Below are 142,714 nucleotides of genomic sequence, written 5' to 3'. Positions count from 1 at the left end.
AGGCCAGAAAACGCATTTTAAAGTTGTGATCCCAAATTAAACTCAGAATCCCCAAAAAGTGCTTCTAAAGGCCAGAAAACGCATTTTAAAGTTGTGATCCCAAATTAAGCTCAGAATCCCGAAAAACGGCTTCTAAAGGCCAGAAAACGCATTTTAAAGTTGTGATCCCAAATTAAACTCAGAATCCCCAAAAAGTGCTTCTAAAGGCCAGAAAACGCATTTTAAAGTTGTGATCCCAAATTAAGCTCAGAATCCCGAAAAACGGCTTCTAAAGGCCAGAAAACGCATTTTAAAGTTGTGATCCCAAATTAAGCTCAGAATCCCCAAAAAGTGCTTCTAAAGGCCAGAAAACGCATTTTAAAGTTGTGATCCCAAATTAAGCTCAGAATCCCGAAAAACGGCTTCTAAAGGCCAGAAAACGCATTTTAAAGTTGTGATCCCAAATTAAGCTCAGAATCCCGAAAAACGGCTTCTAAAGGCCAGAAAACGCATTTTAAAGTTGTGATCCCAAATTAAACTCAGAATCCCCAAAAAGTGCTTCTAAAGGCCAGAAAACGCATTTTAAAGTTGTGATCCCAAATTAAGCTCAGAATCCCAAAAAGTGCTTCTAAAGGCCAGAAAACGCATTTTAAAGTTGTGATCCCAAATTAAGCTCAGAATCCCCAAAAAGTGCTTCTAAAGGCCAGAAAACGCATTTTAAAGTTGTGATCCCAAATTAAGCTCAGAATCCCGAAAAACGGCTTCTAAAGGCCAAAAAACGCATTTTAAAGTTGTGATCCCAAATTAAGCTCAGAATCCCCAAAAAGTGCTTCTAAAGGCCAGAAAACGCATTTTAAAGTTGTGATCCCAGATTAAGCTCAGAATCCCCAAAAAGTGCTTCTAAAGGCCAGAAAACGCATTTTAAAGTTGTGATCCCAAATTAAGCTCAGAATCCCCAAAAAGTGCTTCTAAAGGCCAGAAAACGCATTTTAAAGTTGTGATCCCAAATTAAGCTCAGAATCCCCAAAAAGTGCTTCTAAAGGCCAGAAAACGCATTTTAAAGTTGTGATCCCAAATTAAGCTCAGAATCCCGAAAAACGGCTTCTAAAGGCCAGAAAACGCATTTTAAAGTTGTGATCCCAGATTAAGCTCAGAATCCCCAAAAAGTGCTTCTAAAGGCCAGAAAACGCATTTTAAAGTTGTGATCCCAAATTAAGCTCAGAATCCCCAAAAAGTGCTTCTAAAGGCCAGAAAACGCATTTTAAAGTTGTGATCCCAAATTAAGCTCAGAATCCCCAAAAAGTGCTTCTAAAGGCCAGAAAACGCATTTTAAAGTTGTGATCCCAAATTAAGCTCAGAATCCCGAAAAACGGCTTCTAAAGGCCAGAAAACGCATTTTAAAGTTGTGATCCCAAATTAAGCTCAGAATCCCAAAAAGTGCTTCTAAAGGCCAGAAAACGCATTTTAAAGTTGTGATCCCAAATTAAGCTCAGAATCCCCAAAAAGTGCTTCTAAAGGCCAGGAAACGCATTTTAAAGTTGTGATCCCAAATTAAGCTCAGAATCCCGAAAAACGGCTTCTAAAGGCCAGAAAACGCATTTTAAAGTTGTGATCCCAAATTAAGCTCAGAATCCCGAAAAACGGCTTCTAAAGGCCAGAAAACGCATTTTAAAGTTGTGATCCCAAATTAAACTCAGAATCCCCAAAAAGTGCTTCTAAAGGCCAGAAAACGCATTTTAAAGTTGTGATCCCAAATTAAGCTCAGAATCCCGAAAAACGGCTTCTAAAGGCCAGAAAACGCATTTTAAAGTTGTGATCCCAAATTAAGCTCAGAATCCCCAAAAAGTGCTTCTAAAGGCCAGAAAACGCATTTTAAAGTTGTGATCCCAAATTAAGCTCAGAATCCCGAAAAACGGCTTCTAAAGGCCAGAAAACGCATTTTAAAGTTGTGATCCCAAAGTAAGCTCAGAATCCCGAAAAACGGCTTCTAAAGGCCAAAAACGCATTTTAAAGTTGTGATCCCAAATTAAGCTCAGAATCCCGAAAAACGGCTTCTAAAGGCCAGAAAACGCATTTTAAAGTTTTGATCCCAGATTAAGCTCAGAATCCCCAAAAAGTGCTTCTAAAGGCCAGAAAACGCATTTTAAAGTTGTGATCCCAAATTAAGCTCAGAATCCCCAAAAAGTGCTTCTAAAGGCCAGAAAACGCATTTTAAAGTTGTGATCCCAAATTAAGCTCAGAATCCCCAAAAAGTGCTTCTAAAGGCCAGAAAACGCATTTTAAAGTTGTGATCCCAAATTAAGCTCAGAATCCCCAAAAAGTGCTTCTAAAGGCCAGAAAACGCATTTTAAAGTTGTGATCCCAAACTAAGCTCAGAATCCCCAAAATACGCTTCTGAAGGCCAGAAAACGCATTTTAAAGTTGTGATCCCAAATTAAGCTCAGAATCCCGAAAAACGGCTTCTAAAGGCCAGAAAACGCATTTTAAAGTTTTGATCCCAAATTTAGCTCAGAATCCCGAAAAAGTGCTTCTAAAGGCCAGAAAACGCATTTTAAAGTTGTGATCCCAAATTTAGCTCAGAATCCCGAAAAAGTGCTTCTAAAGGCCAGAAAACGCATTTTAAAGTTGTGATGTCAAATTAAGCTCAGAATCCCCAAAAAGTGCTTCTAAAGGCCAGAAAACGCATTTTAAAGTTGTGATCCCGAACTAAGCTCAGAATCCCCAAAATACGCTTCTGAAGGCCAGAAAACGCATTTTAAAGTTGTGATCCCAAATTAAGCTCAGAATCCCGAAAAACGGCTTCTAAAGGCCAGAAAACGCATTTTAAAGTTGTGATCCCAAATTAAGCTCAGAATCCCCAAAAAGTGCTTCTAAAGGCCAGAAATCGCATTTTAAAGTTGTGATCCCAGATTAAGCTCAGAATCCCCAAAAAGTGCTTCTAAAGGCCAGAAAACGCATTTTAAAGTTGTGATCCCAAATTAAGCTCAGAATCCCCAAAATATGCTTCTAAAGGCCAGAAAACGAATTTTAAAGTTGTGATCCCAAATTAAGCTCAGAATCCCGAAAAACGGCTTCTAAAGGCCAGAAAACGCATTTTAAAGTTTTGATCCCAAATTTAGCTCAGAATCCCGAAAAAGTGCTTCGAAAGGCAAGAAAACGCATTTTAAAGTTGTGATCCCAAATTAAGCTCAGAATCCCGAAAAACGGCTTCTAAAGGCCAGAAAACGCATTTTAAAGTTGTGATCCCAAATTAAGCTCAGAATCCCCAAAAAGTGCTTCTAAAGGCCAGAAAACGCATTTTAAAGTTGTGATCCCAAATTAAGCTCAGAATCCCCAAAAAGTGCTTCTAGAGGCCAGAAAACGCATTTTAAAGTTGTGATCCCAAATTAAGCTCAGAATCCCCAAAATACGCTTCTAAAGGCCAGAAAACGCATTTTAAAGTTGTGATCCCAAATTAAGCTCAGAATCCCGAAAAACGGCTTCTAAAGGCCAGAAAACGCATTTTAAAGTTGTGATCCCAAATTAAGCTCAGAATCCCCAAAAAGTGCTTCTAAAGGCCAGAAATCGCATTTTAAAGTTGTGATCCCAGATTAAGCTCAGAATCCCCAAAAAGTGCTTCTAAAGGCCAGAAATCGCATTTTAAAGTTGTGATCCCAAATTAAGCTCAGAATCCCCAAAAAGTGCTTCTGAAGGCCAGAAAACGCATTTTAAAGTTGTGATCCCAAATTAAGCTCAGAATCCCCAAAAAGTGCTTCTAAAGGCCAGAAAACGCATTTTAAAGTTGTGATCCCAAATTAAGCTCAGAATCCCGAAAAACGGCTTCTAAAGGCCAGAAAACGCATTTTAAAGTTGTGATCCCAAATTAAGCTCAGAATCCCGAAAAACGGCTTCTAAAGGCCAGAAAACGCATTTTAAAGTTGTGATCCCAAATTAAGCTCAGAATCCCCAAAAAGTGCTTCTAAAGGCCAGAAAACGCATTTTAAAGTTGTGATCCCAAATTAAGCTCAGAATCCCCAAAAAGTGCTTCTAAAGGCCAGAAAACGATTTTAAAGGTGTGATCCCAAATTAAGCTCAGAATCCCCAAAAACGGCTTCTAAAGGCCGAAAAACGCATTTTAAAGTTGTGATCCCAAATTAAGCTCAGAATCCCGAAAAACGGCTTCTAAAGGCCAGAAAACGCATTTTAAAGTTGTGATCCCAGATTAAGCTCAGAATCCCCAAAAAGTGCTTCTAAAGGCCAGAAAACGCATTTTAAAGTTGTGATCCCAAATTAAGCTCAGAATCCCGAAAAACGGCTTCTAAAGGCCAGAAAACGCATTTTAAAGTTTTGATCCCAAATTTAGCTCAGAATCCCGAAAAAGTGCTTCTAAAGGCCAGAAAACGCATTTTAAAGTTGTGATCCCAAATTAAGCTCAGAATCCCGAAAAACGGCTTCTAAAGGCCAGAAAACGCATTTTAATGTTGTGATCCCAAATTAAGCTCAGAATCCCGAAAACGGCTTCTAAAGGCCAGAAAACGCATTTTAAAGTTTTGATCCCAAATTTAGCTCAGAATCCCGAAAAAGTGCTTCGAAAGGCCAGAAAACGCATTTTAAAGTTGTGATCCCAAACTAAGCTCAGAATCCCCAAAATACGCTTCTAAAGGCCAGAAAACGCATTTTAAAGTTGTGATCCCAAATTAAGCTCAGAATCCCGAAAAACGGCTTCTAAAGGCCAGAAAACGCATTTTAAAGTTGTGATCCCAAATTAAGCTCAGAATCCCGAAAAACGGCTTCTAAAGGCCAGAAAACGCATTTTAAAGTTGTGATCCCAAATTAAGCTCAGAATCCCGAAAAACGGCTTCTAAAGGCCAGAAAACGCATTTTAAAGTTGTGATCCCAAATTAAACTCAGAATCCCCAAAAAGTGCTTCTAGAGGCCAGAAAACGCATTTTAAAGTTGTGATCCCAAATTAAGCTCAGAATCCCGAAAAACGGCTTCTAAAGGCCAGAAAACGCATTTTAAAGTTGTGATCCCAAATTAAGCTCAGAATCCCGAAAAACGGCTTCTAAAGGCCAGAAAACGCATTTTAAAGTTGTGATCCCAAATTAAACTCAGAATCCCGAAAAAGTGCTTCGAAAGGCCAGAAAACGCATTTTAAAGTTGTGATCCCAAACTAAGCTCAGAATCCCCAAAATACGCTTCTAAAGGCCAGAAAACGCATTTTAAAGTTGTGATCCCAAATTAAGCTCAGAATCCCCAAAAAGTGCTTCTAAAGGCCAGAAAACGCATTTTAAAGTTGTGATCCCAAATTAAGCTCAGAATCCCGAAAAACGGCTTCTAAAGGCCAGAAAACGCATTTTAAAGTTGTGATCCCAAATTAAGCTCAGAATCCTCAAAAAGTGCTTCTAGAGGCCAGAAAACGCATTTTAAAGTTGGATCCCAAATTAAGCTCAGAATCCCCAAAATACGCTTCTAAAGACCAGAAAACGCATTTTAAAGTTGTGATCCCAAATTAAGCTCAGAATCCCGAAAACGGCTTCTAAAGGCAAGAAAACGCATTTTAAAGTTGTGATCCCAAATTAAACTCAGAATCCCCAAAAAGTGCTTCTAAAGGCCAGAAATCGCATTTTAAAGTTGTGATCCCAGATTTAGCTCAGAATCCCCAAAAAGTGCTTCTAAAGGCCAGAAAACGCATTTTAAAGTTGTGATCCCAAATTAAGCTCAGAATCCCCAAAATATGCTTCTAAAGGCCAGAAAACGAATTTTAAAGTTGTGATCCCAAATTAAGCTCAGAATCCCCAAAAAGTGCTTCTAAAGGCCAGAAAACGCATTTTAAAGTTGTGATCCCAAATTAAGCTCAGAATCCCGAAAAACGGCTTCTAAAGGCCAGAAAACGCATTTTAAAGTTGTGATCCCAAATTAAGCTCAGAATCCCGAAAAACGGCTTCTAAAGGCCAGAAAACGCATTTTAAAGTTGTGATCCCAAATTAAGCTCAGAATCCCCAAAAAGTGCTTCTAAAGGCCAGAAAACGCATTTTAAAGTTGTGATCCCAAATTAAGCTCAGAATCCCCAAAAAGTGCTTCTAAAGGCCAGAAAACGATTTTAAAGGTGTGATCCCAAATTAAGCTCAGAATCCCCAAAAACGGCTTCTAAAGGCCAAAAAACGCATTTTAAAGTTGTGATCCCAAATTAAGCTCAGAATCCCGAAAAACGGCTTCTAAAGGCCAGAAAACGCATTTTAAAGTTGTGATCCCAGATTAAGCTCAGAATCCCCAAAAAGTGCTTCTAAAGGCCAGAAAACGCATTTTAAAGTTGTGATCCCAAATTAAGCTCAGAATCCCGAAAAACGGCTTCTAAAGGCCAGAAAACGCATTTTAAAGTTTTGATCCCAAATTTAGCTCAGAATCCCGAAAAAGTGCTTCTAAAGGCCAGAAAACGCATTTTAAAGTTGTGATCCCAAATTAAGCTCAGAATCCCGAAAAACGGCTTCTAAAGGCCAGAAAACGCATTTTAAAGTTGTGATCCCAAATTAAGCTCAGAATCCCGAAAACGGCTTCTAAAGGCCAGAAAACGCATTTTAAAGTTTTGATCCCAAATTTAGCTCAGAATCTCGAAAAAGTGCTTCGAAAGGCCAGAAAACGCATTTTAAAGTTGTGATCCCAAACTAAGCTCAGAATCCCCAAAATACGCTTCTAAAGGCCAGAAAACGCATTTTAAAGTTGTGATCCCAAATTAAGCTCAGAATCCCGAAAAACGGCTTCTAAAGGCCAGAAAACGCATTTTAAAGTTGTGATCCCAAATTAAGCTCAGAATCCCGAAAAACGGCTTCTAAAGGCCAGAAAACGCATTTTAAAGTTGTGATCCCAAATTAAGCTCAGAATCCCGAAAAACGGCTTCTAAAGGCCAGAAAACGCATTTTAAAGTTGTGATCCCAAATTAAACTCAGAATCCCCAAAAAGTGCTTCTAGAGGCCAGAAAACGCATTTTAAAGTTGTGATCCCAAATTAAGCTCAGAATCCCGAAAAACGGCTTCTAAAGGCCAGAAAACGCATTTTAAAGTTGTGATCCCAAATTAAGCTCAGAATCCCGAAAAACGGCTTCTAAAGGCCAGAAAACGCATTTTAAAGTTGTGATCCCAAATTAAACTCAGAATCCCGAAAAAGTGCTTCGAAAGGCCAGAAAACGCATTTTAAAGTTGTGATCCCAAACTAAGCTCAGAATCCCCAAAATACGCTTCTAAAGGCCAGAAAACGCATTTTAAAGTTTTGATCCCAAATTTAGCTCAGAATCTCGAAAAAGTGCTTCGAAAGGCCAGAAAACGCATTTTAAAGTTGTGATCCCAAACTAAGCTCAGAATCCCCAAAATACGCTTCTAAAGGCCAGAAAACGCATTTTAAAGTTGTGATCCCAAATTAAGCTCAGAATCCCGAAAAACGGCTTCTAAAGGCCAGAAAACGCATTTTAAAGTTGTGATCCCAAATTAAGCTCAGAATCCCGAAAAACGGCTTCTAAAGGCCAGAAAACGCATTTTAAAGTTGTGATCCCAAATTAAGCTCAGAATCCCGAAAAACGGCTTCTAAAGGCCAGAAAACGCATTTTAAAGTTGTGATCCCAAATTAAACTCAGAATCCCCAAAAAGTGCTTCTAAAGGCCAGAAAACGCATTTTAAAGTTGTGATCCCAAATTAAGCTCAGAATCCCGAAAAACGGCTTCTAAAGGCCAGAAAACGCATTTTAAAGTTGTGATCCCAAATTAAGCTCAGAATCCCGAAAACGGCTTCTAAAGGCCAGAAAACGCATTTTAAAGTTTTGATCCCAAATTTAGCTCAGAATCCCGAAAAAGTGCTTCGAAAGGCCAGAAAACGCATTTTAAAGTTGTGATCCCAAACTAAGCTCAGAATCCCCAAAATACGCTTCTAAAGGCCAGAAAACGCATTTTAAAGTTGTGATCCCAAATTAAGCTCAGAATCCCCAAAAAGTGCTTCTAAAGGCCAGAAAACGCATTTTAAAGTTGTGATCCCAAATTAAGCTCAGAATCCCGAAAAACGGCTTCTAAAGGCCAGAAAACGCATTTTAAAGTTGTGATCCCAAATTAAGCTCAGAATCCTCAAAAAGTGCTTCTAGAGGCCAGAAAACGCATTTTAAAGTTGGATCCCAAATTAAGCTCAGAATCCCCAAAATACGCTTCTAAAGACCAGAAAACGCATTTTAAAGTTGTGATCCCAAATTAAGCTCAGAATCCCGAAAACGGCTTCTAAAGGCAAGAAAACGCATTTTAAAGTTGTGATCCCAAATTAAACTCAGAATCCCCAAAAAGTGCTTCTAAAGGCCAGAAATCGCATTTTAAAGTTGTGATCCCAGATTTAGCTCAGAATCCCCAAAAAGTGCTTCTAAAGGCCAGAAAACGCATTTTAAAGTTGTGATCCCAAATTAAGCTCAGAATTCCCAAAAAGTGCTTCTAAAGGCAAGAAAACGCATTTTAAAGTTTTGATCCCAAATTAAGCTCAGAATCCCGGAAAAGTGCTTCTAAAGGCCAGAAAACGCATTTTAAAGTTGTGATCCCAAATTAAGCTCAGAATCCCCAAAATACGCTTCTAAAGGCCAGAAAACGCATTTTAAAGTTTTGATCCCAAATTAAGCTCAGAATCCCCAAAAAGTGCTTCTAAAGGCCAGAAAACGCATTTTAAAGTTGTGATCCCAAATTAAGCTCAGAATCCCGAAAAACGGCTTCTAAAGGCCAGAAAACGCATTTTAAAGTTGTGATCCCAAATTAAGCTCAGAATCCCGAAAAACGGCTTCTAAAGGCCAGAAAACGCATTTTAAAGTTGTGATCCCAAATTAAGCTCAGAATCCCCAAAAAGTGCTTCTAAAGGCCAGAAATCGCATTTTAAAGTTGTGATCCCAGATTTAGCTCAGAATCCCCAAAAAGTGCTTCTAAAGGCCAGAAAACGCATTTTAAAGTTGTGATCCCAAATTAAGCTCAGAATTCCCAAAAAGTGCTTCTAAAGGCAAGAAAACGCATTTTAAAGTTTTGATCCCAAATTAAGCTCAGAATCCCGGAAAAGTGCTTCTAAAGGCCAGAAAACGCATTTTAAAGTTGTGATCCCAAATTAAGCTCAGAATCCCCAAAATACGCTTCTAAAGGCCAGAAAACGCATTTTAAAGTTTTGATCCCAAATTAAGCTCAGAATCCCCAAAAAGTGCTTCTAAAGGCCAGAAAACGCATTTTAAAGTTGTGATCCCAAATTAAGCTCAGAATCCCGAAAAACGGCTTCTAAAGGCCAGAAAACGCATTTTAAAGTTGTGATCCCAAATTAAGCTCAGAATCCCGAAAAACGGCTTCTAAAGGCCAGAAAACGCATTTTAAAGTTGTGATCCCAAATTAAACTCAGAATCCCCAAAAAGTGCTTCTAAAGGCCAGAAAACGCATTTTAAAGTTGTGATCCCAAATTAAGCTCAGAATCCCGAAAAACGGCTTCTAAAGGCCAGAAAACGCATTTTAAAGTTGTGATCCCAAATTAAACTCAGAATCCCCAAAAAGTGCTTCTAGAGGCCAGAAAACGCATTTTAAAGTTGTGATCCCAAATTAAGCTCAGAATCCCGAAAAACGGCTTCTAAAGGCCAGAAAACGCATTTTAAAGTTGTGATCCCAAATTAAACTCAGAATCCCCAAAAAGTGCTTCTAAAGGCCAGAAAACGCATTTTAAAGTTGTGATCCCAAATTAAGCTCAGAATCCCGAAAAACGGCTTCTAAAGGCCAGAAAACGCATTTTAAAGTTGTGATCCCAAATTAAGCTCAGAATCCCGGAAAACGGCTTCTAAAGGCCAGAAAACGCATTTTAAAGTTGTGATCCCAAATTAAACTCAGAATCCCCAAAAAGTGCTTCTAAAGGCCAGAAAACGCATTTTAAAGTTGTGATCCCAAATTAAGCTCAGAATCCCCAAAATACGCTTCTAAAGGCCAGAAAACGCATTTTAAAGTTGTGATCCCAAATTAAACTCAGAATCCCCAAAAAGTGCTTCTAGAGGCCAGAAAACGCATTTTAAAGTTGTGATCCCAAATTAAGCTCAGAATCCCGAAAAACGGCTTCTAAAGGCCAGAAAACGCATTTTAAAGTTGTGATCCCAAATTAAGCTCAGAATCCCGAAAAACGGCTTCTAAAGGCCAGAAAACGCATTTTAAAGTTGTGATCCCAAATTAAACTCAGAATCCCCAAAAAGTGCTTCTAAAGGCCAGAAAACGCATTTTAAAGTTGTGATCCCAAATTAAGCTCAGAATCCCGAAAAACGGCTTCTAAAGGCCAGAAAACGCATTTTAAAGTTGTGATCCCAAATTAAGCTCAGAATCCCGAAAAACGGCTTCTAAAGGCCAGAAAACGCATTTTAAAGTTGTGATCCCAAATTAAACTCAGAATCCCCAAAAAGTGCTTCTAAAGGCCAGAAAACGCATTTTAAAGTTGTGATCCCAAATTAAGCTCAGAATCCCGAAAAACGGCTTCTAAAGGCCAGAAAACGCATTTTAAAGTTGTGATCCCAAATTAAGCTCAGAATCCCGAAAACGGCTTCTAAAGGCCAGAAAACGCATTTTAAAGTTTTGATCCCAAATTTAGCTCAGAATCCCGAAAAAGTGCTTCGAAAGGCCAGAAAACGCATTTTAAAGTTGTGATCCCAAACTAAGCTCAGAATCCCCAAAATACGCTTCTAAAGGCCAGAAAACGCATTTTAAAGTTGTGATCCCAAATTAAGCTCAGAATCCCGAAAAACGGCTTCTAAAGGCCAGAAAACGCATTTTAAAGTTGTGATCCCAAATTAAGCTCAGAATCCCGAAAAAGTGCTTCGAAAGGCCAGAAAACGCATTTTAAAGTTGTGATCCCAAACTAAGCTCAGAATCCCCAAAATACGCTTCTAAAGGCCAGAAAACGCATTTTAAAGTTGTGATCCCAAATTAAGCTCAGAATCCCGAAAACGGCTTCTAAAGGCCAGAAAACGCATTTTAAAGTTTTGATCCCAAATTTAGCTCAGAATCCCGAAAAAGTGCTTCGAAAGGCCAGAAAACGCATTTTAAAGTTGTGATCCCAAACTAAGCTCAGAATCCCCAAAATACGCTTCTAAAGGCCAGAAAACGCATTTTAAAGTTGTGATCCCAAATTAAGCTCAGAATCCCCAAAAAGTGCTTCTAAAGGCCAGAAAACGCATTTTAAAGTTGTGATCCCAAATTAAGCTCAGAATCCCGAAAAACGGCTTCTAAAGGCCAGAAAACGCATTTTAAAGTTGTGATCCCAAATTAAGCTCAGAATCCTCAAAAAGTGCGTCTAGAGGCCAGAAAACGCATTTTAAAGTTGGATCCCAAATTAAGCTCAGAATCCCCAAAATACGCTTCTAAAGACCAGAAAACGCATTTTAAAGTTGTGATCCCAAATTAAGCTCAGAATCCCGAAAACGGCTTCTAAAGGCCAGAAAACGCATTTTAAAGTTTTGATCCCAAATTTAGCTCAGAATCCCGAAAAAGTGCTTCGAAAGGCCAGAAAACGCATTTTAAAGTTGTGATCCCAAACTAAGCTCAGAATCCCCAAAATACGCTTCTAAAGGCCAGAAAACGCATTTTAAAGTTGTGATCCCAAATTAAGCTCAGAATCCCGAAAAACGGCTTCTAAAGGCCAGAAAACGCATTTTAAAGTTGTGATCCCAAATTAAGCTCAGAATCCCGAAAAACGGCTTCTAAAGGCCAGAAAACGCATTTTAAAGTTGTGATCCCAAATTAAGCTCAGAATCCCGAAAAACGGCTTCTAAAGGCCAGAAAACGCATTTTAAAGTTGTGATCCCAAATTAAGCTCAGAATCCCCAAAAAGTGCTTCTAAAGGCCAGAAATCGCATTTTAAAGTTGTGATCCCAAATTAAGCTCAGAATCCCCAAAAAGTGCTTCTAAAGGCCAGAAAACGCATTTTAAAGTTGTGATCCCAAATTAAGCTCAGAATTCCCAAAAAGTGCTTCTAAAGGCCAGAAAACGCATTTTAAAGTTTTGATCCCAAATTAAGCTCAGAATCCCGGAAAAGTGCTTCTAAAGGCCAGAAAACGCATTTTAAAGTTGTGATCCCAAATTAAGCTCAGAATCCCCAAAATACGCTTCTAAAGGCCAGAAAACGCATTTTAAAGTTTTGATCCCAAATTAAGCTCAGAATCCCCAAAAAGTGCTTCTAAAGGCCAGAAAACGCATTTTAAAGTTGTGATCCCAAATTAAGCTCAGAATCCCGAAAAACGGCTTCTAAAGGCCAGAAAACGCATTTTAAAGTTTTGATCCCAAATTTAGCTCAGAATCCCGAAAAAGTGCTTCGAAAGGCCAGAAAACGCATTTTAAAGTTGTGATCCCAAACTAAGCTCAGAATCCCCAAAATACGCTTCTAAAGGCCAGAAAACGCATTTTAAAGTTGTGATCCCAAATTAAGCTCAGAATCCCGAAAAACGGCTTCTAAAGGCCAGAAAACGCATTTTAAAGTTGTGATCCCAAATTAAGCTCAGAATCCCGAAAAACGGCTTCTAAAGGCCAGAAAACGCATTTTAAAGTTGTGATCCCAAATTAAGCTCAGAATCCCGAAAAACGGCTTCTAAAGGCCAGAAAACGCATTTTAAAGTTGTGATCCCAAATTAAACTAAGAATCCCCAAAAAGTGCTTCTAAAGGCCAGAAAACGCATTTTAAAGTTGTGATCCCAAATTAAGCTCAGAATCCCGAAAAACGGCTTCTAAAGGCCAGAAAACGCATTTTAAAGTTGTGATCCCAAATTAAGCTCAGAATCCCGAAAAACGGCTTCTAAAGGCCAGAAAACGCATTTTAAAGTTGTGATCCCAAATTAAACTCAGAATCCCCAAAAAGTGCTTCTAAAGGCCAGAAAACGCATTTTAAAGTTGTGATCCCAAATTAAGCTCAGAATCCCGAAAAACGGCTTCTAAAGGCCAGAAAACGCATTTTAAAGTTGTGATCCCAAATTAAGCTCAGAATCCCGAAAACGGCTTCTAAAGGCCAGAAAACGCATTTTAAAGTTTTGATCCCAAATTTAGCTCAGAATCCCGAAAAAGTGCTTCGAAAGGCCAGAAAACGCATTTTAAAGTTGTGATCCCAAATTAAGCTCAGAATCCCGAAAAACGGCTTCTAAAGGCCAGAAAACGCATTTTAAAGTTGTGATCCCAAATTAATCCCGAAAAACGGCTTCTAAAGGCCAGAAAACGCATTTTAAAGTTGTGATCCCAAATTAAGCTCAGAATCCCGAAAAACGGCTTCTAAAGGCCAGAAAACGCATTTTAAAGTTGTGATCCCAAATTAAGCTCAGAATCCCGAAAAACGGCTTCTAAAGGCCAGAAAACGCATTTTAAAGTTGTGATCCCAAATTAAGCTCAGAATCCCCAAAAAGTGCTTCTAAAGGCCAGAAATCGCATTTTAAAGTTGTGATCCCAGATTTAGCTCAGAATCCCCAAAAAGTGCTTCTAAAGGCCAGAAAACGCATTTTAAAGTTGTGATCCCAAATTAAGCTCAGAATCCCGAAAAACGGCTTCTAAAGGCCAGAAAACGCATTTTAAAGTTGTGATCCCAAATTAAGCTCAGAATCCCGAAAAACGGCTTCTAAAGGCCAGAAAACGCATTTTAAAGTTGTGATCCCAAATTAAACTCAGAATCCCCAAAAAGTGCTTCTAAAGGCCAGAAAACGCATTTTAAAGTTGTGATCCCAAATTAAGCTCAGAATCCCGAAAAACGGCTTCTAAAGGCCAGAAAACGCATTTTAAAGTTGTGATCCCAAATTAAGCTCAGAATCCCGAAAACGGCTTCTAAAGGCCAGAAAACGCATTTTAAAGTTTTGATCCCAAATTTAGCTCAGAATCCCGAAAAAGTGCTTCGAAAGGCCAGAAAACGCATTTTAAAGTTGTGATCCCAAATTAAGCTCAGAATCCCGAAAAACGGCTTCTAAAGGCCAGAAAACGCATTTTAAAGTTGTGATCCCAAATTAATCCCGAAAAACGGCTTCTAAAGGCCAGAAAACGCATTTTAAAGTTGTGATCCCAAATTAAGCTCAGAATCCCGAAAAACGGCTTCTAAAGGCCAGAAAACGCATTTTAAAGTTGTGATCCCAAATTAAGCTCAGAATCCCGAAAAACGGCTTCTAAAGGCCAGAAAACGCATTTTAAAGTTGTGATCCCAAATTAAGCTCAGAATCCCCAAAAAGTGCTTCTAAAGGCCAGAAATCGCATTTTAAAGTTGTGATCCCAGATTTAGCTCAGAATCCCCAAAAAGTGCTTCTAAAGGCCAGAAAACGCATTTTAAAGTTGTGATCCCAAATTAAGCTCAGAATTCCCAAAAAGTGCTTCTAAAGGCAAGAAAACGCATTTTAAAGTTTTGATCCCAAATTAAGCTCAGAATCCCGGAAAAGTGCTTCTAAAGGCCAGAAAACGCATTCTAAAGTTGTGATCCCAAATTAAGCTCAGAATCCCCAAAATACGCTTCTAAAGGCCAGAAAACGCATTTTAAAGTTTTGATCCCAAATTAAGCTCAGAATCCCCAAAAAGTGCTTCTAAAGGCCAGAAAACGCATTTTAAAGTTGTGATCCCAAATTAAGCTCAGAATCCCGAAAAACGGCTTCTAAAGGCCAGAAAACGCATTTTAAAGTTGTGATCCCAAATTAAGCTCAGAATCCCGAAAAACGGCTTCTAAAGGCCAGAAAACGCATTTTAAAGTTGTGATCCCAAATTAAACTCAGAATCCCCAAAAAGTGCTTCTAAAGGCCAGAAAACGCATTTTAAAGTTGTGATCCCAAATTAAGCTCAGAATCCCGAAAAACGGCTTCTAAAGGCCAGAAAACGCATTTTAAAGTTGTGATCCCAAATTAAACTCAGAATCCCCAAAAAGTGCTTCTAGAGGCCAGAAAACGCATTTTAAAGTTGTGATCCCAAATTAAGCTCAGAATCCCGAAAAACGGCTTCTAAAGGCCAGAAAACGCATTTTAAAGTTGTGATCCCAAATTAAGCTCAGAATCCCGAAAAACGGCTTCTAAAGGCCAGAAAACGCATTTTAAAGTTGTGATCCCAAATTAAACTCAGAATCCCCAAAAAGTGCTTCTAAAGGCCAGAAAACGCATTTTAAAGTTGTGATCCCAAATTAAGCTCAGAATCCCCAAAATACGCTTCTAAAGGCCAGAAAACGCATTTTAAAGTTGTGATCCCAAATTAAACTCAGAATCCCCAAAAAGTGCTTCTAGAGGCCAGAAAACGCATTTTAAAGTTGTGATCCCAAATTAAGCTCAGAATCCCGAAAAACGGCTTCTAAAGGCCAGAAAACGCATTTTAAAGTTGTGATCCCAAATTAAGCTCAGAATCCCGAAAAACGGCTTCTAAAGGCCAGAAAACGCATTTTAAAGTTGTGATCCCAAATTAAACTCAGAATCCCCAAAAAGTGCTTCTAAAGGCCAGAAAACGCATTTTAAAGTTGTGATCCCAAATTAAGCTCAGAATCCCGAAAAACGGCTTCTAAAGGCCAGAAAACGCATTTTAAAGTTGTGATCCCAAATTAAGCTCAGAATCCCGAAAAACGGCTTCTAAAGGCCAGAAAACGCATTTTAAAGTTGTGATCCCAAATTAAACTCAGAATCCCCAAAAAGTGCTTCTAAAGGCCAGAAAACGCATTTTAAAGTTGTGATCTCAAATTAAGCTCAGAATCCCGAAAAACGGCTTCTAAAGGCCAGAAAACGCATTTTAAAGTTGTGATCCCAAATTAAGCTCAGAATCCCGAAAACGGCTTCTAAAGGCCAGAAAACGCATTTTAAAGTTTTGATCCCAAATTTAGCTCAGAATCCCGAAAAAGTGCTTCGAAAGGCCAGAAAACGCATTTTAAAGTTGTGATCCCAAACTAAGCTCAGAATCCCCAAAATACGCTTCTAAAGGCCAGAAAACGCATTTTAAAGTTGTGATCCCAAATTAAGCTCAGAATCCCCAAAAAGTGCTTCTAAAGGCCAGAAAACGCATTTTAAAGTTGTGATCCCAAATTAAGCTCAGAATCCCGAAAAACGGCTTCTAAAGGCCAGAAAACGCATTTTAAAGTTGTGATCCCAAATTAAGCTCAGAATCCTCAAAAAGTGCTTCTAGAGGCCAGAAAACGCATTTTAAAGTTGGATCCCAAATTAAGCTCAGAATCCCCAAAATACGCTTCTAAAGACCAGAAAACGCATTTTAAAGTTGTGATCCCAAATTAAGCTCAGAATCCCGAAAAAGTGCTTCGAAAGGCCAGAAAACGCATTTTAAAGTTGTGATCCCAAACTAAGCTCAGAATCCCCAAAATACGCTTCTAAAGGCCAGAAAACGCATTTTAAAGTTGTGATCCCAAATTAAGCTCAGAATCCCGAAAAACGGCTTCTAAAGGCCAGAAAACGCATTTTAAAGTTGTGATCCCAAACTAAGCTCAGAATCCTCAAAAAGTGCTTCTAGAGGCCAGAAAACGCATTTTAAAGTTGGATCCCAAATTAAGCTCAGAATCCCCAAAATACGCTTCTAAAGGCCAGAAAACGCATTTTAAAGTTTTGATCCCAAATTAAGCTCAGAATCCCGAAAAAGTGCTTCGAAAGGCCAGAAAACGCATTTTAAAGTTGTGATCCCAAACTAAGCTCAGAATCCCCAAAATACGCTTCTAAAGGCCAGAAAACGCATTTTAAAGTTGTGATCCCAAATTAAGCTCAGAATCCCGAAAAACGGCTTCTAAAGGCCAGAAAACGCATTTAAAAGTTGTGATCCCAAATTAAGCTCAGAATCCCGAAAAACGGCTTCTAAAGGCCAGAAAACGCATTTTAAAGTTGTGATCCCAAATTAAGCTCAGAATCCCCAAAAAGTGCTTCTAAAGGCCAGAAATCGCATTTTAAAGTTGTGATCTCAGATTTAGCTCAGAATCCCCAAAAAGTGCTTCTAAAGGCCAGAAAACGCATTTTAAAGTTGTGATCCCAAATTAAGCTCAGAATTCCCAAAAAGTGCTTCTAAAGGCAAGAAAACGCATTTTAAAGTTTTGATCCCAAATTAAGCTCAGAATCCCGGAAAAGTGCTTCTAAAGGCCAGAAAACGCATTCTAAAGTTGTGATCCCAAATTAAGCTCAGAATCCCCAAAATACGCTTCTAAAGGCCAGAAAACGCATTTTAAAGTTTTGATCCCAAATTAAGCTCAGAATCCCCAAAAAGTGCTTCTAAAGGCCAGAAAACGCATTTTAAAGTTGTGATCCCAAATTAAGCTCAGAATCCCGAAAAACGGCTTCTAAAGGCCAGAAAACGCATTTTAAAGTTGTGATCCCAAATTAAGCTCAGAATCCCGAAAAACGGCTTCTAAAGGCCAGAAAACGCATTTTAAAGTTGTGATCCCAAATTAAACTCAGAATCCCCAAAAAGTGCTTCTAAAGGCCAGAAAACGCATTTTAAAGTTGTGATCCCAAATTAAGCTCAGAATCCCGAAAAACGGCTTCTAAAGGCCAGAAAACGCATTTTAAAGTTGTGATTCCAAATTAAACTCAGAATCCCCAAAAAGTGCTTCTAGAGGCCAGAAAACGCATTTTAAAGTTGTGATCCCAAATTAAGCTCAGAATCCCGAAAAACGGCTTCTAAAGGCCAGAAAACGCATTTTAAAGTTGTGATCCCAAATTAAACTCAGAATCCCCAAAAAGTGCTTCTAAAGGCCAGAAAACGCATTTTAAAGTTGTGATCCCAAATTAAGCTCAGAATCCCGAAAAACGGCTTCTAAAGGCCAGAAAACGCATTTTAAAGTTGTGATCCCAAATTAAGCTCAGAATCCCGAAAAACGGCTTCTAAAGGCCAGAAAACGCATTTTAAAGTTGTGATCCCAAATTAAACTCAGAATCCCCAAAAAGTGCTTCTAAAGGCCAGAAAACGCATTTTAAAGTTGTGATCCCAAATTAAGCTCAGAATCCCCAAAATACGCTTCTAAAGGCCAGAAAACGCATTTTAAAGTTGTGATCCCAAATTAAACTCAGAATCCCCAAAAAGTGCTTCTAGAGGCCAGAAAACGCATTTTAAAGTTGTGATCCCAAATTAAGCTCAGAATCCCGAAAAACGGCTTCTAAAGGCCAGAAAACGCATTTTAAAGTTGTGATCCCAAATTAAGCTCAGAATCCCGAAAAACGGCTTCTAAAGGCCAGAAAACGCATTTTAAAGTTGTGATCCCAAATTAAACTCAGAATCCCCAAAAAGTGCTTCTAAAGGCCAGAAAACGCATTTTAAAGTTGTGATCCCAAATTAAGCTCAGAATCCCGAAAAACGGCTTCTAAAGGCCAGAAAACGCATTTTAAAGTTGTGATCCCAAATTAAGCTCAGAATCCCGAAAAACGGCTTCTAAAGGCCAGAAAACGCATTTTAAAGTTGTGATCCCAAATTAAACTCAGAATCCCCAAAAAGTGCTTCTAAAGGCCAGAAAACGCATTTTAAAGTTGTGATCTCAAATTAAGCTCAGAATCCCGAAAAACGGCTTCTAAAGGCCAGAAAACGCATTTTAAAGTTGTGATCCCAAATTAAGCTCAGAATCCCGAAAACGGCTTCTAAAGGCCAGAAAACGCATTTTAAAGTTTTGATCCCAAATTTAGCTCAGAATCCCAAAAAAGTGCTTCGAAAGGCCAGAAAACGCATTTTAAAGTTGTGATCCCAAACTAAGCTCAGAATCCCCAAAATACGCTTCTAAAGGCCAGAAAACGCATTTTAAAGTTGTGATCCCAAATTAAGCTCAGAATCCCCAAAAAGTGCTTCTAAAGGCCAGAAAACGCATTTTAAAGTTGTGATCCCAAATTAAGCTCAGAATCCCGAAAAACGGCTTCTAAAGGCCAGAAAACGCATTTTAAAGTTGTGATCCCAAATTAAGCTCAGAATCCTCAAAAAGTGCTTCTAGAGGCCAGAAAACGCATTTTAAAGTTGGATCCCAAATTAAGCTCAGAATCCCCAAAATACGCTTCTAAAGACCAGAAAACGCATTTTAAAGTTGTGATCCCAAATTAAGCTCAGAATCCCGAAAACGGCTTCTAAAGGCCAGAAAACGCATTTTAAAGTTTTGATCCCAAATTTAGCTCAGAATCCCGAAAAAGTGCTTCGAAAGGCCAGAAAACGCATTTTAAAGTTGTGATCCCAAACTAAGCTCAGAATCCCCAAAATACGCTTCTAAAGGCCAGAAAACGCATTTTAAAGTTGTGATCCCAAATTAAGCTCAGAATCCCGAAAAACGGCTTCTAAAGGCCAGAAAACGCATTTTAAAGTTGTGATCCCAAATTAAGCTCAGAATCCCGAAAAACGGCTTCTAAAGGCCAGAAAACGCATTTTAAAGTTGTGATCCCAAATTAAGCTCAGAATCCCGAAAAACGGCTTCTAAAGGCCAGAAAACGCATTTTAAAGTTGTGATCCCAAATTAAGCTCAGAATCCCCAAAAAGTGCTTCTAAAGGCCAGAAATCGCATTTTAAAGTTGTGATCCCAGATTTAGCTCAGAATCCCCAAAAAGTGCTTCTAAAGGCCAGAAAACGCATTTTAAAGTTGTGATCCCAAATTAAGCTCAGAATTCCCAAAAAGTGCTTCTAAAGGCAAGAAAACGCATTTTAAAGTTTTGATCCCAAATTAAGCTCAGAATCCCGGAAAAGTGCTTCTAAAGGCCAGAAAACGCATTTTAAAGTTGTGATCCCAAATTAAGCTCAGAATCCCCAAAATACGCTTCTAAAGGCCAGAAAACGCATTTTAAAGTTGTGATCCCAAATTAAGCTCAGAATCCCGAAAAACGGCTTCTAAAGGCCAGAAAACGCATTTTAAAGTTGTGATCCCAAATTAAGCTCAGAATCCCGAAAAACGGCTTCTAAAGGCCAGAAAACGCATTTTAAAGTTGTGATCCCAAATTAAGCTCAGAATCCCGAAAAACGGCTTCTAAAGGCCAGAAAACGCATTTTAAAGTTGTGATCCCAAATTAAGCTCAGAATCCCGAAAAACGGCTTCTAAAGGCCAGAAAACGCATTTTAAAGTTGTGATCCCAGATTTAGCTCAGAATCCCCAAAAAGTGCTTCTAAAGGCCAGAAAACGCATTTTAAAGTTGTGATCCCAAATTAAGCTCAGAATTCCCAAAAAGTGCTTCTAAAGGCAAGAAAACGCATTTTAAAGTTTTGATCCCAAATTAAGCTCAGAATCCCGGAAAAGTGCTTCTAAAGGCCAGAAAACGCATTTTAAAGTTGTGATCCCAAACTAAGCTCAGAATCCCCAAAATACGCTTCTAAAGGCCAGAAAACGCATTTTAAAGTTGTGATCCCAAATTAAGCTCAGAATCCCGAAAAACGGCTTCTAAAGGCCAGAAAACGCATTTTAAAGTTGTGATCCCAAATTAAGCTCAGAATCCCGAAAAACGGCTTCTAAAGGCCAGAAAACGCATTTTAAAGTTGTGATCCCAAATTAAGCTCAGAATCCCGAAAAACGGCTTCTAAAGGCCAGAAAACGCATTTTAAAGTTGTGATCCCAAATTAAGCTCAGAATCCCGAAAAACGGCTTCTAAAGGCCAGAAAACGCATTTTAAAGTTGTGATCCCAAATTAAGCTCAGAATCCCCAAAAAGTGCTTCTAAAGGCCAGAAATCGCATTTTAAAGTTGTGATCCCAGATTTAGCTCAGAATCCCCAAAAAGTGCTTCTAAAGGCCAGAAAACGCATTTTAAAGTTGTGATCCCAAATTAAGCTCAGAATTCCCAAAAAGTGCTTCTAAAGGCAAGAAAACGCATTTTAAAGTTTTGATCCCAAATTAAGCTCAGAATCCCGGAAAAGTGCTTCTAAAGGCCAGAAAACGCATTTTAAAGTTGTGATCCCAAATTAAGCTCAGAATCCCCAAAATACGCTTCTAAAGGCCAGAAAACGCATTTTAAAGTTTTGATCCCAAATTAAGCTCAGAATCCCCAAAAAGTGCTTCTAAAGGCCAGAAAACGCATTTTAAAGTTGTGATCCCAAATTAAGCTCAGAATCCCGAAAAACGGCTTCTAAAGGCCAGAAAACGCATTTTAAAGTTGTGATCCCAAATTAAGCTCAGAATCCCGAAAAACGGCTTCTAAAGGCCAGAAAACGCATTTTAAAGTTGTGATCCCAAATTAAACTCAGAATCCCCAAAAAGTGCTTCTAAAGGCCAGAAAACGCATTTTAAAGTTGTGATCCCAAATTAAGCTCAGAATCCCGAAAAACGGCTTCTAAAGGCCAGAAAACGCATTTTAAAGTTGTGATCCCAAATTAAGCTCAGAATCCCGAAAAACGGCTTCTAAAGGCCAGAAAACGCATTTTAAAGTTGTGATCCCAAATTAAACTCAGAATCCCCAAAAAGTGCTTCTAAAGGCCAGAAAACGCATTTTAAAGTTTTGATCCCAAATTAAGCTCAGAATCCCGAAAAACGGCTTCTAAAGGCCAGAAAACGCATTTTAAAGTTGTGATCCCAAATTAAGCTCCGAATCCTCAAAAAGTGCTTCTAGAGGCCAGAAAACGCATTTTAAAGTTGGATCCCAAATTAAGCTCAGAATCCCCAAAAAGTGCTTCTAAAGGTCAGAAAACGCATTTTAAAGTTTTGATCCCAAATTAAGCTCAGAATCCCGGAAATACGCTTCTAAAGGCCAGAAAACACATTTTAAAGTTGTGATCCCAAATTAAGCTCAGAATCCCCAAAAAGTGCTTCTAAAGGCCAGAAATCGCATTTTAAAGTTGTGATCCCAAATTAAGCTCAGCATCCCTAAAAGACGCTTCTAAAGGCCAGAAAACGCATTTTAAAGTTGTGATCCCAAATTAAGCTCAGAATCCCCAAAAAGTGCTTCTAGAGGCCAGAAAACGCATTTTAAAGTTGTGATCCCAAATTAAGCTCAGAATCGCCAAAAAGTGCTTCTAAAGGCCAGAAATCGCATTTTAAAGTTGTGATCCCAAATTAAGCTCAGAATCCCCAAAAAGTGCTTCTGAAGGCCAGAAAACGCATTTTAAAGTTGTGATCCCAAATTAAGCTCAGAACCCCCAAAAAGTGCTTCTAAAGGCCAGAAATCGCATTTTAAAGTTGTGATCCCAAATTAAGCTCAGAATCCCTACCTTCATGAGCGCAGCAAGAAGCATTGTTTGAGATAACTTTCGGCCTTAGATATAATTCCACATTCATTTTGAATAAGCTGTTGGTAAAATTCTTTTTAACTCTTAGAAATTGGAGACTGGAGGCAAACTTCTTCCGAAAGCAATAGTAGCTTATTTTTAGTGCCAATATTCGGAATAAATACCTCCAAAGGTTAAAAAGTCTTTATAAATATTATTTTTATTCCAGAAATTGACAAATTCAAAGAAGTTAAGCTCAATATAAGATCAGTTGTCCATGAATTGGTCATTCAGGTATCAGAACTTGTAACGAAATCAAAAGTTCAATCCCAGATTAAATTTCGGTCGCTTGCAAATGGCAAAATAACGTCACGCAAATAATCAAAATAATGTACTCACAATCGTTCGATCCGACTTGCTTATCAATTAGGTAGCAAAGTTCTGAAACTGCTTGGGATAACCCAGAGAGTCCATTTGGTTTGTTTCTTTTTCAGGGTTTATCTACCCCGTATTGGGAGGATTGCTCATTGCATTTTAGCTATAAAGGGTTGGAGAGATTTAAAATTTGATTTGCAACCCAAAAGGATGATATCACACGTGCATTTTAAAAACATCACATTCACGAGACGAGGTCATGATTGGGTTATGTTATTTATGAACCATCAATCGATAAGATTATTGTTAGATTATCGATAGCCCCCCGTGAATCTATTTAATGGATTCGGGTCTGAAAACGGCTGATTCAGTTGTAAGGTGCTGAAAATGAAGGTGCTTTTGGTAACTCTGCTGGCAGTCGCTTTGGGTAAGTAGATCTCTTCCGGCTGAAGTTTAGGGGGATGTTCTAACGACATGTGTTATTTGTTCTAGCGGCTGCCCTTCCGGTTGAGGAAGTTGGCATGGAGCACATGCCAAATGAGGAAATTGGTTCGGAACACATTCCTAATGAGGAGGAAGGTTTGGAGCACATCCCAGTTGATGAAGAGCTTGGTGAGGAGCACATGCCCCGTGAAGCATCGGAGCAATGGTCTCTGGTTCCGGACAGCAATGGACATCTGCACTTGGTCAATACCGATCCCTATGGTTTGAATGGACAAGACGAGCCGGCTCCGATGTTCGATGCCGCTACTCAGACCATCTTCCGTCTGTTCACCCGTCAGAACCGCGCTACCGGCCACGTCATCCAGCTGGGTAATGCAGCTTCCCTGGGCCAGTTCTGGAGTCCTGCTCGTCAGACCCGTTTCATCATCCACGGCTGGAACAACAACGGAAACTCCGATGTCAATGTCGTGATTCGTAATGCCTATCTGGATCGTGCCGATATCAACGTTATCACCGTCGATTGGGGAGTTGGTGCTCAGAACCCCAACTACGTCACGTCTCGGAACCACATCGACGCTGTTGGTCTGACCGTTGCTCGATTCATTGACTTCTTGAACGTTCAAGGACTGGCCTTCACCAACGTTTACGTCGTTGGACACAGTCTTGGTGGTCACACCGCTGGAATTGCTGGAAAGCGTGTTACCCGTGGTCTTATCCAAGCTGTCATTGCTCTGGACCCTGCTCTGCCTCTGTTCTCGATGGATCGCCCGGCGGAGCGCGTTGCTCCCGGAGATGCCCGTTACGTTGAAATCATCCACACCAATGCCGGACTTCTCGGTTTCGATCAGCCCATCGGACAGGCCTCGTTCTATCCCAACTGGGGTCGTTCACAGCCGGGTTGCGGTGTTGATCTGTCCGGTGCTTGCGCTCATGGACGTGCCTGGGAATTCTTTGCCGAATCCGTTCGTACCGCCCCAAGCCGTTTCGTCTCGGTCCAGTGTGCCAACTACGGCCAGATTGTGAACCAGAACTGCGTCTCGAGTGGACCGAACCGGAACATGGGAGGAGAACCGGCCAACATTGGCACCGCCAGCGGAGTTTACTTCCTGCAGACCAACGCCGCCAGTCCGTTCGCTCGGGGTTAAAATGGAATTGATACATAGAAAATAAAAATTTTCGTATTTTGAAAACTACTTTCAATTGTTTTCCTGAAGTATTGATCCAAGCAAATGCAAAGTTGGTCAACAAGTTATTAGTCACATAGGACTCGCAGAACACTCATGACCTGGAGGAACATGAACAATTATTAGAATTTCAGGCAGGCAAAACACTAATTATTTGCCAATCATATCTTGAGCCTTTTTAAAGTCAAGTGAGTTTGTTGTTATCCAACCCTAATCCGCTCTTGAGTGTCCATTTGACACTATTGGAAGTTTGACAGCTTGTAATATTATTCGGATGCATCCAAATAAAAAAAATCTTTGGGGACCCCAATTTCAGGACGCACCCTGAAATCTCAGGAAAAAACTCCCTAATCAGAACTTAAGTGTCGATTTGATGCTCCTCGCTTGAAATCGCTATACCTCTCTTGTTTCTCAACCAATTTTGCAAAATTTATAGTTTCGGAAACCTAAATTTTCTGGATTTACTTTTAGTATTATATTTATCATATTGTTGTAGAGTATTGCAGCGCCAATGTAAATATACCACTAGAGTCGGTATGAAATTGCCATTCTAGTGAATACAAGTTTGTTACGGAAATCTTGCGTTAAAATCTAGTGCAATGATGAATTTAAGTCTTCGAAAATCTGAGAAATTGCAAATTGACAAAAGGTTCGAAAAACAGTGTGCAGACCGGTCCGGCAATCGGTAACAGTACCGGCGCGGCGGGCACAAGACCAACCTAACCGGGGGAACTACGCGCTGTTTCACTCGACTTGCTCGCTCGGGTCGTACTCGCTGACTGGCTGACTGGCCGACGTGCACGCTCGTGATGAACTATCAAGGGGCGGTTTAATCCATCCACTCATCCCCCTCCTATTCCAAATAAAATACATGAAAAATATTTCAAGTTCGTTTCTTTTAAGTTAATTTTCAAAAACAAAGTTTTTGAACGCAGAAAAACGCTATTGCATATAAAGTGTGCGTTTCCCATAAAAGAAACAATGATTTTCACGCACGATGTGAGTTCACTACTTCAAACAAGCTCGCTTTTATTTAGAAAACGTTTACTTGGCTGAACCATGAAACTTACCAATGAGCTGATGTAAACTAAACATCTAAACAGAACTGGATACATGCGCGGCCGATGCTTTCATATTTCAATTACACCTTTCCCCGACCTTTGTAGAACGAAATGATTTTAAAAACTTTCCCCTGTTAATCACCGACTAGTTAGCGATGAGAATATTCGGAATTTTAGCGACAATTATTTCGTGAACTGTGCAGTAGTTTAGGGAAATCGGAGACAGAGAGAAAATTTAATAAAACTGCCCATTAATTCATCTATTAACCTTCTTGAATAACCTCTCCATAAAATAGTGTAAAACCACGTTGCATAAAACTGTGTAAATCCACAGTATAATCTGAACGTCATCCATAATATTACACGATCAGAAAAAAGTATTTCCAAGCACAAGAAAAATTACCATGTTCTGAACGAGGTAAAAAAAAGTCACACTATACAGGCAAGTTGGATCGTAATGGTTTTAAGCCTAGTCATCTAGCGTTTGTTTTTGTTTTGCCTAAATGTTTTTGTTGACGATACACGGTTAACATAATCTATTGATCGATATTTTAATCCAACGCTTACACAGCTCAAAGTTCAATTGAGTAAATCAATATCTCATATTTTTCACTGCTTTTTGTCCGAATTTCAAAATGAAGAATGTTGAACTTAATTTAAAAGCGAGGTATTGCTTTAACTAAATCGCAAAACTCTCGCAAATGCATTAGAGGGACTTTACAAATATTTGAAAAATTCGCGTTCAATAATCTCTGCGAAAGAAACAAAATATTATCATCTCACAGTTCAGGGTTTTCGCTGCTAACAACACCCATTTTAATTTTAACTAACTAAACTAATTTTAACTAATCATTTAATCAAAACTTATTGGGATCAATTTTACTTACCTCTCAAATAAGTCAAGCGCGTTCGCATAGAGGATTGTTTCTTACTGTCATACATGAATTATTTGGCCCAGAAAATCATCTGTTTGGATTTTCTTTCTAGTTTATTCCAGTTCAGTGTTCATCTTACTTGCTGTATAATTGCTAGTTGACTTTAGCTTGGAATCTATTCTTATCTTAATCTGTTCTAATAAAACGCTTGTTTAAATTCAGTGAGATCCTTATTCTATGGCTATGCTATCGAAACACTTTTTCATTTTGAAGCTGCACTCTCCATCCGGAGTTGAATATAATAAATCCAAGCTGTCTTTCGAAACGTTCACAGTTCCCTCTCATCTTAAGCTGTCCTCACAATCCGGAGGATCATAAATTTCCCTTATAAACAAATCGTGTTCTCTCAACATCCTGTCCAGGTATTCTTTTAACACTTTTCTATCATAAAACTTTCCGCACCATATGTTTTTTCAAGCTGTCCTCCCAACGCACTTGGAGTTTAAAACAATTTACTCTAGCTGACCTCTTGACTCGCTTCATTATTCCCTCGTATCTCAAGCTGTCCCCAAATTCTACTTGATCATTAATTGTTTAAAATACCAAAGCTGTCTTCTCGACTTGCTTTCTAATTTCATCTTGTCATCTCAACTTCTATATTTAACAATTTTATCCAGCTTGTTCCCTCGAACATCGTAGTTCGTTCTCATCACAAACTGTTCTTCCAACCTATTTGGTTTACAATTTGATAAGGATTAAGGCTGTACTCGTCTCGCAATTCCAAGCCGTTCTCTTAACTCGCTAAGGTTGTTAATCTATAATTCAGATAATTTCTTCAATTTGCTTGAAATTCGCATGGTCCTCTTTTCTCGCTTGGATTCACAATAGTGCGCAGACTGTCATCTCAACTCGTTTGAAAGTCGCGTCAATATGCACTGGCGGTCCTCCCAATTCACCATCCAATTACAATCTGTCCTCTAAATTGTATTCAAAACACTCAGGTTGTCCTCTCAACTCGCCTTTCCAATTTCAAGCTGTCCTCTCAACTCGCTTGTTTGTCGCGTCAATATGAACTGGCGGTCCTCTCAATTCGGCATGGAATTTCAAGCTGTCCTCTCAACTCGCTTGTTTTTAGCGTCAATATGCACTGGCAGTCCTCTCAACTCGCCATCCAATTTAAAGCTGTCCTCTCAACTCGCTTGAAATTGTGATCAAAACGCTTAGGCTGTCCTCTCAACTCGCCTTTTCAATTTCAAGCTGTCCTCTCAACTCACTTGAAACTGTAATCAAAACGTTTAGGCTGTCCTCTTAACTCGCCTATCAATTTCAAGCTGTCCTCTCAACTCGCATGAAATTCGCGTTTACATGTTCAGGCTGTCCTCTCAACACGCCTTTCAATTTCAAGCTGTCCTCTCAACTGGCTTGAAATTGCGATCAACATGCTCAAGCTGTCCTCACGACTCGCTCAACTTGTCAATTTAAGTATTTTTCATACAATTACAGTTAACGTATTCGTAAAATTGCTTATTCATCACAAACATCACTTTTTTCATATTCACTTTTTCCGAAATAGCAATCATAAACCATCGAAAGCTACTACTTTTCGCAACATCAGCTTTTACACATAATGTAATGTTCAATTACTCACTTAGTGTTTTTGCAATGGGTAATTGTTCACCCGTTTTATTTTAACCTCGTTTGATGTAAATAATTTTCACGTGAACCTTCAACCCGGTTTTATTTTCGTTTTCGGTTCGATTCCATTTCTTAAAAACCGAATCATACAGATCCGAGAGAAAACACCTGCCACGGTCGCCAAATGTGCAGACCGGTCCAGCGATCGGTAACAGTACCGGCGCGGCGGGCACAGGACCAACCTAACCTGGGGAACTACGCGCTGTTTCACTTGACTTGCTCGTTGAAAATTATGTGTTCCATATTTTGAAGATCTCAAAAGTGAAAGCGTGCTAAATTACGTCACCTTTCCAATCCTCTTTTCAAAATGTAACTGGTGTAACTTAAACAATTTTGACGATTCATTGATTGAAAAGTACGATTTTACACCACTTTTTTACATTTTTTGTGGTCATGATTTTAATAATAATCATTTTTGTCATTTTTGTCATTTCTGGCATTTTTGTCATTTTTGTAATTTTTTTCATTTTTGTCATTTTTGTCATTTTTGTCATTTTTGTCATTTTTTGTCATTTTTGTCATTTTTGTCATATTTGTCATTTTTTCGAAAGTTTTTGAACCACTGGTGCCCACCAAATAAAAACTCTTATAAAGTTTTCAAATAATTTATTACATTTCATTTGAGGATAATTTCTATAAATAATTTCTACCGGTCGTCTAACTACCGATAAATTAAAGCAAAAAATCACCGCTTCAAATTTGCTGGTTTTGAATGAATACCAATTTAGATAACCTAACAACTTGTGGTATGTAAGGAGGCTTTGTCAATGGAATTGCTTTAAAGCTTGGTATCACTGTTGCAACTGGTGATTTCATCGGCCGTACTCATGACTGGATTTTCGTGGCCTCGTTTTTCTTTCTCGGTTGCCGTCTGAGGAGAAGGCGTTTCAACACTAGCCCCAGGCTCCTGCTGTTTCTCGAACAACTTGTGTATGCTTTCCAGATCCCGGCCCTTCGTTTCCGGCACACATGTTATCACAAACAGGACACCCAAGGCACACAGGACGCTGTACATCCAGAAGGTTCCGGATGTCGTGATGGCCTGTAGATTGATCGAATAATCGAATATCAGTAATATCAATAAACAGTTAGGGTCATGATGACGCTTACATCTTCAAGAGGATGATAGGTTTTTATAACAATGAACATCACAGCTAGGTTAAAAGATCCAGCCAAGGAACTGAGGAGACTCCTTTGAGCCGTTGGGAAGAGTTCTCCCATAAGTAGGAAGGGAATGCATCCGAAGCCTACGGAAAAGCCGATCATGAATACTATCAAGCTTACCACCGGGAGGTATCTGAGAGAAAAAAAAATCAATTTAATTTACAATACTCTTAACATAAAAAATTTCGTACCCAAAGGAAGTGTTTCCGATCGAGTTGAGATGAAACGCAGCTCCCATGGAAGCCATCGAGGCGCACATTATCACACCGGAACTGATCAGTAACGGTTTTCGACCGGCTCGATCTACCACGAATAGGGCGGAAAAGTTACTCAGCACCTGAACCGCTCCAACGATGATGGTGGCGATGTGCCCATCCAGGGAACTTCCAGCGGATCGGAATATCTCCACCGTGAAAAAGATTACCGCGTCGATGCCACTCAGCTGCTGGATCGACAGTAAAGCTAGGCCGATACCTAAAGGTAGTAGGACTACTCGTCGGCACAGGGCCTCTTTGGAGAATGGTTTCTCTTTCCTGGAATATTAAAAAATAAAAATCATATAAATAAAACTTAAAAAAAATTAAACGTATAATGATGGCTCTTTATTCTGAAGTTTTAACCGGCAAAGCAATTTTTATATTCAATACGATTCGCATATTAATCAAATAATCAGATTTCACCATGTTTTATTGACATTCAATACACTGTAAGTGAACAAAAGGTCCGTACTCCACTAACTTTAACATCAAAACGCCCATAAAAGGTACTGCTTAAAAAAAATTATACAGACGCACTCTCGCTGAAGACTGTAAAGTAGCTGACGACGGTTCACGTAATGACAGCTCAGCCGTCGTGTGTGTATTTGTGTAATAAGAAAGATGGAGGTTTATTGTCGACTAGAAAAAGCTTATCGGTCAAGAGAGCGTCACACTCGTTATTATGGGCTACACATCTCCCCTCTACACTGAAAAATGAAAACAGAAGTCTTTTTTATTTTGAAAGATTCATGTCATTTTTATCCACTTTTAAATATTTGAGCCAACAGTATTAGAAGGGTATGTCGACAGAACTCAAAAACTCGCATTACAATCATGACCGAAATTTTTTAAACTCATTAAACTTAATTACTTGCTAACCCCGGACTCATTGCTCACTGTTGTCAACACAGCAGCTACACACTTCCTACTGCTGTAGCGTTATTTTTAAGAAATTTGTGATAATAATATTTCGAGCGTGTACTGATTGGATTAGTTAGAACAAAACTTGAGTGTTTAGAATTAAGCGTGTTAAACGTCAGACACACACGTGCACGCTAGAAACTATTAAACCATTTAAGATTCAAAAATAACCATTTTTGACCTTATTTTTCAAACCTAACCAGAAAGAGTGGAGAAGTAAAAAATGGTTATTTTTGAACCGTAATTAACAGCAAAAGCAATTTTATGAAGAGATTAACCACCGTAATTTTTGTTTGTTACTTTGATTGATCGGCCTAGCGGTGAAAAGTGATGTCCTTTTTAGTAGGGACATCTAAAGATTATGAAATTTTTATATAGATGGATAGAAGGTTAGAAGAAATGAAAAATGGTGAAAATGAGCGGGTAGAATTTGTCTAGAAGCATTACCATCACATACCAAATTTTTGTTCCTCACGAGCCTACTACCATGAAGTGGTAGATACAGATAGAGTTGCATCTACCACCACACATTAGTAGGCTTAGCGTGGTCCGCCCCACAAGCGAGAACTTGTAGTGCGGACGAACAAAAAGATGATATGTGATCGCTCAGATAAGCTCCCTTTAACTCAGAAACGCATCTATCGATGTTTAAGTCTTCTCAGTTTGTTATCTTCGCATTCGTTACATGCGGGGTTTGCATGCGAAACGGTACGGTCGATAGTCTGATAGTGACCAACCACCGATGCTATGATGTCGTGTTTTTATTTCTTTTTGGCCAAAGTTATTTTAATTTTATGAAGAGATTAACCACCGTAATTTTTGTTTGTTACTTTGATTGATCGGCCTAGCGGTGAAAAGTGATGTCCTTTTTAGTAGGGACATCTAAAGATTATGAAATTTTTATATAGATGGATAGAAGGTTAGAAGAAATGAAAAATGGTGAAAATGAGCGGGTAGAATTTGTCTAGAAGCATTACCATCACATACCAAATTTTTGTTCCTCACGAGCCTACTACCATGAAGTGGTAGATACAGATAGAGTTGCATCTACCACCACACATTAGTAGGCTTAGCGTGGTCCGCCCCACAAGCGAGAACTTGTAGTGCGGACGAACAAAAAGATGATATGTGATCGCTCAGATAAGCTCCCTTTAACTCAGAAACGCATCTATCGATGTTTAAGTCTTCTCAGTTTGTTATCTTCGCATTCGTTTCATTTCTTCTAACCTTCTATCCATCTATATAAAAATTTCATAATCTTTAGATGTCCCTACTAAAAAGGACATCACTTTTCACCGCTAGGCCGATCAATCAAAGTAACAAGCAAAAGCAATATTAAACTATATTAAAAAAATATCGACAAAATTAAGCAAAAACACGTTTTTCAAATATGTTATTTAAATTATTCCTTGTATTCCGTTCTTATTTACAATTTACCATAGTAATTTAGTGCCTACGCTAGGTGAACACCAACAGCGGTCGAAACACCCGATAACATTTATAGCGGTTCCAGCTCCTACCGGATGGTGAAAAAACGGTCGTCATAGTATCTCGCATTTCGCACCGAAATGATACAAAAAACCTAAAACAAGAATGCTTAATTCAGTAACACAACTTTCTGCCTTGGAAGGCTATATCAAAAGAAAATAAAAACTTACCGGATTATTGCGTGGGAACCGCTTCCAGAAAGTAAGAGGAATATGGTTTTTCAGCTTTCGTTTTTATGTGACTGATTAGGATGAACCGCGGAACATTTAACTTGATGATGATTTTGGTGTTTCTATAAAAATTTCAAGCAGGGTTTTCTCATCCGTGTCCTGAAATATGTTTTGTTAGGTTAGAATTTCTATTTAAAGATAATCAATCAACACTATTTACCTTTTATGTTTACCAACAGATTTGATGTTTTCCAGACTTACATGGACCGATTGAAATGATAACTCGATTCAGTTACGCGGTATAATGGAACTTTTTCTTAAGCGTTCGCCTGCACATCGATTTTTTCAAAATGGCTACGATAAAAACACCAAATTATTCAAACATTTTTTGGTTAACTCCCGAGAACTACAAAAATGGTTAAAATTCGTGAAGGAAAAATTCTTAAAAAATAACCATATTACCAGTTTTCGGGCCAAAGCCATAAAATGGTTATTTTTGAACCAAAAATGATTAAATAAAATTGAGCGTTTGGAGAAAAATAAACAAAAACGACAAACATATAAAAATATCACGGATGCCCGGATTCTCGTGAAAAAGGTTATGCAAGAAGAAACCACATCGAAACGCCCTTCCATAAGGTGAGGCAAAACAAAAAGCACTTAAAAGGAACGTTTTAACAGGACGTTGCACAATTCACATCCAGATCAAGAAATCTCTCGGTCCGGGAGAGACAGTGCGCCGGTGCCGGTATACACACAGTGATAACGAGTTCGAAAACAACTTCAGTTCGAAAACTGCCAATTATGAAAACAAATTTGGACAAACACAACGGCCCCTGGCGGGTGAGTACTAAGTTTGTTGTGCAGTAGGAACGAATCATAAAAGCCATGATTCCTCGCCGACAGGTCGTTTTTGGAGAGCCGAGTGTCGTTTGGGATCTGGAATCGCCCTTTTGCGAGCCGATCAGCCGTAGCATGGCCAACCCAGACAACCATTTGGTGGGTATTTCGAATTTGCAACGCAAATATACGTGTAAACATATCGTATATAATGTAGCAAAACCAGTATATACATATCATTTTGGAGGCCATATAGGTACATTAGAAAACATATTCTTGATTTGGATTGTATTAAATTACGATTTGCACGACTTGTCATGCGCATCATTTACGACTACCCTGATTCTATTTAGAATATACTATGACAATTCATACATCATATAGATGATTGAGGTTGTAATATACGACATTTTTCGTAACAATATGGAAAGTTTGACGACTTATTTGGTCGTCTTTTGCGACTTGAGTGCAGGGCTCCCATTTTCCGTCAGTTGAAAAAAAATATTTTTTTTTGGGATTTTACGCTATCTGGAATATATAAATTCAAGGGGATTTGCTTCAAAGGCATTAAACCAAAAGCAAATCGTATATTTCTACAACTTAAATCTTTTAAATCGTAGAACACGTCATCGATGATCTAAAAATAGACCAACATTTTGAAGCCTCCTTTAATACGATTCCAATCATCGATGTCCCATTATCATAAACGATTTTATTGAACTTTTTTGTATTCTTTTACGATTGCCAGCAAATAAGTTTTACGAAAATCAGACATGCGAATTAATTTGCAAAGGTATACGATTGCATGCACATTATTACAAATCAATGCAGTTATATACGTTCTTTATTTCGAATTATTTTATGCATAGCACGACAAAATCTCTCAATCACGGCTGATCACCGTATATCGGTAGTTTCACGGATTTTTTGCGAATTGTCGCACACAAAGGTCGAGTTCATATGTACATAAATACTTCTTGTCGTAATAAAATCATGCAATGCTTTTAAATACGATAAAGAATATGCATGGACCGCACATTGTAGGTGCAGATATACGAAAATGAGTATAAATAACATTCTATACGATGTAATCTGTAAAAGAAAATACGACTTCTGGTTGTCTGGGAAGCCGGAACAGATCCAACCGGAAGCAGACGTCGGAGGTGCTCCGGGTCTTTGTGATGCACCCGTAGAGCAGTGCGGCCAGACAGGGTTGCCAGAATACCAGATGTTCCTGTGATACATGAGGAAACCGATCTGTGATACGAATGTTTGTGCGTTTTAGACGTTGTCTTTGATGTTATGGTAGGAAACGGATTAAGCTTAAAATTTTAAAATGTCGTGTAAGTAAATAATTGTAATTGCTAAAGGTTTGGGTTTTGCGTGTTTGTGTTTTGGGTAAAAGGCCGTGCAGCACACACTGAAAGTCAGTGGTGCTCAAAATGTTTCACTGCTAGACAAAATGTTTCTTAATCAATTTTCATTCGATCGTTCCTCCTAATCGATCATTCCTCCATACCAACGCGGTTGTGCTCAATTATTGGTCGTCTTTCGGGTTCCATCTTGGATAGATTTCCAACGAATGTACAAATCCCGACGAAATTTTCACCAATAGGCAAACAAACCCGTAAATAGTTTCTAGGTACGACAACTAAAAATTTTAAATAACGATCTTTTGCAATCCACCTGAAGATACATTTTTTTCTATTTACTAAGATTTAACACTGTTTAGAAGATGTTCACCATATGTTCCCCATAATGAGCGGGTTACGGAACATCACTTTAAAATCGGTTATATTTTAAAGAACGTTGAACACTTTTCCCGTCTGTAAGTATTTATCCAGTAACACCTCATCAACTTACTTTTCAACGGCGGCCCCATTCCCGACGACCTTTTGAACCTGCTGAGCTTTGGGATCGAATGTGAAACCCTGCAGGTGAAGCCACTTGGCCGAGTTGTGCGCTTTCTCGTAGCGTTTTTTCGTTTTCAGCCAAACCGGCGATTGCGGGAATGATATAACCGCGAAAAAGAGAAAACCTGCAAATTGAAATGAACAATCAGAAAAAAAAGTTACTGGATTTAACGAATTATATCTCACAGGAGATTCCGCAACAGACCCAAGCCAGCGGTCGCCATTCGATGTATTTCCCTAGCACGTAGGTAACTAGAATTCCGGCGGACATCGACAACGATGGCAGGGATCCGATGACGCCGCGGATCTTCGGATCGCTACACTCGCTGACGTAAATCTGGGCCGAGGGCAAAGTCAGCCCGGCTCCAAATCCGGACAACATCCGGGCCACCAGCATCACCTGCCAAGTTTCAGCCGTCGCTATCAGGACCCAGGCCGTCGCCCAAACCGGTGAAGTCAGCAACACTGTATATTTCCGGCCAATTTTGTGCATCAACGGGAAGGCCACCAGGCTGCCGAAAAAGGCCCCAAAGGGGGGCACTGAACTGACCCATGAGGCAATATTTTTATCTGGCAGCAGTCCCGGATTGACCTCATGAATCGAGGGAACAGCCGGAGCGGAATAGCCACGAACCAGCCCGATGCAGAAGTACGACAACGATATGGACACCGACAGCAGGGTCTGCAAGGAAAAGGTTGAAGTTTAATGGAGTTGGAACGAAATTTGATTTGCTTTTCATTCGAGCTGATTTATGAGGTGTGTGATGCAATCTTGAATCAGTTAATGTGATGTGAAACTTTCGATTTCATTTGAAGTTCGTGGGTCATTAACTCCCTTCTATGCTCGTTTGTAGCTTGATAAAGTTCAAAAGACAGTGAGCGAGCTTGGAATTTATTGCGAATAAATTTCGCATGCTTGTAAAGTTAAGTTTGGACTTAATTGATTTGGAATTTTATATTGAACTAGCTATTTTCGTACGAACTCCTTTCGCTTCTAATTTTTAATATATAAAGCTATGATCATTTAGTATCCGGAACAGGTTAAAATCCAACCAAATAAAAAAAAATTAGTATCCGGACACTTCATTTCGGTGATAGGTACATTACTAGAGATCGGATATGCAAAATTTTAGCAGCGTTGTGTTGGTTATGAAAAGGACTATCTTGTCTATTTTATTTTTGCAAGATTTTTAAGTTAACGTGTGTTTGAGATATTTACGATGTAAAAAAACATGGTAAAAATAATATTGCTTAAATTTGGGCCTTTTGAGCATTTTGCGTCTCGAAAATTCTTCATTGTCGACTTGAAAACTCATGAACTGTTGATTTTTTCTGATTTTTTTTTCTGGACCAAATGGTTAAGAAGCATAAGGATCCACTTTAGGATCCACACGACGTTCAAACCAAGCATCGGAGTGGAACCGTTGATCTTAAATATGGTAAAAAGTCTATGGTTATTGGGAATAACTGAATACAGACCCCTTAAATAATCCAATAAATCCATTTCCGGTACGCAAAAAGTGATGCCTGACTAGTAGACACCATGTAAAAAACTAATAGTGAGCAGTTCAATAGGTCGCAATCTGTGCAACCGATTTTTACGCAATGTGACAGATGCATTCTGATGTACAAAGCAAATTATGTTAAAACCGGTTTAAGAGATAAAATTCTTCGAGATGCCTACTCAAGAAAAGGTTCCAGCCAGATTCCAATTGCTTTTACCAGGTGAGTTTGTGTAAAATATCATGATTTTGCAAAGATTTTGCTTCTGTGGTAAAAATAATAGATCAATACATGACTTAAAAAAGTGTGCATAAAAAAGAGATTTTAAGAAAAAGTAAGAGTATTTCTTGAAATCATTGATATTTTTTTTAATATATTTTTACATTAAATTTCATATTAACACCTTCATCTCCTCCATAGAAAGTGTGGAGAAAGTCGATCAAATGAATAGTTTTTATAATACACACGTTTGTAACTGTCCGGATTCTAAATTATCATAGCCTTATGTGATGAGTGGTCCGTGTTTAAACGGTAATTGGGATGCATTTTCACTAAAATATTGAATAAAACATTAAACAGTTTTTATGAACGACCCTTTCGCTTATCCATAAAATTAAAGTTCGAAGAAAAATTGGTTGATCTGGTTGATTGATTTCGATCGGATGTATAATAACGAAAACAGGAATCGATGGTCCTTCCTGTAAAACTCAAATGTATGAATTTTCGTAGATGCTTACTATCACAATGAAAATTTCCTTAAGGAATTTTATAAATAGGCACAAAAACTGTCAGCTGGCTCGGTTCCACAGAAGAAACAAAAATTATGTTGATTTTTCTGTTCAAAATATTCAATTTTCCCATACAAATCTTAAAGATCAAATTTACTCATGTAAACGTTACTTAAAAATTCAACAAAAAATCATGGATGAGTTTTGGACCAAGACGAAGCATTTTAGACCCCAGGGTTTGGGAAATTGAAAAATGACCCCAAATCGACTCAGTCTAGTTTATTATCCTTAATTAAATCAAGAATTCATATAATCTTGCCTACATATTCTCATTTCAGGGAAAAAACGCTTTCAAACCTATAATTTCTACAATTTTTAGAAATATGAATAAATAACATTCTGACATCACTGAAGAAAGTCTTTGAGTATTTGATATTAAAGATATCAATCAATTTAAGAACTTTATTGGGGACAGCAGAATGGTTTCACTTATGCTTCAAAAAATATCTAAGAATATAACCGTTCCAAGAAATTTCGTCAAAATCACCGTATTTACAGAACTGGGAAAATTAAATATTCAGAAAACTGCTATAACTTTTTCCTCTGAAGTCAAAATTATTCGCTGTCCTCGGGAAAGTTAATCTTTAAGTTAAAATCTTCAATTTCCAAATCTCTCTAATGTTGTAAAGTTTTGCTAAAAAGTGCACAAATTGATTAAGCTCTTTTAGACACAGGAGCTGTAAGAAATAAAAAAACTAATTGAATATTTGGACTCAGCGCTCCAAAATTATTAAAAATTAGCTCTTAAGTTCTTTGCGCCTCGAAACGAAAATGTGAATTTCGTTGCCTTGTGAAATTGAAGCATTTCTCTTGCACGTTTTGGAGAAATTATGTTGTTGCATGTTCGCTACCATTGCTTAAAAATTGGAACTTTTTGGTGTAGGAGCGATTCGAATACAGTCGTCGGCGTTTAATCAATTTCTGTTCTTCGTTTTTATGTTCATTAGAGTGCAAAAGCTTTGTTCGCGCAAATATGTATGTTGTAATCTTGTTAAAGCTGATTTGAAACTACGCTTACTCATCTTAAAATCGAAATTTTCACCGTAGTAATGGAAAATTACATGATCTTAAAAGGTGTTTAAGACTAAGTGTTAACAAGCAAGTCAAAACTTTGGCTTGTTCCGGCGGAATTTAATTGAAAATTTCTGAACAATCGAACTGAAAATCTCAAGGATTGAGACATTTCATTTCACGACACTATGTGACGTTCACGAATTGAAACTAATTTTTGATTGTCAATTTCGATTTGCAATTCAATTGAAACTCTAAACCTGACATAAATATAAAAACTTAAACTCGTATTTAGAATGGGTTTTTATTAACCTTTCGTTTCATAAAGTAACAAATTTGCAACAATTAATTAAAGCTGTTGTAACTTTTGCAGAAAACCAAATAGTCAACTTTTTTCTTCAGGGCAATAATATTTCTAACTTCAGGATTACGTTGAATTAAAAAAAATGACTTTCTGAGTATACATATAGAAACTAGACCAACTTGAATCTGAAAAATATGAAGTATTTAAAAAGGCTTATTTTTCAGAGTTTTGACCTAGTCCAATTCACACTGCGAAAAAAAATTTTGTCTGAAAAAAATATTTTTGCATTTTCAGTAATGCAATTAACACAATTGAATAAAATTTGAAGATTTTTTTGATTTTTTGTCTGATATAACGGCCTTTAATTAATTGTTGCAAATTTGCAACATCATGCAACGGTAGCACCTTTAGTTAGGTCTATGGGCTACAAAGTGTGCTTTCTAATGTTTCATCGTTAAAACAGTGTATAGGTTTCCTGATGAAAGTATTATTATTTTTAATGTAATATTATCATGTTGTCGAGATATTTTTGAAATAATGCTGATGAATAAGCCTCTAACTGAACAAAATGGCTGACAACTGTACAAATATTGGGGAAAACCAAGAACAAATTCTTTTGGCTAGATCATCAACCATGCGTCACATTTAGTACAAATTTGTGACTTTTAAGTAGTTAAAGTGTTTATATTAATAATTTGAATCTTTAATTTTACAAATGCAACCAACGATGATGTTAAATATAATTTTATGATCCCCGGAAAAGATTGTATTTGTTCGTTGAAAATATTTTAAAATTTTTAGAAAATAATAATTTTTTTTCTGCTCACTACTTAATAATGTTATACCCTAGTTTGAAACATTAGTCCCATTATGTTCTTCAAATACTTTTTATCGTTTGTATAGTATTTATGATAACAGTTTTAATGTTTTCAGTACGAATTTAATCATCATGGTGAGACGAAAATGGCAGTTCCATTTAAGTCCTACTTATAATTCTGTTTACTCTTCCAAACGCGTACCATATTCAACAAATGTTATACGGGTAAAACCGTTTTAATGTATTTTATCCATCGTTTTTTTTATAATTAAGGAATAATAAAAATATTTTTTTGTTTTTCATTGTAGGTGTTTGAGAAAAAAATCGCAATTTGTTTCTTCAACAATTTGTATTTCCTGATTTTTAAGTCACTTGATTCATTGAATCTAAATATACCATGCATAAAAATCATTTTTTCATCACAATTTTTAAGGTTTTATAATTCAAACATTGTTGTCAACTGAGAATGAACTTGTTTCTAGATTGCTGTATATTGCGCTAAAAAACTATGAGCACGAAGAATACCATTAAACTTTTCACAAAAAATGAAGTTACTGAAAAAGAACTGAATACAAGTCCAAAGCTTAAATGTTTTTGTCAAAATATTGGTTTTGACAAGGTTATTTTTTCAAAAAAAATTGTATTAGAAAGACGTTTCAGCTTTCCATATAGCACCTTCAAGCAAACGTAATGAATATTATCGCAGAACTACCCCCCTAGCTCCCAAAATAATACTGTGCCTGGGAGGTCTAGCTGCTAGCGAATACGCTATACGAATCACATAAATGGCCAACAGGTAAGATGTGCTTCCTTGAAATTCTCATATATAAGAATGTTCAATCAGTTTTCCAGGTCAGCTAAATATACACGGATACCGGAATTCATATAGTTAACTAGCTCACCTGATTGACTTGTTCTTCCAAAATATACTTTCATCAACATAAGTAATACATTTACTCGATAACAGATCAAACAAAGTCATGGGGTTCGGGTATAGTGTAAGCTGCATTGGAAATTTGTCGAACTAAGTGATCTAAATAATGCATGTAAGCATATACTTAGGCAGAAACTTAGGTGAATCCGTGCACCCATGTTGGATAATCAACATACTTAGGTACTAACCCCAGCTAAATTGTGTCCAGACACTAGGTTTACGAAGTTCTTGAGCTTTAACTACGATTAGTGCTGGATAAATTAGGAATAAGCATTTATTTCTAGCTGTCTTGTATGATGAACGAAAAGGTATAACCATTTCATGTTGTTGCATATTTGCAACAATTAATATTTTGGCTAAATCCTCGAAATATGAGAAAATAATATTTTTTCACTATTTTTCCCTTCATGTACTCATCATTGCGCACTATTGAGAATTTTTTCAAGAAAAAATAAAAAATCATGAAATGAAGGGTTAAACAGTGTAACTGAACAAGTTGAGTTTGAAACCCACAATTTGTACAAAATTAATGCACCGAATACTGATTTTATACATCTACAAGTTGGAGGCCATGTAACACTTGTAATGTAACAGGTATTTACTACTAACGATGGTCATCAGAATTAGCAAAACAAAAATCTAAAACCCAGTATCTTCTTTTTTATTACGAAAAATTTTGATTAACAAAAAATCGTTTATGTCATTACAAATATTATGCTCATATGAAATATTCTTCAAAAAATCAATTTTAGTATCAATTTTATTTTGTGTTTCTTGTTTTTGTTAATGCTCAACATCACATTCAAAAAGGTTTTGATAAATTACACGAGGCCACAAAATTGACATTCTTCGAAGTGCAAAAAATTGAAAGCAAATTTTGACTAATTTGGGTGCTCTGAATCTAAATATGCACTTTTCCTATCAGCTTTCGTTATTGAAATAACTTTTGAAAATAGGTTAAAATTATTTTAAAAATTCCTGCAATTTAAAAAAAAAATAAAAAAAAAACATAACATTTTAAAATAAAAATTTGAAATCAATTATCAAATTTCCTCAAGACATTTTAATTTTGTAATTTTAAGTTTTGTGAAAAAAGTTATAAAAGTTTTCTATTTGTTTACTTTTTCTCATTTAACGAATTTTTAAAGTAATTATAAACCAAATTGAATCTTAGAAAATTTTAAAAGCATAAATCTAATCAATCAGTTGCAACAATTTTAATAAGTATAAACACGTTTTTTTCTAAGTTTCTGCAATAATGTCAGAAATACTTGTGATGATATCTTTCCAAATTATTAAAGACTGTAGATCTTTACCATTTTTGATCAAGCATCATCATCCGCAAAATATTATTCCTTAATTGAATGAATTATCACAAACAAATTCAGAATCAGAATTTTCTTAAATGAAGATTTGTAAATTTATTAGTTATCAATGATTGATTTCACTTAAATTTATAAACTTCATTTAACCAAAACTAAAGGTGATAGAACAAATTTGACAAAAGATACCAAATCAATCATTAAACCATTGACGTTAGACGTGTTTTATGGAAAAAATCTTTCTTAAATGTTTAAAAACTTATCCTTCCCATCTTCATGTTTTGTTTTAATTTCAAATAAATTCACCGAATTTGATAGTGCAAAGCTCTTTTTTCATTTGACCACGCCTAGATGTTGTTCTAACTGAAACTAAAACTCGAAGTGGTGATTTGATTTTGAAAGCACATCAATGCAGTTTTTGTGACTTTCCAAATCCCGTACTGAGCACTTTTGTGCCCTTTATGTGACTTACCAAATCCTGTTTTGAGCACTTTTGTGCTCTTTGTGTGATTTACACCCCGTATAACGTACGTATAAACCACTTTTGCAACTTTCAAGTTCATTAATGGGTACATAAAATTCACTAAAGGGAATTGGGCAGTTGATTCTCTTTGTCAGCCAATATGTAATTTTGAATGCCTTCGTTGAAGTAAATATGTGACTTTTGATTGCTTGGGTTGTGCGGAACACAGTCAAGCGCCTTTGCAAAGTCGATGTCAACTACCCAAGCAACCAAAAGTCACATATTTACTTGAACGAAGGCATTGAAAGTTACATATTGGCTGACAAAGAGAATCAACTGCCCAATTCCCTATAGTGAACTATATGTACCCATTAATGAACTTGAAAGTTGCAAAAGTGATCAATATGTACGTTGTATGTGACTTGTTTTGCCCAATTCCCGTGAGTGAAGTATATGTACTCATTAACGAACTTGAAAGTTGCAAAAGTTATTATACGTACATTATACGGGGCTTAAGTCACATAAAGAACACAAAAGATGCTCAAAACGGGATTTGGAAAGTCACAAAAAGTGCATTGATGTGCTTTCAAAATCAAATCACCATTTCGAGTTTTAGTTTCAGTTAGAACAACATCTAGGCGTGGTCTTGTGGTAGCGTGTTCGATTCTCACCACGATGGTCGGGGTTCGATCCCCAAGCCGGACAAGTTTTTTTTTTCAATAAGTAATATGGTAATTGAGTGACCATTCTGATGCGATATATGTACGAAATGTAGGATAGAAGCAATTGAGCAATTTGTCGAGTTTGGAATCCAGCGTGTGGCATCATGGCGGAACCATGTACAGAACATAGTAAATAATCAAGAGAAGGTGATATGAACAGAAGCCAAGGGTGCAGTTGAGATAGAGAGAGATTTTTTGTTCATTTTGCGATTCTTTTTGGAATCTGAATTAAAAGGCCGCTTGAGGCTGAATAGAAGATCAATAATCTTGGTTTGAAACTTGAAAGTATCAATAAGAACTTAAATTTTGAGCTGCAATTTATTGAAACTTTGTCTTGAACGTGGAATAAACGGAAAAGTTAAATAGATGTATCTCGTTTGTTTACAAATGGACACAAAAGATTTCTCCTGCAACTTATAGACAAATCTCTTATGATCGATTTGCGTAAAGCACTATTCTCATGCATTTAATCAACTCAGAACTATTACTATAATGCAGGGCCGTAGGAAGAACTGACACATGGGGGGGGGGGAGGTTTTGGTGACCTACTTTTTCTATGACAATTTTGTTCGAAAAATGAATAAAAAAATAAAAATGTTATTTTTCATTTTTAATACTCTATGACTCAATTTGATTATTCAATTTTAAGTTCTTTTGCATAAACAGTTTTTCGTGTAAATTAGAAACTTTTGAAAATACATCCTACAATCATTCAAATGATGATCAGGATTGGTATAAAGAATCCTTTACTAACAAAAAAGGAAGCTTACTTTAACTGATTGTTAAAATTTGCAACAAAATCTTGAGAACTTAGCTTATAGTTTCTAGATGTTCACCCGCACGTATCCGGGCTATTTTACTTAAAACTTGGATAAATTATGACATTTTATTTCCAAATTTTCATACCAAAATCTGGGCAATATCCGGGAAAATCGGACAAAAATCCAGGAACTATCACTATTTTTGATCGAAACACATAACGAGATTTTGAATCGTACTCCAGGCTTCCAAAAAATCGTTTATGTTTATTTTAATTTTTAGGCGTTAAAATTTATAAAATAATGGTGCAGTTTGAATTTTCCGTTTGATTTTCCAAAAAAAAAATTAATGAATCCGGACAAAATCAGGATATTTTTCAACAAAATTTTGGCGACCAGGCCGCCCAAATCTTTCCCATTTTTTTTTACTAAATATCCGGGCGAATCCGGGTAAAATCGGGTAATCTGACCAGCTTAATATTTCTTATTTGGTTTCAACTTGCTATAAGCTTTTTGTCAAAAATGCGTGTGGGTTTTAAAAATCATGAATCAAATTTTGAAGGAAACGCAAAACCAAATTTTAACGATTTTATACACAGCTTTTCATTTCAGTTTTTAATTATGATTGAAACTGAAAATCAAGAATTCCAAACTGAATACATAATCCTAAATATGAAAACACAAGTACAATCTCGATTATAAGGAACCAGAATCTCTGAAATGAGTTAAATCTTATTTTTTAGTATTCACAGATGAATTACCTCCCAAGCAACCAAAAGTAAAACAGGTACAAAAACCCTTACTCAGCCCCATCATTGATATGAAGTACGTTCTATGCAGCTCAAAATTTAAGTTCTTATTGATACTTTCAAGTTCCAAAACAAGTTTAATGATCTTCTATTCAGCTTCCAGCGGCCTCTTAATTCAGATTCCAAAAAATCGCAAAATGAGCAAAAAAATTTCTCTCTATCTCAACTGAACCGTTGGCTTCTGTTCATATCACCTTCTCTTGATTATTTACTGTGTTCTGTACCGGTGCCGCCATGATGCCACGCGCCGGATTTCAAACTTGACAAATTGCTCAATTGCTTCTTTCCTACATTTCCTACATATATCTCAGAATGGTCACTCAATTACTAAATTACTTGTTGAAAAAAAAAACTTGTCCGGCTTGGGGATCGAACCCCGACCTTCGTGGTGAGAATCAATCACGCTACCACAAGACCAAGCCTAGATGTTGTTCTAACTGAAACTAAAACTCGAAGAGGTGATTTGATTTTGAAATCACACCAATGCACTTTTTGTGACTTATCAAATCCCGTTTAAGCACTTTTGTGCCCTTTATGTGACTAACCAAATCCCGTATTGAGCACTTTTGTGCCCTTTATGTGACTCAAGTCCCGTATAAAGTACGTATAGATCACTTTTGCAGCTTTCAAGTTCGTTAATGAGTACATATAGTTCACTAATGCGAAATGGGCAAAACAAGTCACATACAACGTACATATTAATCACTTTTGCAACTTTCAAGTTCATTAATGAGTACATAAAGTTCACTAAATTGAATTGGGCAGTTGACTCTTTGTCAGCCAATATGTAACTTTCAATGCCTTCATTCAAGTAAATATGTGACTTTTGGTTGCTTGGGCTACTATCAATATATGAGAAAAAATTGAAAAACTGTTGCTGAATTCTGAACCAATGGATTGGTTTTCGAGGTTTTGGCAGCAGTTTTGAGTCAAGATTGTTACTATCGAATAACCTCAATCCATAATCAAAATTGATTGATAATTGATTGATAATAACACATTTTGAGTCTAGAGTAGAATACCTCGCTTGCTTTTGATGGACTTTCATGGGTGGGGGGGGGTTTAACCCCCCCTCCCCCTTTACTTTTAATGTTATACAACCAGTTTATTGTATTTATCAAAACAGCTGTCAATAAATTTTAATAAAAAATGAAAATTTCCAGAATAATTAAAAACTGATTTTTGAAGATATTTTCTTACTTTCTTATTTATGATTTAGAAACTTAACTTTTAAACAAAATTATGTTAAATTTAATTTTAAACAGTTCAAGTTAACAAAGTTTAAGATACCAATAAAAAAAATTAAAACATAGATGCAACAATTTACCCCATACCATAGTATCAAATCTAAATTTTGGTAGGAATCTCTCACTCATAACTCCGTAGTTTCGTTTTTTTACTATAATCAGGATCACCTTGCGAATCAACTGTAACGACATTTTTCGCACTTTTATAATGAGTAACACGTGTCTGCCATCTAATTTGTTGCGAGTAGCGCAGTGTTGCATGTTCTGATAAATTCCTCAACGTTCCGAAGATTCCATCCACACAAACAACAACAATCAAGCTCCAGTTAATGACAACCACATGATGATAGCCACACATAACATTAGAACTCATTTTATTTCACATTATTTTTTTTTTTGCAAATCATTCGCTCCAAATAGTTAACAGCTGTCTAATTTACGGACGATTCCAGCAAGTAATGAGGGTATTTAGGGTACAAACCTGTTTCAACGCTGCCATCGTTATTTTCAACTCCGACTCCATGGCGTTGTTGGGTGCGTGTTGTATTTTGGTTCACTGGTTTTGGCGCTCTTTTTCTTCAGTTCTGCTTTCGACTTTGGTATCACTAGTTTATATCACTCATTGTGGATTGTTGTGATTACTTTGTCGTCTCCTTGCTATACTGGCACGTTCGAAACTATAAACACTCGCTGCTTATTCTTCATTATTAGTAAGTTGTGTCATTCATAAATTTTATGAAATTAAAAAAAAATATTTCAAATATTTTAAAAATGAGAACTAAAAATTTGAAGTTAAATGCCTGGAATTGAGAACGAATAATAAGAACCCAATTCCAAACTGAGAAACCCGAACTTAAATTTTGTGATTACATATAAAAAATATTCACGTTCATTTGTAAAAATATTTAATGAATAGTCATCATTTTTAGGGAGGAGCATTTTCTTATTTGATTCGAACTTTTCACATATGATTCCGATCATGATAATCTGCGCTTAAATAGATGCGTTATGCCAATTCGGGCACCTGCTGCTCCCAGTAACCGATTTTTACGTCACTTTTATGATCTCACGCTATTCTGAATTCACCACATGGCGTTCCCATCGAATTAAATTCACTGATTATTGAGAAAAAAAACAACCGAAAAGTTTGTATGCAAATGCTTCGGTGGGGAGAGTAAGCTTTTCGATCACGAATAGAGGTGAATGAGCATCATTACAAATCCATGCAGCAGGTGCCTTTCCAGGTTTCGTTGCTTCCGATTCGCGGTTGCTTTCGGTGCTGTATACTCCCTATTGATTTTTATTTTTTCGGCGGAAAGCCGACACCGCGGCAAATTGTAATAAAAACCGGAATTGGCGGTTTTGTATTGTTGTGGATCGCGGCTATCTTTTAGGCCACACCGCGAATATCGCTACTTTTTTGTCGTTGCTTGCACGTGTCTCAAAAACTGATTTCTGTTTCACTTTGAATTCAATCTCGGCAAATGCACTTTGGAGTTCACTTTCTCTAGTATCGTAGAAGTTTATCCAAAAAATATCCCCCAACTTTTTCGTTTGTAGACTGCCGGAGATCCTACCACCTTTGAGGGTCCAGCAAAGTTTTGAAGTACATCCAGACTCACGCTCGTTACTAATCCCGTACACGCGTCGTAACTCGTCGAATGATCCTAAACGACTGACTGGCTGACGGATGGCCACTCTAGGCGTTGAATGAGCTGCCTTGCTGCCCCGTGCCATTCGGCCGAACCGTAATGTACCTATGTAGTTTTGGCCATGGCTATAGCTATTGAAGAGACATTGTAGTTTCGGGTTGATCTAATTCCACCCAACACACAGCCACCAGCAGTAGCAGCTTGGAATGGGGAATTCATTCATAACTTCGCAACGGAAAAGAACTTTAGTAAGAAAAATAGTTGAGATATTTTAGATCAATCATAAATTACTTATTGAGTTATATACTCAAAATCTACCAGTTCCTAACATTTTATAAAATTATAATACAATAGTTTCATAAGCACAAGTTAGGGTGGTCGGATTTACCGGTTTTTTTTCAAATCCGGTATTTCGGTATTCTTAATTTATAAAACCGATAAAACCGGTAAAACCGGTATTTTTCTAAGCATATCGAATTCATGAAAAAAAATCGTCTAATTGCAGTAGTAATGGCATAAAATGCACAGAATTTATAACGTAATAGATTAATCAACATTTTCGATTGAAAAATATGGTATTGTGTCTTTAAATTATCCCTTTGTCATAATTCTATCATCATCCTCATGATAATTATAATATTTATCATGTTCATTTCATTATTATAATTTTGCTGTGAGGTTGCAGAAATTATAGAAGTTTCATATAATTTTCAACAAATTTTTGTCCTGTACTCTGTAATACAGTATTCAGATTTAAGAACAGATTTTACAAATTTAGTAATAGTTTGAAAACATCTTTCATGAAAATGATATTCAAAATGTACATATACATTTTGATGTATGTACAAAAAGATTTTACGGTAAAAAAAAATTAGGCAAAATTCAAAAGTTTGTGGCAAAGTTTCTGGTTGACTCACAGAATTTAAGATTTTTGTTGTCCACAATACGAATGTTTTCCCCGCAACTTAGGTCGTGATCGCATTCAGTTTGCTTTTCTAACATTAAAAAGAATAAATAGTATTAAAAAACAATTCAAAATCCAGTCAAAATTCAACAATAAATACAGTTGTTTGGATCTGATCCATACGTGTTTTATTATAATACTGTTGCAAATTTATAAAAACTTTGTTACTGTTTTGTCTAGGAAAAAAAATGCTTCAACAGCGTTAAAAACAAAAACAACAGAATTCCATCAATTACATTGAAAATATTTATAGATAAATTTCTTACAAACATTTGAACATGTGTTTAACTGCTGACTCTGTTGAGAAATTTAATGTTTATAACAAAGTGGAAGTTTCTAACCAGTCTTCAACATTTTTGGTTTTAAATTTTAAATTTGTAAAAGCCTGGCACCGCTTAGTTCGATTTTGATAAACTTGGCCTGTTTGTAGATAAATCATTTTTGCATCTTTTGACCAAATTACAGTTTTTCAATGAAAAATACAGTGATTATTGTGAAGCAATTTTAAATTTCTTGTAGCTGCATGTTTTCTTCAGTCGTTGTACACTTGAACAGTATTTACATGTTGTGGAGCGTTAGTTCGATAGCTGAGCTGAAATGTGTAAAGTTTCATGAAAAAATATCTTCTAAGAGAAAGATGGCAGCTTGTCAATGCTCTTTTGAACGCCACTATAGCTTTAATCTAAAAAGTTACATCGACAAGTTTTAGCAACAATCAAATTTCACATAAACCTTGCAGTAAGGTTTATTGAGCTTAGATTTTGAAGCTGATTAAACAAAATTTGAATATTTGCACTCATACATATTCGGTAAAAATTAAAAAAAAACATTTGGCTGTGTCAATTTTATTTCAATGCCAATGAATAATGAAAAATTTACCGGAAATACCTGTTTTACCGTCTCAATAGGCGGTATTTCCGGTATTGGAAAATGGACGGTTTTACCGGTTTCGGTAAAACTGGTTAGACCACCCTAGTACCAGTAGATGGACCTAAGTTAGACTAATCTAATTCAATGAAAAATATTTTGAAGATATTGGCTTGTATTGAAATAAGTCAAGAGTTTCAAAAAATATTTTTTAGCTTTGATGTGTTTTAATTTTTATAAAACTCAAAATAACGACTTGAAACCTGTTCAGTTAAGTTACTCGAATCATTTTTTTTTTATTATTTCACTAAATAAATTATTGATATGGACAGTAACGTTCATAATTGTAGAACTGTCAGGCGCGGTCCTATGGAAGGGGGGTGTGTGATCGGAGGGATCAACCCCGCCCCCCCCCCCCCCCCCCTTTCAAAGCGGGAAAAACCCGTTAAAAATATACGAAAATGCTCGAACTTCATAAAAATATAGAACTTTTCCTAGTTGGTATATCTTTGATTATTCAAAATTTTCCTCTCCGTTGGAGCGTTTCTCAAACAAATTGCAGTAAATTTTTCATTGGGGTGATCAATTTTCCAATAGGAACTTCAGAAGCGTAGGACTTCTACTGGCAGTCTAACTTTCAAAACTTTCTTTAAACATTGTGACTATTTTTTTATGATAAAACTCTTAACATCAATTTTTCGCAGAAAAAATAAACAAAGAAGTTTAGTTATGATTACGTACCACTTTAGATCTACGAATAACTTTATCGTTTAGGGAACAATTTTTACATTTTTCTCCAAAAATTGCATAGCTACATGGGCTTAATGACTTAATTTCAATATTTACTTTTTCGATTGCAATCAGTTTAATGTCGTTTTTTATTCGAACCCCGCCTTAAGACGTGTTTTATATTTCTCTTTTCCAATGTCCATTTCCAGTTTTGATATTAAAAGTTTATTTCGCGATAAAATAGTTAATGAAGTCGTTACGCGAAAATTGTGAAAATTTGATTGAAAGTTATGTTTGAAAAAGATACTTTTAGAAGAGTGTTTTTATTTTAGAAAATTCTGAAAAATAAGAACTGCCGAAATGCTGAGTGGTTGTGCAACAACAATTTGCCCTCTGGAAATCACCCACCGATGGGGCAGCGTCACTTAACCTGATGTGCAGCTTACGTCCTGAGCTGTCGTGACCTGACTGCATGCTGAACTAGTTTGCCCGCCTCACTAGAGGATTGGGAAGCCGTGCCGACTCATCTGTGTATTTGTGCCCACACATCTCCCTTCCTCTCAGAGAAAAAACGAAAAAAAATCCCTCTGTTCCTACGGAGTTAAGCATTTGAACGGACATAGTGAACAATTGCATTACTTACATCTAGTCAGTTCACGAATTTTCACAGGTTCGTTATGCTACTATTTATTCACACACATTTATATAGATATAAGGCTTCGTCTGCTTCGACTATATTTGCACGTATATTTGTGTTGCAAATTTGATATACCCACCAAATGGCACCAAATGTTCTTCTCTCGTTTGTTTCAACCAATGCTATGCAAGAAAGATCCCGCCAGTCCCACCACATGGGCAGCTGGCATAATACATTCAAATACAATGACGGTAGATGAGTTGTGTGGCTCGGTTTACGGGTGGCGACAATTTGCTGAGAGATATCCCTTCACCACAGCATGTGCTTCCTCGAAAACGATGCTTCTTGAGCGAAAGAGGCGTTTTGAATGAATGTATGTGTATCAACGTTGCTACATTTACAAATCTGTACTTTCAGTCGAAATTCTTTTTGTTTTATCTTCATCATCTTGTTCATCATTTGGATAAAAAACAATCCTTACAACATTGAAGTTGTATATGGGAAACTCAAACAACATATGTGTATTCTGAACATTGTATCAGTAGATGTGTTTATAAGCCACGTATGAAAAACATCTAAATTTGCTTTTAAAAGTAATTCGTTTCAGGTAATTTCAGACCATACACAGAAATTCCTGTGGCTTTTCACATCTTTTATCAGATTCTGTGGTTGAATTAAAAGGAATCTTTCGATTGCTTTGATTCAGCAGAATCTGTACTTTTCTTGATAAATCTTTACATGTGGCAACCATGATGTGTATACATATCGTCTCTCATCTCACCCGAGCAAAGGACAGTAAAATTATTGCACTCATACTATATAACAATCGAGATCTGGTAACGCTAGGCGTAGATGGTTGCGCCAGGCTTGCCAATTTTTTTTTAAATAAATTACTTTTCTATGTGATTTTCATGAGTATTTCTTCTTTTACAAAAGATTTTTTTTTATTTCAATAAGTAAAAATAAAATTGTCCGTTTAATGATTTACCGTCACATACGTATTAAAGACTTGTGTAAATAATACACTGTTTCCAAAAAAGTTCATGTAAAGAAAATATTTTTAAATTTACAATATGCAGCATTAAATTTAAATTTCTATCATATTTCTAGCATGATTGTTAGTTTATAACAGATCTGAATAAGACCTCAATTCATCAAGACTAGTAAAGTTTTGCAGATATGTTTGGCTCCACTAAAATTTTCGAATTACATCCATTACATCACACCCATCATATGCTTTTCTAGCTAATTTTTGTTTTTTTTTTTCTGTAAATTGACTAATAGTATCTTATTCCCCTGTGTTCAAGACTTCTTCGTCAATTTACATCGATCGCTTCTCAAGGTATACACTAGGATCTTTTATACCATTTTTACATTCTCTTTCGTTTTTTTTTTATATACGAAGTAGTTACTAATACACGTCCTTAAGAATAGTACTCTTTACTCGCTGCTTCCATGTTTAATGCCTTTTTTATTAGTTTCGTTGGAGGCTTCGAATTAAAAGATCATTTTGTTATTGATATATATATATTTATAATATATTTATATATTGCTTTGCTCTTTTGATTTTAATTTGTTTGTATTTTCCTATACGAGTTGAACCCTGTTCTTATGCTTTTTTTCTATTCCCCTTTTTGTAGGAATTCAATTCATTTGGGTCATTATTCCTCGGTGCCAAAATATTTATGTTGTTATTCCTCATAGCCTTTTACATAATTTACATTTTTACTGAAGGTTGCTATTCATCTGTGGTGCTTGTATATCGTGGAACAGAGGCGGCTAGAAACTCTTGAGTATTCTAAAGGATTCGATGGGATAAATTACTTAATCCTTTCTGATTACTATATTGATCCCGTTTCGTCATAAGCCATATGATTTATAACCATTTCTCCTACTTAGGATATGTTTTTCTCAAGCCCAAAGTATGCCTTGTACTTTAACTCAGATCATGTGATCAAACGATAATTTTCTAGAATTCCTTTCGTGTAACGTCAGAAATTTATGGCTTGAATTGCGCTAAATATGACTTAACCAGATGGTTGCATTAATGCTGCTTTTCTTAGAATTTTCAATACTTATTTTCTCACATTGTAATTTCTTATGAGACCATGTCATTTTTTACTATCCTTTTAAAATGATATTTTTTTGTTTTTACGTTCCATTCAATGTGAGTTTTTTCAAATTTTGTTGTCTTGATATTCTCAATAAATCTTAAATCAGTCCGTTTTTCATGCAGGCTTGCTTTTATTTTGCGGTCCTCCCAACACGCGAATTTTTGTTTATTTTGCGTTTCTCCCAACATGCAAATCTTTCTATTATGTTGCGGTCCTCCCAACAAGACAATTTTTGTTTATATTGCGGTCCTCCCAACACGCAAATCTTTTATTTACCCTGCTGTCCTCCCGACGCGCAGCCATTCCTTTTATTTTTGCGGTCCTCCCAACTCGCATTTTTTTAATACTGCGGTCCTCCCAACACGCAGCCTTCTTCGTTCCATTGCGGTCCTCCCAACACGCAACCGTTCTTTTATGTTGCGGTCCTCCCAACTCGCAATCCTTTCTCTAATTGTGGTCCTCCCAACACACAATTTTGTTGTTGTTACGGACTTCTCAACTTACAGCTTCCCAAAAGTTATTGTGGTACTCTGACTCGCAGTATCCCCTTTTTTCCTCTAACAAACTGATTTTGTTTTCAATCACTTATCAACTATTTTCATATCACAAAACATCACGAAACTGCAGATTTTGCAACACTGGATACACTACAACACTATCACGTCAAAATCACTGGAGAACATCTTTTTTAAGCTTTAGCACTCTGGTGGGTGATTTCCGTCCCGGGTTTTGTTAGTTTCGAAGGCAATGCAGGAAGAAAAAAAAGAAATTTGGTCCAGTTTCGGTCGCCAAATGTGCAACAACAATTGCCCTCTGGAAATCACCCACCGATGGGGCAGCGTCACTTAACCTGATGTGCAACTTACGTCCTGAGCTGTCGTGACCTGACTGCATGCTGAACTAGTTTGCCCGCCTCACTAGAGGATTGGGAAGCCGTGCCGACTCATCTGTGTATTTGTGCCCACACAGTAGTCATCTGGAATGGGTCCTAACTAGAATTTTTCGATCTTTAGGAAAAGATCGATCTCCAAGATTGATTCAGATGGGCGGTTGTAGGATCGAATCACCTTAAAATCGAAGCTTGAGGATCGATCTCCAATAGATCGATCTTATCCATTTTTAACAAGGAAGAGAACATTTTGGTATAATAAGAATAAAGAAGAACACGAAGTTTCAAAGATGCGTTAAACTTCTATCTTTGGTTGAAATAAATTCATATAATCGTTTTAATTTAGGTACTCAATATATTGCAAAATTCCTAACAATAACTGCGGTGTACCTTACATATATTTTGAGCCAATCAAATTAAACAATAAAAAAAATTATCATTGTTGTTTATTTTTATCAAAAGTTGCCTATAAGATTTTATTTAGCTCTAAATATTTTCAAGATCGAAGAAAAATTATTAATTCAAAATCAAAATGAAAATATTGCAACAAAATTTTGATTTCAGAAGCGAGTATTTTTTTTTTTTTTTTTGTTTATTTGTGACACTTTACCAAAACAGAAGCGAGTATATGAATTTAAAAAATAGAATAGAATTCTGATTTAAGTGTCATACCTCAGTCATCATTTAAAAATAGGTTATGAAACTCAAAAATGAGAAATGTCATAAATTCATGTGTGCATTCATTTAAAATTTAAATCTCATAATGCCATCTGATATATCTAATTTAAAAAATCATATTTTGAATTTTGTTTCCGAACTCGGTTGAATTTAAAGATTCATACAAATCATCAATCCAAATCATTCACACAATGATAATTTTAATTGAAAGTTTGAATCCAGTTTCAGATTTAACAAAAAAAGTTTTATTATTAAAAAGAGAACAGCTATTTTAGTGCATATGTTTCAACAACTGTTTCTAAAGATTTTGGCATCATGAAATATTCCGTCAGATTTTGTCAATCACCTCTAGTTTTGGTTCTATGGCTCGTATAATTCTCAAAATCAGCAACTTTAACTGAATTGCAGCTCAATGAAATAAAAAACCTAAAAAAAACTAGAAACCGATTAAAAGTATATTTATTATCCTGAATTTTATGAAGAATCAAGATTTTGCCTAAATTTTCGAATTCCAGAGATACAATGCTTTAGTTAGAGGAAAAAAAAGTAATTTGACAATTGTAAGAAAGTTTAATTGAAAATGATATACTTCATTTCTGACATCACAAAAGGGCATAAATTTTTTTAATATTAACGTTTTAACATCTATGTAGAAGACTGAAAAATGTTTTGATTTTTTTTTTTTTTTCAATAAAACCTGAGATTTATTTTAGTTTAAAATTTCATTGAAATTCATCAAATTCCTGAATTTTCGTGGAAATGTAAAAAGAAAACAAAGAGAAAACTTATGTAACTTTTTTCTGAGAAGTCAAAGTTATTCACTCATTTTATTTGCAGTCATCGAGAAAGTTGATCATTTAACAATTTCTTTTTTCAAAAAAAAAATGCGCGAATTTTTAAACACTCCCAAATTAGTTAAAATTAAAACATTTTTTTTAATTATTTCTAAAACATCGAAGAAAAAGGAAAATTTCGAAAAAAAATTTGAACATATAGTACCGTTCACAATTGTATAGAAATTGGAAGGCCGTGCAGTATACTTCGACTTTGAACTTCCATAACTTTTTACGCTGATGATATTTTTTATCACATTTTCTGCGTTACATAGATCAACTGTCACACTATTACATCCGAAAATAAGAGCTTTCTAAAGTGTGTGTGGCCTGAGATACAGTTATTTACGAAAATCGCACTTTTTGGACTTTTACCATTCAAATTGAAATATGTATCTCAAAAACTACGCAACGTTTTTTTTTATTGAAATTTGGCAGGGTGATTGTTGAAATATATAAAAATATATCGTTACAGAGGTACAATATTTCAGGCATGAACCTAAAAATGCGATGTCTATAGAATTTTGGACGATTCATGAGAAAAATATCGTTTTCAAATCAGTCAAAAAATGTCTGGCAAAAGCAAAAATGAAAAGAAAAAATGTAATAAATGATTTATTTGAGTTCTTAATCAGAATCTCGCGATATTGTTTTGAGTTTTTCATTGAAATAGATTTGCTGGTTGTTGAACATAAAATATGATTTTTCTTTGGAATCATTCGTCCAAAATTCTATAAATATCGCATTTTTAGGTTTATGCCTGAAATATTGTGCCTCGCGTAACTTTTGATCCCATCAATAGAACTTTTCGAAAACTTCAGACATGCGAACGTTATATTTAAACAATCACTCTGTAAAATTTCAATAAAAAGCGTAGCGTAGTTTCTGACTGAGATATTGCAGTTTGAATGGTAAAAGTGCAAAAAGTCCGATTTTCGTAGAATTTTGCAATATAATTGTGTGATATTTGGTCAACCTTACGCAGAAAATGTTATCAAAAAATATTATCTGAATAAAAAGTTATGGAAGTTCAAAGTCAAAGTGACAGTGCTCGTGCTTCCAATTTCTATTCAATTATGAACGCTACTGTATGTATGTAGGTTAGAGTGCCTCAAATGACCCGACCTTTGAAAAAGTTATGCGCTGCAGGCTTAAACTGATCCTAGGCTTAGTACAAGGTCTCATGCCAAATTTGGGCCAGATCGGATCACGGGAAGGGGTCGCTCAACGAGCTTAAAATTTGTATGGGATTTTGGGTCATATCGTTCGTGAGGAACACGATAATCCAGTTTTTCATGAATAACTTTGGTCTCCTTCGCCCGATTTCTTTTGAAAACGGGTTTTCTTAAAGCCTAAACTATGACAAATATTTCATCTTAAGACTGCATTTCGATTCAAGTTAAGACACAAAAGTTATTAAGCTTAAAAAAATAGTTATCTTTTTCAAGGGTGATATTCATCACTATTACTGAGAGACATTACTTAGAACATTTTGACGCAGCTTTAACAGTGATGAATATCACCCTGAAAAAAGATACCCCATTTTTGAAGCTTAACAACTTTTCTAATAAAAAAAATCAATCAGCTGCTTAAGCAGTTCAAAATAGACCTACAACATATGTGCCCTCTCCGTGAAAAAGCGTGAAAATATGCAAACCTCTAACCCAATCCAAGTTTTCCACGTGATTTTTCGTATTCCAGAATCGGCCAGATTGGCCGTAGCCAGTTGGCCTCGAACCACTTCTCCTATCAATTCCCATCATGTACAGATCAAGAGCGGAACCGGTTAGATTGGCCGTGGCTAAAACCAAATGGCCCCGAACCACTTCTCCTATCGATTTTCATATACAGGTCAAGAACTTTCTATTCATGTGTCGCGAGTTGAAATCTGATCATTTTGAATTTTCGGATTCCGGAACCGGTCAGATTGTCCAGTTCACACGGGCAAAGTCTCACTCCCAAAATTCTCTAGAATGAAACTACATAGCAATTGCCATTTTTAGCGATAAACAGTTTTTAAAAGCTTAGCGGAAGCCGCCATCTTGTATTCGGTTTATCTTGGTTTAGGCTTTCATCCAATACCCACATTGTGACAGCATTTTAAAGTTCAGCGGAAGCTGCAATCTTCGAATTCCAGACTGCGTCAGATAGCGAATTTCGACTTCTTCTAGTTTAGTCCTTTTACTCAACACCCATAATGTGGGGATTTCATGCGGTTTTCAGTGATTAAAATAATTTGAAAGTTCAGTAGAAGCCGCCATCTTGGATTTCAAGACGGCTTTTGATTGATATTGTGAATGTGTCATGAGATTTTCAGTGATTAACAGCATTTCAAAGTCAGATAACGAAATTTGACTTCAACGAATTGGTTTATTCCACGGGTCATTCACAACCAATCCTTTTTCACTCAAAAAGTCTGTCCTCATTTAATGTACTAATGATTAACAACTCAGATATGAGGAACTCACCCTAAACATGTTATTGGTTGGCTTGCGAGAGAAACGTCAAATTTTAGCTTTTTATGTGGTCATCATCAAACCATTATAAAAATTATTAGCCATTTATTTGACGATAAAAAAGCTACTAGGCATTGTATTGACTAAAGCCATGTTGGTTACAAAATCGAAAGGCACAAAATGACGCCATTTTGATGGATTCACTATGCAAGTATTTGAAAAGATTTTCTCAGGCCAATTTTTCATCAATTCCATCATGATTAACCATCAGTATTGACGAGGCGCATTTATTTTAAAATACTATTTCATACAAATTTTGCCTAAAATCTTGACTGGCAGTAGAAAAGATGCTCATAATATGAGACTTATATTCAAAGGTTTGAAGAACCTCTTAGCTGAATGAAACTATGATTTTAAAGTAGTCGATGATTCCTTTGAATTCAGCCACAGCACTGTGGAATCATCGACTACTCTGAAGTTAAAAAAAACGAATAATATGGTTATAACATACGTTTATTTTCCAATTATTTTTACCAGATCATATCTCAATAATGCACTTATCATTCATCTGATAAGCTCCGAGAACTCATAGAAACGAAAAAAAAACATAAATGGCTAACATGTTTAATAATAGCTTTTTAAAAGCTTTGGTGTCCGAATTTTTTTTAGTGATAGGTCATGATGACGTTCCTAGGATAGGGCTTTATTAGAGTTCTTGTGATGTTATAGAATGCGCTTTAGCTTTTTTCTGAAGATTAATGCTATAGTCCTAATGAAATTTTGCTGACCATAATAAAGCTAAAATTGTTACTTGGGTTTGAACTGTCGCGACATTCATTTTTATAACATTTCATTGAGATTCCTGTGACATTCAAAATGTTAAATGTCGTCATAAGAGCAAGTTCACTCGTGTTGGGAAAAAGTGGTAGAGATTTTGACACTTTTAGCACATTTTGAAAATTTCCCCATGCAAAAATGTTTTCAAGATTTTTTGGCGTTGTATTTTTTTACAGCACTGTTTCTATTTCAACCGTATGTGATAAAAATATTGCTATTCTTGCATCACAGCATGCGAAAATATAACACGTGTTGTAGAAAAACTTGAAGGCCACAGATCTTGAAAATGTTTTTGCATGGCAAAATTTTCAAAATGTGCTAAAAGTGTCAAAATTTCTACCACTTTTCCCAACACTTGTGAACTTGCTCTAACATTTGCCAATATGAATGTCATCGAAGCAACGACCGACTTTCATCTGCTTAGCTTAACATTTTTTTTCAAGGAATACAAGGAATATTTAAATAAGGTAGTGCCGAGAGCCATATTGGATTTTTTTGTGACGTCACAAAAACGATTGTATAGAAAATTTATACGAGAATGGCAAAAATATTAAAGAAAGACATGTTTTAGAACCCAAATGAATTCCGATTTCTTTTTGATTGTGTTCTACGGCATCTAATTGATTTTGTTATGAAGTTTCGTTTAAAGATTGCATTATGTACATCTTCTTATTTTTTTATACAGCGTCATTTTGAAGCTAAAACGTCCAAAAATGAAAAAAACAGCTTTTAAAAGATCTAGCTGATCTTTATCGAGTGTTCAACTGATCGGCATGATTTTTATCCTACCAGTTTATCATATACAATTTTTATGTAGAACAATTAACATCAATAAATGATTGTTAACTCAGTTTATTAAAATACCAATAAAAAATTGTGGTTTCGTGAGTAATACTTGTTTTTCGATTACTTTTTGTGATAAGAAGCTTAAACTGAACAGACTTGAACATGTTCATGGAATATTCCAAACTAATTATAAATTTTTGCAAATTAGAGTTGGAAAAATTCAGCATTTTCTCGAACTTCAAAGGTCTATTTTATAGAAAAAAAATACTCGAAAATCCAACATTTTTTAGTACCAATCTTGAAGAACAAGAATCATTCTATAATAGCATGCTTACAAAGTGAAAAATTTTCAGCAGATACTACGATTTATCAACGATAAATGTAAATTTCCTTGTTAATCAAAAGGTTTTTCGTGATTGTGACGTCGCTGTATGTACCAATACTAGAGCAGGGCTACCTTGGCACTACCTTCTTTAAATATTCCTTGATGACTATCACAATCTCGATGCAAGTTGTGACATTCATCCCAAATGTTGGACTTGTGAATTGTGATATAGCTCAGTTGGCAAGTCTGTTGTCTCCTGAGCCGATGTCCGTGAGTTCGAGCCCAATAGCAAACATCGAACATAGTTGTACCGGATAAGTTTTTCAATAACGATCCGCCAACTGCACCGTTGATAAAGTCGCAAATGCCATAAAGATGGTAAAACGACTATAATCGAAACAAAAAAAATGCCAAATGTTATTTGACATTTTCTCGAGGGAATTTCTTAGCGATTTTTTTTTTTATAATTCGTTTATTTGAAACGGCTCATACCGAGGGTTTCCAAAGTCAGTTTTTTTTATTTACAATTCATTGTTAAGAACTAGAATAGATATAGGGAAAATAGTAAAGGATTGGTTAGAGACGGAGGTTGATAGCTTTTAAGGAGGGGGGGGGGGGGTGTTAGGGTCTAACACTTTCAAAAAATCGATTTTTTTTTATTTCCTTATTGTTAAACATTTCAAGAAGTCTGTCAAATTTTCAAGTCAATTGAAGCAAAACTGTAGAAATTATAGGACTTCAAACGCGTTTTTCTCGAAAGTACAATTTAAAGTCACTGGACATCGTCATTTGGAAACTACTTATCCGATTCTTTTCAAATTTGGAACATATTTTCTACATATAAAATACCAGACCCCAACGTTTTTTTTTACTTTGGGGAGATTTTACAGATAAAAAATGGCGGATTTTTTCGTGAAAAATCGTAGTTTTTTACTTCAAACAGCCACAAAAATTACTTAAAATATTTTTTAAGATGAATAAAAAAGTTGGGGTCCAGAAAAACATCTATTAAAAATATTTTGCTCTGATTTTTTGACATCAGATGATTCTGTGCTGAGATATAGTGTCCATAGCAAATCCTGTTTTCTAAAAGGCATCCTCGAAAGTGCTCCGTCACCGGCCCATTTTTAATATTTTTCTTCGAAAAAATTACTCAATGTTCTTTTAACAATGCTTTGTATAATGCAAAAAATTTGAATACATTTGTTTGAACGATAGCTCTAGAAAAAATTCGTGAAAATGGTGCTTTTTTACCCGTTAGAACCTGAGACTGCTTAGACTCGAATTGTTGGGCTAAATCAAGATTGACATTCATTACCTACACTTTGATACCGCTGCTGCCTTCAGACTTAAAAGATACCGCCGAGACCACGTGAATTATGCCACACGAATCGAGATTGTAGGTCATTTATTTGTGTTTGTAAAATGTTGGGTGTAATTTGGTTGAAATTTTTAGCTTTGAATGCTTGATTAAAAAATTTGAACTACAATTAAATGTTCCACGTTTCCTTAAGAATTTATATTCTGATATCTCACTGTAACTACATAAATTAAATCACTCTTTTCGGCTATTTCTACCGGTGCAGAGCAAAATTTCATAGTCCCGCAAATGTTCTTAACTCGTGTCATTCAATTAAACGCTGGACTCTGGTCCCTCCATTGATGATTCCCGAATAGCGTGACACAGATTAGCGAAACTGTTAGGAACGCATTGTGCTTATTTGTTGTGCGGGATAGAAAATAAAAATCTAAAATTGTTCGTTAATCTTTCGACGCGGAGTGGAGAACGTTCGTTTATTTTTTTTTTCCCTACATTTCTAGCGCACATAAAAGCCCACTTTAATTCAATCCAGCCTTCTCTAATTCATACGGCAGTTTAGAATGAATGCTAGTAGCTAAATCACACACTCGAAAGTGCGAATACTTAGATTGCAGGAAATTTGAGGAAAAAAGATAGAGATAGGCTTGTTGGCAAAATTATGCAAATATAGCATCTTAAATTGCCGATGCAAATGACTCTGGCTGGAGCTAGTAGGTACGATTGTTTCGAGCGCACTTGTCCTGTCATCAGCTGGTCCGCCTAATTTGAGCGATAGCGTTCATGCAATCGTGTCTGGTGTGGTCGCAAATTGGAGAATAGTTTTTTATAAGCTCCCGGTGTGGGTGGGCGGTCGAGCACTGATAAGGTGATGCCGGTGTCAAGTCTATTGACTTACTTTTTGTAGCCTAAATATTCTGTGGTCCTTCCAGAATTTGTTTCTTTTCATCGTCATCTGACCCATTTTCTTGAGAAATCTGGCCGATATATGAATAGAATGAAAAGTGTTATACTCCAATTGCATCGATTTGCATGGAACTACACTGAACTTATATTACTTCAGACGAAGATTACAACAACAAAGTAAAAACAAAATCCATTTTCTCTTTGAAAACCCATATCATGATGTTGACCTTTTAACGTATACCGTTCATATTAAAATGTGTACGTATATGTATACATAACTTAAGGTAATGTTAATGTGTCTGTGGTTAAATTATCTTCTTTCCTAGAATTGATAAAAATAATGAAGAAAATACATAGGGGAGAGTGGGGTATCGTGGGCCATGGGGAAACGTGGGCCACTTTTAATATCTCAGATGTGTGTTGAGATAAAAATCTCGAACCAACTGTCATCGTCGTCGCTTTGCGTGAGCATATATTTCTATATGTTGTTGACTTAAATACGCATCATATGCTTCTTTTATTTATCAAGCTAAAAAAAGTTAGAAAAATTTACTTTCATAATTAAAGATACACCGGCTAATTGCATCGATGAGGAACCTAAAGTTCATATAAAAAATATGTTCATACGCTTATGATCTTAGTTTTGTCATGATCTTTCACATGGAAAAGTAATTTTTGATGAAACATCAATAAGTCACCCAAACGCAACCAATTTGCAAATCATAGCTTGTGGGGAATCGTGGACCACACATCTTGAACCACCTATATTTTTAAGTTTTCATACACATTCAGAACTTAAAATACGTTTTTCCTATCTGTGAAGTTTTCTTATGCCGAATGAAGATTTATGAAAAATATTTTGTCCATCCTATATAAGGAATTATGCCAAAACGTTAGCAAGCCAGGTTTTGGAATCTATTCGATCATACACAGCTCTCTTTTTTATTTCATCATCAGAAATTGCTTTGAAATAACGAAATGAATTATGAAATCACAGTTTTGAGTCAACTCATAAACTTTGCAAGTTATTTGGTCAGTTTGAATTTAGTGGCCCACGATTCCCCACCATTTTTCAAAATCCAAAAAATATTGCTTTTTTTTAAAACAGTCAGAATTTGGGGAACATAACTTATTAAAAATTTAAAAAAACAAACCTTATAATTCCTTGAAAATGTAGAAAACCATACAAATTTTTATTTTCATTTTATCTTTTATAATAAAGAAATTATGGAACAACGAAAAAAAGTGACCCATGATTCCCCACTCTCCCATACAAAATATGAAAAACATAGGACGAATACTTTAGGTCCAGCCTACTTTAGTCCGAGTATGCCGAAAATTTCAAATAATTCATTTTGCTAGCATAAGATAAAGATACTCCTATGCACGGTATAAATAGACAAGGTAGGCTACTAACAAGAGTAAACAACTCGTTTGAATGTAAACAAGTGACGTCATTACTATCTTCGAAAAGCGTGTTAGGCAAAAAGTTTTGCGCGCATAAGATAATGCTGCATACACCGAGGATCACTAGATGGATAGTAATGACGGCATTATCGGGAAGATATCACCTTATTATATTGTACACCGTGCTCCTATGCACACAATGAACTCTTATTCTTCCTGAATCATACCATACCGCTTTTTATCAAAAAGTCTTTCTAATAAAATTTTCAACGTTTTTGAGAATGTACCTCCTTATCAGTGAAAAATCAGACAGCTCAATTAATGGGGCGCGTTTTGAGAAAAAAGAGTGAATAAAAACATTTTATGGAATTTTCATCCTATTGGATAATTTATCCTCAAATAAAAAAAAATAGTGAGAACCGAACTCACTGCAACACCCAACTCTGCTTGCCAGTCCGATATCTCACCCAGTGCGCTATCTGAATCGGTTATAAAACGAAAGTCTATTGTCATACTCCTTCTGCCACCACCGGTAACCAAAAAACGCTCTGCATTAGTCGTCTGCCGTTTGGCCGGTGTTTTTTTTCTTCCTCCTTTGTCTTTGATGGGAAAAAGATGTGAATGGGAAGGGAATGGGATGGAAAGTATGTGTTTTCTATTGCCAGCCATTGTTTACATACACACGCACAGCTCATATTGGCTGGTGGTTTTTGTCGTTGGTTGGAAACAAGATTTTTTTTTTCTAATGCCGGTACAAGGCACTTTGTATATTATTCGGCAATATCCTTGCTGGCTGATTGTTTCCATGCTTCTTTGTCTTGTGATAGGATATGGGATAGATTTTATTTGATTACTTCCAGACATATGCAATGCGGTGACGCTGGGAGGTTAATGCCGGCGGTTGCAAATTAAATCATCAGATGTTTACAGAACATGCAAAAAAAAAGCTATTGTTATCTTATTCTTTTCACCTTACTTACTTAACTTAATGATCCCGCGCCGAACCTCCGGTGCATAGGGCCGTGGTAAAAGACCTGCACTGTTGACGATCCGGAGCCAGCGTCTTCACCTGGTCCCAGTCAAGATTCTCGTCGACAGTTCGGATTTCAGCGGCTATGCTTCGCCGTCACGAGTTTCTGGGTCTGCCTCTTTTTCGATGTCCTTCTGGATTCCAATCCAGAGCCTCTCTGCAAATCTCGTTTTCATCTTTTCGCAGCGTGTGCTCAATCCATCTCCACTTACGTTCCCGAATCTCGATTTCTAGCACCCTTTGATGACACCGGCGATGTAGTTCCTCATTCGAGATCCAGTTGCCAGGCCACCAAGCGCGGATGATATTCCGCAGGAAGCGGTTTACAAATAATTGCAGTTCTCGCGTCGTCACCGCATATGTGCACCAAGTTTCGCACCCGTACAGCAATACGGATTTGACGTTTGAGTTGAAGATTCGGATTTTCGTTCGTAAAAGATCTGGCGTGACCGCCAGATGTTTCGGACTCGCGAATGCAAATCGGGCCTTTCTGATCCAGGTTTCGATGTCTTTGCTGGTACCACCATCAGGTGTTATCTGGCTACCAACACACAAAATTTTCGAGGCCGAAAATTAGCAAAATTTTGCTCAAATTTGACCAGCTAAAATCTTAGCAATCAATTTAGCAATTTTTTCGAACTAAAATTTTAGCAAACGAGAGAAAAGTTTAGCCGCCGCAATTTTTGCTCACTTTTCTAGCAAAAAACCGGAGGAAAAGATCGCCCGGACCTGAAATTTCAATATTCATTGTTTTTCTTTGCAATTTCGGAGGGAATGTTCGATTATTTAATAGAATACAAAAATAAGTTCACTTTCAATTGATGTTTCTCTTTATTTCGACACTTCATAACACGATCCTGGGAACGCGAAATGCCAAGCGATCGGCATCGGGGTCGTGCCGGATTCACCGCATTGAAATTCCAGCTGTGGTCCCTTTTGATTTTCGGACGGTTGCACCAAAAATCCGGAACCCCGTCGGCAGCAGCAACCTGATAGAAAAAAAACATCGATTAAAAAATCGGGAAAATTATACACTTCTCTATGGACTCTTACCTGTACGCATCCACTATGGATTTGACTACCATTTTGTCGTGAACTTAGCCACCGAAAGAACCGCCAGCATCGAATTTCCGGAACGGCACTGAATCACGTCGATTTGTTTTTTTTTGGCTCTATCGGCAGCGGCTGCTATCTAGAAATAAGGCGGCTAAAAAACCTTCGTTTTACTAAATTCGAACAGTTAAACTTTCTGAAAACTAAAATCAAGTAAATTTAGCTTATTGCTAAATCAAAAGTAAAAAAATATTTTTGCTAACGGAAAGTAACAGCGAATTTTTGCTAAGTGGAGCCCCGAAAATTTTGTGTGTAGCTTTGACCTTTCCACATATCAATACTTTCATTTCTATCTTAATTACTGTCTATTTCAACCTCTTCTATTTCAGCCAGCGAGGGCGCTTCCGAGTTGACGCCATTAATGCGACCTACAGTTGGCGCTTCAAGCTGCGGGTTCTGTTGGCCATCGCTATTCGTGACTCGGAGGAGTTCTTCGAAGTGCTCAGTCCATCGTTTAAGCTGATCTGTTCGATTGGTTAATAGCTGACCTACTCGGTCTTTTAGCGGCATTCTAGCATTAGTCCTTGCACCATTAAGGCGGCGAGAAATGTCATAAAGTAATCGGATATCTCCTCTTCATTGACGGCGGCTCTTTCTCCCTCTTCGGCTAGGGAGTTTGTCCAAACTCTCTGCTTTGGTTGACTCGGTAAGAGCCTACTCAATTCCAACTTTTGCCATTCTCCGATCATCGACCATCCTCCAAGTTTCATCTGACATCCATTCACTCACTTAACTTGTTCTTCGACTGTTCCGTCTGTCGGCAGTTTCGAGGCTCGGAATTCAAGATGTTCAAATTATGCCCTTTTTACCTCAGGATTCTTCAACCAGCGGACGCCGTATCGACACCCGACTTTCTCCTCGCGCAATTCTCAGTCGTATCTCGCCAAGGACGAGGTGATGGTCAGATGCAATGTCTGCGCTTCGTTTGTTGCGGACATCAAGAAGGCTCCTTCTCCATTTTCGGCTGATGCAGATGTGATCAATTTGATTTTCTGTTCGGCCATCTCGGGATACCCAAGTGACCTTATGTGCTAGTCGATGGGGGAAGAGCGATCCACCGATCACCATGTTGTTGTTGCCACAAAATTCTACAAACAGCTCTCCGTTTTCGCTCATCTGTTCTAGGCCATGGCGCCCCATGATGCGCTCAAAGTCCTGATTATCGGAGCCAATTTTTGCGTTGAAGTCACCTAAGTGGATTTGAATGTCACCCTCCGGAATTTTCTCAACCGTCGTCAAAGTTCCAGGTCGGTCATTTTTTTCGGATCCCGTAACAATTTGAATGGGAGTTTTTTCACCTTTGTATCACTGATCATACTGACAAGACACTTAGAACAAAAATTTGATCATTTTCTGGCTAATTTTTTCGTCAAATTTAGCAGGTTCGCAATACCGACGGTAGGTGGCAAACCTACAATTTTTCCGATACAAATACTCTGTAGGAAAAATTAACCTGTTCAGCCCGATTTTATCGTCTGAATTGCCTATTTTTTCGAAAATTGGGTGGCATTTTCAAACTGGGATAGCATCTCTTCAAATCGATCGATGCGCACTCTGGAATCAATATTGCGTACTGTTGAAAAAATTATCCAATTATCCAAAAATACTTGGTTTATGGATTTCGTGCAATGATACAATGTGTTTTAATTTATTAGTTTTTTGCATTATCTTTTATTATCCCTCTTCGTTGCGATGATCCACCTCCGAGTGAAAGATAAAGGATTCGAAATTTGTTCCGGCCTAATGATTTAGATAAATAAAATGTAAAAAATGAGACCTAAAATGCGTTTTCATACACATCACCTATTATGGACACCTCTTAAACATGTTTTGAATTAATAAAAAGTTTTTAGCTGAACATTTGGTCTTTGGTCGTTTGATTTGAGTACCTGACAGTAGGAACACGGAAAGTTTTCTCAAAAATCTATAAAATCCGCGATTTTTCACAAAATTCTGTGTTTTGTGACACAGATTTTGTGATGAAAATTTGTTCTAAATTCTGTGAAATTGAAGATTATTCTGTGATTTCGGCAACCTTGCTACGTTGGCATCTTCCGCATCTTTTCTTTGTCGGAAGTCTTTCGGAAGTCGGAAGTCCGGACTTCCGAAGTAAAATTTAGTGCTGGCGCTATTATATCTACTCTTTGTTTTTCTTATGTTTACTTCAAGATATAAACAATAATTTGCTTTTGTGATTTTTTTCCGATTATTTTGTTTACTTTTTGTATTTTTTATTCATAAATGGATAAACCTTAAGTTTTCACCCTCTTTCTACACATTTAGCATTACATAATACACTTATCCTGGTAATGGAATTCTACAATCGAAATTTATAGAGCGTGAAAATCATACGCAAGGTTAAGTAAAACTCACAAATTTTGTTGGAGTGAAAACATATTTTTGCCACACATGAACCTCATAAATGTACTGAAACACTTAACAGCTACATCAAGATTTGAAATAAGTAGGAAAAGTCTCTACAATATTTAAGTGCAGTAATTCGTCCCCATCACGATCTAAGTATCACCGGTCAAGCTGCTGGCATCCCCCGGTGCGATAAGCTAGATAGTATGTATATTTACCGGACGACGGACGCCCATTCCCATCAATTTGGAACGCAAATATTCTATGCCCGCGGTTGCGGGTGGTTAGTTTGCAATTTATACTCATTGTCTTTGGTTGATTGGAATGCCTCGGTGTTTAGATTTTTCGCTTGATTTATTGCCCTTTCCCCGGGCGTGAAGGTGTCATTTCTTTCTTAACAAGAATTTTCATGATAAAATATTGCCTTATCGCATCGTCTGCTGCATTGGTAGGACAAACCCAAGGATCGATAGAAAAGCTCAAAAATTAAGCCGGTTCAGTTATGTAACAGTCGAAACAAAAAAATCATCTGAGCGAGCCCCTCGAGCTTTAACCGAAAAACGCATGTTGATTTTCGTCAAACAAGCTAGTTTTACAAGATCAGGCGCCCAAATCCGGCTAAGCTCATGGGTAGAGGACTACAAAACAGGTGTCCAAGTGCTACAACTTTTTTTTGGGGCTCCAGTCTTTTTCCCGTCTTCGTTTTGCTGTTGTCATTTGGCTTTGAAGTTGACGATTTTTTTTTGTTTTTGCTCGGTGGTCTCAATTCCAACCGTCAGTTTTGGTTCATATTTGACCGGAAGCTGTGCGCAGATTGGAGAAATGTGACACTGCGAAAGGGGTTGAGTGTTTGGTTTTCGATTATTTTTGAACAGTTTGGATCTTGAAAAAATACCATTTACTCGATATTTGCCAGTCGAGAAAGTAAGTTCACCATGTGAAGTTCCCCAACTGTTTTCGAGTGATGGTTTTTTTCGTTTCTGTCCCGCTTTGATAGGAAACTACTTAAAGGTGAATTCGGCAAAATGCATAAACGAACTCAGCGGGATACATCTAGTTTGATAATGGTTCGGTACAGGTGTTCCACTGAATGAAAGAAGCACGTTGAACTTATAAAAGTGATTCAGGTGAACAATTCAAGACGTTTTAATTCAGTGGGTTCTGAAGGTTGTTCAAGATGATCTTACATGTTGCTGTGGTAATTTTAATCGGACTAAGTTCAACGTATGCTCAAGAATTTGATGGTAATTAGAAAAAAAAGTGCGAGTCACTCGACTCCAGAAGTGCAGGTTTTGTTTTTTCAAAAATGGTTTCCCAGTTTTTAGCACCAACCGGATCGGATTCGGGCCGCAGTTTAGTGCTAAACGAGATGTACGGTTCTATCTCTTCACACCGCTGACGGAAACGGAGCCACATGTATTCGCGATCGATTCAGTTGGCTCGCTTGCCCGAAGTTTTTACAACAGGAGCCTTCCGGTGAGGTAAGAGAGTTCGAAATTGGATAGGGTTTACAATCTACGTCAATAAACGTACAAACCTTAGAAAATGTCTAAATATTAAACATGGATATCATCCGACCAAAATTTTTTTTCTTTTCATAGATTGTTCAAATTTTTCAAAAAAAAGTTTCACAACGGAAGTTTGAAAAAAAAACCATAGTCGATGAAAAGAGAATTCGTGCCTTCGAATAAAATTTACATGTTTTTCAAACGAAGTAATTTAAAAGTAATGTTAAGATTCCTAAGAATTCAAGCACACTTTACGATAATTCGCTTTTTTGGTAATTGCTATGGTTTATACCATCGATTTGGCCAATCAAATGTTGGCAAAATAACAGCACATGAAAGTATTACACCCGAATGAAAAATTCTGCTCTCTATGGCTGGCAAGAATTTGAGACCTGATTTTGACTAATATGTATCGTTGGAAATTTAATCGTTTTTCATCCACATATTGAAAAGCTTTTCTCAAAAGAAAATTTTGCACTTTTCAACCCCAAACTGTAGATTAATTTATGATTTATTTTGGAAAATGGCGTTGAAAACATCCCACAAAACGGAGCAAATTTGCGTGTTTCGAACCGATGACCTGCGGTTTTCAAAATTCAATGTTTTTGTATCGTAGTTATGACCAAGGTTGCCGAAATCACAGAAAAATCTGTAATTTCGCAGAATTTTGAGCAAATTTTCATCACAGAATCTGTGTTACGGAACACAGAATTTTGAAAAATTCACAGATTTCACAGAATTTTTAAATTTTAAATGGATTTCCAAAATTATATTTTTTTTAGCAAATATAAAATTTAGATGTTTTACTTTCAATTTAAAATGTATGATAAGACTGGTAATTTTAATTGATTTTCCCAACTGAAATGTAAAAATACCCAATTGAACATGAATTTTTAATGAAATTAAAAGGAATAGCATCATAGAAAACCATCACAGATTTCTTAGGTACAGTCACAGAAAGTCACATTTTTTTTTTCTCAAATTCACAGAATTTTTTTTTTCGGCAACCTTGGTTATGATCCATGGTCATTAACATCGACCTTAGTTTTAGCTTTAAAAAAAAGAAAAAAAGGTAAATTGCAAATTGTCTGAGAATTTGGGGCTCAAATTTCAAATGATAGATTATTGCGTAGAGAACTAACTTTCGAATGGGGCCAATTAAAAAATTATCATATTTAGAGCTTTCATTATGGCGATTGTAGGAAAAAGTCTACTTTGTACAGATTTGGAGTAAACCCAAACCAAATAAAATTATTGGAATTCAACAATTAAAAAAAACGTTTAAAAATTTAAAAAAAAAACAAAACAAATAATTTAAAAGGGTTGAAACATTAAGAAAAAAAATGCAAATCAATATGAAGATTACTTAACTTAGAAACACATAATTGAAAGGCATTTAAAAAATAAACGTAAACCAAAAAAGTCAAATCTAAAAACAACGCAACGATGGGGAAACAGTAAGAATTTTTTAAGCGGATTTTTTTGTGCGGATTTTTTACACGGCTTCTTTAACGCGGTTATTTTTACACGGTATTCGGATTTTACGCGGTATTTGAGTGAAAATGTTCTAAGTCTTTTCCAAACGAAAACACTTAGAATCTTTTTGAAACCTGAGACTTGAGACATGAGACAAGAAACCTGAGAAATGAGACCTGAGATCTGGGACCTGAGACCTGAGACAAGAGAAATGAGACTTGAGACTTGAGACTTGAGACTTGAGACTTGAGACTTGAGACTTGAGACTTGAGACTTGAGATTTGAGACTTAAGACTCGAGACTTGAGACTTGAGACTTGAGACTTGAGACTTGAGACTTGAGACTTGAGACTTGAGACTTGAGACTTGAAACTTGAGACTTGAGACTTGAGACTTGAGACTTGAGACTTGAGACTTGAGACTTGAGACTTGAGACTTGAGACGAGGCTTGAGACGAGACTTGAGACTTGAGACTTGAGACTTGAGACTTGAGACTTGAGACTTGAGACTTGAGACTTGAGACTTGAGACTTGAGACTTGAGACTTGAGACTTGAGACTTGAGACTTGAGACTTGAAACTTGAGACTTGAGACTTGAGACTTGAGACTTGAGACTTGATACTTAAGACTTGAGACTTGAAACTTGAGACTTGAGACTTGAGACTTGAGACTTGAGACTTGAGACTTGAGACTTGACTTGAGACTTGAGACTTGAGACTTGAGACTTGAGACTTGAGACTTGAGACTTGAGACTTGAGACTTGAGACTTGAGACTTGAGACTTGAGATCTGAGACTTGAGACTTGAGACTTGAGACTTGAGACTTGAGACGAGACTTGAGACTTGAGACTTGAGACTTGAGACTTGAGACTTGAGACTTGAGACTTGAGACTTGAGACTTGAGACTTGAGACTTGAGACTTGAGACTTGAGACTTGAGACTTGAGACTTAAGACTTGAGACTTGAGACTTGAGACTTGAGACTTGTGACTTGAGAATTTAGACATGAGACCCGAGACATGGTCTCTCTTGTCTCATGTCTCAGGTCTCAAGTCTCATGTCTCTTGTTTCAGGTCTCAGATCCCAGGTCTCAGGTCTCATGTCTCAGGACTCAGGTCTCAGGTCTCAGGTATCAGGTCTCAGGTCTCAGGTCTCAAGTATCAAGTCTCATGTTTTATGTATCATGTCTTATGGCTCATGTCTCTTGTCTCAGGTCTAAAATCTCAAGTCTCAAGTCTCAAGCCTCAACTCTCAAGTCTCAAGTCTCAAGTCTCAAGTCTCAAGTCTCAAGTCTCAAGTCTCAAGTCTCAAGTCTCAAGTCTCAAGTCTCAAGTCTCAAGTCTCAAGTCTCATGTATCTTGTCTCAGGTCTCAGCTGTCAGGTCTCATGTCTCAGTAGACTGAGTCGATTTGGGGTCATTTTTGAATTTCTCAAACCCTGAGGTCTTAAAAGCTTCGTTTTGGTGCAAAACTCATCCATGATTTTTTGCAGAATTTTTAAGTAACGTTTACATGAGTAAATTTGAACTTTCAGGTTTGTATGGGAAAATTGAATATTTTGTACTGAAAAATCAACATCATTTTTGTTTCTTCTGTGGAACCGAACCTGCTAATGGTTTTTGTGCCAATTTATAAATTCCTTCAAGGAAAATTTCCGCTGAACAACTTTGTCGAATATTATAATTTCGTATCTTTTTAGACAAAAAAGTTATTAGCTCTTTAACAGGTGTATGTCTTTTTGGATTGATAAACCATGAATTCAATTGACTCCACTGCTGGGTGCCTAGCGAAGTATTGCAAGACCACTTTTCATGCCATACTTCGTGGGGCAAATTTACTCATGTAAACGTTACTTAAAAATTCTGCAAAAAATCATGGATGAGTTTTGGACCAAAACGAAGCTTTTAAGACCCCAGGGTTTGAGAAATTCGAAAATGATCCCAAATCGACTCTGTCTAATGTCTCAGGTCTTAGGTTTAAGGTCTCAGGTCTCATGTCCTAGTTCTCAATGTCATTATCATGTCATTGTCATGTCGTTGTCAATGTCATATCATGTCACTCATGTCAGGTCCTCCCTGTCCAAGCTTCAAGTTTTTTACACCATTTTCCGCAATGCACGGTTTTTTACGCGGTTTTTGGGAATTAACGCGGTTTTTACGCGGATTTCGGGAATTAATGCGGTTTTTCTTACGCGGTACGTATTAACGCGTAAAAAACACCTTACTGTACCTCCCTTTTTTATTTACATAGTTTTCCATCTCAAAACATAACTTCATGAACATAACTCCTAAAATTCAATCGATCCATGGCAACCGTTCTCCTATTTCTCGAACATCCCACATTTGCCAGATCATGCTCCACTTAGTCTAACCACTCGTTCTCGTTCCTACCGGATTCGTAGGGAACATTCCCAGCATGCCCAGTCTATCCGACCGGTCTTCCCCACCTCCTGGATACTGGGTTCGCCGTAGAGTCGTGCGAGATCGTAGTTCATCCTCCGCATCCACACTCCATTCTCCTTCACGCTGCCAAAGATGGTTCTTAACACTCGTCGCTCGATTACCCCGAGTGTGAGCAGGTCCTCTTCGAGCAATATTCAAGTCTCGATTACTCGTCCTAAATCCGCACACAGCACTGCGTTGCGTTCCATCCATCGTCGCCTTTAACAGTCTGGTCAGCTTCCCGGAAATGCCATTTTCGTCCACGATTTTTCATAGCTCGTCACGGTTGATCATGTTGTATGCGGCATTTTTGGAGGATTTGCCGTAATGTGATAAGCTGGCCCGTCTTGGGCCATCCCTCCATGAAGCCGGCCTGATGACTTCCCACGAATCTGTTTGTTGTGGCGTTGGCCGGCGAACTAGGATTCTGGATAGCACTTTGTAGCAAGTTTGCCGGAATCACAGAAAAATCTGTAATTTCACAGAATTTTGAGCAAATTTTAATCACAGAATCTGTGTCACAGAACACAGAATTTGAAATATTCACCGATTTCACAGAATTTTTAATTGATTTCCAAAATTATATAGTTTTTGATCAATATAAAATATTGATTTCTTACGTTGAATTAAAAAGTATGATAAGAATAGTTATGTTAATTGATTATTCAATACTAAACTGTAAAAAAGAAACAGTTCATCATGTATTTTCAATTAAATTAAAGGAAATAGCTTCACAGAAAACCATCACAGAATTTCTGGGAAAAATCACAGAAATTCAGATTTTTCGGATTTTTCAGAAAATTCGGACTCGCTGCCTCTTCCGCTGTCGTTGATCTTCCCCTATAATCCTCAATAACATTTTTGTCTGAGCTCGAATCATCTTACGTTCTCCGCAGGGCTTGTTCAAAATTTCGCCGCCGCCTGTGGTCTAGAGGATAGCCTTCAAGTCTTCTAAGCCAACGGTCATGAGATCGAATCTCGGTCACGGCCTACATAGTACACTTTCTGTGGTTTGGAGGTTTTAGCATTTGTAAGAAGCTAGTCATCGTATCCTCGAAAGATGTACGCTTAATTAATTAGTGAATTTAATCTCTTCGAGGAAACATAACGTTGCATTGATGTGTTTGTGTTCGTTTATAGTTTCAGAAAACAAATTTTTTGTTGTTATTTTTTTGTTCTATATTTCCCAGGATCGTCATTCATGGTTGGATGAACAACTACACTTCGCTGGCCATCCGAGGTGTGAAAGAAGCCTATCTATCCCGGGGCGAGTACAACGTCATTGGAGTGGATTGGAACAAGGGTGCCTCGGAGGTGTACTTCCGGGCGTCTCAATATACCCTTGCTGTGGGTTATGTGGTAGCTGATCTCATTGATCGTATGGTGGAAGCTGGTATGGCAACATTGGATCAAATCTATCTAATCGGCCACAGTCTGGGGGCTCACATTGCCGGGAACGCCGGAAGATTGACATCTGTTGGAAAGTTAAAAGCTATCTTCGGACTAGATCCGGCGTCGATCAATTTCTTCGAAGATGAACCGGAAACGCGGCTGAGTTCCGATGATGCCGAATATGTGGAGGTCATCCATACCAATACGCAATTCTCCGGATATCCACATCCCATCGGGCATGTGGATCTGTATCTGAACTACGGGAAGAAACAACCCGGTTGCCTGACGGAAGCCTGCAGCCACGGACGTTCGATCGAGTACTTTATGGAATCACTGTCGCCGGACTGTAAGGGATTTTGGGGGGCTCGATGTGATGAATACGGTGAACTGAAGTCCAAAACGTGCTACAACTTGAAGCAACAAGCTCTGCTGGGAGGGGATCCGCCTCGGTGGGAGAACGAGAAAGGAATTTATGTGGTGGTTACTGCTGTTGAGTCGCCGTATGCCCTGGGATTTAACTATTGAACAAATTATTGAGTGCACAGATATGTCCGAGAATTCTAGCAATGGCATGAAAATAAAAACTGTGTGAGCGATAATTCAATTTGGCTGTTTTTTTATTGCATGGAGATTCCCTGAAGTTTATAAGAAGGGTTTATTTAGAAAAAAAGTATTCTAGATTTCTCGGATTCATCCGGAAGGTCAGATGAATAGTGCTAAGCTTGGAAAAAAAATCCTTCAAATACCTACCTAAGTTTTCTTTTATGTTTACATACATCAATGGAAAGGTTAAAACTCGCAACATCATTCTGCTTAAAATTGAAACGTAAAAAGTTGTTTTCTATATTATTAATTATTTTTAAGTTTCAACTTTGAGGACAATGTTCCAATATATTGATAGGGTAAGTGAGCCTTAATTTGGCATGCTCCTTATCTTGGCATGCCAAAATGCATTTTTGGTAATTTATATGTCAAACATATGCCTAAAAATATAAAATAAATCAAACATAAAAGAAAATCGCATTTGTCTACATTCTGCATAGCATTTGTCCGCAATTGTATCCAAATAACTGCGTAATAATTTTTTTTCACATGACAAACTGGAAGTAAAATTACGACTTTCGCAGAAAATCTGAAATGAACCTACTTTGCTAGTGCATCTGCCTTCTTCGGATCGATTTTAAAAACACACTTCCCTATGAAAAAATCACTAAAAAATACCGTTGGTTACAGCAAAACGTGACAAAAAATATAAAATTATAACCTATTCCAAACAACGTACATCTATTATATAAAATTCTCTTGTAACGGTGTTTGTAGTACTACTCCTCCGAAATGACCCAAACGATTCGAATGAAATTATTTTTAGAATATTCTGTAGCCATGCGAATCGGTTTATATCGAATAAAAACAACACAAAGTCGCATCAATTGTCCGTAATAATTAAATTTGTAGTTTTTTGAATGAAATAAAAGTCATGGCTTCCATTTTTTTCGAGATTTTTTTTCCTTTGGGCGGTTTGTTTTTCGTCTCCAAGGTCGAGGCGTCGCGAGCAGACGTCGTTAGAAGATAGTAACCATGGCATAGCATACTGATCAGTGAGAATATTTTGGCGCGTATTTCTCAACCAAGCATATTTTCAATGCAAGTGGTGGCTATATGAAGCCTTGATGTGATTTTTTTGTTCTTGATTCCTAGCTCATTTCTACAGCACATGGTTATGAATGACGCCAAGATGTGACTCAGGTTGACATTTTGCTGATCGAATAAAACATATAATATTTGTTTTGCCAAAATCTGAAATTGAAAAGTCGGACATCCATTTTTAGAGATTTTCTTTTCTTCGAGGGGTTTGTTTTTCGTCTGCATGGGCGAGGCGTCGCCAGCAAACGTCGTTGCAAGATAATAGTAACCAAAGCATACTGTTCATTGATCGCTGGAAAAATTGAAAAATTAGGCGCCTATTTCTCAACCAAGAACCTATATTTCTTATGCACGTTGGGGCGATATGCAACCTAGATGTGTTTTTTCCTTACTTATTTGTACACAGCACATGGTAAAAAATGCGCCTAGATGTGATACGGATTGATATTTTATCGATCGAATCAAAACCATATAAACGATTTCAAATATTAAAACAATTTTTAATTCGTGTTAATTTAAGTAGTAAATTGTTGTCCAAAAGATATGAAATTGGTAATGATAAATATAAAATAATGACACTTTTTGGACGTTCGAAAATAAGAAATTGGGAAGCTTTACATTCAATTTCGTATAATCCGATACGCCTAGAACGCTGGACACATTAACTGAACGAGAGTCTGTTCTTTGAAATAGATTAGATAGGATTGAAATTTTTAAAGGCCGAATGAACTTTTTGATTTTTTGCAAACGTAAGTTGAAGTTATCAATAAAATAATCGACTTTTCTATAACAAAAAGTGAGGATATGAATTTTCCGGAAGAATTTTCAATTAAGAAAGTAAACTAGAGCAAGTGCAAACTTTCAACTTTTACGAAAAGTGTATACATTAATTCTTCATCTAAAAATTTTTGGGCCCAAAAAAAAACTATCTGATTAAATAAACTCAACTCTTTTTTTTAAATCATTCATCAAAAAACTGTTTACACGTTTACTGTTTGTTTACACACAATTCAAGTACGAACTTAACATGAAAAGTATGTTTTTGTTTAACATATTTTGGCTACATAGAAGAGACTTTTGATTCACTTTTTTGTTGAAAAGTTTTTTTGTGATTGATATTCCAGGGGCAGCAGATTTTTATGATGAACTTTTGATATGACCTGAAAGTGTTAAAAGTAATATAAATTCATGTATTTTCATTTGTGGAATAAGTGAAAACGCGCCATTTAGCAATGAAACATCAACAATTCAAGAATTTTATCTTCAAAATGGCCAGAAAAGATATCCCGAGTGTTGAATCTGATGCGGATATTCAAAATTATTATAAAGGTCTTTGTAAATCAAGGTCTTTTGGTTGAACAGCATTCAGTGAAATTGAAGTACCAAGCATTAATTTATTCCGGAGAAATCTTAGAATATATCAATAAAAGTTGATAAAACAGACAAACAAGAACATGTATTAAATTCATTTAAAAGTCTTTTCACTGACGCATCTGAAAAAGACCTACCGTCAACTGGGGCAACATGCAACAATTTTCAACTTCTAAGGCTTCTAAAATCTTAATGCTTACAGATAATCATACCTCTTGTACATCAAAAGTTTTAAGATTGATGGGATACCAAATTGATGTAGTCAGAAAAATTATTGGTTTAACCAGTTATTTTTAAATTTACAAAAACATCCGATTTTCACCCTGCTAAGAAAAAGGGGTAAGTTGCAACAAACTCTGTGATTAATGACAAATCAAATGAAAACGTTTGAAAATTTATAGTTTTTGATACATTTGTGATGTCATGACGTATAAAGCACCAATTGCAGTAGTTTTTGGTTTTGTTCGAATTGAATTTTACATTTTTTCTGTGAAAAATGATTTTAAGAAAAGAGGGTTAATCTGCTGCATACATTAAGGGGTAAAAAATACTACAAAATATTCTATTATCTTAAATCATGTAAATAAATCTTAAGATGGATGAAATTTTTATGTTTACAAACGCAAAATGCAAAACAATCATATCCCAGCATATGAAAACGCGATTTATGAGATTTAGTTCTGGTTTGCATTTTGTTGCATTTTGCCCCAGACGGCTTACTGAATTATAAAACTTTTTATTTAAAAAAATTGGGAGATTGTACGAAAAATATTTATTCACCAACAGTGTTGGTATAGGATAATAAAATCACTATAAAGTTTGTAGGTGATATCATTAAGCCAATCCGTCATACTAGGTAAAGTTTTTAAGGCATCCAAAAATGTAAAAATTTGTACATCTATTGCTAGATTTTTTAAATTTTTTATGACAATCAAAAACTTTAAAAAAAACTCTTTCACGATGTTAAAAACTATGTCATCATCAATTTGTTATTATTCAATAATAACTTTATTACAGTATATTGAAATAAAAATTGAATGAGTGTTGTGGTATACAAATGTTGCATCTAACCCTGCTTTTGCATGATGCCCCGTTTGACGGTATGTGTTTTCACTTGCCCCAATAAATGGGACAAATGTATAATACTTCGATATTTCTTTTTGTCAACATAACTAATATTTTTTTTGAAAACATTATTTTTTTCAGAAAATATGAAAGTTGAACTGTGGTGATATTCGTTTCGTTCGCATTTGCCCCTATGTTTCATTTTTGAAATGAACTCACGAAACTATCAAAGCCTGAACAGATTATTTCATTTCGATCTATTAAATTTTAAAAAATCTGCTCTTCAATTAAATGTTATTAATCTTAAAAATATTACATAATCCTAAATGAAATCAATTGAACTAATTTGCATTTTTTGCTTGAATAAAAAAAAAGGAATTTGCAGTATACAAAATCGTCAGATTTAATGCCATGACAAATGCTGTTTGGGAACATTTTAAGTTGAAATGTGTAAAGTCTATAACTTAAGTATCAGGCGAAACTTTTCGGAAATGATTTTGGTGAAAATATGGATTTTAATTCAAACTGCTTTGAAGCATGAGGATGATGAATAAAAAGCTGTTTGAAAATGGTTAGTAAAAAATCTGTGTTTCAATTATTCAGCTCTTAAAAATACACCATCCAAAGCTAATTGGGAGCTGAAAGCGCTGCGTTAGGCAAAATATTCAGAAAACACTGCAAAATTTTTCCAAAGATTCATAAGCAATATATTCCAATAAATGAGATACTTTTTATGTCGGTTTAAACCTTATTGTGAACTCGAACAAAACGGAATAAATCACTAAATGGAATACAGCAAATGGAACATACATATTATCAACATACAGTTATTCATGGTACAAGTAACCAAAATTGGATTTTAAAAGACGCATTGAGTTAAAATTCTATGGTTTAATTTTTATAGAATTAAGCGGGACAATTCGAGTAAAGGGAAAGAAGGGAAATGTAAAAAAAAAACTAGGAAAAATTGAAATGGACGCCAAGTTTAACATGGTAAGACGAAGTTTACCGGGTCTGCTATATAAAAATGGAGGCGTTTTCTTTGTGATAACATCACGTATGAACGGGCGGTCGGAATGAAGTGAAACTTGGTATCCGAGGGTTTTTGGGGCCAGAGATGGTTTGTATAATAGTTTCAAGAATCTCACTATTTATAGAAGGGGGGCTCCCATACAAAATCAAATTGAAACGGGACATAACTTGAACAATTTAAATGCGATTTTCATAAAAATTGGTTCACGAGATCGAAAAGACACAAGAAGTTGATTCATTATGCAGACTGCAATTGCTCGCTTTTAAAACGTGGGGCTCCCTTAAAAAAATGTGAAAAATTTGAAAAAATATATACAACCTATACAATTCACATGGGATATTCATGAAATTGTGTACACATGCATGTTTTGATGTGGAAAACAATCTATTTTACTAAATAACACATCCTACCTTTAAAACCAGAGGCTCCCATACAAAATCAACGTGAGTTATAACATAACTTAAACAATTGCCAAGCGATTTTGCTTAAACGAGTCAGGCAGCCATGTTTTGACAGTAAAATATGATTTATTGTAATAACTAACGCTTTCTCCATAAACCCCCCCCCCCCCCCCCCCCATTTTTGAACTAAAGGTGAGAGGAGGGGAGAGAAGTTTCATATAAATCTTATATGTGAAAATGAAGACGCTTCCTTCATATGAACGAGCGGTCAGAATTACATGAAATTTGGTTTATATTATAGTTTTAAGACTATCCGACTTTAGTGAGAAGGAGCTCTCATATCAAATCATTATCAAACATGACACATCTCGAGCAATTTTCATGTAATCTTATATATAAAAATGGAGGCGTTTTTTTTTGTAACAACATCACGTATGAATGGTCGGTCGGAATGAGGTGAAATTTGGTATCCGAGGGTTTTTTGAGAGATGGTTTGTATAACAGTTTCAAGAATCTCACTTTTTATGAAAGGGGGGTCCCCATACAAAATTATCTCTTCACATCTTATATATATATATATATATATAATGGAGGCGTTTTCTTTGTAACAACATCACGTATGAATGGTCGGTCGGAATGAAGTGAAATTTGGTATCCGAGGTTTTTTTGGGTCAGAGATGGTTTGTATAATAGTTTCAAGAATCTCACTTTTTATGAAAGGGGGGTCCCCATACAAAATTATCTCTTCACATCTTATATATATATATATAAAAATGAAGGCGTTTTCTTTGTAACAACATCAGGTATGAATGGTCGGTCGGAATGAAGTGAAATTTGGTATCCGAGGGTTTTTTGGGTCAGAGATGATTTGTATAATAGTTTCAAGAATCTCACTTTTTATGAAAGGGGGGTCCCCATACAAAATTATCTCTTCACATCTCTCTTCTTATATATAAAAATGGAGGCGTTTTCTTTGTAACAACATCACGTATGAATGCGAATGGTCGGTCGGAATGAAGTGAAATTTGGTATCCGAGGTTTTTTGGGTCAGAGATGGTTTGTATAATAGTTTCAAGATTCTCACTTTTTATGGAAGGTGGTCCCAATACAAATTCAATTTTATTTATTACGATTTCCATAAGAATCGAGCACGATGAAGTTAAGGACGTGTAGATGAAATCATACATTTATTACGATTACATAAGAAGGTAAAACGAAGTTTACCGGGTCAGCTAGTATTTTATCTAAAATTGAAGAAAATATAAACATTTTTTTCGCCTAATCTTGGCATGAAATTCCACTAATTGAGGTTTGTATGTATGTGTGAGAACGAAATCAGCAGGCAGACGGTAGCCAGCAGCCGGCAGCCGAATCGTCGGCCGTTAGTGCACAGTGGTCTGGAAATTTAAAAGCCGGTCGAAAGTAAAAAGAATGATTTTAATAACTTAAAAATACCATAAATGTATTTTGGATTATAATCAATTTACTTGTCTCTCAAGCGTATTTGGCATCTTAGTTGGAATTGTAAAATCTTTGGTAAATTTCTAGAACTTTTCCTCTCAACAAAATTTACTTCTGAGCACGAAATCAACCGGATCCGGATCCGAATCGATATCTTGGATCTCAACCTTGAAGTTACTTTATCCATACCCAAAAAAATCTACATTTGGAAATAAGGTTCAACGTATTTTGATTTAATTTTATTTGTGCTGGAGATGAACATTTGCTGTATATGTGTCGCTTTGAAAGGAATGGTTACAAAGTTCAAATTATGACATTCTAAATATTATGTTTATTAAAAAAAGTAATTACATTACAATGTTGAAAAACTATGTTATTAAGAGCTAAATTTTATTGTTTTCAATTTCATGTGAATTCAAAAATAATATTTGACCAAGGTTGTTTTATATTATGGATCACTGTGCATCAGCAGAGGTGACGGCGTTTGTTTTCCGTAGGAAAGGAATATGCGAAGGAAGCGCTGCCGAGTTTGGGTGATGATTTTGCATGAGTGCGAGTGGGATGCAGCTTGAATTTCACCTAGCTTTTAAATTTGCTGTTCGCTTCCATTGACTATAGTTCCCAAACGAACAAGTGAGATGCAATCTATTTCTATCAGGCTGGCTGGAGTGAGCGATAGTTTGTCTTGTTTTGCTATCCGGGTGTACGCAAACGATTGCTAGAAAATTCCTAAGGGCGACATTTTAAATATGTATGATTCAAAAAATCGTTCGCTTACTTGAGTTTTAGCTTTAGCTTGCTTCTAGCCTCGGTCATAATGGTTTTTAAATTGTTTCTCCTCCTTTTATGGGAGTGGAATAAAAAAACATGAACATTCACTATCGTGTGTTAACTTCAATGGAAACAGATCTATCATGATTTCATTTTAAAAATTGAATAAACATATTTATATTAACCTATGGAATATTTTGGAACCTATTTGTTCTGGATCGTCATTCTGATAAAAGAAATTTTAAACACACCAAAAACTGAAACAAACAAGTGAAACTTTTTTACTTAAGATTATAATTCTGCACGCAAATATCAATTCTAAAAAATGATTGACAGTTTGTACTTTCGACTTTTTTAAAACAACACAGAACATTGTTGTGCTTCCTTCCAGGATATTATCAACGAATTCGTGGGGGCTGTTGTTGTATTAGTGAGGAAAATTTCTTCTAGAGGCGGCCAATTTAAGGAACTCATAAAGGGCCACTATTAGGAACGGGGGCCACAATAAGGAGCAGTTCAATCAATAGTTTGATCAGATTTATCTCAAATTATCCACCGCTTTAAAGCAAGAACATATTTTTACTACATTTCAGGCTAGTAAGCAATCATATTTGTCGAAGGACTTTTGAAGGTACATATTACAGGAAGACTACAATCATGGGTAATATAGTCAACCATGCCTTAGGGGCCAAGTTCGGGTACATTCACCCTAGTTTTTTAATAATATTTTTCCCTGGCTGTATCGCGCCGGTATCTATGAGACTTTAAGATGGGTTTAAAATCAACCATAATTTTATTGACTAAAAACGTAAATTTACATGAATAGTGAATTGCTAGGGAATTGCGATTTCAGAAAAAAAAATTCTTTTCTATTTTCTGCATTTTTTTTTTATCTAATGTCACTTTTTCTGTTCTGTAAGATATTTCAATTTTGTTTACGTATTATTTTTATTTTTTAGTTATTTTTCAACTTTATTTATAGTTAAAAGTTTCTCCAATTAAAAAAAAACTTTATTTATCAATATCTCCCCAGACAACCATTTGGTGGGTATTTCGAATTTGCAACGCAAATATACGTGCAAATATACGTGTAAACATATCGTATTTAATGTAGCAAAACCAGTATATACGTATCATTTTGGAGGCCATATAGGTACATTAGCAAAATATTCTTGATTTGGATTGTATTAAATTACGATTGGTACGACTTGTCATGCGCATCATTTACGACTACCCTGATTCTTTTTGGAATATACTATGACAATTTACATCATCATATAGATGATTGAGGTTGTAATATACGACATTTATCGTAACAATATGGAAAGTTTGACGACTTATTTGGTCGTCTTTTGCGACTTGAGTGCAGGGCACTCATTTTCCGACAGTTGAATAAAAATAAGATTATTATTTTTTTTTGTACTTTAAACAAATTGGTTTACTGATCCCAAAGCCGTGCGAACGGGGGGGGGTTTTAGGAGTTTAACAAACCCCCCCCCCCCCCCCCATGGGGATTTTTCCAAGTAAAATTTCCTAGTTCAAGAAATGAATTTTTATCCAAAATGATGTTTTTCAATAAGTGTTAACAAACATATCGCAAAATTTTCTCGCCTCCGGCGGAATTTGCTCCTATGTCACTCTAGGCCTAAGACATGTCATTCTGCGACAGTACATGACATTTACGATTTGAAACTAGTTTTTAATTGTTAGTTTGGATTTACAATTTAATACAAAACCGTTTCTTGTCTTTGAAATTGGCTTTCATTAAGAAATATTTCTAAATCAGTTTATCTTTAACGTTCTAACAAATCACTGTGGTAATAATAAAAAACTTTTATATCATAACAAATTTAAAGCTGATATGAAATATTCTTAAAGAATCCAACCAATTTAAACATCAACTTTATTTTGCGTTTATTGTTCTTTTAAATACTCAACTCGACATTGAAACAATTTTTATAAATTACTCAAGGCCACAAAATTCACAATCAATTCAGGTGAAAAGAATTTAAGAGCAAATTTTAATTAATTTTGGTGTCTTGTAACTTTTGAAAATAGGTATAAATTATTTTAGAAAATTCTGCACTTTTCTGATAAAACGTCAATAAATAAAAAGTTAAATAAAGTATTTTCCTCCAACCTGTTAGTCATTTTTTACTTCTGCGAAAACGTTTATTAAAGTTTTATTTTTGTTTACTTTTCCCAACTTAAAAAATAATAGATTTTAAACGAACTTTGAAAATGTATTAACCTAATTCTATTTGAGATATTTTTTAAAGCAAAAATCAAATCGTTTTGCAGATTTGGAGAAGTTCGTTTTCTTGAATCACCATTTGATTTTTATAAAAAAGTTATGAAAAAGAGCGGGTAGAATTTGATTGGATGCATTTTCATCACATGTCATCAATTTGTTCCTCAAAGAACAAATTTTCAAATTCTGAATTTGAAATGTTCTTACTAAAAGAACATGACTTTTACCGACAAGGCGGATAAATTGAGTTGACATTTTATTATAATTTTCAAATAAATTAACTTATTTTTTTTTAAATAAAATTCCCGAATTTTATAGTCAAACCATTAAAATAAAATTGAACAATTTTTAATTAGTTTGTCTTTGTTTTTAAAGTCTAAATTTTTGTGTTGAAAAATGATTCGAAGAAGCCATTTCAAAGCTTATTTTTAATTCACAATGTTGACTCAATTAATATTTGATTTTCTGAGTTTTCATAAAGCTTAAATTATGACAAACGTTTCAACTCTAGATCGCATCACGATAAGCGTTATCACAAAAAAAGTTAAGCTGGTTTCAAATCTAAAGTGATTTTCTTAATCATTAATCTTGTTTATTAAAAATTTCACCAATATTTTCACAATCAGAAAATCTAAAGAGAAAGGATTCATTTATGGATTCATGTGATTACAGATAATTTTTATGATTTCAAATAATTCAACCCTTCAAGATTTGCCAGCTGATTTTCAAATGTTAAGATGAGGAGATATTTTTTAATGCAATATTCTTTGTTTTAATCACTTTTTGCTATAACTAGTTTAAAATTATTGAAAAAAAAATTCATGGATTTGGATGAGAATGTTTTGCGAACCATTTAAATTAATATTATTTTAAGTTAAAATTAAGGAATTAGCATCATTGAAATTGTAAAACACTTAAAGTATATATTTTTTAAACATTTCAAATGAAAAAAAATCAAAAAAATGTTTTGGATGGGGGGTCACCGCCAAATATATATTTTAACTTTTGGTGGAAATGCAAGCGTTACTGCAAGTTAATTAGCATAACATTAATTTTTTTCTTCAAATCCTTCTACGAAACTCACCGTGTATTGTTTATTGTGTGTTTTGGTATTGTTGTTAATTCTAGCTAAATTTGAAATTCGAAACCCCCCCCCCCCCCCCATGGACGAGTCCTTCGCACGGGCCTGACTCATCCCCAAAAATAATAAAAATAAGATTATTTCAAAGAAATGCGTTTTTTGCTGTCAAATTAAAGTTTATATCGTACAAATTTATTATATGCCTGGTTGCTGATTTTTTTCAACGTTCACGAAGTTATTGTTAGTACCTGGACTTGATCCCCTGACGATACGATGGTTCCTCGACGCTATCTTTTTTTTTTTGTTTTTTTTTTCGATTATAGTCGTTTTACCATCATTATGGCATTCGCGACTTTATCAACGTTACAGTTGGCGGATCGTTATTGAAAACTATCCGGTACAACTGTGTTCGCTGTTTACTCTTGGGCTCGAACTCGCGGACATCTGCTCAGGAGGCAACGGACTTGCCAACTGAGCTATATCACAAGCCCACGACGCTATCTGGAATATATAAATCCAAGAGGATTTGCTTCAAAGGCATGTAACAGTATCGATATTTTGTAATTTTGCTTGTGCACCCCTAAAAGATATTTTTAGAATGCTACTTCCCAGAGCATTCTCTGGCTTCAAACCCGTAGCCACTCAGGGATAGTACTCCCGGACTCCCATCAGTAACTGGAACTCACGAGAGTGCTCTTTAATCGAGGCACTCAATGACGTCGAACCCCACCGCCCAAGAGCACTCCAGATATGACGTCACGAAGGAATCCCCTTATTTAAATGAGATATGATTGCAACTGGAGTAATAGCTGTGCGTTTGGTTTATATGAAGCCTGTCGTCACCAGCTGGTTGATATGCGTCCGGTTATTAACCCCATCACTAGACTAGTATGACTGTAGTGGTGACCGGGGTTGTTGATTTCGCTCCACCCGAACTTAGACCCGAGATCGGAGATCAAAACCTCGGATGAGATGAAAAGGTCTTGATAAGAAGAAATTTTCTTCGGAGAACTTCGTGATTATCAGTTCGCTAATAATTACGAAGTTCCGGTTACGAAACCAATAACTTTTTTTGTTCTGAGGGCTAATGCTTTTTCTCGTCCACTTTTCTCTGGACTGTGAAGTAGGCCAGATCGGTAAAAAAATTGTGTTTCGCGCGTACATAGTACACAAAGGTACTACAAAAAATTAAACGTGGTCTTAAATTATCTTTTAAAAGTTGCATTTTTCTCTCAGTTTTCCCTCCGAGTGCAAGTTATAGTGCAAATTGCTTAACGAGTGCGATTACATTTTCGATAAAGGGTAATTTATATTTTTTCTGAAATCTCAAAGTGCGGTTGGATATGAGAACTATTATAACATACAGATTCTCGGAGGAGCCGATCCACCTACATCCCGCTATCATCCAGCCAGGGAAAGGTTACCCAACGCACCCAGCGATCGTCAACGGCAAACTCATCTCCATCACGTGGTACGTTTCGACCGACAGTAGACACCGCAGATTGGCGAAACGGTATACGCGAGGCGGCAACGGTTATTTTGGGTCCCAGAGTAGCATCGCTTCATCCCACAGGCGACCGACGACGATTTTCCGGAAACCTTTCCGCTTCCGGTGTAAAAACAGGTTTGAGCAACCATCCAACCCGAGTGAGTACTGAATTGAAAACACCATCAATGTTCTTCTGTCCCTATGCAGATCCCCATTTGAGCGGCACTCACCAAGCCTACCTCGACAGCTCAGTTGGTTCGGGCGGTGCATGTTGAAAATTGATGTGTACCCCCGAGGTTGTGAGTTCGAGCCTTGGCAGAAACATTTTATTTTTGTAAGTGCCACGCTACGGCAGCACTTCCGAATGATGAGAACATATCCGATGGGTAATTAATCACATCACCCAAACCAAATCCAAACCCTAAAATCGCACAGAGATAGGAATTTCCTAGGAAAAATTCCACACATGGCCATTTAAATTAAACCCAATGCACTCCACTAAGTAATTTCTGAGGGAAAAGTAAGCCAGGCAGCGCTTGCGAGCGCTGATAGTTAGAGGGAAAGTCTCCCGAACGAAAATGTAAGCAGCTAGGAAAATCCGGAAAAATGAAAATGTAAAACCCCACTAACACAATCCTATTTTTGGCGAATAGAAAACCTATTTTAAACGTTATTTTGATGTAGCTTTTATTTGAGAGTTAAAGGTCACGTTTTTTTTTCGGTTTCCGCTTTTACTGGAAGTCTGGGTTGACTTCCGTTTTTCGACTTTCCGTTTTCAGCCCCCTTTCTAACCTCCTAAGCAAATCTGGGGAATTTTGGTCGGGGAAAGTGGGCCCGGTGAAGATTTCATTTGAGAATCTTTCTCTTAGTAAGTTCGTGTTTTTGGTAGCCAACCGGAGAACTTATCTTTTATCCAGGTTGTTTTCCTGCGAATTTGTTCGGGGATTTTGTTTGAGGGTCAACAGGTCGAGGAACGGTGGGGTGATTGGTGATCAGGGCCATACAGAATATACCCACTAGGGTGTCCCAAAATTGCATTACTTCTGGGAATCTGGGGGCTCACCCTCCAAATGGTAGATTAGGATGTGCCGAACAAACTTTTGTATGGGGCCGACTAAAAAAAATCATGTTTAGAGGTTCCGCAAGCGCGATCTTTAAAAAAAGTCCACTTTCAAAAGATTTGATTTTAAATAAATTCTGGGTCCAAAAATTTTTGTAAAATTTATATATTTTATATTTTTTTAATTTTGTTTGAGTTAAAAACTACACGTAAAAAATACAAAATGAACCAAATTTGTATCAAAATGTAAAACTAGCAAGCTATTTTCAAGAAAAAAAAATTTTTTGGTCAAAAAATTTTGAATTCAACTGACCAAAATGTGTACCAAGCGTAGAATGTTTTTGATACCAATGCCATCAAAAGATGCGGATTTTTGTGCACTTAAACTTTGCTGAACAAAACATGTGGTTTGTATCAACGTGTGAACAGCTATTCACGATTTAATGCTTAACAAAAATCACAATTAAGGATATTTTTTATTTAATTTATCAAATTTGTCTTAATAAATACCTACTTTAAAATCAAAATACTTGCAAAAAAGGACTTTGATGGTTTGAGGAAGTCATCAAAAGGCCATATGCCGAATTTGAGCAGAATCGGACAACAGGAAGGGGTTGCACTGAATCTAATGTGTGAAAGGGATTCTGAGACATAGTGTTCTAAAGAAGCATAAAAAACTGGTTTTTCATCATACATTTTTGTCTTTATCAATCGATTGCTTGGTTATGTAAGTTTTATTAAAATTTCAATTAAGACTAACATTTCACCTGAAGACTGCAACTCAATTGGACTTAAAACAAAAAAGTTATGGCTGTTCCAAGAATGTATTTTTGTGGCAAATTGTCGTTTAACACACAATGAGTACTTTTTACTCATTGAGTTTTACAGGACAATTTGTAACCAAAATACAATCTTTGAACAGCCATAACTTTTTTGTTTTAAGTCCAATTGAGTTGCAGTCTTCAGGTGAAATGTTAGTCTTAATTGAAATTTTAATAAAACTTACATAACCAAGCAATCGATTGATAAAGACAAAAATGTATGATGAAAAACCAGTTTTTTATGCTTCTTTAGAACACTATGTCTCAGAATCCCTTTCACACATTAGATTCAGTGCAACCCCTTCCTGTTGTCCGATTCTGCTCAAATTCGGCATATGGCCTTTTGATGACTTCCTCAAACCATCAAAGTCCTTTTTTGCAAGTATTTTGATTTTAAAGTAGGTATTTATTAAGACAAATTTGATAAATTAAATAAAAAATATCCTTAATTGTGATTTTTGTTAAGCATTAAATCGTGAATAGCTGTTCACACGTTGATACAAACCACATGTTTTGTTCAGCAAAGTTTAAGTGCACAAAAATTCGCATCTTTTGATGGCATTGGTATCAAAAACATTCTACGCTTGGTACACATTTTGGTCAGTTGAATTCAAAATTTTTGGACCAAAAAATTTTTTTTTCTTGAAAATAGCTTGCTAGTTTTACATTTTGATACAAATTTGGTTCATTTTGTATTTTTTACGTGTAGTTTTTAACTCAAACAAAATTAAAAAAATATAAAATATATAAATTTTACGAAAATTTTTGGACCCAGAATTTATTTAAAATCAAATCTTTTGAAAGTGGACTTTTTTTAAAGATCGCGCTTGCGGAACCTCTAAACATGATTTTTTTTAGTCGGCCCCATACAAAAGTTTGTTCGGCACATCCTAATCTACCATTTGGAGGGTGAGCCCCCAGATTCCCAGAAGTAATGCAATTTTGGGACACCCTAATACCCACCCTATTGATGGGTCTCTTAGCCGAGCACGCATCAAACAGGAGGATGATCTCTTCGGAGTGGCGCATATAAATCATCCGCTTAGCACCCAGATTACTCCCACGCCCCAACTGCCTCCCGTTGCAGGCATTGAACCAAAAGCAAATCGTATATTTCTATAACTAAAATCTTTTAAATCGTAGAACACGTCATCGATGATCTAAAAATAGATCAGCATTTTGAAGCCTCCTTAAATACTAGTCTAATCATCGATGTCGTATTATCATAAACGATTTTATTGAACTTACTTGTATTCTTTTGCGATTGCCTGCAAAAACGTTTTACGAAAATCAGATATGCGAATTAATTTGCATAGGTGTACGATTGCATGCACATTATTACAAATCAATGCAGTTATAAACGATTTTATAGCATATATCTCCAAGTGGCAAGCAAAGTTGCGAGCTTATTTTCTTTCTGCTAAGATCTAACACCTGGTTGTAATGATAATATATGTATTTCATGTTAAAACATATCTTAATTTCGAATAATTTTATGCATAGCACGACAAAATCTGTCAATCATGGCTGATCATCGTCCCAGACAACCGTTTGGTGGGTAATTCGAATTTGCAACACAAATATACGTGCAAATATACGTGTAACCATAGCGTATATAATGCAGCAAAACCAGTATATACGTATTATTTTGGAGTACAGAGTATTATTTAAAGGTACATTAGCGCACAATTTCTTGATTTGGATTGTATTGTCGTAATAAAATCATGCAATGTATTCAAATACGATAAAGAATATGCATGGGCCGCACATTGTAGGTGCAGATCTACGAAAACCAGTTTAAATTACATTGTATACGATATAATCTGTAAAATAAAATACGTCTTCTGGTTGTCTGGGTCCTTCATCTCCAAACTTTCGAACTATACACTTAATAAAAACGTCTACTTTCCATAAAAATATTGAAAAAAAATATTGGTGACAATTGATTTTCCGATTTTTGTCCGACTGTTCTACCATAGCTATGCATGTGTACGGAAAATGTACAATGGGGAAAAAAGTGTATAAACGGCGAAGAAATTCAATATCTTTCCTCCTACACGAAACAAATCCATGAAGATGTACTTTTCTTTAGTGAAAATGCCCAGAAAATCGATTGGACGTAGTTTCTGACGCCGCACAAGCTTACGAACAGAGTTATAGTGCCCTTTCAACCCCTAATTCCCCTATATTTGGTAAACTTATCCAGAAAAAAACTCATTTAGACTTAAAAATGTTGAACAAAACTTGTGCATTTTTTTCTGAGGAATCCAATGGAGGCTGTTTGAGCCACCGCACACAGGGGAAAACGATGTAAAAAGGTGATCAAAATTGTTTACGCAAAAACGGAGCGTTTTAGACCCATTGTGTCTTGGGAACATTTTACCTACATTTAAAGCACTTTAAAATGAGCTTTTGAAAAAATGATTCAATCACCTAGCAGTGAGATAGAAACATTATTTTTTGTAATTTTCATTTTAGAGCAATTATAAATACATAAAGCTATAAAATAAACAGTTCAACGTTGTAAACTCCATGTTTTTATAACGGTGAAACCTGCTGGGTTCTGATGCAAACAAAGGAATGAACCGAACTCATCCGAACTATAAAGATACAGGTGTTTGAAAACAGCTATTTTTTCTAGTTTTTTCCAAATCGAACAGTTTTGTCGAACACACTTTATAAAAATATTTTGACTGAAACGAGGTCTAAATATTTTTATAAAGTGTGTTCGACAAAACTGTTCGATTTTGGGTTACTCAAAACTCTTTCCAACATACTTTGCTTGAATAAGCTCGGCCTGAAAAGATATAGTTAAAAAACTAAAAATTTTGAATAAAAAAATTTTTTTTTTATTTTGAACCCTTCTAACTTTTTTGGGTTAACTTCTACAAAGTTGACGTCTTCGACAAAATTCCTACATTTTTTACAATCTAAAAACTTGCTAAATACATAATTGCTCTAAAATTAAAATTACAAAAAATAATTTTTTTATCTCACTGCGGTGATTGAATCCTTTTTTTTAAAAGCTCATTTTAAAATGCTTTAAATGTAGGTAAAATGTTCCGAAGACACTATGGGTCTAATACGCTCCGTTTTGGCGTAAACAATTTTGATCACCTTTTTACATCGTTTTCCCCTTTGTGCACCGCACGCTTTGGAAAACCCTCAATTCCCTTACAGTTTTCAAATATTTAAGAAAACGCATGTTCGGACTTGAAATTTTTTAACCAAATGGGACGTTTCTTGTGTGATTTTTCCGAGGAATCCAATGAAGGCTGTTTGAGCCACCGCACACTTCGGAAAATGGAATTATAGCTGTTTTAACCCTCAATTCCCCTACATTTTTCAATTATTTCAGAAAAAAGCATTTTCGGACTTAAAAGTTTTGAACCAAATAAGACGTATCTCATATGTTTTTTTTTCCTAGCAATCCAATGAAGGCTGTTTGAGCCACCGCACGGATTGGAAACTGGAGTTATGGCTGTTTTACCCTCAATTTCCCAACATTTTCCAAATGGTTCAGTAAAAGCATATTCGGACTTCCAAATTTTGAACCAATTCTTGGGTGATTTTTTCTGAAAAATCCAATGAAGTCTATTTAACTCACCGCACGGATTGGAAACAGGAGTTCTGGCTGTTTTACCCTCAATTTCCGAAGCGTACGGTGGCTCAAACAGCCTTTACTGGATTTCTTGAAAAAAATCCCACAAGATACGTCTCATTTGGTTCAAAATTTTCAAGTCCGAACATGCGATTTCTTAACTATTTGAAAAATGTAGGGGAATTGAGGGTAAAACAGCCATTGTGCAATGTTTTAACAGTTTTTTAAAATTATTTCGAAGACTCATATTTTTAAATCGAATGTTTTTTACGATCGGGTATATGTTGATCGGGGTGGCAGCCAAATGGATTAGTTTGTAAACCGCCCTTATACATTTTGTAGATATATACCCAAAAAAAAAGACCTGAGCAAAATTTCAGCTCCATCGGACTATATTTAGGGGTGCCTCAAATCGCTCAAAGTTTACAGGAGAGCAAGGTAAATCGGAAAAATCGAAATTTTAATGTAGACGCCAAATGACGTAAACATGCATAAAACGTCTAAATCTGGTGTCATCTAAAAAAAAATTGTCTAAATTTGTCTCCAGAATTTCAAAAATTACGTAAGGGGGACCAAGAAGAAATCGAATTTAAACTTTGATGCCAAATGACTTAGAAATTGCATTGGCTAATACACAGGGTACAACTGATAATCAAAACTAATACGAGATACCAAAATGAGTATATCTGGATTCAATAATCATTCCGAGTGTTACCTCTGGAGAAATGAATAAATAAACAGGATTTGAAAACGAAAAAAATAGTTCAGTATGGTTTTATAATGCACTCCGCGACAACTCAATGTAATCATCATGGGGAAGGTCTGAAACAGATAAAAATCCTAAAAAAATACAATTTATATATTGTATAACATAATAATTATTCGAGCAAATAAAACCAAATTTGGCATGAAAGGGGTTTTTTAGGACGAAAAAGTTTTCGTTGAAATTTTTTACCACTTCATGTGGGGAAATAGGAAAATGGAGTACTTCCCTACTATTTTTTCCATCACTTGAGAACTAACCAACCAAATGAAATCAGATTCGGCACGGGAAGGCATGCATTAAAAGAAATGGTTGTATGAATTTGGGAGACATCTCCATCTTTCCGTTGTGGACATATAAATGGACAAGGAGGGGGTTTGTTTTTGGGCATGTTTTTGCACAACCCGAAAACTAATCCCAATATATTTTGTCATATAGCCTAGGAAATTATCAACCAATGAAATAAAATTAGATATGAGAGGGATTTTGGGAACGAAAAAATTGGAGATTATAAGAAACGCCTACCTAATTGTTGATAAATGATGATTGCATTATTGAGATATGATCTGGTAAAATTAATAGCCAAAAAATCAATGTTTCAACCATATTATGAGCATCTTTTCTACTAACAGTCAAGATTTTTGGTAAATATATGAAATAGTATCCTAAAATAAATGCATCTCGTCAAATCTGATGTTCAATCATGATGGAATTGATGAAAGATAGACCTGTAAAAATATTTTCAATTCCCTTGAATGTAGCGGTCATGAATCATTTTGCTTGGGAGCTCGAATCCTTATGCCAGTAGTGCTTTTTCAAACATATCATCTTTGGCATAGCACACTTTTCAGCGCATTTTTGGCACAGAGATTTGCCAAATTGGTATTGGATTTTTGCAATCTCTTCTATGGGTGTGGCTTTAACCGTTCTTGAGACATCGCATCGACAAGGTATGGTTCAGGTCATATATTCACTAACTGACAAGGAAGAAATAAAACAAATATTGGCATAAGGCTGTTGTAATTAACGGAAACACTAATTTTTAACTAAAAATGTTCGTGAATTACATGACAAATTAGCAATTTACTTAGATTGAGCATGGAAGAGCACCTTCTTCTAATAGTATCAACCTATTTTTTCAAATCAAAATCCTGTAGATATAAAAGTATAAATTTAAACTTACTCAACAGAAACTTCGTTGAAACTAGGATAGAAATATGTTTGTGTTTAATTAATTAAACAACTTTTACGTTAGTTTCTTTACTTTATTTTTATTTCTTCAATTAAATAGCAAAAGGGCTTTGAGAGTTGGTGTGCAAGAAGTAGATTCCTTCCACATCACTGGCACCACTGTTCGGAGGTTCACCTCCCATGTGAGCTGTTTCGCCTGTTTCGGTACAAACTCCGTCACGAATGTTCTGGAAGCTAGCACACTGCCTGGCGGCAAATCCGCTACTGGACGTGATCGATTCCACGTAGAATTCCACCGCTCGGTTATGGGCACAACTACCGCCGACATCAGGACCACAACCGGGTTGAATTCGACCCCAGTTCGGATAGAAGTCTGCATCTCCGATGGGTTCCATGAATCCTAGAACTCCACCGTTTGTGTGAATAATTTCCACATATTCCGCATCGGTGTCCTTAATCCGATCAATCATATCACCGGAGAAGAAAGGAAGTGCCGGATCCAGTCCGATAATGGTAGGCAGTCGCCCGGCTTGACCTTTTCCGACATTACCGGCACAATGAGCGCCCAAACTGTGACCAACTACCACAACATCTTCCCGATCGAGACCTCTGTTGTTGACCAGGAAGTCAATCATATTAGAGGTTGCGATTCCAACGGCATAAACCAACTTCCGGGAGTTCGGATAGAATGGATCGTTTCCAGCGCTCCAATCGACTACGATGACGTTGAAGTCTCCTTCCAGGAAAAACTGCTCCCGAGCTTGGACGTTCAGTTGGGAATTCATGCTTCCACCCCAGCCGTGGATCAAAATTCGCGTAGGATGGCTGGGATCGAACTCGGAGTCTTCGATTGAATCCAAATCATTATTGATGATACGATGTGGCACTTCCGGATTGTCTCGGGTATACAGATAGAAATGGGTATCCTGCTCCGGGTTGAATATCGGTTCCGGTCGATCGAGCTCTTCATCCAAATATAGCTCCCGACTGATCAGGTGCATTTGACCCAACTCATCCAAAGCAACCTCCCATTGATCGGAAAATCCTTGGAGAGGAACTCCTAAACCTGCATCGGAAAATATCCATGTTAGAGTTAAAAACTCTCAAAAAAAATTATTTAACTTACCTAGAGCGACTAGGCCAATAAAGTTAATTAAAACCAGTTGTGACCTCATAGTTGACCGGAACCCAATGGAATGATTTCTACCCCTACGACTTTTATAGTATCATTCGATTTCGGTTTTATCTATTGTTGCAGTACAACTCGGTCTGAACAAGCTCGTCTTGATATGTTTGATAAAATTGATGAGCCGGACAGCTACTGTTTCATGATTTGATTATCAATTTTGCTATCAACTCTCTCACGATTGCTGGGAATTCGCTTATCTATTAAATAATAGATAAACATTGCGATTTTTGTCTTGAGTCGAACCCTGTCAAAAATTGCTATCGTGAAATAAACTCACAAATTTAAGGGTGGTTTTGATGACACAACCATCAGAAAGTGTTCGATCTGAAGGTCACTACACTCAATACGGGCAGACATGACAGTTTGAAGAAGGTCGCAAAGGCCATTGGCCGACGAAAGAGGAAGGAATTTGGTTTCAAGCGTGCGCTGAACCAAAACTATCGTAGCGAGTTGAAGTGTGTAAGTTTAAACCGTAAAAGGAAACAATTTTAACCTATGTTCTGTCTAACAGAGTCGAATCAGAATATTTCAAAAAACTGTTGCTATATGTGTGCCACATCAGCCGAATTTTGAAAAACATCCGACTTGATGGCTTTAATTGATGATCGGCATGCCAGATGATCACCTTGGCCTCATACAAAACTTGAGCCAGATCGAAGTTAGTATGATATTTTGATTCATGTTGTTTGGAAGAAGCATGAAATAATAGTTTTTTCTTAATAACTTCTAAAATTAAAGTGAGGAGGGAATGTCTCACAAGGATCAAATGTTCTAGAAAAATGTGCCAAATGGAGCAAAACAACTACGTCTCGGTGGTCGAGTGGTAGCGTGGTAAGACGGTAATCTCTGGTCCACTAATGGCATGGGTTCGATTCCCATCTCGCTACTGGGTGTTTAATGTTAATCTTAAGTAGTCTGCGTCATGTATTCAGTCTGTAAAGCTTAAATCTCCTAAGACAGTGTGTGTCTTTTTATACCCAAGTAACCATAAGCACTAAAGCTCTGCATTTTTATAGCTTTATACCAGCATTTAAGTGCTAAATTACACCATATCAGCACATCAAGTGCAATTTTGCATTACAACAGTCCTTCGAGTGCTATGCTGCATCATATTGGAATTATACCACTCTTTAAAAATACAACTACCATTTTATCAGCTTTGCACAATGTTTTTTAAATGCAACATAGTTTTAAAAGCAGAGAACTTTAAATCAGAATAACAAATATTTTCTAAGCATTAAATTGGCATCACACAAGCTTGCTTTGATGCTTTTTTGCACTATGTAAGTACTACAGTGGCATTAGACCAAAGCACATTAGCATTGATTGATGCTGAATTAATGCAAATTTAGGGCACCGGATGCTAGAAATTTGATTCAAGTAGGGTTTTTTTTCCAAAGATTTAACGCGGACCTGATAGGTTCACAAGCAGAGTCATTGTCAAATGTCGGAGCCATACACTCAGAGGAAATCTAACCATAAATTTCATAAGACATGTCACATGTCTTATGAACCGCTTTTTTGCGTCCAAAATAATTTTTCATAAGAGTATTATAGAATTCTTTCAATTTTCATACGATGTTCTTATGTAAAATAGAAAAAGCGGTATTTATTGTGAAAAAAAAATGAATGCATTCATTCCATCAGTAATTTTTCCAACGTCATTCCAAACACTAACCAGTTGTGGAGTTATTAGTTTTTCTTTAAGTTAAGTGATTTTGTTATTCTAAATGGTATTTTTTTTTGTGATTATACGAACATTTGTTAAATTAAACATATTTTTTTTTGTTTACTTTTCAGCATGTTGACCGGCCAAAAGCGATAAACTCAACGGGCCGGGTGCGGCAGAATTATTGTTGGAATTAGGCGATGATGTGCTGCTTATGGTGATCATGAAATAATTTAAAAAAATTACCCAGAAAATAAACTGAACGATTTGAACATCAATAATCTTGATATTCTCTCATTAAACGTGAATTTTCTGATTCCATGAGACCCTCTTACGAAAAGCAACAACCTCTCATTGAAGTAGGTGTTCTTCTGAAGAATTCTTCATAAGACAATCCTATGAATTCCAAAGATTTTTCTTATGACGCCACTTCATAAGAAAATCTTATGGTATACATAATAGTATTTTTCTGAGTGTAGATGTCATAAGTGCGATTCCAGGTCACTTCAGCCGAAAAATAAAAAAAAAATGATGTAAATGTTTTCGGCGTTTCCAGTCTCTATCATATGTCAAAACGAGGTTTTATACTACATCCGACGTTTCGGCATAATAAGCCTTTTTCAAGGAATCTAGGAACCAAAGTATACATAAATGGCATTAGAATTTTTGTTTTGTTTTATAGTTTAACATTGAAAACTTATGTAATGTAGAGACTGAAAATTTGATAATAAAAAAAATCATGTAGGAAATTCAACCACAGAGATCCACTTAATATGCATAAACGAGTAGAAACAAAAAACAAATTAAGTATCATGGCAGAAAAAATAAGACAAACAAAAATCGAAAAAATATTTTTTCCGCATGGTCGAACCTCAACTGTTATTTTCTCAAACTCTGCTATTGGCCTAATGAAAAATAATCCATATACATAAGCTTGCCAGATTGCCCGGTTTTATCCGGGTTTGTTCGGATATTTGATGCAAAATTTCGAGGAAGCCCGGTCCGGCCCGGTTTGCCGGATATCGTGAAAAAAGTCCGGATATTGCCCGGATTTTTTCACAATTTTCACAAAGAAACTAAAAAAAAAATCAAAGTTTTTGACAGTTTCAGCAAAATCGATTAACGGTATGGAAATTTTCACCGGTTGTTTCAAATAATTTCGCTGATTTACTTTTATAAACTTTTAAATATTTAAGTTTTCCAAAAAGTTTTTGGTAGTCTGCAATTACATTAATAAAATATTCATTTTATTTTTTTTTGCATTTTTTTCTTTGCTTTTATATATAATAACACCTAAATTTAGCCCGGTTTCTGCCCGGTTTTTGGATTTGAAAAATTAAAATCCATGCCCGGATTTTGCCAGGTTTTTTTTAAAAAAAATGCCCGGATGGGAGTGGAAAAAATTCTGGCAACCTTACATATACAGTAAGGTTTTTTTTTTACACTGATATTCGTACCGCGTAAAAAAAACCGTGTAAAAAAAACCGTGTTGATTCCCGTGTAAAAAAAGACCATTCGAATTCTGCAGCTCTGAAGTTCTGACAGTTAAGACCTGAGACCTGAGACCTGAGACCTGAGACTTGAGACCTGGACTTGAGAATGTAGACTAGAGACATGAGACCTGAGACTTCAGACATGACACCTGAGACCTAAGTCCAAGGACCTGAGATCTGAGACATGAGACCTGAGACAAAAGACATGGGACATTAGACCTGAACCTGAGACTAGGAACCTCAGACATAAAACACGAGACCTGAGACCTGAGACATGGGACATGAGACTTGAGACATGAGACTTGAAACTTAAGACAAGACACCTGAGACCTGAGACCTGAGACATGAGACATGAGGCATGAGACATGAGATATTAGACTTGAGACCTGAGACCTGAGACATGAGACATAAGACAGAACTGAGGTATGAGACAAGAGCCATGAAACATGAGACCTGAGACATGAGACTTTGGACCTGAGACAAGCTACTAGTGTTATTACCGCGAAAAATTAGTTTAGCTCCGATTTCAACATGCGACCCCTCTAGTGAAAGGGTTTGACTTGTAGATGACGAAAAATAGTGTCGCGACTTCGCTAGTATACCCAAGTAACAATTTAAATTCAAATAGGCTTTGTAAGCAAATGAGGGTGTTTTATAAAAGATTCAAAAAGTCTTTGTTATCCTTTAAGGTATTTCAATAAGAACTCTATAAAAACGTTCTTCAAGATAGCTACAAAACCTTTATAAAACTTTTTACAAAAGTGTCAATTATGTTTCTTTTGATGTTTTTGTAAGAGATTTCAAGAGTTCTATAAAACCATTTCCACACTTCCTTATGAAACCTGAAATATCTTCCGAATAAAATCATAATTGCTTTTATATAGTACAAATTGACTGTGACCCTTATAAAGAAAGAAAACTTTGATTAAAACCTAATAGTTTAATAGAATTACAAATTGACAGTCAAAATACCCTTAAATAACCCTTATGAATATAGAAAGTCTCAATTAAAACCTTATAGTTTAATAGTATTACAAATTGACTTTTAAAATACCATTAAATAACCCTTTTGAAGAAAGAAAGCTTTGAATAAAACTTAATAGTTTTATAGGTAGCAAATAACTCCGTATGAGGTCTTCGTCAAGAAAAAAATGTACAACGCCAAACAGAATGTAAACAAACTTTTGGAATTTTGATATATTGTAAAATTTATTGTCAATATTTCATTTTTTATCTTCACACCAGTTACAAAATGTATAATCTAACTTTTAGGGAGTTCGTTCGTTTCCAATTATGGCTAACATTGATTCAATCAAGCATGTTTTGAATCGAAAATGACCGCCGGAAGGCTGTGACGCTCTTGATCTTACATAACACATTGACTCCACAGCACCCACATTCACTGGTCCATTCCTGTGCTCCATTTCTTCCTTCTTAGAGGTACTTGTTGTTCCGATGATGCTTCAGTTTACCGAAGTACCGTAAAACCATTCTTTAAACGATGGCCTTCAAAAACAAAGCGGATCCCATCCGTTTCGGTGGTCACTATTTGTGCTATCATCGTCACAAGGCGCGAGTGACGACAGTCCCGGCTTCGGCTTTGGGACTCTTTTCGCGGCGCACAATCCAAGATCCGAGTTCGTTCAGCTTCACTTGTCCGAAATGAGTAACCGGTTTGCCGTAGTAACGGGCTGGACTTTGGTATATTATTTTCCCGGATAAATCACCAAAACCCATCTGGGTTCTTCTGTACGCTCTAGTTAAACGTCAAATAACCTTAAAAAAGGAAGCTTTGCATAAAACATAATAGTTTTATAGCCAACAAATTTCTCCGGATATGGTTTTCTTCAAGAAAAAATGTAGATAAAATGTTCTATAAGATGCATAAGGGATTTAACCAACTCCAATTATTCCAGAAAAGGAATTTATCTAGACAATCTAGTTTTATAACTGACTTTTATAAATCAAATAGGAATTATTGTTCATTCCCCATTTTTTAAAGGGAAAATGTTAAAAAAATATTTTTTTTATTGAATGTTATTGCGTTAAAAGCAATTTTTTACCGTATATTGAAGAAAAATATTAATCTCGCAGAATGTTAAATCAAATTATGACGAAGAAGACAAGGAAAAATACATTTTCACAAAACGGAATGCCATTATCAAGAAAATTAATTGATTTGTTTTAATTAATTTCGAAGGGTTAATGTGGGGCACATTTTCCTTGCTAGTTTTTCAAAAAATTAATCGATAAAATCAGATGCGCAATATCTTTATGCGAGAAGAACTTGAAAAAATCGAATGTAACTTTATGAGTTTTGATTATTGGATAGAGAAAATATAAAAACATTAAGTCACAATGATTTGATTTGTTTTAAACATTTTTAAACCATCTATTGGAGAGAATTGATTCAATCAAGAAGTTTTTTCCTATCACGAGAATTCATGGTCTTAGAAGAGTTTTTGGTAAAGGCCTTATATATTCCCATGGTTTTATAAAGTATTTTAATTCCTGTCTGGAAAACCTCCTGTAGGTGGGCCTTTTTGTATATATAAGCGTTTTATAAATGTTTTGAAGGAACTTATAAAATTTGGTGTTGATTTCAGGCGAAGTTTTATAGATCTCTTGTAGATTCTTATAAAACTAAAATTGTTACTTGGGATAAGCTACTAGTGTTAGTACCGCGAGAAATTAGTTTAGCTCCGATTTCAACTAATCTTGAACTAAGCTCCGAAAAGCTATTCCGGCCCAAGTTCATTCCAATCCAATCCGGTAAATTTGGATGCACAATTCAATTCACTTATTGTTAAAACGTAATTTTTTGAAATTTTACTCGGACACTCTTCCTCACGTTAAGCGCGTTTCCTCCAGAACCCAAGTTTTACCAAGCAACGAAAATTAATTCATCACGCGCTTACGCAGCAACCCGTTTGGCAACTGATTTTATTAAATTGTACTTATTTCGCCGGGGATTCACGGATCATTCGGTAGACACTTATACATTTCATTCCAGCCATCACTTCAAAACACTTATTGACATATTCTAATCTATTTTACGATGTAATATTTAACATTTTTCGAAATTTTTCGAGAAAGGACAGAAAAACACGTGCGATTGACAAAAGGCATCGCCTACTCCTCCAGTATTAAAAGATTGAATTTATCTAGAAAACTGAAATTCAAATTTATTTCCAAAATCGTGCAAAATTTCGCTATACACAGCACAAATTATTTCCTGTAAAATTACGCAAAGGTTCTGAAACAAAAAGAAGCAGGACATTTACCGTAATTTTACAGGTCGAAAACATGATTACGTGACATTTAATTTTTATTGTACAACTTTTTTACAGGACATTTGCTGTAATAATAAATGAATCTTCGTTAACTTTCAAGGAAAACAATTTAAAATTACAGGTTTTGTTAATTACAGGCGATTTATTTTAAAGGTTGCAGTTTTCAGTGACACGTAATAGTTAAAAAAAATTTCTGTGTATTCTAATTTGACACAACGTGTTCCTAATATTAAACATGGGCTAATATGGGTGTCCCCAGAGTTAACACATTGCAGAACATGTACGATTAATCTCGTTTTTTTTTTTGCTTGGCGCAAATGCGCTTCACTGAGAAGCATAACTCAAATTTAAAACATTTTATGAAGACAATTCATTTTTCAGAACTTCGTACAACACTTTCGCTAACACAAAAATGCAAAATTTGTAGGATTCGGTCCAGTCGGTTCTGAGATAGAGCATGCCAAAATTTGGTGTCTTTGGACTAAGATTTCTTCGCGGTCCTTAATGTGTTAACAGTTAACATATTAGGAAAATCGTAACTGTAAAAAAAAGATGAATTGTTAAATTTTCCAAGAAGGTATATTTGATGAAAACAAAAAAAAATGGGATCAAATCCCCCTTTTGTACCTTATGGTTTTCTGCAAACAAATTTCAGGCCAAGGGGGGTAAATAAAAGGTTATTCGATCTGTTCAATTCCAGAATCAGCCATTTTGATTGCTTTGCTGCGGATGTTTATCTCTAATCCATAGAACAGCAGAGACCTCAGCTTGCCTTTTATTTTAGCACACTCCTAGTTTGTAAACAAAGATAGCGAGCATCACCCCACTTCACCGCGCTCTCCACGCCTACTAACCGTAAAAGTCAGAAAACCGAATATTTTTCACCTTGCTTCAGGCATGTTGCGCGTTCTCTTCTCGTTTTTCGTTCGGGCTCAAGGTTTGCAGGTAAACTTGTGGTGACTTAAATTTATTTGGACTCATTCCAGCGTGACGTTACAAAGTTTAAAAAGGGTTACCTACTTAATGAAATAGTGATCGAAATATGATAGAATGTAGTCGCAGGTAGTTAATATAAAACACTTTTTAATATTTTTGTTCTGAAAGTTCCAAAACTTACGTTCGTGATAAAAAAAATACAACAAAATATGTTATGATTAAAAACCTAAAAGTGATGTTTTTAAGCAGCGAAAACAGTGCTGCAATTTCTAGGAATAACTGAGGATATCATACAACTGTTGACTGGAGTTTTCAAAAACATATTTATTAAACAAAAAAGAGAAAAAAAACAATCCTGTATTGATCAACCTCTAGCGAATGGCCATGCAGAGTTAGTTCTCAAGTAGAAAACACCCTCAACACCACGACCATGATTCGAAGGCTCACCACCCATCTTGGCGTACGGTCCCGTGGGAGTGCAACGGCCAGACAGAATTTCATCGTGGTTCAAACAGCGCATCGAGTTGAATCCATTATCGGTCGAAACGGATTCGGCAAACAGTTCATTGACACGGTTGTGAGCACAAACTCCGGCAACGTCCAGGGTACAACCCGGCTGCGAGCGACCTCCGTTGGGATAGAAGTTGGCATCGGCCAGAGGGTTGTTGAAGGCCAGTAGACCAGCGTTGGTGTAGATAGCTTCGGTGTAACGGGCATCAGTGTGATGGAAAATGTCGACCTGTCCGAACGAGAATAGGGGACCAGCAGGATCCAGAGCAATAACGGCTGGAAGTTGACCGTTCATTTGTTTGCCAGCATTACCAGCAGCATGGGCTCCCAAACTGAATCCGATCACGTTAATCAGGTCAATGTGCTGTCCGGTTGCAGCCTGGATTGCCTGAATCACACGGGCCACAACCATACCGACTCCAGCGACACGATTACGAGCAGCGGCGTAGTTGATGGTCTGAGCACCTGCACCCCAATCTACATTGATAACGTTGAAGTCACCCACTCGCAGGTAGTGGTCCTTGATGACCCAGTGCAACGTGGCGTCCTGACCTTCAACCCATCCGTGGATCAGGAACCGAGTCGGGTGGCTGGGATCGAAGTTTGAGTTCTGGATCGACCCGTGGTCATTCCATTGGATCAGTTGAGGGTGGACGGGGTTACGGCGGGTATGCAGACGGAACACAACTTCCGACAGCGGATCAAAATGGGGTTCGACCTCATCAACACCCGTGGGTACGCTCGCTGGTTCAATGTTTACCATGTGCATGTTCCCCGCACCATCCGGGATCAGGGCCCATGGTTTGGCTTCCACCGGTAGGGCATAGCCTGAAGGTTTGAAATGATTAGACGTGATGTATAGGTAGATGTATTTCCAAAGATTAACTTACCCAGTGCAACCGCACAGCTAATCGAAGCTACGAGCAATGCGAATTTCATGGCGAATATCGTTCGACTAATTAAGCTGGGATTTAATCGCGTTGCTTTATAGATATTTCAATCTTATCGATATGGTTGAAAATAATTTCGGACTAACCCAAACCCGACGGCTCACGCGAAGTTTTGATAAAGATTTATTTTGTTGGTCCGATTCGATAAGGGCTCAGTCATCACGAAACGAACAATAACAACAACAATCTATGTGTTCCTATTTTATTTATCCTCTAGCGAAAGGTGATGCGTCATTCGTCGTCAGGAAGTAAATGCCGTTTACTCCACGTCCAAAGTTGGATGGTTGACCTCCCATGTTGGCATCGGGGCCACTTGGAATGCACTGTCCGCTGACGATGTCGTTATGGCTGGAGCATCGGGTCGATCGGAATGGAGTCGCAGATCGAACAGATTCAGCGTAGAACAATGGTGCTCTATCGTGAGCACAGCTTCCTCCAACATCTGCTCCACAACCGGGTTGAGTTCGTCCCCCGTTGGGATAGAAGTTAGATTGTCCCATCGGCTCGGAATGACCCAGAAGTCCAGCATTGGTCATGATGGTTTCCACGTATCTACCATCGGATGCCTGGACAGCAGTATCCTGACCGACGCTAAAGAGTGGTCCAGCTGGATCCAATGCTATCACAGTATTGATTTCTCCGTTCTGACCTTTTCCGGCATTACCAGCCACATGTGCTCCCAAACTGAATCCAATCAAGTAGATGCTATCCCTGGAAATTCCGGTGGCCCCTCGAAGAATATCAATGAAGCCCGAAACACCTGCTCCGGCTGGTCCAACATTACCCCGAGCCTGGATATAGCTCAGCTGAGCGCCAACTCCCCAATCCACAGTGATCACGTTGAAGTCTCCTCTTTGCAGGAAAGCATCCCGGATGTCCGCGTTCATGAAGTGACTCCCATCGTTACTCCAGCCGTGGATCGTGAACCTAGTCGGATGAGCTGGATTGAAGTTACTCGCCTGGATCGAAGCAGCATTAGTCAAGATTTGAGGATTCGTTGGATTGCTTCTGGTGAACAATCGATAGATGATGTCCGTGTTCGGGTTGAACAGTGGCACAATTTCCGAATCATCCTCGGCCAGGCTGTTCTCGGCGAGGTTGACCATTTTCAGGTTCCCATTGCCATCGGGGATCAACTCCCACCTCGGTTCCTCGGGCACTGGATGACCCAAACCAGATTGGCACATGAGTGCTACCACCAAAGAAATCCAAAATGCGTAATTCATCTTTTCCTACTTTCCGACTAAGTTAAATTTTACCTTTGCTTCTGTTGTTTATATAGTAGAAACTTATTGGAAGATTTTCACGTCCATACGCCTTGGTAGTACAGTGATTAAAATTTACCTCACTCTTTAATAAGGAACACATAAAGTGGTCTAACAAATATAAGTGAGTTTTCTGCTATCTTTAAATAAAAATCTCTGCACATTTGTTTTTGGGTTGTCTTACAAAATGTGCAAAGTTTCTGTCGACAGATAGAAAGACGTAGAGATTTTTCATCGAGAACACGATAAGAGATCCAAAGGTCTAGACTGATCGGCCGATGTTTTTAATCCAATGTTTATTATGTGTACTTTTGGGGATTTTTTAGATTCCTTTGAACATAGGGTGCTTCAACTTTCATTTCATTTGATTTCAGTAGCTATTGAAAATATTGAAATAAAAACAATACAAATACAGTAAAGAATTTATTTGAAACAAGCTTTCTTAGTTAGAGTTTTAAACTATTTATCCATCATCATTTAGATTAATTTTTTGTACCACCCTTTTAACATTTATATCAAACCGCCAGCTAAATTCAGTGAAAAAAAACAACGACTGGACCGTATTTACAACAACAGCTTTAACGCTTATCGTGCCGAAAAGTTTTACAACTGTTGAGATTTAATAATAGTATTTGCGTGCCAAACTTGGATTAGCTCAAAATCGAGCAAAGGTTAAATGGCTCGTCAATCGTGTGCAGAAAACTGTGATGACGCATGTTTTGTACGCGATTTGATATCTGAAGCTGAAGATTTTGATAAATCAATACGTATCTTGAATACCAGCTGATGAGACTTTTCAATTTCTTAGGCTGATCACTGTATGGTTTGATTGACTGGGTGTGAGACCTTTCTGGAAATTACTTATCATAACACATGAACTAGCAAATTTGAATTAAGATTTCTCATCATTATTTGATTTACCGCTTCATGTTTATCAATAAATAATTATAAACATTAACATTTTACAAAATATTTCAAAATTACGAAAAATGTCACAAAATGACAACAATAGCAAAAATAACTCAAAGGACAAAAATAGACAAAAATTTTAAAAATACTCCTTATTACGATAAAAAATGCAAAAATTGACAAAAAATGGCAAAAAATGATAAAAGTACATAACAAATTTATCTTTTTTCTGATTTTTTTTCTGTTTTGTAATTCTTATCGTATTTGTTCTTTTGTCACTTTTGTTAGTGTTGTCATTTTTTCCATTAAAGACATTACGGTCCAAATACTAAAACTTTCTTGTCGCTAGTGTGCTACTCTGAGAAGTATAACTAAAATGTTATACATTTTATAATGAAACATTACTGTACTTTTAAGGTTGCCAGAATTTTTTCACCACGTATCCGGGCCGGACAAACCGGGCAATTTTATATAAAAACCAGGCAAAATCCGGGCATTTCATTTCTAAATCGAAGACCAAAAATCCGGGAAATATCCGGGTATATCTGGTCAAAACCAAAAAATAATTCCACAAAAATCAAGATAAAAAAAAATTGTAAGAAATAATTTTTCATCAAAATCCATGGACAGATTTAAAATCGTATTTTAGGCTTCGAAAAAACCTTTCATGATTATTTTTGCAAAAACTACTCAAAAATGTTTGTATTTGTGGCTACATAAAAAAAAATATTACAACTAAATTTATTTTTTTTGTTTGATTTTCGGACTATTCCCAAATTTTGTATCAAATATCAAGGCAAACCCGAATTAAACCGGGCAATCTGGCAACCTTACTGTACAACTTTAAACACATTACCTGTGGCAATTAAAAACAACTGAATTTGTAGAATTCGGTTCAGTAATTTCTGAGGTTTAGAATGTCGAATTTTGATGTTATTTGTTGAAAAATGTAATTGTGTTATTATTAAAATTTAAATTGTTATACATACTTGATTTATCGGCCTTATCGGTGAAAGTCATGCCCTTTATAGCACATACTAGAACAGACGTACAAGCTAGCCCACGGAACTTGTGTAAAATTTCCACTGATCGTTTTCAACCAGGGAGGTGGCAATCTGGTTCTTCTTGCGAACAAGAATCTTTTTCTTTTTTTCTATCCATCGCGAGAAAAGTTTTTGGTGTTTTCCTCTCAAAGCAGTACAGAGTTAAAAAGTCAAAATTTCAACCAATGAGGAACCAGAATGATTGTAGTGTTAGTGTGCAATCATTCATAATTCTCTAGAATTTGACATCTAGTCCGGTTCCTTGACAGCAAAATGTCAGGTTTGTTATGGGCCCACAAATTCGTGGGCCCGTAATTATGATGGTTGTCAAAATCAATGACAAAGGATAGGAATGTCACCCCCCTGTTTTCAACCAAGGGGCTGAAGAAAGCAAACATTTCCGTACCAAATTTTCAGTCAAGAAACCCACAGGAAGAAGAAAATTGAAACGAGTGAAACACGTATATGGGCAACATGGCCGTCTTCATTGCAACAATTTCAACGAGAGTCAATTTTTTAATAATCCTTAAAATGATATCTGCGGCTCGGGAATGTCAATCAAAGGGATCTTCGGTGACATTAATAAATTATGGTTGGGCACAAAATGCAGAGTTTTCAGTATAATCCTTGTTAAAGTTGATTAGAAATTTGCACTATGACAACAACAGATGCGTTTGGCAACCAAAATGTCACCCTATTTCGAGTCTGTTATGGGGTGAAGTGTTTAATTTCGGGAACCACACTGACGTTCTGGTACCAAAAATTTGGTACGTTGCGTTTGCATGCGATTTGACAGCTGGTTCAGTCCTCTGTTTTCAACCAATTTTTGTTTTTTGGCTGGGCCACCAGATGTCTCCAAACACACCAAAGAGAACTGTCAAAATTAAACTGAGAAAAAAAAATTTTGATCAATTTTGAACAGGTCATATGAACTGTTTGACATGTTTCAAGAAAATTGCTGTTAAAGTTTTTTCTTCCGTTGAACCAATAGACGACGGTGCCAATTTTGTCGGTAGCAGTGAGTAACATTAATTACACTAGTTTACAAAATTTTAAAAAAATCGTGAACTTGATCAACTGACCAACATTTTTTATGTGAAATCGGGCGCTGAATCCGAAAATGAAATTCAAAAAAATCTCAGTAGAACCGTTTTTGAGTTATGCTCCAAATATGAAATTTCGAAAAAATTAAAAAAGTTCTTGTACTTAGATTAAAATATCTCGGAGGGCATAACAGTTATTTGAAATCTCTTTTTTGCATATTGAAGGTGAATAAGTTTCCTATCGATCATCTGAATACTGTTTTTGCTTTTGACCAACAGTATTGTTGATATTAGTGACTTTATGAGAAAAAAAATTATAAAAAACGCATTTTTTTAGAGAAAATTTTGTTTCAACGAAAGTTTTAGACTTGATGGTAGCATTTAAAAAATCTGATTTTCTTTTGCGCTGAAATGTCAATTTAAAACAAATATTTCAAGTGGTTTTTTATCAAAATCGGTTGAAAATTGAAGAAGTTATGGCTACTTTACCATAACTGTAATTTTTGCAGTTTTTAATAATTTAACGAACCGCAGTACACTTATCATAGTATAGGAAGAATGAAACATAATAAATCTCACTCGCTCCAAGTCAAAATTATTTATTAGCTTACCAGAAGGTCACATGCCAAGTTTCAGGAAGATCTGACCATAGGGAGGGGTTGCTTAAGTCTCAAACTTGAATAAAATTTTGAGGTATTTTGCCTGGGAGGAACGAAAAATACTGGTTTTTCATCAATAACTTTTTTCATCACTAGCTGATTGTTTTTTTTGGTTGATTTTATTAAAGCTTAAGTTAAGACAAATATTTCACCTGAAGACTGTAACTCGATTGGATTTAAAACAGAAAAGTTATTGCGGTTCAAAGGTCGCAAATTTTGTCCAACACGCAATGAGTACTTTTTACGCATGGCGTTTTATACGACAATTTTCGACCAAAATACAATCTTTGAACCGCAATAATTTTTCTGTTTCAAATCCAATCGAGTTACAGTCTTCAGGTGAAATATTTGTCTCAACTTAGGCTTTAAGAAAATCAACCAAAAAAAACAATCAGCTAGTGATGAAAAAAGTTATTGATGAAAAACCAGTATTTTTCGTTCCTTCCGGGCAAAATACCTCAAAATTTTATTCACGTTTGAGACTCAAGCAACCCCTCTCTATGGTCAGATCTTCCTGAAACTTGGCATGTGACCTTCTGGTAAGCTAATAAATAATTTTGACTTGGAGCGAGTGAGATTTATTATGTTTCATTCTTCCTATACTATGGTAAGTGTACTGCGGTTCGTTAAATTATTAAAAACTGCAAAAATTACAGTTATGGTAAAGTAGCCGTAACTACTTCAATTTTCAACCGATTTTGATAAAAAACCACTTAAAATCTTTGTTTTGAATTGACATTTAAGCGCAAAAGAAAATCAGATTTTTTAAATGCTACCATAGAGTCTAAAACTTTCGTTGAAACAAAATTTTCTCTAAAAAAATGCGTTTTTTATAATTTTTTTTCTCATAAAGTCACTAATATCAACAATACTGTTGGTCAAAAGCAAAAACAGTATTCAGATGATCGATAGAAAACTGATTCACCTTCAATATGCAAAAAAGAGATTTCAAATAACTGTTATGCCCTCCGAGATATTTTAATCTAAGTACAAGAACTTTTTTAATTTTTTCGAAATTTCATATTTGGAGCATAACTCAAAAACGGTTCTACTGAGATTTTTTTGAATTTCATTTTCGGATTCAGCGCCCGATTTCACATTGGAAATGACCTTCAGTTTACTGAGTTCAAAAATGCTGTAAACTAGTGTTATCTATTACTTATAATAGATTTATGCTTATTCAACACTTATTTCTTCCAGGAGCCGTCTTTCTCAACAGAAAGTCATCGAATCGGATAGTAACATGACGAGGTATGACATTCCATCGTCCGAGAGGCGGCTAGCCTTTCTGCAGGAACATCTGATCTTCATCGAAATGAAACAGCTGCTTCAGGAAGACCCCCGTCTGTTGCCATCGCTGCTCCAGAAGATCCAATCGAGTAATCCGGATCTGATGGGTATCATTTGGGAAAACCAGATAGAGTTTTTGGCCCTTTTGAACGAGGGAATCGGTGGCAGTGTGGTAGTGCATGATGTAGCCTCGACTGCCGCTTCGATGGTGAACAGCGACCTTGATGCCATCGATCGGATAAGTAACATCCGATTCAGGATTATGAATGTTTGGTGCACCCTTAAAAGATCCTTCCTATTATCATGGTTAATCACAGCCAGAGCATCAATTTTTCAAACATCATAGTTGACGTGGTTGCTGATTTTCCTTCACCATCACGTTTTAGACCTCATTTGACTACCAGTCATGCTTCAAGGGACTGGAAAAGCTTGACTATCGTCATGGATTTCTGTTCACGTGACGCATGTTATTTTTCAAACGACGGTCATCAAGCAAGATGACGGCGTCGGTTGAAAGCATTTGTGTATGATTCGAAAAATTTCGAGTATATGGATAGCTTGTTGGACTAATTGCCAGTATCGAGGACAAATGAAATTCAGATTTAAATAATACTACTAAACATTTTGAAAGGCTAAATAAAAAGCACAAATAAAAGAAGGATCGTACAGCCGCAAGGTCGATTTGTCCTTTTTAGTTCCTACGGAGTTCTCCTCGGTTGAGATAGTTGATGTTTGGTTCGATTTTATCCCGGGCCTTGACTACCCTGAACTGATCTCCAAAAACGGAAACTTAGTTGAAAACGTTTCCATTCGATTGTATGTCTATCTGAACCGAAACCCGGTAACGGGTTTCAGTTTCATTAATGGCATGGCATGACTAATGATGAACGTGTCCTTTTCGATGACGTCTTAGATTTTTTTAATCTAAACAATATCCCGTCACAGTCAAAAAGACGACGACGGGCTGACGGCGACTATGATTTTCCGACGCTTCATTTGACTGAAGGTTGAGGCAAGTTTGTTTGCTTGGTTACTCATTTGAAGGCGTCTGTTATAAATGCGACTGCTTTAATTTTTTCACAGTCACAGTTTTATGACTGATGACGGTGAAGTTTTTACGCTCTGATCACAGCTATTTCGGAGCATTCGAAAAGTGCGGAGTGTAAGGAGTGTAAGGAAATAAACTAAAACCCAATTTGTTTTTAAATCTTTTGATCGTTGGTCTACGACATGCAAAGACATACATATACTTTTTTTTTTCTATGATTTTGTATCTCAAACACCTGGCATCCCTGGACCCCCTTTTTCGTAATCACTTCAGCCAGCTGCCAAAACTTTTTTCAATATGGCTGAACGTGCGATTTGGCATGTGAGACCACCATACTAGATTCATCATGGTCTGGATCTCTCACTTTGGGTTGGGATGAGACATACAAAGCCCAAAAGACCATCGGAAAACGAGCGACTTATTTGAATGGTAAATTTCACGAAAATTTTCTAAAGACCGTTCGGGAAATAACGTACTTCCGTCCGAGATCATTTGCCCTAATATGAGTAGTTTGCTTGCGCCGTTTTTTGATTTAAATTAGTAAATAGTAGAGGTAAAAGTGATGTGGGATCACATATTTCGGAGATTAAATTCTTTTACTTCAAGCCGGATCTTTTTTTTTAGTGCGTGAATGCGTGGAGTTGGTTTCCTGTTAAGCCCGCAGGCCCATGCGGCCCTCATAAGATGGGAACCGATAAACGAAAGAATAATCGTAGCCAGATTCAGAACACGGGTTAGAAACCTTACAATGGTCCAGTGTTATGCGCCAACTGACGTTGCCGATTTGCAGGAGAAAGAGCAGTTTTACAGTCAATTGAACAGCGTGGTTGAGATAATTTCGAAGGGTGACATTCAAATCCACTTAGGCGACTTCAACGCAAAGATTGGCTCCGATAATCAGGACTTTGAGCGCATCATGGGGCGCCATGGCCTAGGACAGATGAGCGAAAACGGAGAGCTGTTTGTAGAATTTTGTGCCAACAACAACGTGGTGATCGGTGGATCGCTCTTCCCCCATCGACCAGCACATAATGTCACTTGGGTATCCCGAGATGGCCGAACAGAAAATCAAATTGACCACATCTGCATCAGTCGAAAATGGAGAAGGAGCCTTCTTGATGTCCGCAACAAACGAAGCGCAGACATTGCATCTGACCATCACCTCGTCCTTGGCGAGATACGACTGAGAGTTGCGCGTGTCCAACGGCGCGAGGAGAAAGTCGGGTGTCGATACGACGTCCGCCGGTTGGAGAATCCAGAGGTGAAAAGGGCATACGTTGAACAGCTAGAATCCCGAGCCTCGGAATTGCCAACAGACGGAACAGTCGAAGAACAGTGGTGTGGAATCAAGAATGCCTTTATCACGACGAGCCATGGTACTCTCGGTAAAGTTCGTGGAAGAAGAAGTGAATGGATGTCTGATGAAACCTGGAGGATGATCGATGATCGGAGAAAAGCGAAAGTCGGAATTGAGCAGGCATGTACCGGGTCAGCCAAAGCAGCCGCCCGCTTACGATATGCGGAGCTGGAAAAGGCAGTTAAACGAGCTTGTAGACGAGACAAGAGAGCCTGGACAAACTGCCTAGCCGAAGAGGGAGAAAGAGCCGCCGCCATTGGAGATATCCGATTATTATATGATATTTCTCGCCGCCTCAGTGGTGCAAGGACTAATGCAAGAATGTCGCTGAAAAACCGAGCAGGTCAGCTGCTGACAGATCGAACAGATCAGCTCAAGCGTTGGACTGAGCATTTTGATCAACTTTTCCGAGTTACAAATAGCAATGGCCAACAGAACCCGCAGCTCGAGGCGCCCAAAGTAAGTCGCATTAATGGCGTCAACTCGGAAGCGCCCTCGCTGGCTGAAATAGAAGCGGCAATCAAGGACATGAAATCCAACAAAGCGCCTGGAATCGATTGCATTCCTGCTGAAATGCTCAAAGCCGACCCTGCCTTGTCAGCACAAATGTTGCACCGTCTTTTCACTGACATTTGGGATACTGCAACATTCCCGGCCGACTGGATGAAGGGTATCCTCGTAAAGGTCCCAAAGAAAGGAGACCTAACAGAGTGCGGTAACTGGCGTGGCATAACTTTGATCTGCACAACCCTCAAAGTACTCTGCAAAGTGATCCTGAACAGGATCCAGGAGAAAATCGACGCTACACTCCGACGGCAACAAGCTGGATCCCGATCCGGACGATCATGTGTGGACCACATCACAACGCTACGAACAATACTGGAATAAATCAAAGAATTCCAGGACTATCTTCTATTGGTGTTCGTTGATTTCGAAAAAGCATTTGACCGACTGAACCACGAAAACATCTGGGCTGCTCTTAGACGACGAGGGATCCCAGAGAAACTAGTCCATCTCATCGAAGCACAGTACGAGGCATTTTCGTGCAAGGTCTTGCACGACGGTGTCTTGTCCGAACAAATCCCGGTAACTGCTGGAGTGAGACAAGGATGTATTTTGTCACCGCTGCTTTTTCTCATCGTAATGGATGAGATCTTGACTGGATCGATTGACTGTAGACCAAACCGAGGATTGCCGTGGAATCCTTCAACCATGGAGCAACTGAACGACCTTGACCTGGCAAACGATATTGTTTTGCTCGCCCAAACACAACAAGACATGCAGAGCAAACTCGACGACCTCACCGAAAGCTCCAAGGCAGCAGGTCTCAAAATCAATGTCGGAAAGACCAAGTCGATGGAAATCAATACAGAAAATCGTTCCAGTTTCGTGGTAGCTGGACAACAGGTTGAGACAGTGGAGTGCTTCCAGTATCTTGGTAGCCAGATTACGCCTGAGGGTGGTACCAAGGAGGACATTGAAACCCGGATCAGAAAAGCCCGATTTGCGTTTGCGAGTCTCCGAAACATCTGGCGGTCACGCCAGATCTCTCTACAAACTAAGATCCGAATCTTCAACTCGAACGTCAAATCCTTATTGCTGTACGGGTGTGAAACTTGGTGCACATATGCGGTGACGACGCGAAAACTGCAAGTTTTTATGAATCGCTGCCTGCGGAACATCATCCGCGCTTGGTGGCCTGGCAAATGGATCTCAAACGTTGAACTTCATCGCCGGTGTCATCAAAAGGCGCTAGAAATCGAGATTCGAGAACGTAAGTGGAGATGGATTGGGCACACGCTGCGAAGAGATGAAAACGAGATTTGCAGAGAGGCGCTTGACTGGAATCCAGAAGGGCATCGAAGAAAAGGCAGGCCCAAAAGCTCGTGGCGGCGAAGTCTAGCCGCTGAAATCCGCACAGTTGACGAGAACCTTGGCTGGCAGCAAGTGAAGACGCTGGCTCCGGATCGCCAGCAGGGGAGATCTTTTATCTCAGCCCTATGCGCCGGTCAATCGGCGCTGGACCCTTAGGGTTAGGGTAGGTGAATGCTTGTAACTACATTGCGTCGTGCATAAAAGAAACCCGTGCTCGTGCTGTGCTAATTATTCATGCCGTGCCTAAATTTCGTCTACAGAAGCTTGCACGAGAATCCACCGCCCAGCCAGCAACGAACGCGATCCGGAATTGAAACTTCGGTTGATTGACCTTTACCCCGAAGCCAACCCGAGAGCCCTCTAGACGTTGTTCAAGGAATTTCCTCTTCATCCGAAAATCATCCAAAGTCGTGATCATCAACAGCCTTCCAAGCACCGACTTGTCGTGATAAGCGCCCTGATCATATATAGCTACGAGACGGTCAACGACTCAACAGCTGTTGAAAGAAGCCGGCTGTTGCTCCAGCAACAGCAAAAACAATGCATCGTTCAGTGAGTCCAAATGTATGATTCCCTTTTGTTCCGTTAGCAGCATTCATGTTCGTCCACGAAAAACGAACCTCATCAAATAACCAACATATTAATTCTCGTACCGCTTATCCGTTGGGCGCGTCCAAGATTTTATAATGTGGATGGCATACTAATTTCTGACATAATTTATGAACGCCCCTCATAAAATCTTCAAACATAACACTCGAATTCCTTATGTTACAACACCAAACAATTGTATTCATATTCTGACTTGATATATTATGGGCATTTATACTCCTATCCGAAAATTTTTAGTGGATGAAAACCCGATATCACATAATTACGCGTAATGTCGTCCATGTGTCCCGAGCCATGATCTCTGATTTGAATTTGCTCTTCCACTACCGTTCGCTTTCTAGTGCGATGTTTAATTTGGTCATATGATATTGACTTTAGGTATGAGTGATCGCTTACCGGATGTTTCTAGGGCATTCTAGGGTTGTTTGAGGATCATTTTGAGTGAGTCCGAGTTTCACTCGAGTTTTTCGTTCCTCTTTTGTAAGCATGCCTGAATCGATCCTCATAATCTTTCCGGACTATCTTCTCGACTCGCCTTGAAGAGAGTCTCAGCCGGGCAATTTAGACGTGGTGTGCAATCTTCGGTAACGAACTAGCGCATAAGTTGCATACTTGCAAGTGATCGATACAGTGCTAGCCCAAGAGCTGGAAACGAGATTGGCAGAAACGCTTGACAACACGAGATCTCGATTTATTTTTATTTACATAGTTTTCCGTCTCACGACATAACTAGACGAACATAATTCCTAAAATTCCCTCGGTCCATGACAACCGTACTCCAATTTCTCGGACACCCCACGTTCGCCAGATCACGCTCCACTTGGTCTAACCACTTCGCTCGTTGCGCCCCCGCTTGTCTTGTTACTACCGGATTCGTAGCGAACACCTGTTTTGCAGGACAGTCGTCCGGCATTCTCGCAACATGTCTCGCCCAGCGTATCCGGCCAGCGTTCACCACCTTCTGGATACTGGGTTCACCGTAGAGTCGCGCGAGCTCGTGGTTCATCCTTCGCCTCCACACTCCGTTCTCCTGTACGCCGCCAAAGATGGTTCTTAACACTCGTCGCTCGAATACTCCGAGTGTACGCAGGTCCTCCTCGAGCAATATCCATGTCTCGTGCCCGTAGAGAACAACCGGTCTAATGAGCGTCATATACAGGTTACACTTCGTGCCGGATCTCTCGGTTGGTGTCATTGTCTGCGGTCACCAGTGAGCCGAGATAGACAAAGTCTCTCGATGTTTTATGCATTTTTTAAAAGATTTGGATTCAAATAATTTTTTTGAATTTCCCCGATATCCTTTTGTCCCCCCTAACGTGTTATTAGGATATAAAAAATCGAAACGTTATTCGGATGAAGCATCTTACTAACAATCCTTCCTTCATTCCTCATTGACTACTAGGACGTGGCCGGCGCCGTTATTGATCACCTTGACCTCGATCAATCACCGAGTAGCAACCATTGGCGAGGTAGAACTTGTTTTGCTTAGCCACGGTAGCGACCATGGAATATGGTACATAAGTTGAGCAAAGTCTGATCAAATTTGTTATCTGAAGTTTTAAATGAATGATCATACCCAAGCACTTCAAGATCCATGATTAAAGGTGGATATGAGAAGTCAACTAAGCTAAGTTAACCTAAACTTTGATCGGATAAATTCACAGTTAATCATTTCAACCGTTTATCTTTCACACTATAAGGTTTAAAAGCTATTGAAAACAAAGCTTACAATTTTTTTTCTATCGAACATATGTTTGAGATGTTTCCATTTCTTCAGATGGATCACCATAAACGTCAACAAGCGTCCCAATTGAAGCAAAACAAATCGAAAGTTCAAAATTGTTTCGTGCTTCCGATGGCAACAAGAGCTTTTCTCCGGTGCAAAGGCACTAATATTGCAACTACTGTTCTTTATCGACCACCCTGGGATTTCCATTGATAACGATTAACAAGCCCAATTTATAAAAATCTTATTACCGACAACGAGCCGATTCCAGTAGGTTGGGCTGTTTCAACCATGTATATTGTATTTTTGCTTTTGGGATGCCTAGCGGCAGTTTCCGCTGTCCCCATACAGAAGACTTGGGAACTGGTCCCAACTATTGAAGGTCGCTTCACGCTGGTCCACGTGGATCCCTTCAATCTAGAACCGGAGGAACCAGAGTTCCTATTCGTACCGGAAACCGATGTGATTTTCCGCCTGTTCACTCGCAGCAACCCGACGGAACCACAGTTTCTGGAACTTGGTAATTCGGGATCAATTTCCGGGTCAAATTTCAATCCAGCCAACCCAACTCGTTTTACCATTCATGGATGGAACAGCAACGGCGAAGATGGTTTGAATACCCGAACGCGTGATGAGCTGCTGGCCATTGGGGATTACAACATGATTTCCGTAGACTGGAGTGCAGCCAACAGTGCCAACTATCTGACCTCCCGGAACCACGTTCAGGCTGCTGGACGAGGAGTTTCACTGCTGATTGCAGAACTCGTCAACCTAGGAGCTAGCGAAAATGATATGTACCTTATAGGGTTCAGTTTGGGAGCACATGTTGCGGCAAATGCTGGAAAGTTCACCGGAGGTCGAATCAATACAATCTTCGGGCTGGATCCTGCTGGACCATTCTTTGGCCCGGACCGAGAGGATTCTCTCCATGCTTCGGATGCCCAGTACGTTGAACAAATCGGAACCAATGGAGGAGTGTTGGGAATCAACCTTCCTTTGGGAGGGGCTAGTTTCTTCCCGAACGGAGGAAGGTCTCAACCAGGATGCGGAACCGATTTGGCCGGAAGTTGTGCCCACGGAAGGGCTCCAGCGTTCTATGTTGAATCCTTGAGGAGTTCGGTTCCATTCCGGTCGATTCGATGCCTGAATCACGATCAAATACTGCAAGGAAACTGTCAGGATCAGGGTAGCTCAGCTAATATGGGTGGGGAGCCATCTAACTTTGGACGGGGAGTGGAAGGAGTTTACTTTTTAACCACCAACGATCAGTCTCCTTTTGCGAGGGGATAGTATCGAGAAGATTGTCAATAAAGATACATTAAAAAGCAATTTATGTATGTTTGTTTGTTCTCTATAGGCTCAGTCGTCTTAGGACCTAGAGAGCTGAAATTCGGCATGGATACTCATTAGGACCAGGAATGATGAATAATGTTTTCAGATTTTCGGATGACTCCTTTTGAAGGGGGTCATCCATACATGACAAATATTTATTTTAGCGATATAGACGTTATTATACAACGGATTGTGATGAAAATTTGCACATCAGTGTTTTGAGGGACGAGAAATCGATTCTAGGTATCAAAGCTAGGAATAGGGGTCGGCCAAAGGGGTCGTACATATCAACTGTTTGATGTCTTTGCGATATTGGCTTTATTATACACTGGATTGCTTTCAGGTTTCAAATTTTAAGTAAGGGGTCGTCCATATTATCTTTTCACTGTTTTTGCGATATCGTCATGATTGTGCATAGGATTGTAATAAAAATTGGCACATGAGAGTTTTATAGTAAAGGTAACTGATTTCAGGTGTCAAGATTTGGATCATGGTTTAAAAAAGAGGTCGTCCATGTTAGTTGTTCACTGTTTTCGGGATATTGTCGTGATTATGCATCGAATTGAGATGAAAATCTGCAGATGGAAGTTATGAGCTATAAGCAATCGACTCCAGGTAGCAAGTTCCGGGTCACGGGTTGGCAGAAGGGGTCGCCCATATTACCTGTTGACTGTTGTCAAGTAATTGACGTTATTAAAGTCTGTTTCACATAGAATCTGGTCGCATCTTTTCATTTACTGCAGCGCCCCTAGTTGTCACATCGCGAATCTATTGCCAGTGTTTAGATCCGGATGGTTTGTTTACTTAGTGGTGAAAATTTCATCAAGATTGAAGCAGTCAGTCAAAAGTTATCGACGATGGAACGCGAAGGGCGAGAGAAAATTCTGCACACTCACGTAGAGAAACCGACGTGGTCAGGGGTAAAGATCGCGAAATTCCGGAAATATCCAAAATCAACTGTAAATTCGATGCTGCAACGCTACCGGGAGACCCTTACGGTGGATCGAGCAAAACAAACCAGGCGTGAAAGTGGAACATATGACCGGAAGCTGCGAGCAAAGGTAATTCGATCAGTTCACAATAATCCTGGAATCTCCTTGCATGATTTGGCGAAAAAGTTCAAGACGAACCACAGTACAGCTCGACGAATTTGTTTGCGAGAAGGCTTGCGGTCGTATCATGCAAGCAAACACCCCAACAGGACGCTGAAACAAAACCTGGTTGTCAAAACCAGGACAAGGAAGTTGTCAACACTTGTTGACCAAGTACAATGGATGCATTTTGATGGACGATGAAACTTTCGTCAAAATGGATTTTGGACAAATACCCGGTAACAAATTTTATCTTGCGAAGCGTAAAGAGAATGTTGCGGGTAGATTCAAGTTTGTTTTCGCAGATAAATTTGCTCGTAAGTTGATGATTTGGCAAGGGATCTGTAGTTGTGGGAAGAAGACTAAGATTTTCATCACTGGGGACACAATGAATGGAAATGTTTACAAGGAAGAATGTCTCCAGAAGAGGGTTTTGCCATTTATTCGGTGCCACAAAGGTCCGGTGAAGTTCTGGCCGGACCTGGCGAGCTGCCACTACAGCCGGGATGTCGTTAAGTGGTATAAAGAAAACAAGATCGATTTTGTTGAAAAAAGTATCAATCCACAAAACTGTCCGGATTTTCGTCCCATCGACAAATATTGGCCAATAGTTAAGAGCAAACTGAAGAAATGTGGCAGAACCATGAAAAAACCCGCTAAAATGGAAAAGTGGTGGAACAAGATGGTGAATGAGGTTACCAGTAGTAATGTGCAGAAAATGATGGGTGGTATCAAAAAAAAATGTTCTAAAATTCATCCGAAAAGCTGACGAATGATTTTTATGTTTTTTTGTTATTTAAAGTGCAATTAAAACCCTACAAAATGACATTTTTACTTTTGTTGTACGTTATTGCTTTGTTAAGAAATGATCTATGTTATCCAACCAGATTCTATGTGAAACAGACTTTATGCATCGGATTTGAATAGAAAATATTGCACAAGGGAGTTTTGACGGACGTAAAATTGGTTTCATTTATTAAATTTCAGGCCATTGGACGATTAAAGAAGTCGTCCACATTAAAAGTCCAGGGTTTTGTGCAATAATTTTGTGGGAGGCAGCGAGATATTCCGTGACTACTTTCCAAGCAACACTTCGCGAGGCTCAAGCAGTGATGTCAATTAAATTTACTGTTTATCAATGCGAAAAGACATACCCCTGTTAAACAGCTAATAACTTTTTGCCTAATAAGATACGAAGTTACGGTCTTCGACAAAGTTGTTCAGCGGAAAATTTACATTAGGAAATTTATAAATTGGCACAAAAACCATCAGCTGGCTCGGTTCCACAGGCGAAACAAAAATGATGTAGATTTTTCAGTACAAAATATTTAATTTTCCCATACAAACCTTAAAGTTCAAATTTACTCATGTAAACGTTACTTCAAAATTTAGCAAAAAATCATGGAGTAGTTTTTGACCAAGACAAAACTTTTTAGACCCCAGGGTTTGAGAAATTCCAAAATGACCCCAAATCGACTCAGTCTAATGCTGTAATGTTTAAAAAAGTGGTAAACTGCCACTTTTCATAAAATTGATTTTATATATAAAAATGGAGACGTTTTCTTTGTAACACCCTCACGTAGTATAAACGGTCGGTCGGAACGAAGTGAAATTTGGTATCCGAGTGTTTTTCGGGTCAAAGAAGGTTTGTATAATAGTTTCAAGAATTTCACTTTTTATGGAAGAGGGGTCCCCATAAAAAACCAATTTTAAATTTTCATAGAAATCGATTCGCGAGCACTATGAAGTTAAGGACTTGTAGATGATATAAAACATTTATTACGATTTATTTATTTAAAAGTAGATCGAATTTCACCGGGAAAGCTAGTTAATCATAAAAACGTAAAACCGATACAATGCCTATTTAGCAAATCTCTGTGCCAAAGATGAGCTGTAAGGTTACAAAATTAAATACATTAAAAAAATCGTTGCATACATAACATAAATTTTATTCTGCTGTTTTAACTTATCCACGGGCGAACGGAAAATCAGCTTTCGTCATCAGATGATAGACACCCTCGACTCCACGGCCATGATTCGACGGTTCCCCTCCCATCTTCGCATAAGGGCCGCTGATGGTGCATCGGCCGGACAAAATTTCGTTGTAATTCGCGCAACGCATCGAGTTGAATCCATTCTCAGTCGAAACGGATTCAGCAAACAAATCATTGACACGCATATGAGCACAGACTCCAGCAATGTCCAAACGACACCCGGGCTGCGATCGCCCGCCATTGGGATAGAAGTTTGCATGCGTCAGCGGTGCATCGAAGGCCAATGTGCCAGCATTAGTGTAGATAGCTTCCGTATACTGGGCATCGGTCTTCCAAAGGCAATCTGCCTGGCCAATGTGGAACAGAGGTCCAGCCGGGTCCAAGGCAATAATTGTTGGAAGTTGTCCACCCAGTTCCTTTCCAGCGTTGCCCGCCGCATGAGCACCTAAACTGAAGCCAATCACGTTGATCATATCCAAGGACTGACCAGTAGCTGCTCTGATCGTATTGATGACACGAGCCACTACCATACCGACTCCAGCGACACGATTACGAGCAGCGGCGTAGTTGATGGTCTGAGCACCTGCACCCCAATCTACATTGATAACGTTGAAGTCACCTACTCGCATGTAGTGATCCTTGATGACCCAATGTAAAGCTGCATCCTGTCCCTCAACCCAACCATGGATCAGGAATCGTGTGGGATGACTGGGATCAAAGTTTGAGTTCAACACTGAACCCTGATCATCCCATCGGATCAGTTGAGGGTGAACTGGATTACGACGAGTGTGCAGGCGGAACACAACTTCATTCAATGGGTCAAAAAGTGGCTCCACTTCGTTTTCTGCTACCACTACGTTTTCGGGAGCAATGTTGATGAGGTGCATATGACCCTCACCATCCGGCATCAGTGCCCATGATTTTGTCTCCACGGGTAGACAGTGACCTAGAAGAAGAAGGTTAGCAGTTTGCCCGAACCTTTTATTTAACATAAGAAATCCACATGCTTACCAACCGCCACTAGACCCACAAACAAAGAGATTGATAAAGCAATCTTCATTGTGCGTTATTCCTGAACTGATTTGTTGATGGTTGATGTTGAACGTTTTTATAAATTGGTTAATCTTATCGGGATTTTGGAGCCAAAATATAGACGTCAACAGATCCCTAATGGTTTTATTGTCTGGCGTTGAGTATTTAACCACCGACCGACCGTTCGAAAAAAAAATCTAGCAAATCAAGGTATGGAAAAATTTTACAAAACAGACTTCTCCAAACAGTATTTTCGAATTCAGACTTATAGTGATTATACGTTCTATTTACATCAATACTCGCTTTTGAAGTTATATATCACCTCAATAAGGGATTCAAATAGGAATAAAGCTAGAACAACAAAAAAGTGCTTATCTTCAGCGTCGCATTATTACCACAATCGAATATTTACTTGGAAAAAATCCTATTTATTTTGGGTGCCACGAGTGTTTAGAATATTATCTCTTTCATTGAAAATTGGATTTCGTGCAATGTTTTGCTGTCGCAGTTATCCGTACAAAGATTGACTGAAAAGCGGTTAGCGTGTAGAACTCCGACCGATTTTACACTGATTTTACAGGTCGCACAATAATGCCTTTGTTTTCAGCGCTAGCTCTTCAGTAGTCAAAACGGTGTGTAAGGAATTCGTCTAAGAATTATACGCAAAATTCAGTTCAAAACCCCAACCCTAATCGAACAAACCTTAGCGTGAACTTGTTCGACTAGATTGAGCCCACTATATCGATCCATTTTTTATCAAATACGACAGCCCATTGAAGACGTAGTTCCCGGAAAACTCCAGAGAGGTCAAACAAATTTAGCCTGCCATGTCATTCGTGTTTCCGGATGGAAAAACTCATTTCCCCTCTGAAGACGCCAAACGAAAGTTGAACCATTGATCATACTGACTTTACACTCGATTTCGATTTTTGGCTGATCGAAAAATTAAGAAGCAATGTCGATAACAGAGGCGCTTCGATCGATGTTGGAGCCCGGCTGGAAAATTAAACCAAACATTTGATATATATAGATCAGATCAGACTACTCGAACGGACTGAACAGGTTGGAGTCCATGCTACTGAGTCAAATTTTTATGCTCGAATTGCTGCCTCGCAATGTCGACGATAGGAGGCTTTTAGACAAAATTTGAGCGAAATTTTGTTCTAAGTGTCATGTCAGTGTGATCAGTGGTTGAACGTCGAAAGGCGGAGTGTAGGTAAATTGTGAGAGTGCCTGGCCAACATCGCTCATCAGAGCGAAAATTCGGGAAAAGGAGGTAGGTGGCAAGTCACCAATTGCCCTAACAATCGCTGATCCAATTTCTTTAGACGGCAGTTTATGTGCGTAGACGTGAAGGGTGCGCCACGGTACCAGCCAATCCCTACCTTGGAGTCCCGACGGAGAAAACGATCAACAAATTCTGGCTAGCAAAGGGGCAACGTTAGGATTCACAAATGCGGCCGAGCAACAACCAACAAAGTGTTTGGTAATCACCTGTGGTTCTCAACTCGAGGATGACCTCTCCTCTGCACGATTCAAGGCCCGATCTCTCCTCTAGCAACTCGAGATCTGACCTCTCCTCGTAGTGACTCCAGGTGACCACTAATACTCCTCCTCTAGTTGATTAAAGGCCTGATCTCTCCTCTTACGACTCGATACCCGACCTCTTATCGTAAAGACTCGGGGTTGACCACACAAACCTCTCCTCCTGAAGATTTAAGGCCTAACCTCTCCTCTGCCAGTCATGTGCCGATCGAGAGCAGCTTATCCTAGATTCGCGCCTGCCACAGCACACGCGCGGCACTTAACGCAACAACTAGGATAATTCCCGACGAAGACGTCATCCTACTACGACTCGAATGGCCGACTTAGGAAGCGGCACTACTCGGATACCCCCGGCGGTGGGATATCCTACACACGTTCGCGGCGCACCCATGACCTCCGCTACGCAGAAGATGATGCCTTATCTTTGAAGCTTCGATGTTTGGGTGTTTCCTGGGAAATATGGCGAAGCCACATGTCCAAACCGGTATTGGTACTTCATGAAGCATCCATGACCAGTCAGGAATTGCGTCATATGGAAGTCCACTTCACCGTATCTTCTTCCGATCCAGCTCCCGATGTGCGATATCAGACGATGAGTCCACCTTCCTCTCGGTGAGCTGTCCTACACAGCCAGTCGGACATCGAGTTGGTGAGATTTCGTACGTTGGGCGTGTCTTTATTGTCGTAGCAATAGACATCTTCCTCTAGCAAAACCGTGATGGGCATGACACCCGCCACTACACAGGCGGCTTCGGACGACGTGGTCCGGTATCCACCGATAACCCATCAGTTTATGAACGCTGCCAAGTCTAGTTACATTGTCTTCCCAGAGCCTGCCTTCAGTTCGCTGCTCCGTACCTCCGAACTCCGTTGCCAAGGAGTTCGACATCATCCGTGTGAGTGCGGCCGTGGCCATCACCGCTCTCTTACACACGTAGTCGACATGACTCGTAAAACTGAGTCTGTTGTCTATCATTACCCCTAAGTACTCATTTGGTTAGCGACGACGCAATCGCTGTCCAACTGACGCTGTTGAAGGCGTTCTTCACGTCCAGAGTGACCACCGCGCAAAAGCGGAGCCTTCTCCTCTTCGTTAGCCTGGCTTTTTTGCACACCGCCTGGAGCATCTTTTTCTGGCTAATCTCACTTCCCCGGATAACATCATTTGCGGGGGACCGAAACCGAAGCCGGACATGTCGTGACGAAAGTTTGGCACCTGATAAAAACTGTGACCTCGCGTGCAAACATTCGAAGAACAGCAAACTGGTCCGGGCAAAACTCATGGCAGCAGACGTGAGTTGGCCGGAAAATCCGCTTCCGCAGCAGCTTGACCATGAGCCGGTCAGACAGCAGCAGCTGCGTGACGAATTCAGGAATTCTACAGAACACCAGAGGACAATCTCTCGAACGAAAACACGGGTCGAAAATCACAGCTCTGTCTTGCCTCGAGAGGCGTTGGTTGAGCTGTTTGCCGTGAAGCGGAGATAATTCCCCATACGAGAGTCGGCTCCGCGATCAACAGTAAGTGCGTACTGTCAGATTTTGAAAACCCGGATAACCGTTCGCAAAGCATGATGAGGCCATAATTAGAAAACTACACAGAAAATTTCGGAGAGATGGGGATATTTTGACAACTCTCAATGACAAAATTTAAATAAGAAATTTTGATGTTTTTTAATTGGGGCACCGACAGCCACAAATTCTTTTGTTACAAATTTCAAATCAATAAATTGGCGAAATTTGCCAAGAAATACATGGTTTGGCAGGCAATATGCTCATGTGGAGAGAAAAACAGCATTTTTGTAACAACCAGCGCCATCAACCAGAAAGTTTTCGTCATCGGATACCTCTAAAAACGAATCTTGCACCGTATCATGGAATAACATACTCTAAACGTCATTTTGTTTAACCATTAGTCGGTCTTTCCGTACTTCAGTATGGTGTGAAGAGATGGAAAATTTTTCAAATGAGTCTACAATTTCTCTTAAGTCAATCGCAGAGAAATGGCTCGTACAAACAAAGTAGTCGGGTACACTAATTGAGTGGATAAACTAACAAAGCTAAAGCCTACTTCTCAAAAACGAAGCATCATTCAAAACTGGAGAAATGATAATTTAATCAAAAATCTCTCTTCAATGAGCACTTAAGTTAATGTTTTTTTTATTCTTTAAACAAAGCAGCTAACCTTTTAAAATCTTTACACTTAAGCAGTCTTTTTATTGTACGAGCACTATAAACCCATTACTAAAAACCGATTCAACCTTGAGCACGCGGTTCATTGGCATTGGTGGTCAACCGGAAGACGCCTTCAACTCCTAAGCCACGGTTCGAAGGTTCTCCACCCATCAGGGCATCGGGTCCACTTGGAGTACACGCTCCACCGTTGATTTCATCCAGCGAGGCACATCGAGTCGATCGGAATCCAATAGTGGTGGAGATGGATTCGGCGTATAGCTGATGAGCTCGAGAATGAGCACAGGAACCGGAAAGATCGATACCACAACCTGGCTGCGAACGTCCACCATTGGGGAAGAAATTGGAATGACCTAGGGGTAGATCAAAGCCTAAGGATCCGGCTGCAGTGTACATAACTTCGACGTATTGGGCGTCGTTCGGGGAAAGGATGTCGTTATCCGAGAGACTGAATGATACGCCAGCGGCATCCAATCCGATGATGGTATTGAGTGGACTTGCCACCATTCGACCAGCATTTCCGGCCGCATGAGCTCCTAAACTGTGACCGATCAAATTGATGCTGTTATAGGACACTCCGGTGGTTGCGACTAAGGTGTCTACCATGCGGGCAACGATCTCTCCAACCGAAGCGACGCGATTACGAGCGGTCAAATAGTTGATAGTTCCTGCACCGACTCCCCAGTCTACGGTGATCATGTTGAATTCGCCTCTTGCGAAGAAGTTCTGGCGGATGTTGGCGTTCAAGCCGGATGTATGATCACCATTCCAGCCGTGGATGATGAACCGTGTAGGGTCGTTGACGTTGAAGTTGGAGCTCAAGATCGAGCTGGGGTTGTTCCATTCCAAAACTTGACCATGGACGGGATTCGATCTGGTGAACAACAGGAAGCGGATGTCGTTTTCTGGTACAAACCTTGGTTCCAACTCAGCGTCCACGACCGTGTAGGGATCTGGATTAACGAGATGCAGATTGCCGTTGGAATCTTCAACGACTCTGACCTCATTTTCAACTGGAAGTGCGTGGGCTGTGAAAGAATAATATTTTGAAGATAGAACAGTAATAGTCTAAACAGGTCGGAGACCCTACCACAATATGCTGATGCCAACAGCGCTATCACTACAAATAGCTTCATTTTAAAGAGTATCTCTTGATTAGACGAATTAAACTGAGTTTTTGGATCAGTTGAAGCCGTTATTTATACATTTTCTTGTCTTATCACTAGCCTGACCTGATCATAGTTCACAAACAGAATATCGGCAGATTTCGTTCAACAGGGGGGATTACAATCAATCATCAAGTGGGGTGGGTATCACTTATCATCTTCAAACCACTCTCTAATCTATGTGTTGAATTTAGAAAGCTTGAATCGAATTCCTAAGTTTTCCGCAGTGTTTCGAGCCTCTTGACGTTTTCTCATTCATTACCTTGGGTACCTCCTCATTGTTTAGTAGAGCAAATCTGTTTTCAAACATGTTCTGTGGCCATGTGAGATTTCGTCATTGACCTTGTCCTCTTCAAACGTAACTATTATTAGTAAACAAATAAAGTACTCAAGTAGATGGAAAAACTATTTACAAACCATTTCAACAAAGAAAAATGGTCTGGCTGTTTTAACCTAATTTCTAAACGAGAGTACAATTAACAATCATTTGTGATATTTTGTAAACTGCCTTGGCTCTATGTGCACATGTTTGGTGATTCCCATCACTAGGCAGAAGAAAAACATCCTGTTGTTGTTAAGAGCAACGCAGCCGGCATGACGTAAAATACTGGAATTTCCGCCAACCAATTGGCAATCGAGATTTGAAACAACGCCTACCCGTTTGGTACTTATCTAGATGGTGCCCCCGGACCATCGGCTACCGAAATTGTAAAATCTATTGAAAACAAAACCGCTTTTCTGTCTCCGCCATCGGCCCATATCAGCCTAGCGGAGAAGATAAAACGGCCTGATGGAGGTTGATACGCACGTCATCGGTAAGCCGTTGTCAACAACTTAAGTAGCTGAAACGGCTTCACAATAAACGTGACACGTATCGAGTGAAATCGGGCGATTATCGTTAATCAATAATCTGTGCTAGGAGTGTGCTAGAACATTTGGTCGAATGATAGGGACGTGCGTAATCCGATTTTTGAAGTTTTTAACAACATTGAAAATTGAAAAAAAGCATCCTGGCCTTCTTGAGGTTAAGGCATGAAAAGATTCGTCAAAATTGTCAGGCCAAATGATGATAGACCGAAGGTCACTAGGAGGTCGGGTTTCACCCGAGTTCGCCCAAATCAACGGAAGCACCTGATTCTTCAAAATGTTCATATAGACTTCAGTACTAACTTTTACTTGAGCTTTTATGAAAACAAGAGGCATCTTCAATCCATTCGGAGCAACCGCTCCAAAAACCATAACTCTAGCGGGATGCCTGGTGGGTAGTAAACTAGAATATTATAAAGTCTGTTTCACATAGAATCTGGTCGGATAAAATAGATAATTTCTCCGCAAAGAAATAACGTACAACAAATGTAAAAATGTCATTTTGAAGGGTATTTATTGCACTTTAAGGGAAAAAAATACATAAAAATCATTCGTCAGCTTTTCGGATGAATTTTCGAACTTTTTTTGTGATACCACCCATCATTTTCTGCACAGTACTGCTGATAACCTCATTTGCCATCTTGTTCCACTACTTTTCCAACTTCCTTGCCCTGGTTTTGACAACCAGGTTTTGTTTCAGCGCCCTGTTGGGGTGTTTGCTTGCATGATACGACCGCAAGCCTTCTCGCAAACAAATTCGTCGAGCTGTACTGTGGTTCGTCTTGAACTTTTTCGCCAAATCACGCAAGGAGATTCCAGGATTATCGTGAACTGATCGAATTACCTTTGCTCGCAGGTTCCGGTCATATGTTCCACTTTTACGCCTGGTTTGTTTTGCTCGATCCACCGTAAGGGTCTCCCGGTAACGTTGCAGCACCGAATTTACAGTCGATTTCGGTTATTTCAGGAAATTCGCGGTCTTTACCCCTGACCAGGTCGGTTTCTCTACGTGAGAGTGCATAATTTTCTCTCGCCTTTCGCGTTCCATCGTCGATAACTTTTGACTGACTGCTTCAATCTTGATGAAATTTCACCACTAAGTAAACAAACCATCCGGATCTAAACACTGTCAATAGATTCGCGATGTGACAACTAGGGGCGCTGTAGTAAATGAAAAGATTCTATGTGAAACAGACTTTATTCTCTGAAGCCTCTTAAGCCTAAAGTCAATCGTCGGAGTGGAACCGTCCGTCGACCGGAAACTGCGTGGTAAGATTTTGAAGACGATTAAGAGGAATTCCAATCTGTCAGACCGTGGTTTGGCCAGAAATTCGATGCTGCCCATATTTAGTACCTGGAGGAGAGTTTGACTCCGGGAAGGAATCAAATCGTACCGAGCAAGCAAACAGTCAAATCGAACCATAAAACAGAATAGGGTGTGCCGAAAATGCTCAACCCTCCCAACAGCTCCGCCCCATCGAGAAGTACTGGGCGATTATGAATAAGCACCTTCTTAAATGACCTAGGGTAGTGAAGACAGTCGAGGAACTGAAGAAAGTATGAGTTTACATGCAAAAAACGGTTGATTCACAGGTTGTGCCGAATCTTATGGCCGGGGTTAAGGCCAAGGTGTGGGCATTTAGGTATGAACTGTAAATAAAATCCGAGTAAAATGGAAAAATAAAGTTTAATAGTAATTTTTCAATCCCTAAAAATTTGATGGCAATCAGATGAAAACTCGACTTTTGTGAATCAATTTTGTGTGTGGCAAATTCATCGTGGGAGCCTTTAAATAATTTCTGTTCATATGTGTTCAGATAAATTCGACGGAGTCCTGGGCCGAAATTTCACCCGTTCAATGAGTGATGATTGAATCACAATGAAGTACGTCGTTCTTGCTATCATGCCACACTGTACTTTAAGATTACCAAAAATATAAACGATAATGAAAAGGGCGATAAGAGGTCAAGCGACACCCATATATAAGGCGATTGGTTTCGATAAACCCGGTTGAATTGTAGCAAATAATCCAAAAATGACGAATTTGACATTCCTGGTGGTGCTTATAGGTTTAGCTGCATTTGGTAAGTCCTTCTTTTTTCGAGATAACCCGGAAAAATTCTAGAACTTTCATTCGATTTCCCTGTTCAAAGCCGTTGGAGTTCCACTGAACTCCCAGCCAGCGGACGATCAATGGAAGCTGATTCCGGACGCCAATGGGCGTTTGCATTTGGTCAATTTGAACCCGTATAGCTTACCGGATCCTCAGGAACCGGAAACTCATTTCACCGCCCGTCAGGATATGATCTTCCGCCTGTATACTCAACAGAATCCGGACGTACCGCAAACAATCATTCTGGAAAATTCTGCCTCCCTGGCTGCGTCCAACTTCAATCCGGCACACCCAACCAGGTTCATCATCCACGGATGGAACAATAATGGTTTCTCTGAGGTTAACATGATGCTGAAGGATGCCTGGATGAGACGTGGAAACTTCAACGTCATCACCGTCGATTGGGGCGTAGGAGCTAACACCATCAACTATCCGATTGCACGTGCTCGAGTCCATGCTGTTGGAGCAACGACTGCAGCTTTCATTGGATTCCTGATTGCCGAAAGGGGTATCTCGCCGAACAGTATCAGCATTGCTGGACACAGTTTGGGAGCTCATGCTGCCGGTGTTGCTGGCCACAGCCGATTCGGAACGCTGAACACCATTTTCGGAATGGATCCGGCACTGCCAGGGTTCTCTCTGGATAGCAGCGATCGTATCACGGCTCACGATGCCCAGTACGTTGAATCGATCCACACCAACGCCGGATTGCTCGGGTTCGATTTGCCACTCGGACAAACCGCCTTCTACCCGAACGGAGGAAGCAGCCAGCCCGGTTGCGGAGTAGATATTACCGGAGCCTGTGCTCACGGACGTGCTTATGAGTTCTTGGCTGAATCGATCATCTCCGGAGGATTCACGTCGATTCCGTGCCAGAACTACAACCAGGTGATTACGAATACTTGCGTTATCGATCGTCCACAGCGACGCATGGGAGGTGAACCATCGAACCATGGAACCGGTGCCTCCGGAGTTTATACTCTGACCACCCGAAATGCTAGCCCGTTCTCTCAAGGTTAAAATTTGATTCTGAAAATATACTAACCAATGCAATGTGTCATTCAGCACAATTATGTTATAAATCTCACAACTTTGATATTGAATAAATTAAAAGTTTTAAGGAGTAAGGTTTGATTGAATATTCTGGTAATTTGAAACTGCCGGTTAAACATTGAAAATTAATTCCACTGGAATGAACTTTGTCTTGATCTTCACAAAGATTTGTCCAAGTTATTTTCATGTTCACACGACTAAGAGTACCTGTGTCCGTGGTCTTTTCTTGGGTCTAATTTATACAAGAATTAAACCAACGAAATAAGATAATCCAGTGAAAAAACTGGAAACCCCACTCGTGTTCCATTTACGGTCAAACAGATAGAACTGCGTCAAATTAGATCCAAATCTCATCAATTTTGGATCAATCCGTATACCGGTTTTGAAAGATGTTGAAATGAAACTGGTATTATAGATCACGGATACAGGTGCTCACAAATGGTATAGCCGGAATGCTATTATTTCGTGCTTTTAAGCATTTAAAAAAGCGTATTTTGGTCTAACAGGCTTTCAAGTTGTTCTGATCCCACTACTGCAAGAACATATTGATAATTGTCAACTTTTATCAAAAACAAAGATTTATTTCTTCCAAAAAACACGTCTTCATGTTCTCCCTGTATTCGGCTTTCAAAAGACTACAGAAACTCGCGCTGGACTCAAGATGACTATATCCGAATGCGGGAGTTATGATTGTATGAGTGTTAAGATAAGGACATAAAGTCTGTTTCACATAGAATCTGGTCGCATCTTTTTATTTACGGCAGCGCCCCTAGTTGTCACATCGCGAATCTATTGACAGTGTTTTGATCCGGATGGTTTGTTTACTGGTTTTTAGGCCAGTGAACGGTAGACAATGCGCAACTCGAGACCCCATACACCCAACCTTCGGGTAGTGGTCATATCACCTCTTGTCTGCAACTCCGATTCTCTACCTCCCAGTGGTGCTAGCTGGGGTGCGAGCAACCTTAGCGGAGATCGGGTACCCAACCCCGGTGGATGCTTTGGTCGCATGCAGACTGAGTCAGGGGGCTTCGTACGCTTCGTGTTCCCCATGTCAAGGGCGGCGTGCGGAGTGCAACAACGTCCTGGTGGTGTTCGGGACCCAAAACAGCAACATCACGACGGTCCTCCTGCAAGATAGTGGGGTTAGCTGCGGGCCTTGCGAGCCTGTGACTATAAAAAACATAAGCAACGAACAACGAACAACAAATTTCGGATGAAAAACGGCAAAGACCCAAGCGACGAAAAGGGACTAGCGATTGGAAACTTGGTTTGTTTACTTAGAGGTGAAAATTTCATCAAGATTGAAGCAGTCAGTCAAAAGTTATCGACGATGGAACGCGAAAGGCGAGAGAAAATTCTGCACACTCACGTAGGAAAAAACCGACGTGGTCAGGGGTAAAGATCGCGAATTTCCTGAAATATCCAAAATCGACTGTAAACTCGGTGCTGCAACGTTATCGGGAGACCCTTACGGTGGATCGAGCTAAACAAACCAGGCGTAAAAGTGGAACATTTGACCGGAAGCTGCGAGCAAAGGTAATTTGATCAGTTCACAATAATCCTGGAATCTCCTTGCGTGATTTGGCGAAAAAGTTCAAGACGAACCACAGTACAGCTCGACGAATTTGTTTGCGAGAAGGCTTGCGGTCGTATCATGCAAGCAAACACCCAAACAGGACGTTGAAACAAAACCTGGTTGCCAAAACCAGGGCAAGGAAGTTGTTAGAGAAAGTGTTGACCAAGTTCAACGAAAATGCAACGATGAACGACGAAACTTTGGATTGGATTTTGGACAATTACCCGGTAACAAATTTTACCTTGCGAAGCGTAAAGGGAATGTTGCGGGTAGATTCAAGTTTGTTTTCGCAGATGAATTTGCTCGTAAGTTGATGATTTGACAAGGAATCTGTAGTTGTGGGAAGAAGACTAAGATTTTCATCACTGGGGACACAATGAATGGAAATGTTTACAAAGAAGAATGTCTCCAGAAGAGGGTTTTGCCATTCATTCGGTCCCACAAAGGTCCGGTGAAGTTCTGGCCGGACCTGGCAAGCTGCCACTACAGCCGGGATGTCGTTAAGTGGTATAAAGAGAACAAGATCGATTTGTTGAAAAAAGTATCAATCCATCAAACTGTCCGGATTTTCGTCCCATCAAGAAATATTGGGCAATAGTTAAGGGCAAACTGAAGAAATGTGGCAGAACCATGACAAAACCCGCTCAAATGGAAAAGTGGTGGAACAAGATGGCGAATGAGGTTACCAACAGTACTGTGCAGAAAATGATGGGTGGTATCACAAAAAAAGTTCGAAAATTCATCCGAAAAGCTGACGAATGATTTTTATGGATTTTTTTCCTTAAAGTGCGATAAAAAACTTACAAAATGACATTTTTACTTTTGTTGTACGTTATTTCTTTGCGGAGAAATGATCTATTTTATCCGACCAGATTCTATGTGAAACAGCATGTATGCAGGATTTCATAGGATAACTTTGACGTCTTTTCCTCAGAATCTCCCGAAAAAAGCCGACAGCAATATGTGATTTCTTAAAGGTTTCAGGGTTTTGTAAACACATCCTTTTTCATTCATATTTATCAGAAACAGAGCCGCCAACCGTTGAAGTCTTCTAAGCCAGAGGTTATGAGATCGAGTGTCGGTCACGGCATACATAATACTCTTTCTGTGGGCTGATGAAGCATAAGTAAGATGCTAACCATTATTTCCTTGAAAGATGTAGGTACGATTTAGTTTTGAAAAGAATTTAGATCTCTTCAAAGAAACATGAAGTTTCATTGAGATCCTATCACGGAAAAAAAGTCTACTAGTTGTTATAAAAATTCGTATGGTTGCCTCTTCCATGCCAATGATTTTCAATTCAACGTACCGTTTTACTTGATCAACATCGATATACACGAACAAATCAGCGTTACTGTAAAGTTGTTTTGGCTATCGAGGATTTCTCATCTGCTCATCGTTAATATGGCTTACATATGGCGGATTTGGCTATTTTATTCAGATCAACTTTAAGATTCTAAAATTTAGTTTTAGAATGTCACAAAAACAGAAGATGGTGGAAGCTAGTTTTTGGAGGACACACATCAGAAGGCGAAAATGTAAATTTAATTTGTTGTATAAGTAGATTTGTTCTACTAACAGTTGTTTTCAGTTTCAAATTCATCCGCTTGGACATATAGGTTGCAGCGCGCATACTTTGATCCCGGTAGGCCGAAGCAAAGGGAAAAAACGATATTATCAGATTGTTTGCTTGATTGTATTTTCGGGTCAGAACCAAACAATTATATTTATGGTCCTGTATACGCGTAATATAACTGATAAATCTATATATTTTTCTCCGTGATAAGTGTGTGTGTTCGTTTTTATAAATCTATATTTCTCATAAACACTGAGATGAACAATAAATTAAAAATGTATTGTGGTAATAATTCTAAGCCTACAGGAAGTTGATTTATTTCGAACCATGTCAAAAACGGGCGGATAAGCTATGCTGCCTACTCTAATCCAATGAAAACGGGCTCGATGCACGGGTAGTCATCTTGTAAACACCTCTTGCTCCGGTGCCTTGATTCGATGGCTCCCCTCCCATGCGACGAGTGGGCCGATCAATGACGCAGGTATCCTCCAGGACTTGATTAAAGTTTTGGCACGGAATTGATGTGAATCCGCCGGAAATGATCGATTCGGCCAGTAGAAAGATGGCTCGTGCATGGGCACAGTTTCCGGTAAGGTCGATTCCACATCCTGGCTGAGGTCCAATACCGTTCGGATAAAACGCTGCCTGTCCCAGTGGAAGATCGAATCCGTTGTTTCCAACATTGGTGTGGATCGATTCGACGTATTGGGCATCCCATTGGTTCAAACGATCGCTGCTTGTGTAGTCGAAAAGTTCGTACGAAGCATCCAGGCCATAGATGGTGTTTATACGCATAAACTGGAAAAAGCCAACGCTACCGGCAATGTGAGCTCCCAGGTTATGTCCTGCTATGTAGATACTGTTGTGGGCAATTCCTCCAGCAGATACCAGGAAATTGATGAACGAAGATATAACTCCAGCAACAGCAACAATTCTGCCTCGGGCCAATCGATACAGCAATGTGTTTGCACCTTCTTCCCAATCGACCACAATCACGTTGAATTCACCTCGAGTCAACCAGGCATTCGTCAGAACCGTATTGACATCCGACAGGCGACTTTGGCTCCATCCATGGATGATGATCCTGGTAGGATTGGCCGAATTGAAGTTTGAAGCCTGGAGGGAAGCGGCATCGTCCAATACTATCTCCTGCCCAACAGTTGGATTCGCTCGTGTAAACAAATGGAAGGTCGTTACTTCAGCTGCAACGAATTGTTTTTCCGGTTCGATCGGGTTGGAGTATTGCGTATCGTCCAGGTGCACGTTTCCATTGCCGTCTCGTACCAAACTCCAACGTTTCTGCTCAATAGGACTCGTAAAAGCTGCAAAAATATCCAAAAACTTACAAAATTACAAACCAACTAACCTAACCCAACTAATCGTACCGGCAACGGCTAATCCAAGAAGAACAACTAAACTCGGGACCTTCCTCATCTCGATACGACAGCTCTAGACGTCAGTGAAAAAAACCAAGATTGTTCGGCGGCTTAAATATTGAAACCATCAAAATTGGCGCACTTTCTGTTATCGAACAATCTGCTACTATCAAAAAGATTCCAGATACGGGATTGAACACCTGGCACAAGTTTAGGCTTATGAGCATTGAACATCTGCTACGTCTACAGTACTTTGAAAGCATATTGCAGTTCTTTTTTAAAATTTTGTATGCTTGAAGCTTAAATTTATACATATATTTATGTAAATTGCAGTTACAGGTCACTCTAGTGAGGAAATGTATGATTTTAAAATGTTTTTTTTTTTCTAACATATTAAAAACGTTAAATCTCGAAGAAACAATATATATCTATGACTTAAAAAAGTAATTTAAGCAAATGATCCGCTTTATAAAAAATCACAATGTGTGTATTCGTTCTTCATGCTGTTTAACATAAGATTTCTCCACAGTACGGAAACTCAGTTCCTTGAGAAATGGGACACTTTGTTCTGCTTACAGCTAAATCTAATATATAAGGCTATGATTATTTAGAATCCGGGCACTTAATTTCGCGGATAGCTACATTCCTAGGGTTCGGATGTGTAAAACTTTGGCAGCGTTGTGTTGGTTATGAAAAGTGCTATCACGTCTACTTTTTCAGATGCTTAACACGTTCGAGACCGATTGCACACCGTGTGTGCAATGGAATTTTTGTGCCTTTGTCAGAACAATCTTTAATTGTGAGTTTACTATTGCTCGGAAAAATAATATTCTCATACCAATGGAATCCGCAAATGTTAGGCAAAATGTATTAGGAAATGGTTTTGATGAAAATCAAACGACAAAAAAGTTATCTAAGAGTAAAGTACTATGAGTTCGAATGTCGTGAAAAGGCCTCCGTCTCGAATGGGTTAAGTTTACGTGTTTAGTATATTTATTTATTGATGATCCTCGGCTAAAGCCTTTTATCTGAATTCAAACTTAAAAATTAACATCGACCATACTTTTAATTTTATGTAAAACACTTCTGGTTTGTTTCTCGCGTAATTCTGTATTCTGTTTAAAAGCTGAAATGGCCTTACGGTGCGTAGACGTGCGTAGACGTGCGTACTACGTTCTTCGTTGGGGAATATTTGTGAAAGCATGTACGGCGGATAAAAACTTCCACTTATCAAATCCTTGAAAAATAAAGCATCGTTTGACCTGATGCGATTTTCTAGCGAATCCAATCCGACCAGCATGCACAGGGCCTGGGGCTCCGGCATTTCCTCTTGCCATCCAAGATTTCTCTGTGCCTATTTGAGAAATTTTTTTTAAACTCTTTACAATCTGTTAACGTGGACATTATAGTAGCATTGCTAAACAATACTGGCGTACTCGATTGTGGTCCGAACTAATCCAACGTAAACTGAGACGATTGTGTAAGGGTCATTCAATTCATGGCAGACTCTACTGACCATTCCAACATAGAGTTAGCTTTGACTACTACCTGTTCTATGTGTTTCGTAAAATTCAGTTCTTTGTTTAACAATCTTAACCTTCCAGAGCCGTTCGTAAAATATCCGTTTTGGGAAAATTTGAGTTGTAGTTTGATTTCGTTCTCGTGGCTGTAAATGTTAACCGATTTTGATGATATTATATTCATTATGTAGGAGGTAATTTATTACAATTACTCAACATTTCAAAATAAAGTCGATAAGTATTACCAGGTTCAGAAACTGGCTCAGAAAGAAAAAAGTCCGAAAAATCTATTTTATTTTTAAAATACTCATAACTTCTGACAGCTTTTCTATATTAAAGTGTTTGATTGATGTTTGAAATCGTCAAGAATCAATCTATCCAACAATGTATAGATATGTTGGGGTCCAATAAAAGTTTTGACTGCTATCTCAGACTCAGATCTCAGATCCGCCTTTCGATTTTTTTGTCCTTGAGCTTAACCACTCGCTGCAGAAGCTCAAGGCACATATTCTAAAAAGACCGCAGGTGGTTTTTGTAGTATTTTATCCCAGGACTTAACTAGATGGCGCTTCAGAACTTCCAACCCGTCATGTTTTGTGGAGAAGACTTCGGGCTTCTGTATACGCTAGAAGCCAAGTCCATAGGATTCAGGTCCGGCGAACTCCCCGACCACTCCGTACTCGAAATTAGCCCTAAAAAAAATCCCAAAATCCAAAATTGGGACCTCTTTCCTTCGTAAGCCAATGCGAAGTTCTGTTGGAAAACCACCAACCAAAACCAAAATTAGGACGTGTCCACAGTTCGAGAACATGCCGTAGAACTATTTGAGATACGTAAATTGATTGATCTACACCTCTATAGGGTGTTCGGTTGATCTTCACCAGGAAAGTACGGGCGATTCCGACCCAGACCTTTAATAAGACAGATTTCTGTCGTCTTGTGGCCTTTAATACGATTGCATAGGTTCGTGATCTTTCTGGCAATCAAATTCTGTAGTTCTGTTTTTTCACGAACCGAAGTACGGCGACGAATTCATTGGCAGAAAACACGATATTCTCCAAATTTGTGCATCATGTGCAGACCGCGTAAGCTGCGCCTTCACCCTTTCTACCCGCTCTTGCTTCTGTTCAAACGAGAGGTCTTGAAATCTTAGGATCTTGTAAGGCTGGGCCTAAAGATCATCTTCAAAGATCCGACGGCGGTTTTGATCCGGTGTATTAAAATCTATCGCCAATTTAGTGTTACTACGCCAAGAAATTCTCTCAGGGTGCATCTTGATGATCTTCACCATGGTAGGTGTCGCCACTGTAGCTTGACGACATCCAGTTTTGGCTTTGCTTAGCTGTATTTCATGCACCAATGTACCGATTTTCAAAATTTTATTTTTTTGTCGTTAATTTGATCAATATTTTCATAGAACATACTTGGTCTGTCAAAATTCCCAGTTCTTCAGTATATTGGAATGATGATAAAGAGGTTTGAAATGTGCGCTTTGGGTCATATTGACCCGAACAGCTTCGGAAGGTTAATGTGATAATACATATTTAATCAGATATGATCTCTTGAGTTAGAAAAAACGAACTGCAGTTATTTATCAATTTTATATTTTATAAGGCAGAAATATAGCTTGTTTTAAACAATAAATAAACAAGATTTTTTTTGTTCCCAAACTGCTACAGACATATTATTAATTAAAATGAAAAAAGGGGCCCCCATAGAAAAATTGTTTCGGGCCACCCGATGGCTTAATCCGGCCTTGGGTAGAAGGTTTACGAAAGACCAGTCAAAAAGATTGTCCAAATCCGCGTTCATTTCAAAAGCAACTTGTGAATGGTTATATTTACCTGTGTTACTTAAGTATACTTGAACGGAAAACAAATGAATATTGCAGTTATCAAGAACTGATGGAAGATGATCAATGAAAATAACAGAGGACCTAGATCCTTGGGGAACTTCAGGGCTAGTGAACGGTAGACAACGTGCAACTCGAGACCCCTTACAACCAACCTTCGGGTAGTGGTCATATCACCTCTCGTCTGCAACTTCGATTCTCTACCTCCCCGTGGTGCTAGCTGGGGTGCGAGCAACCTTAGCGGAGATCGGGTACCCAACCCCGGTGGATGCTTTGGTCGCATGCAGAATGAGTCAGGGGCAGGCTTCCGAAAAGTACAGCTTTGCTATGACAGCTTTTTTTCTTGCCAAACAAACTGTCTCGGTTTTCCTTACCACTCGGTTCGCTGCTGTACCGTCGGTAACGAATCGTAATGCTTCGGCTACATCGCACACGTGCGAGAACCCAGGCTGTATCTGAACAATCTGCTCAAAGCATGCGTTGCCGAAAGTGTTGTGCTTTAAGCTGTAGCGAACCCAACCGACAGTTCGGTTATCATCCCTTCATGCCTCCTGTTTCGAAAATAATTTCATCCTAACTGTCGGCTGCAGGGCTTGACATTTTTTGCAGGACTGTCACGGGTGACTGTCGTGCCCATACCGTACCCATGCCCGATCGTATGCGCTGCTGCTCGGTTTCGAATAGATTGAACGAGCCATCTATTCGCACCGAGCAGCAGCATACGATCGGCGCGTAACGCGATATGTGGTGCCGGTGCAGGTTAGACGAAAAGGGGAGGGGAGGGGAGGGTGATTGGGGTGATCACCACCCGCAGTAGCTTCAAGCAAAAGGAAAATACGTTCGTTCGAAATCAACTCAGCCCGAGCGAATCTCGGCTACAGTCGGACGGAGTAAGTAGTACTGTCGTGCGAAATTCAACGCATTGAAAACTATCACGAAGATTTTCCCAAAACTGTCACGAAGCTTAACCCTCCAAAGCCGTTCGGGTCAATATGACCCGAAGCGTACATTTCAAACATCTTTATCATCATTCCAATATACTGATGTACTGGTAGTTTTGACAGACCAAGTATGTTCTATGAAAATAATAATCAAATTAACGCCAAAAAATTAAAATTTGAGTTTTTAAAATCAGTTAATTGAGAAATGAAATACAGCTAAGCAAAGCCAAAACTGGATGACGTTTTTTTAAAGCAAGACTTTTTTCTACCGGAAGATCTGTCATAGCGTTAAAAACTTTCATTGGACCCCAACATATCTATACATTGTCGGATAGATGGATTCTTGACAATTTCAAACATCAATGAAATAATTAAATACAGAAAAGCTGTCAGAGTTATGAGTATTTTAAAAATAAAATTGATTTTTCGAACTTTTTACTTTCTGAGCCAGTTTCTGATAACCTGGTAATATATATCGACTTTATTTTGAAATGTTTAGTAATTAGAATAAATTACCTACACAATGAATATAATATCATTAAAATCGGTTAACATTTACAGCCAGGAGAACGAAATCAAATTACAACTCATATTTCCCCGAAACGGATATTTAGCGAACGGCTTTGGAAGGTTAAAAAAATTCATACCCACGAACAAACTCTCGCATGAGGTAAAATAAGCCATCACTGTACATCGCACGACCGCTCCTTTTAAAACTGTCGGGGAAGAAATATTCGGGAAGCTTTCATCGAGGTGCATGTGCGACATTCGCAAGAATACTGTCGTTCGCCAGTACTTTTCGGAAGCCTGAGGTGAACGCTCGTGAAAGCCAAAAAGGTAATCTCTTCGAGGTGAAACTCACCTCACAGCGAGGTAAAATTGACCTGAATCGAGGTTGGAAAAAAGGTACAATTCACCGAGAAAAAAGGTGAATCCAAAAAAGGTAAATCTTACCTCGTAGCGAGGTGATGTTTACCTGAATTGAGCTCAATGAAAAAGTATAATTCACCTAGAAAAAAAGGTAAATCCAAATAAGATAAAACTTACCTCGTAGCGAGGTGGAATTGACCTGGATTGAGCTAAACAAAGCGGTACAATCATCTCGAACAAAAGAACTATTTGCCGAATCCGTTTATTGAGGTTAAGCTGTTTTGTAGTTCAGAAGGGAAGTTTTGTTTCGTGCCATTATGGAAAAAATCGGAACAGAATGGTAAGTGTTTTCTTAGCTATTATTTGGTTGTGCTGGTTCTCATCATAATAATTTTCTTTTATTTCAGATCAGCCCAGCTTCGAGGTGTATTCCACGTCATCCGCCAGATATCATTCCGGAAAAGTCGAACCTGACTGGATAAGTCGCCATTATGGCGCGGAAGAACGCGAAGCCGAATTGCCACGAGCCTGGCGAAAAAAGGACTTACCTCAATAATTTTTTAAACAAGGTGATATATTTAAATAATGATATAATGAATTGTCCCTATTTATTTTTAAAATAAATATAAATTTTTGAATGAATTTTGTTTTCATTTTTATTAAAGAAACCAACCAAACCAACTAGCATTTACCTTTCAAATCAGTGAATTGGTAAACGATATTATTTACTATTTTGCTAGGTGAATGCGAAAAAGGTAAAATTTACCTTTTTGATAGGTGAATTGAAAAAAAGGCTAAATTTACCATTTTGCTAGGTGAATGAAAAAAAGGTAAAATTTACCTCGGAAGAGGGGTGGAAAAAAATCACCTCGCAAAAAGGTAAATTTTACCTTTTTTTTATTTTCCGTGTATTTTTTGTTCGCCGGTGTATCTAATTTCTCGGCTCCAGCTGAGTCTCTCGAGTCAGTGGAGTTTGAAGTCATCGTCAGGAATCATCATAATCGTAGCTAGATGATGCGACAGACGTGAGTCCAGAACGAGCGATTCTTGATACCAGTAATATGGTAAACGACACGGGTTAAAATTGGTGGTGTGATGACTCCTGCATTACAGGGAAATGTCGGATCTTGAGTCGCAAATGGCGAAAAGTTGCGCTCGCATAGCGATCAAGACCGTTAACGTATCGCATACATGCGTTCAAGGCTATCAACACACGATGAAATTGGGAAATTTTGGCGCTTGAAAATGTAAAACAAATAAAGATGAAATATGGTAGTAAAAAGGTTTTGAAGAGTTTTAATTCCGTTGGTAGAGGAATCTAAGTGTCTTGTACTTATATTCAAGCTTTTGAGCGTGGAGTAGATTTTCGAAAACTGCTGCTTGATTTGTGAGCCCCAACAAGATTGGTTTAAAAAATGTTACATCGAATAAGCAGCGGCTAGACCAGCCAAGGCAAGGTACTCTAAGAGTACGGAACCTCAGGGCCGGCTGGCTACAGGGTAACCAAGGACTTTACGGATAAAATACAACAAACCGGAAATTTCATGTTAATTGTGGTTTTATTGATGTTTTTATGTGGCGTGTTGTCTGTGTGTACAATAAACAATTTCTGTCTGTAAAGTGGCGTGTAAACTCTCACAAACCGACCGTGGGTTTGCTGCTGGTGGTGCTGCGTTGCGACGTCGTGGTTCCGAAAATCCAGTTTCGGAAGCAGAAGGGCCGTCGATATATTGGCACATCGACGGAGTGCCGAAACTGTCGGCGCCAGCGGGCGTTGCTGGACTCAGTTATTGCAGGCGTCTTCCTTCGTTGGCTATTAATCGGCCTGCCCACGAGAGTGCCCCGTATCCGGACAGGCCGAAAAGGGAAGTACTCCTTAATAATTAGGGATCCGCAGAACCCGAGGACGAAGATGCTGGTCC

The 142,714-nt window shown here is 37.9% G+C and overlaps 11 protein-coding genes across 24 annotated transcripts; 4 read left to right on the top strand and 7 right to left on the bottom strand.

Annotated features, from left to right (window-relative positions):
- Positions 1-22,763: 22,763 nt before the first annotated feature.
- Positions 22,764-24,055, top strand: LOC129747179 (pancreatic triacylglycerol lipase-like). Its single transcript, XM_055741227.1, has 2 exons — positions 22,764-22,845; positions 22,911-24,055. The coding sequence occupies exons 1-2, from the start codon at positions 22,806-22,808 to the stop codon at positions 24,005-24,007; spliced, it is 1,137 nt and encodes a 378-aa protein (XP_055597202.1). The 5' UTR covers positions 22,764-22,805; the 3' UTR covers positions 24,008-24,055.
- A 4,250-nt stretch (positions 24,056-28,305) lies between these two features.
- Positions 28,306-46,802, bottom strand: LOC129745704 (facilitated trehalose transporter Tret1-like). 10 transcript variants are annotated; one of them, XM_055738997.1, is made up of 7 exons: positions 46,689-46,802; positions 45,590-45,785; positions 34,617-35,112; positions 34,381-34,555; positions 29,033-29,374; positions 28,788-28,974; positions 28,306-28,719 (listed from the first exon to the last, which is right to left on the bottom strand). In XM_055738997.1, exons 2-7 carry the CDS (start codon positions 45,629-45,631, stop codon positions 28,456-28,458), a joined length of 1,506 nt encoding a protein of 501 aa, XP_055594972.1. In that variant the 5' UTR covers positions 45,632-45,785; positions 46,689-46,802; the 3' UTR covers positions 28,306-28,455. The 10 variants fall into 10 exon arrangements, with proteins under 10 accessions (XP_055594972.1, XP_055594975.1, XP_055594978.1 ...); XM_055739000.1 differs by having other exon boundaries at positions 45,590-45,807; positions 46,731-46,795; XM_055739003.1 differs by having other exon boundaries at positions 46,686-46,792.
- A 20,512-nt stretch (positions 46,803-67,314) lies between these two features.
- LOC129746495 (lipase member H-like) lies at positions 67,315-74,413 on the top strand. Of its 5 annotated transcripts, none has more exons than XM_055740161.1 (4): positions 67,315-67,393; positions 68,011-68,257; positions 68,332-68,494; positions 73,624-74,413. In XM_055740161.1, the coding sequence occupies exons 2-4, from the start codon at positions 68,191-68,193 to the stop codon at positions 74,348-74,350; spliced, it is 957 nt and encodes a 318-aa protein (XP_055596136.1). In that variant the 5' UTR covers positions 67,315-67,393; positions 68,011-68,190; the 3' UTR covers positions 74,351-74,413. The 5 variants fall into 5 exon arrangements, with proteins under 5 accessions (XP_055596136.1, XP_055596133.1, XP_055596131.1 ...); XM_055740158.1 differs by having other exon boundaries at positions 67,321-67,662; XM_055740156.1 differs by having other exon boundaries at positions 67,321-67,937.
- A 19,507-nt stretch (positions 74,414-93,920) lies between these two features.
- LOC129747931 (pancreatic triacylglycerol lipase-like) lies at positions 93,921-95,006 on the bottom strand. The gene is made up of 2 exons (XM_055742359.1): positions 94,955-95,006; positions 93,921-94,894 (listed from the first exon to the last, which is right to left on the bottom strand). The coding sequence occupies exons 1-2, from the start codon at positions 95,001-95,003 to the stop codon at positions 93,921-93,923; spliced, it is 1,023 nt and encodes a 340-aa protein (XP_055598334.1). The 5' UTR covers positions 95,004-95,006.
- A 7,706-nt stretch (positions 95,007-102,712) lies between these two features.
- Positions 102,713-103,908, bottom strand: LOC129748871 (pancreatic triacylglycerol lipase-like). The gene is made up of 2 exons (XM_055743637.1): positions 103,809-103,908; positions 102,713-103,746 (listed from the first exon to the last, which is right to left on the bottom strand). The coding sequence occupies exons 1-2, from the start codon at positions 103,855-103,857 to the stop codon at positions 102,773-102,775; spliced, it is 1,023 nt and encodes a 340-aa protein (XP_055599612.1). The 5' UTR covers positions 103,858-103,908; the 3' UTR covers positions 102,713-102,772.
- Positions 103,909-104,071: 163 nt separating this feature from the next.
- On the bottom strand, positions 104,072-105,104 carry LOC129745519 (pancreatic triacylglycerol lipase-like). Its single transcript, XM_055738629.1, has one exon. The coding sequence runs from the start codon at positions 105,092-105,094 to the stop codon at positions 104,075-104,077; it is 1,020 nt and encodes a 339-aa protein (XP_055594604.1). The 5' UTR covers positions 105,095-105,104; the 3' UTR covers positions 104,072-104,074.
- Positions 105,105-116,968: 11,864 nt separating this feature from the next.
- On the top strand, positions 116,969-118,012 carry LOC129745520 (phospholipase A1 member A-like). The gene has a single exon (XM_055738631.1). The coding sequence runs from the start codon at positions 116,984-116,986 to the stop codon at positions 117,980-117,982; it is 999 nt and encodes a 332-aa protein (XP_055594606.1). The 5' UTR covers positions 116,969-116,983; the 3' UTR covers positions 117,983-118,012.
- A 2,922-nt stretch (positions 118,013-120,934) lies between these two features.
- LOC129745518 (pancreatic triacylglycerol lipase-like) lies at positions 120,935-122,218 on the bottom strand. Its single transcript, XM_055738628.1, has 2 exons — positions 122,121-122,218; positions 120,935-122,055 (listed from the first exon to the last, which is right to left on the bottom strand). The coding sequence occupies exons 1-2, from the start codon at positions 122,167-122,169 to the stop codon at positions 121,082-121,084; spliced, it is 1,023 nt and encodes a 340-aa protein (XP_055594603.1). The 5' UTR covers positions 122,170-122,218; the 3' UTR covers positions 120,935-121,081.
- Positions 122,219-125,817: 3,599 nt separating this feature from the next.
- On the bottom strand, positions 125,818-127,071 carry LOC129748789 (inactive pancreatic lipase-related protein 1-like). The gene is made up of 2 exons (XM_055743539.1): positions 126,970-127,071; positions 125,818-126,907 (listed from the first exon to the last, which is right to left on the bottom strand). The coding sequence occupies exons 1-2, from the start codon at positions 127,013-127,015 to the stop codon at positions 125,943-125,945; spliced, it is 1,011 nt and encodes a 336-aa protein (XP_055599514.1). The 5' UTR covers positions 127,016-127,071; the 3' UTR covers positions 125,818-125,942.
- Positions 127,072-129,930: 2,859 nt separating this feature from the next.
- LOC129747961 (pancreatic triacylglycerol lipase-like) lies at positions 129,931-131,107 on the top strand. Its single transcript, XM_055742394.1, has 2 exons — positions 129,931-129,996; positions 130,066-131,107. The coding sequence occupies exons 1-2, from the start codon at positions 129,948-129,950 to the stop codon at positions 131,043-131,045; spliced, it is 1,029 nt and encodes a 342-aa protein (XP_055598369.1). The 5' UTR covers positions 129,931-129,947; the 3' UTR covers positions 131,046-131,107.
- A 3,418-nt stretch (positions 131,108-134,525) lies between these two features.
- LOC129747811 (lipase member H-like) lies at positions 134,526-135,690 on the bottom strand. Its single transcript, XM_055742167.1, has 2 exons — positions 135,619-135,690; positions 134,526-135,555 (listed from the first exon to the last, which is right to left on the bottom strand). Exons 1-2 carry the CDS (start codon positions 135,665-135,667, stop codon positions 134,597-134,599), a joined length of 1,008 nt encoding a protein of 335 aa, XP_055598142.1. The 5' UTR covers positions 135,668-135,690; the 3' UTR covers positions 134,526-134,596.
- Between the last annotated feature and the right edge of the window lie 7,024 nt (positions 135,691-142,714).

The sequence above is a fragment of the Uranotaenia lowii genome, chromosome 2 (genome assembly GCF_029784155.1).
Source record: "Uranotaenia lowii strain MFRU-FL chromosome 2, ASM2978415v1, whole genome shotgun sequence".
In the NCBI taxonomy this organism is placed as follows: domain Eukaryota; kingdom Metazoa; phylum Arthropoda; class Insecta; order Diptera; family Culicidae; genus Uranotaenia; species Uranotaenia lowii.
The sequence above is the reverse complement of the archived record's forward strand: the minus strand, read 5'-3'. Positions and strand labels throughout refer to the sequence as shown.

Excerpts from the sequence above, each read along its gene's own strand:
- LOC129747179 (XM_055741227.1), top strand. The coding sequence starts at position 22,806 with ATGAAGGTGCTTTTGGTAACTCTGCTGGCAGTCGCTTTGG. Across the intron at positions 22,846-22,910 it reads TCTGCTGGCAGTCGCTTTGG|CGGCTGCCCTTCCGGTTGAG; the intron begins GTAAGTAGATCT and ends TATTTGTTCTAG.
- LOC129745704 (XM_055738997.1), bottom strand. The coding sequence starts at position 45,631 with ATGGAGTCGGAGTTGAAAATAACGATGGCAGCGTTGAAACAG. Across the intron at positions 35,113-45,589 it reads CGATGGCAGCGTTGAAACAG|ACCCTGCTGTCGGTGTCCAT; the intron begins GTTTGTACCCTA and ends TTTTCCTTGCAG. Across the intron at positions 34,556-34,616 it reads GGTCTGTTGCGGAATCTCCT|GTTTTCTCTTTTTCGCGGTT; the intron begins GTGAGATATAAT and ends TTCAATTTGCAG.
- LOC129746495 (XM_055740161.1), top strand. The coding sequence starts at position 68,191 with ATGATCTTACATGTTGCTGTGGTAATTTTAATCGGACTAAGTTCAACG. Across the intron at positions 68,258-68,331 it reads GTATGCTCAAGAATTTGATG|TTTTTAGCACCAACCGGATC; the intron begins GTAATTAGAAAA and ends ATGGTTTCCCAG. Across the intron at positions 68,495-73,623 it reads AACAGGAGCCTTCCGGTGAG|GATCGTCATTCATGGTTGGA; the intron begins GTAAGAGAGTTC and ends TATATTTCCCAG.
- LOC129747931 (XM_055742359.1), bottom strand. The coding sequence starts at position 95,003 with ATGAGGTCACAACTGGTTTTAATTAACTTTATTGGCCTAGTCGCTCTA. Across the intron at positions 94,895-94,954 it reads TATTGGCCTAGTCGCTCTAG|GTTTAGGAGTTCCTCTCCAA; the intron begins GTAAGTTAAATA and ends TTTCCGATGCAG.
- LOC129748871 (XM_055743637.1), bottom strand. The coding sequence starts at position 103,857 with ATGAAATTCGCATTGCTCGTAGCTTCGATTAGCTGTGCGGTTGCACTG. Across the intron at positions 103,747-103,808 it reads TAGCTGTGCGGTTGCACTGG|GCTATGCCCTACCGGTGGAA; the intron begins GTAAGTTAATCT and ends TCAAACCTTCAG.
- LOC129745519 (XM_055738629.1), bottom strand. The coding sequence starts at position 105,094 with ATGAATTACGCATTTTGGATTTCTTTGGTGGTAGCACTCATGTGCCAA.
- LOC129745520 (XM_055738631.1), top strand. The coding sequence starts at position 116,984 with ATGTATATTGTATTTTTGCTTTTGGGATGCCTAGCGGCAGTTTCCGCT.
- LOC129745518 (XM_055738628.1), bottom strand. The coding sequence starts at position 122,169 with ATGAAGATTGCTTTATCAATCTCTTTGTTTGTGGGTCTAGTGGCGGTT. Across the intron at positions 122,056-122,120 it reads TGTGGGTCTAGTGGCGGTTG|GTCACTGTCTACCCGTGGAG; the intron begins GTAAGCATGTGG and ends TTCTTCTTCTAG.
- LOC129748789 (XM_055743539.1), bottom strand. The coding sequence starts at position 127,015 with ATGAAGCTATTTGTAGTGATAGCGCTGTTGGCATCAGCATATTGTG. Across the intron at positions 126,908-126,969 it reads GTTGGCATCAGCATATTGTG|CCCACGCACTTCCAGTTGAA; the intron begins GTAGGGTCTCCG and ends ATTCTTTCACAG.
- LOC129747961 (XM_055742394.1), top strand. The coding sequence starts at position 129,948 with ATGACGAATTTGACATTCCTGGTGGTGCTTATAGGTTTAGCTGCATTT. Across the intron at positions 129,997-130,065 it reads TATAGGTTTAGCTGCATTTG|CCGTTGGAGTTCCACTGAAC; the intron begins GTAAGTCCTTCT and ends CCCTGTTCAAAG.
- LOC129747811 (XM_055742167.1), bottom strand. The coding sequence starts at position 135,667 with ATGAGGAAGGTCCCGAGTTTAGTTGTTCTTCTTGGATTAGCCGTTGCC. Across the intron at positions 135,556-135,618 it reads TCTTGGATTAGCCGTTGCCG|CTTTTACGAGTCCTATTGAG; the intron begins GTACGATTAGTT and ends ATATTTTTGCAG.